Source organism: Ammospiza caudacuta, chromosome 2, assembly GCF_027887145.1.
Source record: "Ammospiza caudacuta isolate bAmmCau1 chromosome 2, bAmmCau1.pri, whole genome shotgun sequence".
Classification (NCBI taxonomy): Eukaryota; Metazoa; Chordata; class Aves; order Passeriformes; family Passerellidae; genus Ammospiza; species Ammospiza caudacuta.
In genome coordinates, this window is record NC_080594.1 from 32,558,548 (window position 1) to 32,701,192 (window position 142,645).

The window sequence follows — 142,645 nt, forward strand, 5'->3', positions numbered from 1 at the left end:
TTTTCTTTTGGTCTCACTGCCTCTTGCAGAGGGGTCTGTTACCTCCTAGTTCTGGATGAAATTAGACTGCCAGGAGGGGGGGTGGGTACGAATAGGTGTACCTTTGGAGCCTAAATCCTCTTCCCTTTTGGGGAGGTCTTCTTTACCTTTCCTCCCTTACCTTAGGAGGAGCCTTTAACAAATCATATGTACTCATTTTGCAAATTTTAATCGCTTTGCATTTCAGCATGATAATCTTTGTCTGACTTCATACATTGATATCTTGTGCTGCATGCTGAACAACACATTTGATTTGCTTTCTCTTTGCTTTGTTTGGTTGTTTGTTTGTTTGGTTGGTTTTTTTTTTTTTTTTTGTTTTTTTTTTTTTTTTTTGTTTTTTTTTTTTTTTTTTTTTTTTTCCCAAGAGCTATACCAGTAGGTCAGAGGGAGCTCTGAACTCACAGTTACTCTGTCATTCTGGGTGATTTCTTAAAGCAAAAAACACACCAGCATACGGGACCTTATCTCATTTACCTTTTCATTTTGAAACAGCATTAACTGCAATAAGGTATTATAAATCTTGTTATTTCCTGAACCGCCCTTACTGGCAGCCTTCTCCTAGTGAGCGCCTCCCAAAAGGGGCTAGTTCAGGAACTTCTTTGCTCTGGTTAGTTCTCATTCTCTCCTTCTCCTTATACTATCTTGTTTTTACCTAAGCCTCATAGTGTCTTTTCTCAGTTTTTCTTCACACATAGACCTCCAGGTGGCAGGTATCAGATGCGATTCTCCACACATAAGCTTTAGGATCTCAGGTTCTGAATTGGCTTGATCAGGAACCTTTAATTTACACTTAAGGCACAGAACAGCAATACCAGTGCCTCTCACAAACTCTGCATTGCACATAAGGTGCTAGCTTCTTAATGCATTAAAAACTCTCAGGAATTGTCTGCAGGCTATTCTGTTTATCACTTAATCTCTACGGCAGGTTGTTCTCAGTCCAAACTTACTATATTACCAGCTAAGTCCCATAAACTCATTCGTCTCTTCTATCTAAAGTCTGTTTTACAAAATCTCAGTCTTTTCCAGTTCTCTTCCTGCACAATCTAATTGAAGCATTGTTTCTACTGACACTCACTTTACTACCTTGCAGAAGTCTGTGCTTGTTACAGCAAAAACTCTGATACGCCTACAAACACAGACACACACACCTACCCCCCCCCTCCCCTTATCTCAAATTCACAAGAGTCAGGGCTTGAATTTCTGTGACGGAGGGGAATTCTTGGAATCCCTTTAGATCGTTTTATCACAATTAGACATAAATCACCATACTGTAGTTCTTCTGTGTAAAATGCTACACTTATTGCAAACAAAATCCTAAAATCTCTACAAACACCACCATACAATACTTCAGCATTTACCCACATGAGGTTTCTCTGGTCCTCACACACTCTGGACACAATCAAAATAACAGCACACAGTAAAATTCTAGAGATGAAGTCTGAACTACCAGGGCAGAGAAACTACCTGAGCTCATTCTCATGGTTAAAATGTGCCAAATCTACACAAATCACCACCTTTAAACACAATAAATATCTTCACTGATGTTTCTCCACTTGTTCACTTCTCTGCAGGCACTCCCTGCCCCCACAGCCTGCCACAGCTGGTGCCTCAGGCCTCACCCGGCTGCTTCAAACACAGGTAGTACTCACCCACCCCAGGCCTTGGGTGAACTCACTTGTTCACTCTCTCTTTCATACGCCACACACTCGCATGATTACAAGCATGTTAACATTAACCACACAATGCATTAACCATACAATGATTCAGTGTCCGGACACCACACATGCACATACACAGAGGTTCACTCGACCCACCCCTAGGGTCACTAGCAGTCTGCTCTATCAGACAATGAACCCCTGTCTCTAGTCCAGCCGCTCTGCAAGCACAGGCTGAGCACTCAGACATCTCTAAGTAACTTATTCAGCCGTCCTATCTCTCTTTTCCCCCTGGGGCCCCTCAATACATACCGTATCCTCTGCGCACCAGCAGATCCTTGTCTGTCTCTGCAGGAGGCAAGCGGAGACCAGCGGAGCTCCTCTGGGAAAATCCCGGGGCACACCTTGGAGGTCCATCTATCCCTTCTGCCCCTGCAGGGACAGAGAAGTCCTGTCTGGGGTCCCAGAATGTTTTGCAGAGATAATCAAAACTCCAAAACTTTTGTGAAAGTTGTAAAGCCGGTGTGTTTATTACAGCTCTGGATGCATGTGGGAATTGTTCTCCTAAAATGACATGCCTACTTCTCGGAACTTCAGGTCCCTTTTTATCCTTCTCTGCAATACATACGCATACTATTTCACAATAGGTTCATACATATTAATTTTTACGAATTTTGCATGACATTTGCCACTAGTTCTTCTTTATCAGAAAGAATTCCTAGGTCAGATTGACCTGCTGTCACAGCAGTCTCTCTGTCACTCTTTATCACCCTCGATCTCACTCACCTTATCTCTTTCCTTCACTGAAGCAGTTTATCTGAGCCTAGGCTTTTGCAGTCAGGCTAAATAGCTATGATTTCTAAATACAGACTCAACTCAAAAATGTACATTTCACCTAAATCAAAATGGATTTCAACCCTAGAAAATTTCCATGCTGCCTAAATGCTCAGGGACCAAAAATCATTCACATTCTATCTTGGTTTTGATGCCCTACAACCGGACATCTCATTGCACTGGTTCAAATGTTCACTGAAGTGTGAGTGACCTGATAACCTTAGAACGTGGCTTCATGTCTGTCCCTGCTCAGAAGCCGTCTGAACCACAGGAACTGGAACACATTGATTTGAGCAACCCCAGCTCCTTCAATCCCTCAACAGCCCAATTCCCTTCTCTGGACTCACTCCAGCCCCCCCATGTCTTCCTTGCAGTGAGGGGCCCAGAACTGGGCCCAGCCCCAGAGGAGTGGCCTCAGCAGTGCTGAGCACAGGGGGACAATCCCTGCCCTGATCCTGCTGGCCACACCATTGCTGATCCAGGCCAGGTGCCACGGGCCTGCCTGGCCACCTGGGCACAGCTGGCTCATGTGCAGCTGCTGTCTGTCATGTGTGGGCCTTTTGTGATCACAGGGCAGGACTCGGCCCTCGGCCTGGCTGAGCTTCATTCCATCGGCCTCAGCCCACTGACCCCTCTGCAGAGCCTCCTCACCCTCCAGCACACAACACTCACCCAAGCTGGTGTTGCCTGCAGACTGCCTAAGGGGGGAGATCCAAGGATGGGGCGCCCACATCTTCTCTAGAGAACCTCTTCCAGTGCCTCACCACCCTCACAGTGAAGAATTCCTTTGAAATGTTGAACTAAACCTACGCGCTTTCATCTTGAAAGGCCATAGTAAAAAGACCCTCTCTCTGCTTTTTTTTAAGCCCCTTTATATTTTAAAATGCTGCAATAAGGTCTCCCAGAAGCCTTGTCTTCTCTAGGCTGAACAACTCCAAGTATCTCTGGCTTTCTTTGTTGGAGGTTCTCCAGCCCTCTGACCATGGTCATTGCCCATCTCTACATCTGCTGTAACAGGTCTGTGTCTCTCTTGCTCAGGAAATCCCAGGGTTGCATGCAGAGCTCCAGGTAGAGTCTCACCTCAGCAGATCAGAAGGGAAGGATCATCTCCCTCATCCTGCCAACTACACTTTCTGCAGCCCAGGACACATTTGGCTTTCTAGGTGGCAAGTGTCAGGTCACGTCCAGTCTTTCATCCACCGGTGTTCTCAGTTCCTTCTCCACAGGGCTGCCCTCAGCCCATTCATCCCTCAGCCTACGCTGCCCCTGGTGATTGCTCTGACATCCAGTTGCAGGGCCTTGCACTCAGCCTTGCTGAAATTTATGGGATGCACATCGGGCCATTGCTCAGGCTTCTCGAGGTCCTGCTTAACAATCCCTTCCTTCCAGCATGGCAACACACCACTCAGCTTGGTGTCATCTGCAAACTCGCTGAGGGTGCACTTGACCCCATGGCTGTGACATCAAGGAAGGCATTGGAGAGCACTGGGGGCAGAACAGACCCTTGGGGGTCACCATTTTTCATGGCTTCCAGTGATCCTGAGCAGGTTTCTCAGGAACTCACTGTGTGAATGACAGCACAGGCATTTAGATGCCAGCAGCACAGCACTTCTGCTCCAAGAGATGGTACTTCCTCAAGGGAGAAGAGATCTAGGAAGATTTCTTCTCTTTTATCAGAGTATTCACCTGCTCACTTAACTTGCTCAGTCAGGGTGATTCAGCAAGGAGATGTGTTAACAATTAAGTAACTCAAACTGCTTCCTGCTTCTCATTTTCTGGATTTGTAGGCACATGAAAGACAGGGAAGTGATTTGTGATTTGCACAGCTTCAGCAAAGGAAAGTCCAGTTCAAATAACAGACTGGCTTTTTACGATGGAGTGACTACTTCAGTGGAAAAGGGAAGGGCTACAGATGTCATCTAGCTGGATTTCTGCAAGGCCTTTGACATGGTCCCCAAAATTTCCTTCTTTCTAAATTGGAAGCACAGAGATTTGATGGGGAGACTGTTCTGTGACTGAGCTTTGGGGCCATGTAAATGACAAAACCAAATTGCCTCCAGGGAAGGGAGTTCCTTATAGAAACAACCAGCTGCACACATTTCACTCTGTCACATTTATTTTCCTGATGACCTCTATAGATCCCTGAAGGAAAGTCTCTCATTACTGCTTTTGTCAGCAACAGGCTTTACATTTTTTGAGATTTGATTTACAGGTATGGAGTATCTCATTTGAGCTTTTCTGTACGATTGCTCTGATTAACACAGAGTCTATAAGGCACTGCCAGGAAAACACAGCAGCATAAGGGGGAGGAATACTCCGACAAGGAAACCAAGAAAAACTTAAAGGAAGCATCAGGAAATGAATTGAATGTGGGGCAGCTCTGTTGTTGGGTAAAGGGAAGATGTCTTTGAAGATGCATGTGGGGAAAAAAATAAGTTGCCTCAGCCTTGCTTGCCACAATGGCTTTTCAGTGTTGGATACATTAAAAGATGCTGCAAATCCTTACTGTGGGAATTCCAGCAGCAGATGAAATGAGTAGGGAAGAAAGCCACAATAAAAGCTTTCTAGCTTGCAAACAGCAAATTTGAGAGTTTTGGACTTAGAGAAGAGCTTGAGTTTCCCCAAGGGAGTGTTAAATCATCTAGCCAAAAACCCATGGGTTAAGGCATGTGCAGCAGAACATCCTGTCTGCTGGTGTCCTGCACTCCTCTGATGGAGGCTGCCTGGGCAATGGAGCTGCCCTGCAGGTGCAGGGTCACAGTGGCTCATTCACAAAGCTGACCCAAAGGAGCTGCACCAGAGCCCTGAAACACAGAAGCAAACACAGCATCATTGAGAAATGACAGAAGTGGTTAATGTGTAACATCACCTTTTACTGGGCATACAAGATCCGACTTTAAGGCAGTGCTGAAGCTTGCCAAGGTCCCTGGGCATGGTCCCTTCCCCCTCAGCTCTATCAAACGCTCCCTCAGCTCAGAGCCATCTGCAAACCTGCTCAGGGTGCCTCCATCCCACTGCCTGTGCCATGGATGAACACAGGGAGCACTCCTGGTGCCAGCAGGGACCCTCAGAGACCCCATTTGGGACTGGTTTCCATTGACCCTGACAAGGCCCTTCACGTGTGTGTGCCTAACAATTCCATAGCTCCAACTGCTTCCTGCATTTCCACTTCTGTGCTGGGATTTGCAGGCACATGGAGGACAGGGCGTGATTGGAGACAGCCAGCACAGCTTCAGCAAAGCCTTTACCTCCTGATCTGTGGGATCAGTTCAGTCTGGGGCTGAGTGCACTGGGAGCAGCCCAGGAACTGGGGACAGTGCTGGACGACAAACTGGACGTGACCCAGCACGCTGAGCTTGCCGCCTGGAAAGCCAAGCCTATTCTGGGCTGCCAAAGGTGTGCTCAGCAGGTCAAGGCAGGGGGTTCCTACCCTGTAATCCCCTATGGTGAGATCCCACCTAGAGTACTGTGTGCAGCTCTGCAGGTTTTTACTGGGGCCTTTGAAACCTAGAGAGGGGAGATTTCAATTGGACATTTGGCAGCATTTTTTTGTGATGTGGGTGATGAGTCATTGGCACAGGTTACCCAGAGAAGCTGTAGTTGATCCATCCCTCAAAGTGTTCAAGGCCAGGTTGGCTGAAGTTTTGACCAGCCTGGTCTAGTGGAAAATCTCCCTGCTCATGGCAGGAGATTCCAACTAGATGGTGTTTAAGGGCTCTCCCAGCCAAAATCATTCTGTCATTTTGTGATTCTAGGATGTGCAAATTCAGCAATACAGTCAACCTTGCTGTGGTTTCAGGTCCCAGTCTCTCAGTTTCATGTTCCTCTTTTTACATCTACAGTACCTCTTTTTCAAGCAGCACTTATAAATTTTGAATATCAGCACAATGAGTCTGTATGGCTCCAAGTCCCAGCAAAATGCTGTGCTTTGCTAGGCTGGCTGAGGGGGAAATCTACCCTATCCTACTGTGTGGGGCTGTGTAGGCAGAAGTCTCTGCTAAAGCTTTAGCATGTTTACAGCTCAGGCTGGAAGGCTTATGGTTGTGGCATGGAAGGGTAGAAGAACAGTGCCGTTCTAGCTGCTTCTCAGGCATGCAGTTGATGATGCCTGAATGTTGTGAAGCACAATGTCAAACAACACATATATGGAAAGAATTTGAGATTCTGGAGTGGATTCATACAATGGGAAAAATAAAGATGTAAGAACATCCTTGTTGGTGTTCTTTCTTTGACACTATGACCTGCAGATTCTTGCAATGTCTCTTATGGTGGAACATATAAGTATGCACTTAATCTTTTTTCTTTTCTTGATAGAAGAAACTGCCCTGAAATTGGTGCTTTGGCTTTCTTATAAACACAAGATAAAGAAGGCCAAAGGAGTGTGTTATGATTAATCTGGCAAAACCCAGGTAAAGGGATTAATTTTTCTTTAGGGATATTGGATCCTGGCTATCTTTGACTACAGAAAAGTTTCCTATACTTATAAAAGACTATACCTCCTCCCGCTGCACTGTCTAAGAAAGTGTAGAAAACATTTAGAGGAGGGAGGAACATGGAGATTTCTGTCACTTGCATTTATTTTCTATCATTATTCCTTGTCTTTTTACTTATCAGATAAAAACATAATCACATTCCAATTTTAAAAAGCTACTACAAATACCTGTTTGATTGGGTTGTTGTGCATTGCTCCAGCTGTCTCCCATTCCCTGCCTTATTTCTTTCCCGCTGTCTCCCATTCCCTGCCTTATTTCTTTCCCATGTTTTGTTTCCTTTCCATGGTAGGTGTAAACATTACTCCTCTGTCAAGATGAGCAAGGTCCTGGTGAAATCTTGCAGGAATTGCTGTGAGCAAAAGATTTACCTGGAAATCTTCTTGTGCTTCTCTTGGCTTGGCAGCAAACTGCTCTCCTAACTGGCAAACCTACAGTGAAAATTTGCTTAGAAGTTCAATCACTGATGAGACAGGACAAAGAAAGTCAAGAAATGGGACAGACCTGTTGGATCTCAAGTGCTTCAAATCATTATTCTCTGCAGTTAATGAGTAATAAAGCTGCTGTATGCTCACAGAAATATGGTAACTTTTTTGTTTGGGTAAAGCAGGGAAGTTTGTTGTGAGAGGCTGCAGCTGCTCTTTTCTCTGATCCTTTCACAATACTCTAAGTTTCTTTTGCAGAAAGATTTTCTTTCCCTGAGAGACAATTTTTCAGGAATTCTGAAAGAAGGCATGGACCAGGGATGAAAATGTGGGTAGCACCTTTGATGTGTCCTGGATGTGATTCTTACTCTAAATGAGTCAGAAATCCAGAAGACATTGTGAGCAGGATGTAAGTGTGTTTTGGGAGGGAGGTGCTTGTGTGTTTTTCCTGAGAAGTTTTGAAGAAAGAGGGAGGGAAGGTAAGAGGTATTTCCAGAACAGACTTGCCAATAAAGCTGCTGTGAGCATGCATATCTGTAATGTGAGATTATCAGCTGAGACCCTGTTGTGGCTGGGTCAGATTCAAATACTTGAGTGTGAAGAAAATGTTCAGCTTGTGTCATTGCAGGGCTGGTATCAGGTATGAGCTTCCAGAGGGGAAGGTTTTCCTGGTGAGTGTGCTATGCAATCAGTTCCCACCCAGCCTCCTCTTCTCATAAACGCTGAGAACACTTAATATCATCCATCTAAGGAGGTTGTTCAGAGCAACTGGCACACTCTACATTTGCCTCTGACCTACTGCATGACAACTTTTCCAACCGCCAGATGCCTTTGCTGTTTCTCCAGAATCTCTAAATTGAAAATCTCATTGAGAAGATTTAAAAAAAGGAAAAGAAATCTGACAATTGTGTTTTAGCTTTTTTAGTTTTAACTGCAGATGGTGCTCCCTCTCCACAGAAAAATTACTGCAAAGAGCAGTCCAGAAAGCTTTCACCCAGGCCAGCAGCATCCCACAAATTGCCATGCCTTGTGTGCAACCCTGCACCCTAAGTTCACTTAACTGAAGAAGTCCCCACATTCAGAAAACCTCCTGAGTGTCCAGCTGTTCATGAGCCAAGCCCCTGCAGCCTGCAGGGTGCTGTCAGATGCAAGTCCTTTGCAAAGTGCTGGGCTTCACACTTATAATTCCATCAAAGTCTTTGCTTTCCAAAGCTGTGGTTTGCACTCAGGTTTGTTGGCAGACCCCTTCCAAAGGCAAGCTTGCATATTCCAAAGCTGGGATCCTTATCCTGTTATGTCAATTCACCCCACAGTGCTTTACAATTTTTTTTTAGCTCAGGAATGGCAACAATGATTGTCGGGAGTTTAGTTCAAGCATGGCTTAAAGAAAAAGGCCACGAAGCCATGCAACTGAGAGAAAAGTAACAGGTAGCTGTGAAGCAGTTTCAAAGCAGTTTCCAGCCTGACTTCTATAAACAATTAGTCTCTCTCAGGCATCCTTGTATAAACAATAAAGTTCTCAGGCAGTCTTCCCATAACAAATGTAACATCCTCTCTGGGAAAAGATGGCACCCTGGAAACAGATGTGGAAGTTTTGGGAGCCGTTCATATCACAGTGGGAACACTGGTTTTATTTTGTGTAAACAATCAACGGTATTGTAAAACAAAAGGAGTGGTTAGAGTTTTCTCTGTTAGCCTATCGTAAACCTGGATTTTGGAATATGCATGAAGTTAATTAACACTGTTATTTAAAGTGACTGATCGATCAATAAATTCGGAGTTCAATGCATTATAGGATGGTCGTTCTCCCCCTCACTTCAACAAATGATCAAATGCATCTGACACCAGACTCGTGTTCCTCCAGAGGCTCCAGAGCTCAGATGTTTACACAAGAGGGGACCTAGAGGCATTGGTCCTGCAAGACTGTATAGGGGCTGTATGACCCCTACACCTCATCCTTAACAAAGAACCCCTATATCTCATTAGCCTGGTGAAAATACCTGTAAAAACAGCTTCTATGAACACCTGTAAAATAACCCTTTAATAGCAAAGTATGAATATTCTCTAAGCTATTTCTCTCAGTAACTTTGTGTACTATATAAAACTACAGGTGTGTAGTCTGACCATACATAAAATACCAAATTTAACTGAATAATCATATTTTTGATAATAAGAAATTAGGACACACCAAGGATTTATCTCACATGGAGTGTAGCATGAAGCATGAAGCATAAAAGTATTTCTTTAGATAGCAGGTAGGTTCCACAAAAATCACATGTGGTCCAATTTACATAGGGTTTCTGTTTCTGTATGGGAAGACTGCTACTGAGACAAATGTGAGCTCATCTGGAATCTGTTTTGATGGCACTACAGGGGTGCCCTGCATGATCCTGAGTAGAGGGAAAGTGTTTCAAACATAAGAAAAAAAAGAGGTGAGGGCTTATTTTGAGGCTCTGCCTTTTACTTTTGTGACATCCACCTAGGGATTCTTTGTGGATTCAGTAAATGGTTAGTAGAAGTTCAGTTATGGTTTCTGCATGTTTTCAGAAGGAGATGCAGGGAAATCATTGCTCTGAAGTATCTGAGCTCTGCTAAGACATGATGAAGGGTTTTATTATGGTTCCCTGTGACCTTTGTAATTCTCATCTCACTTCATCCATGCAGGCTCACGATGAAGAAAGATGTACCCAGCTGTGGCATCCAAAAATTATCTGTACAGTACAGATAAGATCAATCAAGTTCAAGATGGAAATTCTTTATTGTCTTAATACAGGAGCAGTTTGCTTTGGGGGAATGTTGTATTATTAGGCAGACAATATAATAAGATAAACTTCAAAGGCAACAAAAAAAATGGTAATCTTTGTAATATATAGTTCAGTTTAAATCTTGCCATGGTGAATGGCAAAACCATAAATGAAAGAAAGGTTCTGCAAATTCCCCCACATGCCTATCACCTCTTCATAGATCTCATGGATAGAATGGGAACTGATTTATTGGGAAGAGAAACCTTGACACAGCAAAGATTGGATAAGGCTGTGAAAGCAGTTGCAAAGAAAACATGTCAAGAGGTAATCCTCGAGTTTTGACAATGTTGTTTAGTGATGAGTTAAAACGTACTGTATTATTGAGCCATTCAGCACATTTCTAAGAGTTTGAAAAAAAAAAAAGCAATAAAGTGTTTCCACTTGTTTCAGATTACCTGGTTTGTCCCAACTACAGGCTCCCTTCTTGCTCAACTTTGTATTACACCAAAGACTTTTCAGGCTATGGTACACAAAGACAGCTGTGTTTTGGCCATCTACTGGCTCCACTTTAGCTGGAGAACCTGCTCTGTAGGGATTAGGCATGTGAAACCATTGCATTTCCCATAGGCATGCTAGCAGGACTGTAGGTTTTTCAAGCTCTGTCCCCTGCCTTCCATGTTTCCAGAAAAAGCAGACCATTTGCTTTGGAGGGAAGATAGTTTTATGAGCATTTAATTTAATCTTAATAAGTATGTGTTTTGCATTTCTTCCCTGTTTGTGCTGTAGTTTCACCTTGACAGCAACACCTGCCTGTAAATCAAGATAACAATTGATGTGCTGTTACATGTGGCATCACACCTCAGAGAATGAGATTGAAAATACTGCAAAAAAATAATGTGGGGGAGAGAAGGGTTTTTCAGGGGAAATCAGTGCTCAAGGTGTGTGTGGGATTCAGTTACTTGGAAAGCCTGGGGGAAGAAGCCAGCCAAAGCCTATGCTCACTGTCCACCCATCCCTAAGTCACCGGATCAGCTCTGCTGGGATGTTCACAGCAGATACCAACATTTCTGAGACCCCATTGCCACAGTTCACAACGGGCAGTGCACCCTGCTGTGGAGGGTGTGAATAATGCCACATATAACAGATAGAATATATGATTTCTGAAATACATAAGAGATTATTTATATATGATACATTGTATATTCTCTATAACGCATGGTATGTAATATAAAATATGAAACATACAATGTATGTATCATGTCATATCATAATCATATCAATGTTATTAACTTGGTCCTCTGCAATCTCTCTTCTTCAAGCCTGGGATATCTGGGAAACCTGAATTCCTTTATAGTAGGCAGAAAAATTTGTTGGGAATTTTGCTCCTCTCAAAACTAGCTCCTCTGTCTCAAGATCCCTCTAGTTAATCAGTGTTTGTCCAAACATGATGTGGAAGGGTGGAGTTTAATTCCAAATTCACAACACTGTCTCTTGTCAATGATAGGATCGCTTGTGTTTTCAGATTTGATCTTGTTGCCAAAAATATCCTGGGTGTTCAGTTATCATGTGTCAGCTCACCTGTTGAGCTGGGAACAAATATTTTCTGAGTAACCAGTTTCACACACACACACAAAAAAAACAGTTTCAAAGAACTGTGTTCAGAAGAGGCTTTCTGAAATACAGTTTGTTCAGCAAATGAGTCAAAACAAAGTGGCACAAATACCTCAAAATGAATTTTTCAGATTATCAAGAAAGAAATAATCTAAATACTGAAATGCAATTTCAAATTATAGGGGACAACAGGTGATAAGGCATTCCAGTGCTGTGTTCTGACCATGCTTTAGTCATTAAATGGTGTATGAAGCCTTCATTATGCCTGCAGGTGGAACCTTGGCATAAAAACCAGCTTGCTGACAAGGGAGCACTGCTTTGGGTAAATCTTGTCTTTTAGCAGCCTGCTGTTAGCATCCTGCCCATGTATTGCAGAACACAAGAAGCAGGTATGCTTGCTTGTCATCTGGTTTCCTGGCAGACAAGATCTGACCTTGAGCCTAATTTGTACATTTGGCAGTGAGCTAAACCAGCCTGGTCTTGTTCTGTGGTTGGTTCTGCCTGTGGAACAGCAATTCCTCTTGTCACCTTGCTGAGGACAGGTTATCTGCAGGGTGCTTTACAGGCTTTGCAGGGCAGACACGTTCAAGACTTATCTTGCTAAGGCAGCAACGGAGGCACTCTCCTGACTCAGCCAAGGCAGCCCTGCAGCCCAGAGAGCCCAGACAATTTGGGAATCTGGCCTCAGCGGTGCCGATGGGCTGGCTTCCTCACGGCAGTGCAGCATGGCACAGAACACTGCTCTGGAGCCTGAAGGGATGCAAGGTGCCAGCATGAGGCTACACCTACTGGAATATTTACCAATAAAGCCGGACGGGATGTGGCTGAGCTTGTCTGGCCCTTGGTGCTGAACCAAATAGTGGCAACTGTGGTGGTTTCACCCCAGAGATACTTTTGGCTAGCTGGATGCTGCAGCTGGACGCTTGGAGGCACGTCCAGGCATGCAGTAGCTCCGGTGGCTGCGGATGGATCTTTTGCCTGCAACAGGATCTGCCCCTCGGGTTTGCCTCTGGCGGAGAAGATTTAGGAGATGGTGAAGGAAAAGGAGTCGGTTCTGATGGAGGGTTTCAATCCATAGCTTTATTCTGGCCCACAGGCCTCTGAATGCATCAACAGCTCCAACAGAACTCCTGAACTGCATGGATGCTGTTCCTTTTTACCCAGGGGAGACGAGGAGGGAAGAGGTAGGAATCCCACCAACCAAGTACATGGGAGGAGGTCTTAAGGGACAGAGGACACCTGGATGGCCCAATGCCCCCCCAGGGGCAGAGGGCATCCTTTGAATCTGCCAATCACTCGACGCCCTTCTGGAATTCCAGGATTGACAGACAGTGCTTGGCAGGGGTCAGGGAGGGAAAGGAGAGGTGATTGACACACCTGGGAGGGAATTATCAGGGGAGGGACCCGAGGTTCTGAGGTAAAACCTGAAATCACAATGCAACATGCACCTGAGTGAATGGATCCTGCTGTGAATCAGCTGCTCCGAGCACACCGACGGACACACGGACACACCGCTCCGGTACCCAGGCTCACACCTCTCCTTGGGGCAGGGCTGTGCCCTACAGACACTGCAGCTCCTGTTGGCCCTTGTCAGATGTGAAAAATGCCAATCACTTGTTTTTAAAATTTTAAAAGTTTAATAGTAATAAAATGGTTATAAAAATAGTAATACAATTAGAGTAATAAAATTTGGACAATTTGAATTAGAACAATATGAGACAACAGAAACAAAGAGTTACAGACGTCCAGGTACCTTTTTCTGGGCAGCACAAGCTCAAAAAAGGACACTCATTAACAGAGGATTAACCCTTAAAAACAATAGCCTGTTGCGTATTCATACACTTCACACATGATGCATAAATTCCATTCAAACACAGAATTCTGTCTGGTCATCGTCAGCTTCTTCCTCTGAATCCTAACAGCGCCTTCGAGGTGGGAAGAAGTTCGCTTCTTCTGATAAGAGGGCAATAAATTCTTTTTCTCTGAAAGATTTAGGTGTCCTGTGGCTGCTATCTTGCTGCGAGTCCTTTCTTAAAAAAGAATCTTACATAGCGTAGTTTCTATTTTAACATTTTGTTATAACCCAAAACTATATTTAACACACTACTTAAGAAAATTATTACAGCATAAGTTTCTAACACAACGCATATAATATTCATGTTAATATTTGCGAAAAGCCAATCATACAATACGCATTTTTCACATCAGATGAACACAGGAATGTGCACAGAGGCTGTGTGGACACTCTTTGGGTGGGTGGGGGAACAAGGTGACTGACGTGTCAACTCTTGGCTGGACTGAGGCAATAGAGCCCACCTAAATCTTGTCACAGTCCTCTTAACCCCATTTGGGTGTAGACCCAAGTCACAGAGGGTTTTATTTGTACAATGTTGTCACTTTTCCACAATTGGATTTTTCAAATGCTAATCTTAATAAATCTTATTTTTCATTAGCATTAGTGTCAAAATTTTGAATGTTCTTCACTTCTGCCGTGTAAGAGAGGGAAGTTTTTTAAGAACCTTTATCCTTAAAGAAGGTGTTGAGAGAAGACATCTGGAAAAAAAATCTCTTTCTGAATTTCATGGATGAAATATCATTCTCCTGCGGTCTTATTGGTGATAATTCTGTCAGTTGAGAAACTCCCTAATGACCCTAATAACTATGGATGAGTGTCAGGTTTGTCAAAATAAAAAGCGATGCTCTCCCACCAGGCTACTGCATTCCCACCTGGATCTTCATGTTTGTTACTTCATAAATCAGCAGGATCTCCCCTGCTTCTAAAATAGCTCAGACACTTTAGTTATTCAGTCTTTAACATAAAAAGGATCGGTCACCCATGGGCTGAAACAATAGAGCACTGACACTATTTCTTGCAGATTATCTCCCTCTCTTGGCATACAGGATCATTAACCTTTTGGGACTGCTCTTTTCCAGCTCCATAGATATCACTTTTTTGGTTCCTTTTTCACCAGGACACTTCTCCTTGTGCCTCTGAGATGGAGACTTGCAGTCCCAATATATTTATGACTGAGACACATATGCTGCAGGAGGTGAGAGGGTGCTTGTTTAACAAATTTGCCTGTGACACCCCTTGACAAAAGAGCTGCCATCCAAAAGGGTCTTGAAGGCAGGTGGAACGGACTGACAAGGACTCTTATGAAACTGGAAGTGGACAAAGTCCTGCACCTGGGAAGGAAGAACCCCTGCAATGACAGGTGCTGGGCACTGACTCTCTGGGGAGCAGCTCTGCTGAAAAAGACCTTGTGGTTTTTGTAGGCACAAGCTGAACATGAACCAAATCTGCCCTGGCAGCAAAAATGACCAACAGCATCCTGGGCTAGGATGTTACAGGAGCCTAAGTCAGCAGATTAAGGGTCATTGCTTCTTTGGCAGCATTTAGAACACTGCATCCAGTTCTGGGTGATGTAGCATAAGAAGGTGTTGGTAAACTGGGTGAGTTCAATGGGGGGCCATGGAGAAGGACAGGGGGCTGTAGCACTAGCCCTGGGAGGAGAAGCTGGGGAACTGGAATTGTTCAGATGGGAGAAAATGTTTCGGTGAGACATAATAGCTGCTTCTCAATACTTATGAGCAAGTTATGGAGAAGATGAAGCTAACCTTTTCAGAGTGCATATTGTAGGAGGATGAAAATGTGAGAAACAACTAAATCAAGAGAGTATTCAACTGGCCACAATGAGAAAAATTTTCATGATGATGTCAGAAAATGTTAAATCACACCACCCAAAGAAGTTGGATAGTCTGCATACTCTGAGGTTTTCCAGACCTGATTGGATAAAGCCACCAGCAGCCATAAATCACCTCACAGCTGTCCCTGTATTAAGCAGCTGACTGGATCCATTGACAATCAAAAGTCACCTTGAAATTCAATTACTCACCAATCCTACAATCCTCCTGGCTCCCTGGATCATTCAAGCTCATCACATAAGGACCAAGACAGGCAAATCCCAGTATTTCCTGAGCTATATTGCTCCTGAGGAATCCTGCTGTAAATAAAGATGATCAATGTCCCTTGTCCATCTCATTCAGCCTTGTCAGACCAAGGCTGTCCTTATGGGGATTTCTGTGCACTGACATTGCCTCAGTGGATCTAATGAGCTCCTTTGCATTGTCCTTGCACTCAGCAATTAACGTGTCCCTGCAATTTGTCTCTCCACAGTTTAATGTTTGGGGCTTCCTTGGTGAATTTGGTTTTTTGGAAGGGAAATTTTTCAAGATGTGGCTCTCCTGCTTTCAAGGGAGTAGAAGTAGAATCACATCCAAGCACAAGTGCAAGAAAAAGAGATCTGAGAGAGCATCTGTAGATCTGTAGGATTTTGTAACACAAGATGCTCTTCTGAGAAAGCCCATGATAGTTCCTGCAAACAGCTGATCAAGATTGAAAGTAAAAGGAAAGAACACTAAAGTTAATTTAAAGAGTGTTTATTTTTTTTTGGGAAAGCCCCAGTTCCAGGGTTTCTGTCTGGCCAAGTCACTTTTCAAGTGTCGTGTGTAGGGAGAGCTCAGGATGAGCAGGGTTCAGCCCCAGGAGCTCCTCAGCTCAGCTGCTGGAGCCCAGGCTGCAGAAGAATTATCTGAAGCATTTACTTCAGACTGAATTGGGAAAATGTTTGGAGTCATATTTAGCACAATAAAATGGAAAGAAACACCATGTCTAATCAGATTCAAGTGTTTAAATTCAAAACTGACAGTATAAAGCACCATTTACAATATTCAGTATTTTGTACAAAATAAGTATCTGCAAAGATCTCTGGTGGTCTTTTGCCATGTCTCTGCTTGAAATTCTAACTTTGAAGCTGTTTTTTCACCATACCAGTACCTCTCTATTTACACTTCTTTTCTGGGTTCCAAACTGTGATCTTCTGTCTGGTTTTGAGACAACAACATTGGTGCTTTTGTTTATCATCTACAATAGTACCATGGTCATCTATTACTATACATAAATATATACATTAATACATATATCACAGAAACAGAGAATGGTTTGGGCTGCAAGGGACCCTAAAGAACTCTTTGAGGGATAGGGTATCCACACCTTCAGAGAGCTGAACATGGGCCATCAGTGTTCCCAGGTTGCCAAGAAGGCCCATGGCACCTGGCCTGGATCAGCAATGGTGTGGACAGCAGGAGCAGGGCAGGGATTGTCCTCCTGTACTCAGCACTGCTGAGGCCACTCCTGGAATCCTGTGTTCATTTTGGGCCCCTCACTGGCAGACAGACATTGAGGTGCTGGAGGGAGTCCAGGGCAGCAAGGCTGGTGAAGAGTCTGGAGCACAGGTCTGATGAGGAGCCACTGGTGCAACTGGGAGTTTTTATTCTGGGGAAAAGGAGGCTCAGGGCAGATATGTTTACTTTTGACAGCACCTGAGAGGAGCTTTTGGCAAGGTGGGGGTTTGTCTCTTCTCCAGGCAGTCAGTGGTGGGACAAGGGGAAATGGCTTTCAGTTGTGTATGGGGAGGTTCCGGCTGGATATTAGGAAACATTTCTTCATTGAAAGATTGTTAAGGTTTGGAATGGGCTGCCCAGGGAAGTGGTAGGGTCACCATACCTGAAAATATTCAAAACACAAGTGGAAATGATCCTTTGCAATATGGTTTAGGGGGTATGGTGGCATTTGGTTCAAGGCTGGATTAGATGATCTTAGTGGCCTTTTCCAACATCAATGATACTGTGATTGTAAGGAGAAGAGGGAAAAGATAAAGAAAAATATTACATGAATGTCACCACTGTCACTCGGAAATCTTCTATCAAAACTGTTAGTAAGACTAAGGTTGTGTATGCAATATTATTCCCAGAAAAGCACAAATGAAAACTCCAATAGTCAGAAACATTCTGTAGCCTGTGTGTCTGAGAATGCTTTGATACATTTTTATTACTCTGATTCCATTTTCTTCTAGAGGAGAAGGACAAACAGGAATTGAACTTCCCAGGTTTCATCAAGTCCCTCACATTTCATGGGACTTTTGAAAGGGACAAAGAAGATGTCTGATCATAGGAACATGCAATCAAGGACAGGATAGTTAATGATTTTTGGTGCCTGGGGGCATGGTACCACTTCCCAGTTCTGTGCAGTTGGCTGTTTCACAAGACTTCTGAGCCAGCTATAAAGGGAGGCTGGTAAGATGCCCTTCCCAAACCACAGCCCTGCACTGGAGGAATTGCCCTCAGCTCTTGCAGCCCTGCAGCTGACAGCAAGGTAAGCGGCACCCTTGGCACAGGAGAGCTGGAAGGGCTTCTTGGGAAGCTGCTGTGAAGTGCAGGGCAAGGGAAGGAGGCTTTAGTGCTGGGCTGAGAGCTGCAGCACAGCCGTGAGGCTCTGCTGTGTGCGTGTGCAGAGACTGAAGCCATCTCTCAGGGCATGAGGAGATGGATGGCTGCTGCAGGAGAGACAAACCTCACCCAGGGACAGCCTGGAGGGGGCCCCTGATACACGGTTGTGGGGGGTGACTGGGAGAGTATTTACAGCTTAATCTTGGGTATGCACCTAAACCAACACACATATGTCATGAGCCCACTCTTTTCCAGTTACTTTTATGTCTATTCTTTGTTCAAAATGTTTTATTTTTCCTGTTCACTCTTTTCCTTTCTGGGTGCCCAACATTTTGTTTCAAGGTCCAAAATGCTTCTTACAAGCATTGCTTGTTTTCTGTCTTCTTTTGTGCAGGCTGTCATCCAGCTTTTAGAGGAAGAAATTCAAACTCTAGAATTCCTACAGAGATGGGAAGAATCATCCTTTATGAGCATGCCAATTTCCAGGGCATGTCCAAAGAATTCACCTCTGATATCGCCAATTTAAGAGATGTAGATTGGAATGATCTTGCCTCCTCGGCAAAAGTAATTGGCCAGCCTTGGGTGCTTTATGAGCATTCAAACTACGGAGGCAAATTTCTGGTACTTGAGGAGGGAGACCATAGCCTTTTTAATTCAAAGATGAATAATAAGGTCAGTTCTCTGCAGATGATCACTGAAGATCTGAGCAATCCAGAGATCACTCTCTATGAGGATGCCAACTACCAAGGGAAAAGCAGGGTAGTACGAGAAGCAACCAACCTGGCTGCAGGACACGACAATGACATCATGTCTTCCCACAAAGTCCAGAGAGGTGCCTGGCTGCTGTGTGAAAACAGTGATGGAAGTGGAATTCAATACCTTGCTCGAGAATGTGAAAACCTTCCAAATTACAAGGCAATCAATTTCAATGACAAGCTTTCCTTCCTGCGTCCCCTTCATGCTGGCCGTTCTTATTAGAATGCAAATCCTCCAAAGCTGAGGAAAGATGCAGCACCAGCAAGAAATTTAACACCTAGACCTCTGCCTCTGCTTTTATCACATTCTTTGTGATTTGTTTTAAAATGCCCCTGTGATACCATGGCTTCTGCTATTGTCTCTAATCCATTTTGTGTTGATGCCATTAAAGAAACTCTTGCAAGCAACAGTGAGTCTGTTTTATGTACTGTTTAGTGTCAATAAATATTCCCCTTTCATGATGTCTCTGTGTATCCAGAGAATGCTTTGTGCAGTCATTTTGAGCCCTTTTCATGGATATCTCCTGCAAGATTTTATCTCCTTCTAGTTTCACTGTTCAGTAACAGTGGGTTCAGGCTTAACTCAACTAGTGCTAAAGTCTTGGTGAGCATAGTGATAATTGCTGTGATCTTGGCCAAACTCTCACCTGCAGCCTGTACCTAAGTATCACATATTTGATTGTGTTTTAAGACATTGATCACACTGATGATATAGCCTTTTACTGCCCAAATTACATAATCAAACAGACTGTTCTCACAAATTTGAATTGACTGAATGCTTGGTCCCAATGGTAAAACTTGTATGATTTTTTTAAACAGCTGCCTCACTTTCAATTAAGTTATTGATTAAGAATTTAATTTTTTCTTGGTTTTCTTTGTCATAGTATTCCTCTCCCTTATGCTGCTGTGTTTTCTTGGCAGTGCCTTATTTGACCTTTGAATTCAACAGAGCACTACTATGAGTAAATGAGATTCTCTATCCTGGTAAATCAAATCTCAAAAACTGTGAAGCATATTGCTGACAAAAGCAGTAATGAGAGACCTTCTTTCAGAGATCTGTAGAGGTCATCAGGAAAATAAATGTGACACGGTCAAATGTGCACAGCTGCAGCAGATTGTCCCTATAAGGAATTCTCCTCCTTGGAGTAAACTTGCCTTTGTCATTTGTGAGGTCCCAAAGCCCTGTTCACACAGTCCCACGGATTGGCAGAGTGCAGTTTACCTTAGGTAAACACCATCAGCCCCAGAGCTGAGCACAGACTCAGCGCGGCTCCCCCAGGCCCCTGGCCTGTTTATGCTCTCTGTGCCCCAGAGGCAAGTGCACTCAAACTGGACCTGGTGCTGTGAGACACCTTCCCAGGGCAATGTCACCTGTGGGGATGTCATGGCTTGACACTGGCCAAACACCAGGCGCACATGAAAGCCACTCACTCAACCTCCCCTGCTACAGCTGGACAGAGGAGAGAAAAATTTAACAGAGGGCTCACTAGCTAAGATAAGGACCAGGAGGAAACACTCCAAGGGCAAAACAGGCTCAACTTGGAGGTACAAAGTGAGTTTATTGCTATCAGCATCACAGCAGGATAATAGGAAGTAAAATAAGCCCTTAAAAACACCTTTTCCCCCCCAGCCCCTCCATCCCATTGACAGCACAGGGAGATGGGGTTGGGGGTTTTGGTCGGTTTGTCACCCAAGGTTTTCTTCCCCTGTGCAGGGAGACAGGTTGTTTCCCTGTGAGACTGTGGGGTCCTTCTCACAGGAGAAAATTCTCGGTGAACTTCTCCAGTGTGGTTCCAATCTCACGAGCAGCAGCCCTCCCAAAACTGCTGCAGCGTGGGTCACTCTTCCTTGGGGTGCAGTCCTCCAAGGACAGGCTGCTCCAGCCTGGATGTAGGGGCCCTTTCCCTCCACCAAGCCACCCACTGGATCACAGCCTCTTCCACACTTCCTGAGTGCCTGCTCTGGCATGGGCACTTCCCCCACAGGCTGCAGGAGGATCTCTGCATTCCCCATGGATCCCCACAGGCAGCAGGGGCACAGCTGCCTCACCATGCTGCCTTGGAATTTTGGCTGCAGAGGAATTTTGGCTCCAGTGCCTGGAGCAGCTCCTCCTCTCCTTCTCCACTGACTTGGTGTCCCCATGTTGTTTCCCTCACATGTTCTCACCTGCTCCTCTTCTCCATCTGGGATGAAAACTGTGCCCCCACCTTTGTTTTGGTTTCTTCTTAAGTACATTATCACAGAGGTGTTACCACCATCTCTCATTGGCTCAGCTGTGACCAGCAGCATGTCCATGTTCAGAGCCATCAGGGATTGGCTCTGCCAGATATGGTGGAAACTTCCAGCAGCTTCTCACAGAACATGGCCCTCTCACTACCAAAAACCAGGCCTTGCAAAACCAAACACAGGGGAATACAGCAGCTTGTTGATCTAGGGCAGTTCCCAGTGCAGTGACACCCAGGCTCAAGGAGAATGCAGCTTGAGGTGTCCTTAGCAGCAGCACAAGATGGAATGAGCTGCTGCTCATGTGCACTTCCTGACCTCACAAATCTGACAGAGTGACAAACAAGGCAGCAAAACCCAGTCAAATGTTTTTGAAAAGGCTGGGAACAAACTGTCTATTGGTATCAGTCAAGCCAGAGCCTACCAGCCAGGCTTTTCCCCACAGAAACCACAGCAAACTTATATACCACAGAAAAATCTTCAGCATGTTTAAGAGATGACCAGTGACAGCAAGGCAGGTGTCTACTTGTCACTTTAAGTTCCCCCTCTTCCTGTGGTCACTCAGGAACCCAGGCAGGAGATATTAATAGAATCAGTGATCACCAAGTGTACACAGCAGGTGATGAGAATCCTGCTGGGAATCCTGTACTCGGCACGTCTTTCCTTGGAAGTGCCCATGACACTTCAGATGAACTCAGAGCCTTGCAAACATCTCCAATATCATCTTTCAGGAGGTGTGAGTGACAGGAACACACTGGAAAATCACTGTTGCCTGGGGAGAAGTGCTGATTGTTGAATACGGGAAGTAAAACTGCTGCCTTAGGAGATCAAGATGACTGAGGAAGACAAAGGAGAGGGTACCTTGGCTAAATAAGCAAGTAACCAATAGAATCATACTCACAGAATGGTTTGGGTTGCAAGACACCTTTAAGGATCCTATAGTCCATGGACAGGAATATCTTTCGCTAAATCATGTTGTTCAGTGTCCCATCTAACATTGGCTTGAATACTTCCAAGGTAAGGGCATCCACAGCTTCTCTGGGCAACATATTCCAGTGTGTCACCTCCTCACAGTAAAGAATTTCTTATTAATATCTAAACCTACCCTCTTTCAGTTTAAAGCCATTACACCTTGTGTCATCATTGCATATCCTTTTAAAAATTCCTTCTTCAGCTTTCTTGTAGTCCCTCTAGGTACTGGAAATTGCTGTAAGGTCTCCCCAAAGCTGCCTCTTCTCCAGGCTGAACAGCCCCAGCTGTCTTGGCTTATTTTCATGGTGGACGTGCTTCAACTCTCTGACCATCTTCATGGCCTCCTCTGGACCCTCTCCAACTGGTTGGGGGTTCCAGAGCTGGATGCAGCACTCCACTCCAGGTGGGGTTTCACCAGAGTCGAATAGAGGGGCAGAATCTCCCTTGCCCTGCTGGCCATGCTGCTTGTGATACAGCCAGGACACATTTGGCTTTCTGGGATGTGAGTGCTCACTGCCAACCCACATTCAGCTTCTTGTCGCAGACATCTTTTTGTCAAAATATCTTCTTAATATTTTTTTCTCTTCTGAGAAGCTGAGGCCTCAAAAACAAAATGTAAACAATGGTTATCTGCTGCTGTGGAATGCATCAGGTTTGTCTGTGATTGGGCCATCTTGAGTGTTTACAATTAATGGCCAACCACAGACCAGATAGCTTAGACTCTCTGTCCAAACCACAGATCTTTCTTTTTCATTCCATTCTATTCTTAGCTTAGCTAGCCTTCTGAAGAAACCTTTCCTTCTATTTCTTTCTAGTATAGTTATAATGTAATATATATATATATCTTAAAATAATAAATCAAGCCTTCTGAACATGGAGCCAACATTCTCATCTCTTCCCTCATCCAAGAACCCTTGTGACCACTGTCACAGCTTCTTGTCAGCCAAAGCCCCCAAGTCTTTCCCTGCACGGCTGCTCTCAGTCCATTCTTTGCCCAGCCTATATTTGTGCTTGGGATTGTCCCAGTTCACAGGCTGTTGCTGCACTTGGCCTTGTTGAACTTGGCTCACCACTCCAGCCTGGCAAGACTCCTCTGGGTAGCATCCCTTCCCTCCATCACCTTGACAGCACTGCAGATCTGGTGTCATCAGCAAACTGACTGAGGGTGCACCCAATCCCACTGTCCACGTTGCCAACAAAGATGTTAAACAGGCCAGTCCCAATACCAGCCCCTGAAAAACACTGCTCATCACTGGTCTCTATTTGGACATTGAGTCATTGACCCCAACTCTTTGAGTGTGACCATCCAGCCAGATCCTTATCCATTGGAGCAGTCCATCCACCAAATTCAAGTCTCCCCAGTTTAGAGATAAGGATGTCATGCTGTCAAGCTTCAAATGCTTTCCATAAGCAAAGTAGATAATGTCAAACAGTCTTCCCCATCCACCAATACTGCAACCCTGTTGTAGACATTTTTTTTGTTGATGCAGACATATTTTTTGTTGATATAGACATATTTATTTATAAACATAGCATTTCCATTTTACTCTGGAAATAGCTTACCATAAAAGGGATAACTTTAGGGCAAACAATCTACAGCTACTACAAGGCACCTTTATTTAATACTGAAAATTCCTTACCTCACAAATTTTCCCAGCCCCTGTTTCATGCTGGCCTAATCATCCATAATACACTTTCCATAGCTTGTTGAAATAAATACATTGCATTTTCAGCAGGCAGTTTTGTGGTGTGGCAGGTGAGCCTTTCCAAACCCTTGAAATCACTTTTTTTTAAATGAGAAAAGTGTGAAAGCAGCTCTCCTTGCAGAGCCTGGGGAGTTGCAGGGTGGGGCACACCAGATGGGAACCAGGTAGGACCTCCCCTACCCTGGGCACCCACTGGCACAGCCATTTGGCTGGAGGAGGTTCTGCTTCTCTAGTGGTGCTTGCTTTAATGTCTGCTGATGTTACCTGGAACTCCCATCCAGATTTTTTGTACTTGTCAGTACTACTTCATCTGGTCATGTCTGGGTCCCTCGGAAAACTTGCTTAGGTCAAGCCTGAAAATAGCAGGGAGCTCAGCAGAGTCTGAACACTTGGGGCTTGGAACTAGATGATTTTTAAGATCCCTTTCAACTCAAACCATTCTGTGGTTCTCTAAGCTGGGGTGGGAAAAAAGGTCCTTCAGGGTTGCTTGAGCTCTGCTGCCATCCTCTGGAGAGGGACAGGGTGCAGCGCTAGTGAGCTGACCCTAAACGGGCTTCCTCTCTATGGCTGGGTGGGTTTGCTGCTAGTAACAAAACTTGGCCTTAATTTGTGCCATGAGGAGGGAAAGGAACACTGTAGTATGGTGGCTGTGACTGGAAAGATGCGGGCAACAAAGCTGGGACCAGTGTGCCTGAGGCGCTGTTTGCCATTGTGCAACAGCCTTGAGCCTTTGGCCCTGGGGCAGCCATGCCAGCAGCAGGAGGGTTTTAGAGAAAGACTTTAAAACTAGAAACTCCTTTTACTCAGAGTCCTTGCAAGAGAAGTTAAAATGCTAACCAAACACATCAAGAATATAGTTATATGCATGGCCGATGTAATTAATCCTTAGCTGGACTATTACTTGCAGAATACAGTGGCCATTATGAGATTGTGGTCACTATAGCCTGAATATCTGCTTCCTAGAAAAATAAATTATAGCAATCATTAACATAATGGTTTTGATGTGGTTTTTTTTTGTTTGTTTGGGTTTTTTGTTTTTGTTTTTGTTTTTTGTTTTTTTCACTGTGCTCCTGGATAGCCTAAAAAGAATAGGAAGGAGAGGGAATGGTAGTGTCTTATCAGTTGGATTTTTTTTAATCCATCCTTGCAGTATTTGAAGAAAACTGCTATACTTGCCTGGAATTTAATCAGAACACTCTATTGCACTGTTATTACAATTAACAAGTTGTCAAGGACTGAGACTAAGCAAAGATGACATGGTTTGAACTTCAATCTACCATTGGACAGGGCTCTCACCTGACAGTGAATGAATATGACAGGAATAGAAAGGATTGATGATGGAAATAGCTCCCAGTCAAACTGGGACGGGAAGCACGTTAAGATACCGTCTGTGTGAGAAGCCAGAGCTGTAAGCACAAGTTCATTTATTATTTATCAGTTGTTCATGGATATTCATGTCATCAAGCGGGTGATGCGTTGTCCAGAAATTCTGCTTCACGTGGGACTATCCTCAACACCACATCAGGTCACTGTGACTTTATCTGGCCAAGTGCTGAAAATACTGATGTAGAAGTCACCGTCTCACACATGGTTTGATGCTGCACTGACTCCTAGTGGAAAAGTTCCTCTCAATGCCATATCCAAATCTCCCAAATCACAGTTTGTGTCCAGACACTTATGAAGATGGATGAAGAAGTGCAAACACCAAAAGCGTGAGATTGCTGAGAGACTGAGTATTTACTGAGGTTATGGTGAGCACGTTGGTGGAAGCCTGTGAGTAAACACTGACTTTGTGTCAGTGGGCTGTCCACATGACTGTAATGCATTATTTTAGTTAAGGATTTTCTACAGTACTAATGACTAAGTTGATGTAGCTTTTTGGCTCCTCCTAAGAGGGGTACAAAGTGTAAAAAAGATATCTACTTCAGCAGCTCAGGGAGACAGGAGTCCCCTGAGTTTTTTCATGTTCCTAACCGATGTAACTGTGCTCTAAATAGAAGGGGATGTGATCAGGAAAGTCAAGGCACAGCTGGAACTTAATTTAGAAAGAATAATAATAAGGACTTTCATAAGTTCATTGACCAGAAAAGGAAGATTAAACAAAATGTCGTGCTCCCCTCCCCCCACCCCCCCCCCCCCCCCCCCAATAAATAAGACAGGAGAAATCGTGACAACTGATAGGGAGAAGGCTGAGGTACACAGCAATTTTTTTTTGCCTCAGTTCCCTCTTCCCACATCTCCAAAGCCCCTGAAACTCAGGACAGTGTGCCTCAAGACAGTACTGGGGGAATGAAGCCGCTCCCATCATCAGAAAAAATCAGGGTAAAAACCAACTGAGGAACCTGAAAGTGGCATGGCTGAGAAGGAATTGGGAGTACTGGTGGATGAAAGGCTGGTCATGAGTTGACAATGAGCACTTGCAGCCCAGAAGCCAACTGTGTCCTGGGCTGCATCCAAAGCAGCGAGGCCAGCAGGTCATGGGGGTGACTCTGCCCCTGTGCTTGGCTTGAGAGAGACTCCACATGGAGTTCTGTGTCCATCTCTGGAGTCCAGCACAGGAAAAATATGTACCTGTTGCAACGAGTCCAGAGGAGGGCCGCAAAAATGGTTAGAGGTCTGGAACACTTCTGCTATGAAGAAAATCTGAGGGGCTTGTGGTGGTTCTGCCTGGAGGAGCGAAGACTCTGGAGAAATCTTACTTGGACCTTTCAATATATGGAAAGGGTTTATCATGACCTGTAGTGTCAGGACAAGGGGCAGTGGTTTTACACAGACAGAGAATACATTTAGATGGGATATACAGAAGACATATCTTTTACAAAGGAGGTGGTGAAGCATGGGATCATGTTGCCCAGAGAAGCTGTGGATGCCCCATCCCTGGAAGTGCTCAAGCCCATGTTGGATGGAGCTTTGAGCAACCTGTTCTAGTGGAAGATGTCCCTGCCTATGGCAGAGGGTTGGAACTAGATGGTCTTTAAACCTCCCTTCCAACCCAAAACAAAGGGTAAAAATGTATCATAGAAGAAGGACAGAAAGTAAAAGGAAAGAACAGTAAAATTACACAAGCTCTTTTTTCTGTGGGGAAAGCTTCAGTTCCAGAGCTCTATTTTGGTCAAGTCACTTTTCAAGTGCATAGGGAGAGCTCAGGATGAGCAGGGTTCAGCCCCAGGAGCTCCTCAGCTCAGCTGCTGCAGCCCAGGCTGCAGGCTCTCTGTCCAGGGCTGCTCTTCCCAGTGCCACTGGCCAGGCTGCAGGGACAGCCCGTGCTGGGCTTGGCTGTGTGACCCAGGGACAGGCACCTGGGCACGGAAAGGACACGGCCACGGCCACGGCACCGGCTGGCACACACCAGGGGCTGCCCTCAGCCACCCACAGCTGATACCACCAGCACTCCCACAAAACAAGGAGAGACAGCCAAGGTCCTCATCTGAATGCAATGTAATTACAGCACTGCAGGGACATCAAGGACAGTGCATGCGTATTGTGTAGTGGTGGCTGAGATACTTACCAGTTCTATTGCCATCCTCAGTTTGGTTTTGAGTTTTACTGAGGAGAAAATGCTGGTGTTTGGAGTTTTAAGTAAGATATTCTTTCAAAGCCATTCCTGGACTGAAGTGAATCTCACAAAACTTCAGCACAACAGAGGAGACTGTTACTGGGTAGAGATGTAAATGCTGGCCTAATGTTGTCAGTACATCAAACATCACAGACACAGTTGACTACAAGGAAGTAATCCTGGTTTTGTTTTATTATCTGAATTTTCAGACTTATGTTTTCTTCCTCAGTGTAGTGGAAAGTGCTTTTATCCCATTTATCTGCCTGGATGTCAGCACACTGTTGAGACTATTGACCTTCCACCACAACAGGGTTGTCAAAATGAATGTTTTTCCACAATCTTTCTCCTCTAAAGAAGTACTCCAAGAGTCATGTAGCAGGCTTGGTCTGCTCCCACTTTTGACTAGAGCCTAATGTTCTGGGACGATGAAAAATCTCTATTACCAGTGACTTCACTCTTTTCAGGATGGCCTTGTGCCCTTTTTACTTTCCTGGCATGTGCAACTAATTGACAAGCAGAGCTATATTTTCCATCTTGCATTCCACCTGCCATACAGGCATTTCCATTGCTCTACAGTCCTCAATTTTTGTGCAAAAAGTGGATATTACGAAGTCTAATATGAACTCCTTAAAGGTAAAATCTGTAAGATGGTTGTTGCCTGGGAAATCAACTGTGCTTCTGGGAATAGTCATAGAGCTTCCAAAATGAGATTTGTGGTTCTCCAAGCCACAGTACTGATTTCAGAAAAGATGGATATTTTTTTCTCTGTCTTGTGTAAAAGCTGAGTAAAACCTTAATTTGTAGTATCTTAAAAAAAAGCTAAATTCTTAGACAAAACAATATGCACTACTTAATTCCAATTAAGTTGTTCTTCTGGTTTTAGTGTCCATTGGTAGTGTTGAGAAACACATGTCAAGATTCCTATCTCAGTAAGCTACCTTATGCAACATTAATATTGTTCCAAATTTTGGGCAGCAAAAGGCTCCTCTTCTCATCAATGTCTAGAACAAATAAAATAAGTTTTTAAGAACATGCAAATATTGAAGAGTTTAATCTAATATTTCCAGCTGGCATTTAAAACATTGATGAATTTTCATATCTGCAGCCCATTTGAACTGTCTGCTCTGGTACTCTGAAGATGTAACCTCTGTGAAGTTACATCTAGTAAACTCTGTGAAGCTACTCTTCCTTTATGCTGTGCTAAGAGGCTTTTTCCAACATTCTCTTGATGCACCGATCTTGTTTTTCCTCCTTCCAGTCCTGTTTCCCTTTGCCACCCTACTTCCAGTCCCAAATACCAGGGGTTTATTGCAGCTCCATTAAACCAACAGTAATGGTCAGTAGCTGTAAATCACATCTCAGGGGATTCTGGTTGGAAATTCAAAAAATTTTTCACCAACAGGCAGCCCAGCAGTGGAAATGACATGTAGAGGGGTGAAGGAGTGTCCAGCCTTGGAGGCTCCCAGTAAGAAAAATCCATCATAACAGGACGTGGTGTTAGTGACACTCTGGCTCTGAGCAGGATACTGGGTGTTCCAGGCTGGTTTCTTATGTTTCTGTGACTCAGTGAAGGCCTTTTGTAGCACTGGAGAATGTTATGGAATCACATCTACTTGATGCAGTTCCATTACATTTCCCATTCATCAGCCCGAAAGAACTGCACAGTACTTAGCTTGGTTTGTTGCTCAGGCTGTCACAGGGTCTTCAGCCTGTGTTCCCTAATCAGGGAAAATTAGGTTTTGCTAATAAAAGAAAGTTGCTAAAATGAATATGGAGGAAGCTCTTCTCAGTGTCTGAATATAAAGGAAAAGGCATAAATATGCAGATCAGCTAGCATGTGCTCTAACAAGCAGCTTATTTCAGAATAAAAGCCTTTGCACCAAATAGATCCATGAGACTGGAAATCAAAAGGGGCATCAGAGGTATCAGGCTTTAGATCAGCCATCCAAGACCCAGATTTGTTGCACTGGTCAACCAACATGTAAATATGAGTGTGATCTCTTGATAACTCCAGGTGTGCCCACAGTTCCCCAGCCCAGGACAGGGTTCAGGACTCTGACAACTGAAGGGCATTTGCCAGCAGTAAAATACAGGTTGCCACACAAGAATGGAACGGAACAGAACAGAACAGAATAGAATAGAATAGAATAGAATAGAATAGAATAGAATAGAATAGAATAGAATAGAATAGAACATCCTGAGTTGGAAGGGACCCCACAAAGATCAAGTGCAACTTCTGGGATTTCCAAAGACCTCAGCCAAGTATGAGTCCTCTCTGCCACATCTTCACTGAGACTCATAGAAGTAGATAAGGGCCTAAGCTTTTTGTTCTTTGTGACCTGCTGTCCTCCTCTTTCTCCTGTTCCTCCAAGCAGCTCATGATTCTGGTGTGCCATGTGATGTGTCCTTTCAGATAAGGGCTGTAGTCACCCAAGAAGCACAATGAAAAAATTAAATATATGACATATCTATGGACAGGGATCCCTGCAGGCTGATAAGTCTCTCCCCTATCTCTAGCAGGTCCTCATGCAGAAAAGCTGTTTAAAGTTTTTCTCTCTTGCATTCACTTGTCTTGAAACTATTTCCTATAAATCTGTGTTCCTGGACATCTGGACTCGTAACATTTTACTGCATCTCATCCTGTATTCTGCAGTGGTGATGCAATGCTGGGCTTTGTACCAAGAATAGTTTGCTGAATTCTCACTGAGTTGCTTCAGCATTTGCTTTAATGTTATGTAAGAATTTAGAGATGTTGTGAACACAAGAAAAAAATAATAGAAGTAGATAATATGTACATCATTGTGTGAGACAATAAGTGGAAATGACGCTAAAGAATGCTGAAGGCAACAGCTGGATGGCTCTTTGACTGAGCACCTGCTCCCCTGCCATCCAGTCCAGCAAGCCGCTGTATACATGTTTTCTAAAACATAGATTCTTTCCACAGTTAGGGACAGATTGCTCTTTTCTTTCACCTCCACTGACTTTTTTGAAACACAGCTTGAAACAAAGAACTTGAGAGTTCAGTGCTAGAATGGATCCTACATCCCATCTGCAGTCTCTGACCACACATATTGACTGTATACCATGGTTCTTCTGTCTAAACAAGCTCCAGTTCACCTGGAGTTTGTATATTCAGTCTGGGATGCTGGTTTCCAGAGTTTATTTTCTGAAATAAGCTTCTTCAGAAAAGCATGTTGGCCTAATAGTTATTTACCTCACTACTCTGAAAATGAGCTTTGGGTTTCTAAGTGACACAGATGAAAAATGTTATTCTAGATGACCAAACATGTGATGGGAGGAGGAGGATGAAATGAGTAGTAGCTGAGTACACTGGGGATGAAGTGTGTGCAGCATCAGCTTGGGATGGTGTCTCCTGTGGAGAACTTCATAAGACAATGAGTTTTTCTGGCTTTTCTCCCAATGGCTGTAGGTGCATCAGAACAAATTAAGCAAAAACAAATTATGTCCCCAGGTGGAGTGTCTCAGTCACTGCCACCCCAAGGAAGAGCTCAGGTGAGATAATGCCTCATTTACCACTGCACAGGGAACAATAAATACATGATTTTTGGAAGACAACACCAGTGATTCTCAGCAAGGCCCCAGAGTGCTATCATCCCTGCCCCAAGAAGGACTGAACACTGCTGATCTCCTTCAGAGACCATGGGAGATGCAGCTACTTTGTTTCTTTCCAGATGAGCCCTTCAGGCTGAAGGTAGTTAAACCCCAAACTTTTAATTGGATCCACAGAGACATCCACAAAGTTGTCCAAATGAATCTGAAAATAACTTCAGATATAAGAAGAAAACTTAGACCTGTCTTCAGAATATCAGTCTTTCCTACTACCTCACCTTCCTTCTTGTCTTAACTACTGGAGTTCTAGTTAATCTTTTCCAGGGCCTGTAGCCCTCATTTTCAGTCTGTCTTTTTCATTTTCACTTGCTGTTCTCAGGTAAAATATTTTCATCCTTTTATTCATGAATTCCTATTTTAGATTTGTCCTTTCCCTCTCTAGTTCTAAATGAGCTTTCTTCTAGTAACTCCATTTTATTCCAAATGAGAAAAGCTTGCATGTTTATGATACTATTAACTGATCCATACAAACTTTTTTTATTTAGCAGAGACACAGGACAATGCCTTTGGCTGGGTTAGACTATGAGTAAGTACAACCAGGTGAAAGAAATGCCCCACCCTTAACAAATCATGAGGAGTAGTTAGCTGCCAGGTTGCCTGCCCTTTTTTTGCAAAACTCTGTTTTGGTTGGTTTATGGTTCAGCATCTTTCCCAGACTGAGTTCCCAGGCACAGTTTATCAAGCCAAACAACAGAAACTCGAGGAGGGCAGTGTGGTGATTTTCTCACCAAGGCAAACTTATGCCAGCCATCCTGCTGTTACCACCCCAGCCAGTTTCAGTTCCCGGTTTCCAGAAAGCTCTGAACATTGTGGGAATAAGGATACACTGCTCCTCCTAAAGGCTATGCCAAATTGTTTCAATGTCTTGCCTCTGGGAGACAACATTTCTTGACTCCTGTTTACTCAAGAATAGGGATCCCATACCGGTTAAAAGTCTCTGTCAAGATGCTGTAATTTTCAGCCCTTGGCCCTGCTATGTTATCATCATAATCAGCCATACTGGATCCAAAAATGCACTTTCTCAAAAGATATTGTCATTTATTTTTATATTGCTACTCTTAACATTTTCGTTTGAGGGAATCTTATATTTCATCAACCACCAAAACCAATTCAAGCAATCCACCTTAAAACTGCCTTAAGTTCTCAATCAAATAAGTCACCATGACGTTTCTGAATAAGCTTCTGCAACTGAACATTCCTGCAGCAGAACATCAGTTGTGAAAAATCAGTGCAGCTATGACAGCCAAAATCTTTGCTTTCTACAGCGCTTAGATACCCCCAGAGGATTAGTATCAGTGCGCTTTTGCATGCAAAGATCTGCAATCTTTCTTATCCTCGTTATTCTCTTTTACCACTGGCTAGGTAGTTCGTGTTGCTTGAACATTGCTTGCAGCCTGCTGCAGAGCACCATTTCCCTGGCCATTGCTGGGACTGGCTGTCCCTCTCCTCCAGGTTTCCTGGTACCTCTCTCAGTTGTTTCCATTTTTCCCAGATTGCTCCACGTGACACTGAGCTTCCCAGTTTCTCTTGCTCTCTTTGGAGAAGGCCAGCAATTCAGGGGTGTGGGGAGGCAAGCCCAGTACTGGCCCTTTTTCTGAAGACCAAGGGGAATATCCTCTGAAGTATGTTGCAATTGCTGATAGAAGCTGATACCATGTGATTCACTAACCGTAGCTGGATTCCAAGAAACCCTTTATACAAATTCGGGCTAAGGCAGGCCAGTCCCAAAGCCTTGCAGGCATGTACTGAAAAAAAATCACACAGTCAAGAGTGCGGGGGAGGAGAGCAGGGCTGAACTCTGCAGCAAGGCAGAAAGTACAGCTCTGTAACATGCTGCAGACTCAAGACATGCAAACACTAATGCCAACGTGCAGCTTTTAATAATCTGTTATGAATTTGGCTGTAAGCTGATGCAATGGAAGTGCTGGGAACCTGAAAGGTGTGGGCTAGAGGAGGAAGTACAGAGTCGCTTTGACATGCATATTCTCATCCTCTGCTGCTTGTTGTTTGTCTGGTTGCTGTGTGTTCTGGCACTGGGCTGCACTGCTCACTCCAGCTAGCACTCCCCTCTTGGGGAGCCGTGTTTTGGAGGTAAGGTGTGGGAGTGTGTCGAAACGTTGCAGGGAGGTGTAAGTTGCATGTTAATAAATGACGGCTTATCTGCACACACACAGACTGAAACAGTAATTTGCCTGATTTATTTCAGTGTAAGGCTGGGCACTATGGTAAAAAAAAAATTAGGGCATATAACTGCTGACTGTGTGGTATTGGTTACTGGGTACGTGCTGACTCACCTCAGTTCACCTCCAGTCCAGCAGGAGGAAAGGGCCACCTGAAGATGAGAAAGCTGGAATAGACTTGTCAAAGTAGTTCCTGATAATTATTTTGCATTGTTAGTGAGGCAGCAGACTTTCTCCTGCAGTTTGGGTCAGAGAAGAGGACAAAGTAAGAAATAGCACCAGAGCCCCTGAATTTTATTTTGTAACACAAAGATAAACTCTACATGAGTTCATCAACTGGTGTCCTGAAATTCTGACAGAGTTTACTAGAGGGAGCAGTCTTACTCTGCAAAGCATTTGACTAAAATAGACTTCACTATAAAGATTTCCTTCCATTTAGAATCCACCCAACTTGCTAGGTGTAATTAGAAAATAACCAGCACCTCGATTTTGCTCCTGTTACAGCTGCACAGACAACGTGTCACCGAGAGACGCTTCAGGGTGGCTGTTTTGTTCAGTATTGTACAACAGTACCTAGAATTCAAGACAGATTCAGAATTCAGTTTTGTAAATGCTCTAAAAACATTCTGTGCCCTGAATTATTTGCAGAACCTTAAACAATAAGAAGGGTAAGGAAAAGAGTTGAAATGAAAAAAAAAATAATTTGGAAGTTAAGGAAGTGACTCGAGAACCTAAAGACTTCACTGTCATAGCTGTAATTCCAATAAGTTAAATGACGGGTTTAAAATAGAGAAAAAAAACTTAAGTACAACTTTGCCAGTTCCAGATGTGGCTACATGTGTGACAGATAAAGAGGCATAATCACTTTCCTTCACCTGTTGAACACATTCTTACTATTGCAGCCCAATAAGTGGTTGTACTTTGTTGCCTTTTCCTGGCTCCTGTTTCTTGCTGTCCACTGGAAGCCCCAGTTCTTTTCCCAGCACAATTACTCTCAGACTGGATTGATGTATGAGGCAGTTTTGTTCCAAAATGACTATGCCACATAGATAAAATATGAGACAAGAATATTTTGAAAGGATTCCTTCTAAACCAGGTCCTGTGAAAAATCTTGAGGTACCATATTTACATGTTTCTACCAAGCAGATCCATTTTAGCAGTCAAAAATCTTGACTTTTCTTCTCTTTTCTACTCACATAAGGCTACAGATCTCTTTCATTATGTCAGTGTAAGTGGCCAGGAATGAATGTAACCATGGCAATAAAAATAAATTGGGCTCAAATAATCTCAGTCCAACCAACTGCTGAATGGTGATTTCATCTGAGCCAGTAAGAAATAGTGGGTCACCAGAACTGGTGAAAACTCCACACACAAATGTGTTTAAAGTGTTTATATCTGTTTAGCTTTGCCTCTAAGTGTTAGTTTGGTTTAAACTTAGTTAAAGACCCATAGCTTTATTTAAGAAGAGCAGCGATGCATTTTGTTACTTAAACATTGCCATGCCACGTACAAAACAGCCCCATCAATAATCAGCTACTTTTAATTGCTTCAGTGAAGAGAACAAGGGAGGAGGGTGCCGCAGCTCTGCCATCCTCTGAAGATGCAATTACATCCTACTGCTCATTTACAGAAAAACTGAAACCCCCCTTTCTTGGGAGGAATGGAACTGCCTGCCCTTGGCGCAGGGAGGAGGCAGCAGGAACAGGACAGAATTCTGTGTCATATGGCATATAAGGAGCTGGGTCCTGCAGAGAAGAGACGATGGCCACGGGATGCTGAAAGGAAACGTTGGCTCTAGGGGCACCCACAGCCAGAGGGAGCCCAGACTGAAAAAGAAAATGAATCTCAGCCCAGACTGAACAGCACGCATCATCAAGAGGAAGAAGTCTCTATTTTCTTACCTTTTAACCCAGAGAAGGTATGTTGCCACTGAAGCAAACAGCTCCAAACTAAAGGAGGGGAGTCCCGTGTTTATTCCCTACTTCTTAGCCCTGTTGTGTTTAGTAGAATCCTCTTAAAGTCTCAGCACTTGGAGTGAGGGGAGCCCCAGCTTGTCCTCAGTGACTCAGTCCACAGCCATGTACCAACCCATTACTCCTGTTTTCAGTGAATACCTTCTACTTGCATAGAGTGTGAAAGATTTACAGCCAGACTGCTTAGAACCGGTTTTTGAGAGGTCTTGCAGCAGCAAAACGTAGATGTAAGAGATAGCTATGGGTTTATAACTGCTGGAAACTGTGTCCAGCAGGAGTATATTTGCTTGCTTTTGCAGGATTGCTGCTCTCTCTGTGTTCTCTAAAGAGCTCCTTGGTCTTCACCGACTATCCACTATTTTTTGGTCTTGGAGTTTATGGTAGTTTCTTCCTAGCTTGTTAATTTTGCTGACTTGTGCTCTGAGGCAGACTGATTAAATTCCTAGTTTTACACCTGAGGTAATATAATTGTGGGTATTTTGTGGGTATGTTTACCTGAGTCCCCAGATGTTTTGAATGCTGCTGAGATACTGAATCACAAGGAAACCTTGGGGCAAAAAAAAAATAAAAAGGCAAAGGCCTGTAGGCTTTAAGCAGATTCACCTCCTCAATTGTACTGATTATTTTTTCTGGAGTTTTTTGAAACATCTATTTCCAGGAAAATCTCATCCCCACTAATAGCTTTTCCACCAATTTCACATTCCTTCTATTAGTCTTTGATGATATTTCATGTAGTTTTCCAGTTTGTTTTACACTTAAATATTGCTGGGATTTTTATATGAGCAGAAGTCTTCAAGGAATCTCCGATTTTATTTATGTTTTATGGCAAAGTGTAGAAAGAGTTGAAATTATTGCTTGTAGTTAATACTGTATTGATGAACATAAGAGCAATGAACTCTGTTCAACCATGACCAGTATATATAACTTATTTTTGTTTGTCTCTCTACCTTCTTATCTTTCCTAAATTTTCCAGCTTTAATAGCTTTGTATCACTCCACTTTCCTAGGAAATTTCTGTTCTACCTTTGAAAAACAAGATCTCAGTCTCCAAGTCCAGGATATTAGCATTGTGTTTTCCTTAAAAAACTGTTACAGAGTATGTATGTTGCCATGGACATCTTTGGTTTGGAGAGTCGAAGTTTGTTTACTTTAACTCTGATGCCACAGGGCTGAGCCAGACATAAAGATGTGAGCAGCCAAAATGTCAGCCCTAACTTTGGAATTCTCATGTCTAATCATGAAACCCTCCTTCTGTATGAACCTTATGGCAGATCCACTATAGAGAAGGGAAAAGCCAGTCAGAGAACACCTCAAATTCCCACTAATGGGAGTCAGGCTGTAGCACAGAAGCTGCAGCTCACTGTCTGGTTGTCCTTGCACATCTCTGACACAGGTGTAGGGGACTGCAGAAGTGCTGTGAATAGAGAATTAACAGGTCTGCCTAGGAGTAGAAGCACAAGGAACAGCAGCAGCTTCTGTGAGGCCTAGGAGCTGATGGTTGTTAAGACCCAAACACCTCTGTCTGCAGCTTCTTAGGACACGCAGATCAGGAGGGAGAGTCCAATGAAGACTCTCAAAAGCAGGACAGCTCAGTCAGACTAATCAGTGCCAACTTCTAAAGGATACCTAATGCATGTTCAAAACCTGCACTTGGTCACAAATCTCAGAATAATTCAGAAGTGATGAAGACCCAACAACTGACAGTCTTTGTCACCAATGTCATGACAAAGAATCCTAGGCTGATTGTTTGGGCACAAGAACCTTGGTAGTTGTGAGAATATGGGTCTGAGATTGTGCTGAATGTGGCTGAGTGAAATCAGGTTTGAAGTTTGGGTTTTTGTTTTTAAATGAAATTGCCCCCCCTACCCAATGAGCTTTACTACTGTGAAAAATGCCAATCACTTGTTTTTAAAATTTTAAAAGTTTAATAAGTAATAAAATTATTATAAAAATAGTAATACAATTAGAGTAATAATAATTTGGACAATTTAAATTAGGATAATATGAGACAACAGAGACAAAGAGTTATGGGCCCGAAAAAGGACACTCGTTAACAGAGGATTAACCCTTAAAAACAACAGCCTGTTGCATATTCATACACCTCATACATGATGCATAAATTCCATTCAAACACGGGATTCTGTCTGGTCATCCTCAACTTGTTCCTCATAATCCTAATGGTACTTTCAAGCCTGAGCAAGGTGGGAAGAAGTTCATTTCTTCTGATAAGATAGCAATAAATTCTTTTTCTCTGAAAGATTTAGGTGTCCTGTGACTGCTATCTTGCTGTGAGTCCTTTCTTTAAAAAAGTATCTTACATTGCATAGTTTCTATTTTACATTTTGCTATAACCTAAAACTATATTTAGCACACTACTTAAGAGAATTAATACAGCATAACTTTCTAACACAACACATTTTAATATTTGTGAAAAGCCAATCATAAAATATGCATTTTTCACACTACGCTGGTTCTACAGTAATGCAGCATTATTTCCTATCTGGAATTGATTGCCAGGCATCGAATTCAGCTGTTTCCCTTCTGTTTCCCTCCTGCAGATGCCATGCGAAGGCTGCATGGAGAGGGACAATGTGAGCAGTGGTGCAACCATGGAGTTCATCCTGCTCGGCTTCTCTGAGCTGCTCCATCTGCGGGTCCTGCTCTTCTTTACCTTCCTCATTGTTCATTTGGTCACACTGGCAGGGAATATGATGATCTTCATAGCGGTGGTGATGGAGCCCTCACGTCCCCCCATGCTTTTCTTCCTCGGCCAACTCTCTGCTGTGGAGCTGTGCTACACTTTAGTCATCGTGCCCAAGGCGCTGCTCAGCCTGGCAGTGGGTGGCAGCCCCATCTCCATGCCGGGCTGCGCCGCACAGATGCACTTCTTCGTGGCCCTTGGCGGCGCCGAGTGCTTCCTGCTGGCAGCCATGGCCTACGACCGCTACATGGCCGTCTGCCAGCCCCTGCGCTACGCGGCCCTCATGGGCGAGGGGCTGTGCCTGCGCCTGGCTCTGGCCTGCGCCCTGGGAGCCTTCCCTGTGGCCCTGGGCCTGACGATGGCCGTGTTCCACCTGCCCTTCTGTCAGCCCCGCCGCATCGACCACTTCTTCTGCGACGTGCCCGCCGTGCTGCGCCTGGCCTGCGCGCAGGGCTACGCTGCAGAGCTGGCCCTGCTGGCGGCCTGCGTGCTCCTCCTGCTGCTCCCCTTCCTGCTGATCCTGGCCTCGTACCTCTGCATTGCTGTGGCCCTGTTAGGTGTCACCTCCCCGGTGGGAAGGGGCAAGGCCTTTTCCACCTGCATTTCGCACCTGGCCATCACCTTACTGCACTATGGCTGTGCCACCTTCATCTATATTCGTCCCAAGTCCAGTTACTCACCGTCTCGGGACAAGGTGGTGTCTCTGGTCTACACCAACGTTACTCCTTTAATGTATCCCCTCATTTATAGCCTGAGGAACAAGGAAATCAGAGGGATCCTCAGGAAAATGCTGAGGAGAAAGAAAATAGGTGAACTGGGATACTATCAGAGTTGTGATGTGTGTGTGTGGTAAATTTTAGTAGAGCAAACACATTCTTGTTGGGAAAAAGCCCCATAACCAGATCACCATAGACTTCACTAAGGCAAATATCCAGGCAGAATTCTACATGCATCACTACATTTATGACAAAAAGATATCTCTGCTCAAAAAAATCCCCAACAGTTGATCTAAAGGAAAATATTTTAGTGAGTTTTGAGGATGAAGAGCTTTGATCAATCACTGGTCTCGCTTCTCTGATCACATACATATTCAGGCTTACATTCATAGTCATGCCAGCACAATTAGAAGATCAACACAAAAGTTTTTAAAGTTAATAAACCAATATTAAAGTATTGGTTTTGTTATTTTTCTATCAAGATGACAGCAGAAATTGGGTAGTCAGTACAAATTTTAGCCTGGTAAGTTTACCAGCACAATAAATCTGTAGGGCTTAAAGGAAGGTTAGAAGAAGAAAGACCATGGCTAGAAAAAAGGGTAAAATAGCTGTGGTTTTCTCCAAATTTAATAGAAGGCTGCACTCTGGCATCCCATGACAAATGGAAAGTTAAAATGCCAACAGTCTAACAAGAGTATGACTTTGCTATGCCAGTTTTGCAGGAAGCAAAACATATTTCCTTGTATTGGGAGATGCTTTAGGTTTGGATTGTTCCTATGGCAACACAAAGGCTAAGATACTTGTTTTATCATGTGACTTTCACCACCAAAGACTGCATCATATAAATATGAATGCCTGGGGACCGTTGAGATCTGTAATTGTAAAAGTAATAATACTGCTGCCACAGTTACTGCAATTTCTTCAGCAAAACCAGTGAGAGTTACAGCAGACTGCAGCAGACATAAGAATCTCAAAGTTGCAAAGCAGTGCTATTTTATGAGTTTCCTATGTGTAGGAGGAACAGGATGATTCAGACAAATTAGAGAAGATCAATTTTGGCCAGGAAGAGGGGGGGAAAGAACCAACTTAATTATTTTATTTAATACTTCCCTCCCCCATGTCTCTTTAAAGGCTGTAGAGACACCATGATTCAGAACCCACCTCTTACACAGAAAATAGTTGAGAAAAAAATTAAAATGTTTGCTTCTGTTCCTCTGTCTCATCCAAAGGAATTTCAGCACCCCAGCTGCCCTCAACTCTCTCGCTGGGCAGATTGAGAAAGCAGAGTGGTATTTGCTTTCTCTGGGCTACAATCATTAAAAATTATGGTAAGTGGATTTGACAAATGTAAGAAATTGGCACTGTAACTAAGGAAGTTAACTTGGAGCCTTCTGACAAAAGAGAAATGTGGAATTTAAAACTGACATTAAAAGCTGTCTTCAAGATCAGAGTCTAGCCTGCCTAAAACATTAACACAGAATATTGGCTCTCAAGTCAATGAATACCTAATTACTCTGTGGGCAAACACTTAGCTGCATTATTTAAAATTATCAAAGTTGCAGTGAACATTTTAATCACCTGCCAGCTCTTCCAAAAAGTGAGAAGGAGAGGGTCTCAATGAGAGAACACTATGTACTAATAGAGAAGTACTTCAGAATTACATTAGAGAAGTACTTTGAATCAAATACTATTAAGTAACTGTAATGAGCACAAGCAGAATAGGAGGCATCAATTCTAAATCCTGTCAAGTCAAATCAAGCTTTGAAGTCAATCCTGCTGCAAGCAGTTGGCTGGACTTGAGGCAGCCAGAGGTCCTTCCTGAGATTAGCACAACTTTGCATCAGAGGTTTCTAACCTGCCTTCTGTCCAAATGCCTGGCAATAAAACTGAAGGACAGACAGACACTGAGGTTTATGACACGGTTCAAAGCCTTGGTAGAGGCCCTCACATATTTCTGGCAGCTGTGGGTGTGGGATAGCAGAGAGATAACTGTGACCTGCTGTGGGAAGATAGCAGGGCTGTCCCCTGAAGCAGGAAGTTCCTCACCAACCACTGCAGAACAGAGGCACCTGGACACTCCTCTCCTCACCCCAAGGATACAGATGATGCCTTTGGAAGGGATGAAATGACCTAAATAGCTGTCAGGCTAGACTCCCAGCCTGAGATACATGTGGGAAGTACGACAAGCAGTGGAGGCTTTCTGAGAAGACGCTTTCTCTACCCAATGTTCTTGCAGATGAACAGAGTGAGGAGAAATCCCAGAGCCCAAGACCATCTTCACCAGTGTTCCCACACCCACAAGTCCAAGACTAGCCCCATCAGTATTCCCACACTCATTCACAGCACCCTTTCTCCTCAACCCTTGCCAGCTGTGTTGTGCACTGTACAGATATGTAGAGAGTATGAGGTAAGAGCAGCAGCAATGTATCAGAGATATCACAACCATTTCCTTTCTAAAATGTTATCTTTTAATTGACCGGACCTGTCTGAGGTCCCTTTCCACTCAACAAGTGGCTGTTTCAGTCCTGTTGACTCAGCACACTGTGTGCTGAGAGCTGGAGAGTGCTCAAGTGAAGTAAGGCAGCACCATCCCTGATGTAGGCATGAGCACAGAATAATAATTTTTAAAAGGTCATTTCTAAGCTATTTTCAGACCTTCATAGGGAACAGCAGGATTCAGCTAGGCAGAGCAGATTATGACAAATGCACATTCCACCTCCAAACAAAGATGGGTATGGAAAAGATTTTTCCATGGGTGCTGTAGTTTTTTGGGTTGGGTAGAGATTCAAGAGTCCCCAGTGAATGAGTACAGCTGGGTACCTGCATTTCACAAATGGTCTTGTCCATTCTTGGAAGAGGAATGCTTGCATTCCCAAATTTGCCGAGACCTGAGATCTGGCGAACATAGATGTCATGAAGTTTTCCAGTGAAACCAATTAGGACATCACTAAGAATCACTTTATGGTTTACACAGCCATACAAACAGAGTATTCACCCTTGCAATTAATTTCATAAAGGCGGCCCTGAGCAAGCACTGTGTAAGAACACAGATCTTATCAGTGGTGCAGCACCAGAGCCCAGCCTGTAAGAGTTCAACCTGTAAGATCACATCAGTGATCAGCTGTCCACGTTCTCAAAAATGAAGAGAGTTTGGAGGATAATGGCCCAGATTTGGGCATTCAGGATGCTCTAAGTCCAGCACCTTGAATGGTACATGCCACTGAAAGGTTCCTCCACTTAAGGGGATACTTCAAGGTTCTTCCTTGAGAGCTACTGCCAGTACCAGATATTCTGGGAGGATACAAGTGAAACCTCCCTTTCAGTATAGAGAGAAACCAGACAAAAATGCTTTGGTGTTTTTTGTTTGTTTGTTTTTGTTTGGTTGGGGTTTTTTTGTTTCGTTATGGGGGTTTTTTTGCACACATTATGCTTTGCTGGCAAGCCAGGTAAGACATTTCCTAAAAAGTTGTTCCTATAAATAATCAATCTCCTAAAAGAAATAAATGTACTTGCATTAAAAGAATATCCTTATTTTCATAGAAGTATAAATACAGAAAGTTTATCTAGGGGATTTGTTTCTGTTATGGGTAAGGAAAGTTGAAAACTTCGCAAAAGTCCAGTTTTAAGAGCTAGGAAGACATTTCAGTGTATTTATTTTCCCTTGACAAAGACATGTTATAACATTCTGTCTGTTTTGGCTTACATGGAAAGTGAGTCCACCAACCTTTCTTTCTTTCTCTCTCTTTCTTTCTTTCTTTCTTTCTTTCTTTCTTTCTTTCTTTCTTTCTTTCTTTCTTTCTTTCTTTCTTTCTTTCTTTCTTTCTTTCTTTCTTTCTTTCTTTCTTTCTTTCTTTCTTTCTTTCTTTCTTTCTTTCTTTCTTTCTTTCTTTCTTTCTTTCTTTCTTTCTTTCTTTCTTTCTTTCTTTCTTTCTTTCTTTCTTTCTTTCTTTCTTTCTTTCTTTCTTTCTTTCTTTCTTTCTTTCTTTCTTTCTTTCTTTCTTTCTTTCTTTCTTTCTTTCTTTCTTTCTTTCTTTCTTTCTTTCTTTCTTTCTTTCTTTCTTTCTTTCTTTCTTTCTTTCTTTCCCATTCCTTAAAAGCTTAGAAAACCTGCAAATAATCCTATATTTACCCAAATAGATGTTTTTTATCCTTTGATCTGAAGCCGGAAGGTGAAATTAATACAGCTATTTACGATAATGGAGTTGTAAAATGAAATGGGTATGGGCTTAGTAGCAAACCTAGAAAATAGATGTTAATATCATGAGGGTGAAAAGTTGTCAAAGATTTTCTTTATTAAGAAAAAGCTTCTGTTTTTGAAGTTTATTATGAACATGCCAAAGGAGCAATATTTAGTGTTATTACTTTACTATTAACATATTTTACTATTATAAAGGCTAGAATGCTATAGGAATTTCTCTTGCAGATATTTATAGATAGAAGATTTACAAAAGAAGAGAGATGAGTCCTTTCTGAGATTGTTTTTTACTATTATATGAAATTATGTATTCAGCATATAAAATCTGATAGGTTCAATATGATATAAAACAAATATAGTCCACACCCCCATAAACAAGCTAATGGCAATTAAATATACTTCAATAATCTGCCATTTCTCCACAGAATTAAACATTTCTACAAGCTTTTTATTTATCAACTTGGCTGTTGCACAAGCCTTCAGTTTCCTTTAATGGATTGTTTCAGGAAGCAACGAGGAACATAGGACAAAACTAATCAGGAGACCAAAGTGGAGCTGAAGAATGAGGTGAAGCTCCTGCCAGCTGGTTGGTTTCAGAATTAGTTTCACCTTGCCCTACAAGTACCTCCACATCAAAAAGCTGGCTGAAGGTGTTATTAACAATTCCAGCAGTGTATCCCTAACCTAAAGCTCTTGGCTCTAAAGATCCTATTGAGCTCAGTTGTCTTCCAAGCAAGTCCAGAGAAAAGAGAATGGGAAGATCGATACCCACCCAGTGTGTACCTTTGGCTTTACCTGCATAAGTGCAAGGTTTTACAAATCGGTATGTAAAGATGTAAGACTGTCTGGTTCTACAAATTGGCATGTAAACTTGAGGGAAGACCTGATGGCTCAGCAGCATATGGCCTCTAGCCTAGTCACTGCTGAAAATCAGGTCTCCTAAAATCTCTGTAGTGTTTCATTGTGGTTTTGCTGTACAGTTGCTCTCAGCATTCATTTCAGTTTTCATGTTTTGATTTAATTAATGAGTTCAAGTTTCAAAAAATCAAGTGGGAGGCTGAACTGAGAATAGAGTTGGCAGTGAGTCGGGAAGATGTTAACACGTTCACTGCCCTCTTTCCACCTGCAAGGTGTCTGCTTCAAATACCTTCTTCTGGTGTCCACCTTGAGACCTCTCAGGGAGAATGCTGCTTGCTAACACAGTAAACAGTGGAAACTATTTCATTTCTGCACTGGACAGCAACTCTTCAACATCAGGATCGAGCTACAACAGCAACAAATACGGGCAAGCTTCTTGTGTTTAGATTGTGGAGGCAACTGTAATTTGTTAAGAAGAGGACTATAAAAATATCTTGAAAAAACATATTAGAAATAGACATAAAAGCTTTAAAATATTTGTTGTAAACTCCCAGAAAAAGAAAAGATTTATTAACTCACACATTCACCTGTAAGAGCAGAAAAAATAAATTTTAAATCACACTATCTAAGTGACTAGTGGTTTGGTTTTTATTGTATATTAGTAAAGCCTTTTCAGTGTCAGTGAGATATTTCCATGCTTGAACATAATTAATCCAAGAGTGGGGAAGAACAGCTGGAAAATATGAAGAAATTACAAATTACAGAGAGGTATGTGTTTGCCATGCAAAGGTTACCATTGCTATATTTTGAGCTTTGATTCAGCTACTAAAAATATTATAATCTATACTTTTCTATAATGTACTTTTCTATAATGTAGGAATAAGTCATCAGCATTTCTCTACTAGAAATAAGTAATCAGTCATTTCTCTACCAGAAATCAAATTTATCTGGGTCAGATTTTACGTTTTTGACACATATTCAGTGTCAAAACAGTTGTGTTAGTAATGCTCAAAGAGAAACTGAATCGTCTCATGAAATCTTAATGCCACCAAGATGAATAAATATCTTTAAAGGTGCCCAAGAAGAATGTGCTCTCAAAGAGAAGTGTTAAATGTAGAACTGCACTTTTTGGATTTCTAATTATATAACGTGCTGCAATAGTATAATAGAAAGTAACTAACTCTTGTGACCCAGATTTGTACCACTTAGGGAAGTTTTATGATTAGGAGAATGAATCAGATTCTATTATGACTTGGTTTTCCTTGGTTTCCTCCTGTCTATACCAAAAGTCACACCTCAGCCCAGGCAAAGCCCCGTTTGGCCGCTCTCCCGGACACATCTGGGGCTCCACAGCCGCTGGACCACGAGGGGGAGCAGAGCTGGGTTAACACGGCAAGAGAGTTATCTCAGGTGATTGCTGCGGAGAAGCAAGGTCCTCCCCCTCATTTGCAGGATGGTGTAATAATTTAACTGAGCCCTGTTTTGCAAGCCAAATAAGAGCATGGCAGACCATGGCAGGATAAGCTTATCCAGAGACAAAAGCCAGCAAGCTTGCAGTTCAGGCAGCAGTGCAAACACGCTTCCCTGCCTGATCAGGTGTTCAGCCAGGGCATCAGCAGGTAGAGAAACACCTATTAGTGCGTGGCTGATGATCAAGTAAGTGGAATTTTATTCAGGAATACTGGGCTTCTTCTAGTTCATCTACTGTATAACATTTCAGTCAGGTGGAATATATATTTGGGAAGCTACCCTCCTGTTTTGACTGCAGCCCAAGTAAGGAACTGTCTACATTCCTGGTGGAAGAAGATGTGATTGCTCATCCACCAATGATGAACTGAACGAGCAAAAGATTGATGTAGGGAGGGATGACTGGAGGTCTTTAGCCCAAATACCGGCTCACTGCAGGGTTAACACCAAAACTATGTCATGTTGTTCAGGGCCTTTCAGGCAAAGCTTGTACATCTCCAAGGGTGTTTATCTCACATATGTGAGGAAGAACAAGGGAGTGTCCCCTGCTTCTTCTGTGTATGAAAACTCAGACCTACGCCTTGTCTCTATCAGCTTCATTCATACCCTTGCCCTTGTTCTTCTTCGCAAGGGAGAAAGATAACCAGCTTGGCTACTTGTGCAGTCAGATCCTCAGGTCTGTAACACAGGGGTGGCTGCTCTGTGATCCAGAGGAGCTACTTGTGCTTCCTCATAGGAGTTTAAAATATCTACTTAAAACAAAATCTGAGTTTCTGAATGCAAAATGTCTGTATACAAAACTAATTTAACAGCTTAAACCACTAAATGGTAGGAGTCTGTTTTCTGCAGAAAAACAGTCTGAAGTCAGCTGTTTGAAATATTCCAAGATAATTGCTGGTGGAGTAGAGCCAGAAAACCTTCTAAGATAAACATGAAAACACTAGAATATTTAACTGTGGTCATGCAGGTGAGAATAAGGGACAGAAAGCACAATTTTTCATATAGGGAATTAGACATTCATACAGAGCATATCTTAGGCTCTACAGAGCTGTCATCATAGATTATTTCTAGAGTTGTAGAAATAGTGGATAAAAGGAGTGAATCAGAGACCACAGAACAAGAGCAAGTTCCCCCTTCAGAATGAAATGGGGCTTGTTGCAAAATGGATTTGAGGCCTCTGGGGGACCTATACTTCTATGTTACTATGATACCTTACTGAAAGCCCATTCAGAATGCAGAGATTCAAGTTATCAGTACCAAAGGGATGCTTTGATAATTAGGGAAGTCATATCAAGTGAGAAACTCCAAAGATTATTTCTAATAATCTTAGGTTCTGTTTCATTCATCATCTGTAAGGACATTTAACAGCACAATGGTGAAACTCATTCTAAAACATGAGGAGCAGCAAACACAGTAAACAATTTGTAAGAATCATATGAGACAGTTCTGTCTGAACTGCAGTTCAAAAGAAGCACGTCCCAACTCAGCCTTGGGAGTGCCCTTTGACTTTCCAACAGCACATCAAAACAAGACCTGGTGTACAGCCTTCCTCCTCACTTCCCTCACCACAAGCCCACATAGCTGTAGGAGGAAAGCCCAGGTGTGTTGTGTGGTGATATTTTCCAGCTGGATACCTAATCACAGAGATACTCAAAACAAGATTCTGGGGAATGGAAGGAAAAAATGTGCCCTGCAATTCAGAAATACTCAGAGGGCCAAGAAAGAGACTATGAGAATCAGCCCAAAGACATGCCGAGAGTGAGCTGAAAAGACACAGTTACCTTCTTAACACAAGATGCATGCCAGAGATGGGATGCTCACTGGGAAGCCATGAGAGTGAGAGGCTGTGGAGATGTAAATTATAGAATCATAGAATATGATTGTAAACAAGACATAAAAAGACTTTTTAAATTAAGCTCTTTCAGTTTTGCTTATTTGTTGTTTGTTTGGGATTTGTTTGTTTTAGTTGTTTGGTGGTGGTGGTTTTGTTTGTGTTTTTTTTACAGTCAGAGAATTAATTTTGCCCAACGATTTCCAAAGACAAAATCCAAGCTTGTGATGCACAAACAGAATAACAATGTCAATGAAATACTGAGTATGAAAATGCACGTGTGGTACTCACTCTTCTGGCTACAGCCTCTGTGTATATTCCCTCTTTTTCCCTTTGGATCTGCATTTTGGGGCAGAGGACACAAGGGAAAGCAATCTTGCAGAGCTTTTACAGGTATCAGCAAAGTTCTATGCATTTTGTGTTTTTACTTCTGTCTGCTCCCACTTGTTTATAAATTTTCTTCAGGTCCTGATCCTGCTGAAACATTACACTGTATTTTGTTTCACTATCATAATACACATTCTGACTGTGAGCTACACTAGGAGATCTCCAATCTGAAAAAACACAAAGCAATAAATCTGATTTCTGACCACCATTATCTGGAAAACCCCAATTGCTGATCCCCATCTGGTCACACTCTGAGGGGGAGAAAAAGAAAGGATTTTTTTTTAGGCCACGTTCTCCAGTAAGTCCTAGTAAATTGCTTCCTGCCCACTCCTTAGATCAAATGTTCTGAGTATCTGCACACCAATGAAATGGAGATAGAGCCTCCCAAGGATCTTCACTCCAGAACTTGTTACTTCTGGGATTTTACAGATGCACACTCTGTTAGCCCTGAGGAGACCAATGTCAGGCCTCAACATTGATTTTTTTTTTTTTTCTGAAGAAGGACATGAGCTCCTGGCCTGCCCTAGAGCCTTATCCTCCAGTTGCAAATAGTTCTTCCCCATTTCACATCTATTTAGGCCTTGCCTATGTCATCCCATCACAGAGAAGTTAGCTGTGGGTCTGTCTGCCCCCCTGCTACATCACAGACTGAAGAAGGCACAGAACTGTCCAAACGAAGCCCTAAATGGACACATTCTCCCACCACAAACTCAAGGTATGGGTTGCAGACCAAAAAATCTTACATGACTCCTGAAATGGGAGTCTTTCAATTGTGGGGGAAACACAGGCATAAAAGTTTGGGACTTAGCACTGTAGACTGATAAAGAGAACTTCAGACAGGATTAAACTGTAACAAACTGAAGGTACAACTACTCTGAATGCCATTTACATTTGAATTATTTGCAGCTATATTTTACTTCATGTGCTACATAAAATTTAAAGCTTAGTATTGTAACCATTTGTTCTGAAATTTCTCTTGCCTATGTTCAGACATCTTGGGATAGATCTTGCTTTCTCAAGATGTATGAGAACCACAGGATTCACTGAAAGATTAAATGCAAGGGCCCTCAGAGAGTCCACACTCCCAAATGCTGCCCAGAGCAGGGCTGACTCCAGAGGTGGTTATGTTGTTCATGGCTGTGTCCTGGCAAATCTGGAACACCTCCAAGGGTGGAGATCCCCCAGCCTCTAAGCAACCTGACAAGGTCCTTTCTTTAGCCTTCCTTGGGGAGGAGGAGGAAGAGAGCAGGAGGAATGCAGCCGTACAGCAAATGTAAGTGCAATAATACCATCTGTTTTTTACAGGGAGGGGCGTAATAGCTGTGTATAGGTGGGAGTTACATCCTTGATGAATGCCAGAAGAGACAGAACAAAGGCAAGTTCTTTCATATTTGTGTCCCTCAGGAAGAAAACTAAAAGTCCCATGAGGTCTTCTTACACAGAGAAAGAATCCTTCTAGTTTGCTTCCTCTCCCATGATTTTTTTTTTTGCTGAAAAGCAGGCACTGTCAATCAATGCAGAGGAGCATACTAAATGAAAAACAGTAATTCTGCCAGACAAAGTGGTATCGCTGTCGCTCTGTGACATACTTGGGAATGAAACGGGCTGCTGTCCCCGTGTACAGATGGATTTCCTAAACATATTCAGTGAGGATGGCTGAGTGGTTTTAGCCCCATTATCATAGATCACAGAATGGCTTGGCTGAGATCTGGAAGATCATCCATTTCCAACTGCCCTGCCATGGGGGTTGGAACGACCTTCCACTAGACCAGCTTGCTCCAGGGTCCCATCCAACCTGGCCTTGAACACTTCCAGGGATGGAATAGCAACAACCTCCCTGGGCAACCTGCTCCAGTACTCCACCACCCTGAAGAATTTCTTCCTAAAATTTCAGTTTAAAGCCATTGCCGGGGCCGGCGGGACCGGGAAGGATGGCGAGGGCCGCCCAGGAGGTGGCAATCGGGAGCCTCTTACGGGAGTGGAGCAAAGGTGGAGGGAGGCTCCCAGGAAAGAGGTGGCTGCCTTTAAGGTGGGTTTATTTGCCTGCCAGATGGGAAGTCTGTGACCAGCCCCTTAGAACAGGTAAAGGCAGTAAGGCTTCTCCACCCACTCGCCTTGATCTTTCATCACCACCGTGGGCCAGGCGGGCGCTTGTGCAACGTGCGCGCCGCGCTCGGAGGCTGCGGGAGAGGCCCATGCGCTGCCCGCAGCTGCCCGGGCACGGAGGCCGGAGCCGGCGGGGGCTGCGAGCCGGGCCCCCTCCCCGGCCAGCCTGGGGCTGAGCACCTGCAGCGGCGGCATGGAGCCCTCCCTCGGGCTCCTTCTCCTCTGGGCTCTCCTTCCTCCCGAGGCGCACGGCAAGGAAGGTAAGCGTGGGACCCGCCGCCGGTCCCTCTGCCTGCAGGGCTGGGCTGGGGCACGCAGCGACAGCGACCGCGCTAAGGGGCAGGGAACGGGACCTGGTCCACGCGTCTGGGGCTCCTGGGACACCTCCGAGGGACCGGGGGGTCGGGGAAGGGCAGTCGGGTGTGGGGACCACGGCCTGGCAAATGCCATCCAAATCTCGGTGGCTCAGTGTGTTCTCGTCCTCCTTCACCTCCTCCTAGTTGAAACACAAATGTCTCGGCATATCCAGTGATCCAAGAGAATTCTGCCCCTGTTCCCCTCAAACAAGGGCCTTGCAGATAACAAGTTTAAACACAAACTCAGAAAGTTTCTCCCCTCCTCTGGCAACACCCCCGCAGTTTCCTCAGGAAGCCCTCCTAGGAGTTAACCCTTATGAGCAAGCGGACAGTAATTTTATCAGAGTCTTTTATCTACCCTACTGCTGGAAGACGGAGCTGGGCTTTAAAATTTCCTCTTCCACCTCTTAAGGCTTCCATGTTTCCCCTCCCTGTACCACTTACTCCCTTTTATTAAATGCAGTGATTTTTTTTTTCCCTTCCATCTTGGTAGTTGCACAGTGGTTATGAAACGTGGGAGAATGGTAACTTTTAATAGAGAGGTGAGGGAGGTGTAAATCTCGGCTCTGTTTCCTACCTCCTCCTGCAGTCAACTCCTGCTAGGGACTTCTGTTTTGTACAGCAAGAGGTGTTGGGGCTTTTCCATCCCAAGGACAGTCCTCCTTCGCTTCTCAAGGCTCTGAATTGAGGGGACTTTGTCATGACTGGAAGTTCAGCCATGGGCTCGGCTCTGATTCTGCGAGTGCTCAGTGATCTTTTAAAGGGTCCTTGACAAGCACGTTTCCACTAAGGATCCAGCTGCGGGATGGATGCAGCTGGCAGATGCAGTGGAGAGGGCCAGCCTGGGTGAGAGGCAGCACCGGGTGGCACCGGGCAGGCTTCGGCTTCCAGAAGCGTGTGACCAGTAGTTGGCAGTAACAGTCAGGGACCTGTCTGCCCGCTTCTCCCCTATCTCAGCCATCTCATTTGGGCTGTGTCTGTGATCCACTCTTCCTTAACTTGTCTGTCAGGGAAACAGCTCATTTTCCAGGCGTCCTCTCTTATCTGAAGTCTTTCTTCTTTTTGGGGACACCTACCCCTCCCCTGTGGCTGGACAGCCACGTGAGGCTCCTAGCAGCAAAGCTGTGGACCAGAGTAGTCCCCGAGGACTTTATTCTTCTGCTTCTGTAGTCTCACTGACTCAATCATCCTTTCCGTGGAGAATCCCTGTTGTGGGATCACTTTGAGAAGTACTTCTTGGCAATGGGCTTTGTCCCTCCAGTGGGCACTCAGCAGTTGAAGGAGCTGCCATTGCTGGCAGTGCAGAGCATGGCACAAGGGCTCTGCCAGGTTCCTGTCCTGGCCACTTCCAAGTTCCTTTCCCCTTGCTCTGCTAGAGCTTGCCATGCAGCCCCTCTCACTTCCACATTGCTGCTTCAGTCCTGAAGAGGATGGGATGGCATAGATGTTATCTGGGTGATGGTTCTGGCAAGACAGGCTACCTCACCCTCTGAGCTTCTGGAACTAACCACAAAAGAATATTATCTCAAATAGAGAGATTGAGAGTAGAGGGGAAGTGAATGAGGAGCCTTGTCTGGACAGGGAGTCTGTGGCTAGGAAGATTTTGCCATATGACCATCCTGTGAGCCCTTGGAACTTGCAAAACCTGGATTCCTGCTTTTCCCTTCTCCCAATCCTGAAAGGGTGTTTCAGAGGTGAGAACAGCAGCGCAATCCCTCTTATCTCTCATTCTGGGCCCGCAGCCTGCTTCCTCATTCCACGGGACTCTTGCTGATCTGCACTTTACACTATTACTTATAGTTGGCAGGGAGTATTTGTAAAACAGTCAGATGAGGGGGAGGAAACCTGGTTATTTAAATGCCATTTAAAAATCTCCCCACTCCTACCTTTCACCCCCAGATTCTTCTCTGAGATTGTTCAGAAACGACCCCTCTGAATACACCCACAGGAATCTGAAAGGGAATCCAAAGAATTGTTCCTGTTTCCTATGTTCCCAAGCTGGGACTTCGATAGGTGCACAGAAACCAGTAGTCTGTTCTGGCAGCACCGGCAGACCCAAAAGCAGGCACGAAGCTGCACATCCCACAGTGTGTTTTATGTCAACTCCTCTGCTTTCCCAATGTTTGCCTACAAAGTGACACATTTTTAAACGTGTCTTCAGATCAAGACTTTAGGCCAAACTGTGATCGCGTTTTCAGATTCCTTTGAGGGCTAAAAATGAACATACCAATGATTTTCTCCTTTGTCACACGACTCCAGGAGCGAGGCTTAAAGCAGCCGTGCAATTCCGCGGGACGTGGCCATGCTTTCGCCGGAGCCACTACTCTCTCTTGATGTCCCGGCCAAAAAAGTCGGAAGCCTGGGAGAGGGTTAAGCGATTTGTAGGCCATCGTCAGCTGGTGGACAGTCTGAGTTAGAAGTAGGGGGCTCATCAATTTGCACAAGTGGTGCATCTCCGGGCTTTTGGGTACCGTGACAATGGAAAGTCCCTTCTACAACTTCACACTGCCTCTGTACTTTCCCACTGCGTTTCAAGTACTGAATAGTCCCTCCAGGCGACACTGATTGATCTTTTGTGTTGGTAATTTATTTGATTGCCTTCCTCTTCAGCCGTTTAGTTTGCTGCCTTCCTATTTCAAGGAAAGATATGTGTTCAGCTGCTAATGCCGGGTACCCATTTGAATAGGCTTCAGCCTCCTTCTTCCTTTTTGGGACAGTTTTAGGAAGTGATAAAATTTGTCAGGGTTGAGTTTTTTGGATGTGTATAGGAAGGGGCCTCATATATTAGTAAAAACTTTAAACTCCTGACTAACTGCCCTGTCTCGTCCCTCCTCTAGTCATGCTTTTTGAACGTGAAGGGTTTCAAAGGATGGGGGGGTTGAGAGAGGAAATGCAGGCTTTACCTTCTTTGACAAAACAAGGATGAAACCATTCCGTGGGCTGCATGAGTTGGGACACCGATTTATCTTTTCCCTCTCTTCTGGTTTTCAGTGGATCTACTTGACACAAGCACTGCACAGGGTGAACTGGGCTGGCTTCCCGACCCTCCGGAAGTAGGGGTGAGTACCCACATTCAAGGAAGGGGAGCCACTGGCAGTACTAAATGATGGGAAAATATAATCCATGCTGAAATTTCAACCTACCTCTGGAAACTGAACTTCTGAGGCCCCACCTCCTCCTGGACATTTTAGGCTTTATAAGTCTGTCTCCCTTCACCTGTGAAAACTCACCCCTAGCCAGCTTTTTAAGGACTGATGCCTATTGACTCCCAGTATGATTAAACGTAACCTTGAAATATACTGTTTTCATGAAGTAATAAAGCAATGAAGAAAAATGAAAAAAAACAAATCACCCCCCAGTTTTTCATTCTGTCATGCTGCATATAAATCCAATGTCTCTTTTTTCCCCAGTAAAATAGGCAGAACAAAAGTATTTCTGTCTCAGTCTCTCAAGAAATTAGAAACACATTATAGGTTTTTTAATTCAGCAGCTGACTGAAGAAATAACTCATAGGGCAGCAATCTGCCTGCGTGGGTGGGCTGCAAGACTTTACACCAAGCTGTGGTGTTTGGTCCACACAGCTGACAATGAGAGAGGAATTTCCCTTTGTTTTGTGACTGTAAAAATGAGTTGATGGAAGTGCTTCAAAACGTACTCCTGAAACCACTGCAACAATGGTGTACCCCAAAAGAGAGCTGAGCTCAGCTGTTTTTGTGCAAGTACAGCTATTTTGTATGAAGCATAGTTGGGCAGTCCCTCTGGTGTCACAACCTACATCAGTGAAGGTGTTCCCTCTGTAGCAGCAGTGCTGTGGGAGTGGTGTAGGAAGGCACAAAGAAAAGGGAATTTAGGGACTATGCTGTGGTAGTTAGCACGTATGTTAATATGCAGTTTCAGTTCCTCATCCATGCTCTTGTGTTTGCAGCAAGTCCCAAGCTTTCCAATGGAGAGTCTTCACCCTTCCTGCTCTAAAGCAGACCTGATGGAGTAGAGCCTGTTTCTAACTAATTTCCATGACTTTCCTCTGTAATGTGCTGTGGCTGATTTATATCCACCCCAGCCTCCTCCTCTTTCCCAGCAGCATTGCTGGGTGAGTAGAGGCAGACAGTGAGGTTCTCCTGTACTGGCAAAGCTGCATTTCTTTCATTAGTAAAGCTGTTTTGGTTATTATTAGTAGTATTATTAAACCCTGCTCAAAACAGGTGCCCTAGTGAGACATACATGTAGATCATGTTTTGCTCATTGTTCCCTTTGTTGTCTAATCAACTCTCTGTGTGGTAATTTTACCCCAATTCTAGGCTCCAGGCATGTTCAGGATAAAGTACCAAAATCTGATAGAAAATAAAACCTTTATTACAAAACATATGAGTGTTGCACAGGAAGTTCAGAGTTGGCAAATCCTTCTGCTTGTGCTACATTTGCTTTTCAAAATATATATATTCAAAATGTAATTGTAACTGAGAATTGTTGGAAATTAAGGGGAACATGGCCTCAGAGAAATCAAAATAACAGATCAGGATATGGATGACCGATAAAACAACAGAGGATGAAGAATAGATCCATTGACTTCTCATGAGCAAGTCTTTTGAGGAGATTTGTCTAATTACATAATTTCCCAATAACTGTTAGGTGGAAGTCCAACAAATTGCCACAAGCAAAAAGGGAACAATGGCTGATTCTCTTGTAGTGAGAGCTTTGAACAGGTGTTTCTGAAACCATTCCTTCAAAATGAAGGATTAAGTATGTTCAAAAAAGAACGGAAATGAATTCAGAACATTTTATGACAAAAAAGGGCCAAGATTAGTACTGAATAATCTGACTAGGTTGATTAGTAACAGGCTGGAAACGTCTGAGCTGTGTTGCACACAGAGCTGAAGGGTGTACTTCATGTAACACTGCTACTTGTAGCTAACCTCAGATGCCGGAGATCTCCCATCAGTGAGCTGGATTTGTGTCAATATACTTATCGCAGAGAGGAGGAATTTGCTGTGGGGAATTTACGTGCTTTATATGGACAAGGCCCCCGAGGCATAGCCCAGAAGAGGCTGGCTAAGTCTGTGGAGGCAGAACTACACCTTTGTTTTCTCCTCACTTGTAGCCAATGACAGAGGATGAAGTGGCTTGCCAGGTGTGGTTGTTCCATGGTCAGACCATGGCTGTATCCAAGGCAGACAATGCTCCCATTAACACACGGGCTCAGCCTGAGAACACCGCTCAGTTTTGGGCTGCACTTCCGTAGTTCAGGACTTCTGCACCACATTAGCCGGCATCTCGCCTAAGCTTAAGGGTAGTCTTTGAGTGAAAGTCTCTCTACTTTAAGTAAAGTGTCTGTAGAGTTTTGTTTGCTAAAAGGTTTGTGCTAGCGTGCTTTGTAGTAGTTATTTAGAAAGGGTTTCATTACTTTAGGCTACTATTGGAAACGAGGCTTTTAAAGAGGCACACCGTAGCTCCTACAACCCCCTTTTATCTACCTTACCACCCACCACTCCCCTCCTCTGACATATTCCTTGATAATTCTTTTTTGGCTTTGAAGTTCTGCCACAGCAACACCAGGTGGGCACAGAGAGGTGTGTTGCAGTACTAGTGGAAGATTTCCACCTTTTAACATACATTAGAGAGCCAATGATGGCCACTTTGAAGGTGTCAGAAGTACAGAAATTGCTTGCTCTCACATTTCTTAAAGACTCCTCATGCTGCACAAACAGCCTAGCTACCTGAACTGGTTTCAGATACCACTGAAACTTCAAAAAGGACCTCTCAAATCCAATCATGAACAAATTCACTTATCAGGCATAGTGGCACTGCTTCTTGGCAGTTTGCAAAAAGACATTATAAAAACTTATTAATCACTAATTTGCTTTCAAAGATAGTTGCATCAGCTGTGAACAGATTGTGATAAGGAATTATGCTTTCCTCTTGCATTTTGCTTTTAATGGACGAGGCCCTAAGTCACCCCAGCCTGGCTTTGAAGTCAGCCTTGTTCTGAGCAGGGGATTGGAGTAGAGAACCAAAGGTCCTTTCCCACCTAAATCTTTGTGTTCATGTGATAATTTAGAATTGTTTGTTCATTAGAATTCTGAGTTTGAATTTTTAGCTGAGGCACAAAAGGTCCTCATGATTTTATGTTTTGATTATTTTTCATGATTTTATGTACTATCTATTCCTATAGATTTTCTGTATCAGTTTATATGCACCTACAATACAACATATTGAGCGATCCAATATTTGTCTTTAATGCTGTGATTATCTCACTCCCAGCTTGTGGGCCTATCTTGAAATTTTCCTTTTATCCACAATTTCCAGTTTTTGTTTATGTGAATAGTATTTGCATAATCCAGTCACACTCCCATGAGTGTGTGTGACTACTTAAGTTCCAAGCCATTTGTGCTGGAGAATGCTGCACACTGGGCTTCTCAATATGACTTTCTCTCTATATATTGTTGAATGAATTGTAAATTAAACACACTTCATTTTTTTTAGCTGCTACATTTTCTTAGGATATGTGCTTTCACCAGTCTTTACTTGTAAAAGGGTCCTTTTTCATGGTGACTTCATTTTTAACTTGGATGTATGTTATTTCAGGAATCACATTTACTCCACTGCTGCCAAATTGTGCCATATTTATTACATATTAAAATGTTTGGCAAGGCTCAGTTCTCAGCTGGTAGCTGCTTTGTGGAGCCTATTTTTCCCAACTTATATTCCTGCTTGGATCATAGCATTATTAAAGCTTCCCAATGACTTTCTTAGTCTCCTTTCCAGGCTGCTATTGTTCTCAGCCTTTTATTCACAGTGAGGAGGAGGAGGACATAATTATTTTCCTGCCTATTCCATACTCTTGCTTGCTTCCACACATACTTCAAAGCATTGCTATCAGTTTCAAGCTTTCTACCAGTTTCCCAGTGTGCATGGCCCTTGATCTGCTCAGCTTTCCCAAAGTCTACTTTCAAACAAGATTAAGGACAGTAACACCAGTGGCCTAACTGGCATTAGTATACCAAAGGCTATCAGTGAATAGCCACTAACTACAACTATTGGGGCTCCAAAACCACTTGAAAACTTTGGAAATTACTTTGGTGATTCTTGTTCAGGAAAAAGAGTTCTGAGTTCTGCACCTCATGTTCCATGGAAAGTTTAATTATGACCACAGCAACTGCCAAAGTTATGTGAATACAATTTGATTAAGCAAAAAAAAATCTGTTTTGTTTTTTTTTTGTTGTTGTTGTTGTTGTTGTGTTGTTGGTTTTTTGTTTGTTTGTTTTTTGGGGTTTTTTTGTGGGTTTTTTTTTTTTTTTAATGCTGTTGTTGTCCTATTAAAGTCCAGGCATAGTTCAAATTCTACACTGATAAATTTTTAAGCAATAGACTAGATCAAGTACCTGTGACCTGTCAGCAACTTCTATATCACTGACCACACCACAACATTTGCATGCCTTCAGGTTCTAGCAAGGTGAGGTTGTGTTCCACCAGACTCAGCGGTCCCAGATTTCAGTATCAGCTGATGGCTGCTTTCTGTTCCACCACTTCTTGGTCAGACAGATAGTCCTGGTCATGAAGGAAATGGTGCTATGGGGCACACAGCCTTCAACCTGCAAGCAATTCCAGCACAGCACTCCTATCTCGTTAAACCTGGGCAGTTCACTGAGTCAGACTCAATGATCACTTAGTCAGACTTGATGATCTCTTACTCAGATAGTCTTACTTGGAAGAGTCTCAGCCAGTCAGCTTTTTGTAGCATCCAAAGGTGGTGTGAAAAACAGCCATCAGAAAAGCTGTTCTGTGCACGTCTTCCCGCAACCGTTGTTCATGCATGTCCTTTAGGAGCTAACTCAGAGGAGTGCCATCATTTCTGAAGCTGGAGTAGAGCAGCAGTGCACACCTCACTGCTCTCAGTTAAGTATCAGGCATAGGGGATTAGCTCCCCTGAGTGAACAGGATCTGTACAGAAATAAGGGAAACATGCTTAGTAAAGTCAACAACTACCTGGAAATGGGAGTTTCAGGCTTCAGGGTTGTATCCTGACATGACCTGCTTCAGGGTTGTATCCTGACATGACCTGCTGTTGTTGATCTGTGGACTGGTGGAGAGATATTTGTTAATGATATCCTGGTAATTGAAAATTAATTTTTTGTGTCAATTTGGGAGAGGAGGAAAAAAATTGTTATGCATATCCAGATATGCTTTACTCAGAAGTGTGAGAAGAGGGAATACAAACCAGTGAGATGAGAACGAGTGAAGTGTAAATTAATAGCTGTAGGGAAGGCTAGATTGCATGAGCCACCAACTAGGCAGCCTAGGAAGGAGTCACTGCCAGAGACCCAAGTAACAGTCTTGGCCAGTGCACTCAGTGTTGTGACCTGAAGGGCAGAAAAGAGCACATTGTGAGCTGAAGATGCTGTACAGCCATGACATTCATCACCACAGCTGCTCGGGCACTGGGGTGGTGACAGCCCCGTTGCCTGGCAGCTTCAGAAAGCTGCTTCACTCTTTTATAGCTGTTGAATGAGTGGACAAGGTTCACTGAACTTCCTCATGTCAACACAAAAGCAGCACAAGTCAGCTGGAGCTTGGAGATTAACCTGCCTATTGCATGGTCCTCCAAGAAGACTAACAGGCTATTTAAAATAATAATAGTATTAAAATCCAACCAACCAAACAAACAGAAAACCCAAACAAAACAACTTCTATTATAATTCTAACTAAAATACTGGTGAGTTTGCAGGCAAGCAATTAGAAAGAAAAGGCTTTACATCTTTTGTTGCCTGTTGTGTCCTCGAAGGATGAACCTATGCTTTGAACTGTGATTCTCACTATCTCAGAGGCAGATCTGCACAAAAACATTCCCATTATTTATTTCTCAAAAGGCTATTTCCATTGTTTCCAAGGCCTAGTTTCTGGCTTCTCTTTGTTTGATCTGAATATTGCCAGCTCCTCACATGACTTTCAGACTGCCATCTCCTGCAGCTTCTTTTCTCCAGGCAGGTTTGATCATCATCATCAAGGCATAATTACCCCATCCCTGTGTGGGATTCCACCTGATCCATCTTTAAAGAAACTTATACAAACAGAGCAAGTATTGCCCATCACCATCAGACTAATTTCCAGCTTCTCTGTAAACACTAGAAGTAGACTTGACACACCATACAAAACCACAGCTCACAATACAAAGCCCTTTACCTTGAAAAAATGAAAAAAAAAAAATCTCTTCCATTTACAATGGATCCTATGCAATGTAATGCAGAAATAACATAAGAGCTAACATTTGCTTTATTGGTAATGTGCATTTAGCCATAAATTCTGAACTCTTAAGATGCACAATCTGATTTTTCACTCCTGTCCTTTTTGTAGTTATTGGTACTGTTAGTGAGTGGTACAGAAAGAAGTGTTCCAGACCAGCTAGGTGAAATGTTGGACCAGAGTATCATTATCACTCATCTAGCACCATCTGTTATGACCAGAACTGTTTTCATGCAAGACCTTAATGTGGTCAGGCAGTTCAGAGAATGAGCAGACAGCAGAACCTGGGTTTGATAAACAGGTTCTGTAATCGATGCACTGGCGCTCGGTGTCCCACATGAATACCTTATCTTCCCTTAAGAGTATGAGTACCAGTTAAATAGAAATGACATGGGTGGGATGGAGACCTGTGTGCTAGTGCCCTAAAGAATGAGTAATTACATAATGGAGTTGCTCCTCCCTGAAAATAACCAATGGATCATTGTGGGGAAAAAACATATCATCCCACCCATAAAGATACTGTAGATAAGCAAACATCTCTTCTGTGTTCAGTTGTTTCAAAGGCTCCATGATGATGTGATGAAATTAAAATTGCCTGACCATAGCCAAATGATCAAAGAAATAAGAGCAGCCTCAGCTGTTCTCAGATTTAAAGTTACAGGACTCATGAAGTGTCTAGATGTCACCACGCTTCTTTCATCATCGTCATCTAAATTGTCTTCCACACCAGCAAAAGAACTTCAAAGAGTATTGAGAAACATTCAGTAAAGGGTCATAGAAGCTTCAATTCTAGAATACACCACTGTGGTGATGCTATTTTTGGTTGGCTGGTCCGGCTTGCCTCCTGACAAATTTTTGTCAGATGTATTTCAACTGAAGAGAAGATCTTCATGTATTAAAACAGGTGCCAGCAAGGTGCCTCTCTTGTCACCGGCTTTGCTCTGAGGAAACTACACTATGATTGTAGCACAGCTGTAATTACCTTCAATGCTGAATCTGTTCCAGGAAGATTTTTTGGTCATGGTAGCATGCAAATGCTATACTATACAAAAGTCAAGACACTCCACAGGCAAGATTGCAGCCAGAGAAAAGGGATAAAGAGTGTTCAGTGGCACATGTTTTCCTAGGCAGTTTTAGGCTTGCCACACCAGTGATGTATTGTTGCTGAAAAAGGTTGCTGTTTTGGGGCCTTGCAATTTTTCTTCATAAAGAGATTTAATGACCTCTCAATTCTGTTGAAAATTAAATGAGATTGAGACACACTTACTATGCACGGGTACACTGTAGCTGGCTTTATTAACATAGGTGCTCTTTTCGTCTTAGTGAAATTTTCTAACCCAAAGTTAAACAAGTCATTAGATTTCAGCATATGAACACTTAGACTTTTCCAGTAGGAATTCTTATTAACTTTTCCAGTGGAAACATGCATCTTAGTTTAGTAACTTTAACCTACTGGCTAGCCTTGCCTAGCTTTTGCTTCTGTAAGTCTCTTAAAAGTATCACTGTGCCTTTCCTTGGGGGGCTGCAGACCACAGATTGGAAGTCACTGTGCTGAGGTAATGTGAAAGCAAATGAGATAGAGGTCACAGCAGGCAGGCAGGCTCTTTTTTGAAAGGACACAGGGCAAGTCCCTGGCAAGCTGGAGATGGAGACAGTATTCTTACTGCGAGTCACAAGCTCTTATGACTCCAGTCTCAGCCCACAATTTGCAATACTGTCACAGTCTGCTGCCTCTGCCACTAGCCTACCTCTCCATTAGCAGGGATGAAATTTGTATTTGTCAATGTTAAAAGCTTGTTTCCTTCCTTTTTTTCCCTACTAAAAAAGGCTAAAACCAAAAGAGACCACTTCATTGATGCCTGCAAAGCCTGAGACAATGGCTCCAAGGTGTGCAAACTGTTTCTTATACCTGATGGTAAATCCTAGGAAGAGTAACCCACAGGTACTCTTCCTGTGATGAAGGAATCATAGCTTGTCCTAGATAAGATCCTTGACACAAACTTAATCTAGAGAAGGCTTATTATACAGAAAAAGCAGAGTAAGTATTCCATAGGCTCCAGATCTTCAAACTGTATAATCATTTCAGAGTCAATAAAGGCAGATATTAAAAGGCACACCTTATCTTTGGATTTTTACTCGCATGGGAGACCAAACCAATACTGTTTACTACAAATATCTATTGGTGCCCTTTCAGGTTGTCATTGAAGTCATTCTGAATGGCCTTTATAAAGACAACTTTCTTTATATGGAATCAAACCAATACAAGGAAAGTTGCTTTCCTTCTTTGCTTTTTTCTGAACTTGCAGTGTTTTGAGGTTACTGACATATACCTTTGCTTTGAGGTTGTTTTTCACTTGACTCTAATTGCTGTGCTGGAATAATTTTGCTTTGTATTGCACCACCACACTAAGATTTTCAAGAACAAACCTCTGGAACAAGGTGCCTGTGTTAGTATATGGATTTCTGAGAAGCACAGGAAACCCGTTTGCTCTCAAATTCAATGGCTATGTACTTAGACTTCTTAGGAAGCCAAGCTACTAACCTATGGCACTCTCCTGAATGCATTAGCATTTGTTTTCTTAGTGACTTTTAAAGAATTCTGAAAGATTTTAAGAGTTTGAAGACTAGTTTAAGGACAGTTTACACTCTAACTTAAAAAATAAGAGAGTTTAAAAGACATTTTAAAGAATAACATGCAAAGACTTCAAGAACTCTTTAGCTTGCTTGGAGCAGGGAATTGGGCTAGATGATTTTCAAGGGTCCTTTCCAGCCTAAATCTTTCTATGATTCTGAATCTCATGAGAAAGTTTTCTCTCACATCAAAAAACCACAAATTCACTCACTGCTAAAATAAGAAAGTCTGACTAACTCTGTTCTCCACTTCTAGAAGAATGTTACCTATTCTGTGGCCAACTGGAGTAAGGAAACAGAGTCTGGAATGAAGTGGGTAAAAAGTTACATTATCAAAGGAGGTTGATTCAATGTCATTGGCAGACAAACTGCAGAGGCAAGTAATTAATATTGATTGAGCCAGAGTTTACCACACATGTTTATTAAGAACATTACATTAAAAGTCAGAGGCACACATTTTGATTTTGCAGCAGATTCTTTGAGGATGGGAGACAGTTGCCTGGCAACTTCTGGTCTCATCACCCTTTCATTAAATGTTGTATGTAACAGTTTTCCTCTACTACTTTGAATTTAAAAGCTTCACTGAATAATGAAGTCAGAAGCATATTTAACAATAGTTCTGTATTGTTAGCATAAATAATATCCTCATTTTACTTCCTTTACCCATCAGCAGTAGAGTCTAGAAAAAACATGTCTGACTCCCTTGTTATTTCTTTGCACCACACTGCATATGAAACTGTGCAATTGTCAGTGCCAAGCATCTTTGCCCTGAAGAACTGAGTCTGGGAGAAGCTGGGCTGAGATGAGCTAAGAAATACAGGAATTAGCAATTGGATTTTTTTCCCAGCAGTATAGTTTAAAGGAATTTTTGTTGTTGTTGTTGCTACAGTTGCCACCACTGAAAATAAAACTTTGGTCCTCTATCATGTAAGTTTTGAAAATGTATTTTCTTGACAGGCACCACAACAGCTCATGTTCGGTGAGACATGCAAAAACCACTTTCTGGTGTCACTTGTCTGTGGTACTGCCTTAGGATAAACTGCTAATGGAAAGTAGTCTAACTCTCAGCCTCCAAATGCAATTATGCTTTCCCCAGGCAGACGCGCATTGAAAAATGCTTCTAAAAGCCAGTCCTAACTTTGGCAGTGTATGAAAGCCAGTTTGCTCTTATTCTCCTTCCTAACTTCTTTTCTTCTACTTCAGTCTATTTCAGGATGCATTGTAAATTCAGTTTGTAACATTTTCTGGAAGGTTTTCAGTTAAAGACTGCAAGAGGTCATTAAGTGATTGTCCCTTCTGCTTGATCAATTGTGATTGATCCATCAGTCTCTTTCTTTGTTTTGCTATCATAAATCTTTTCACCTCCAGTGAGTGAAATAAGTGTAAATCCTGTGTGCTGCAGGTCTATGCCAGCTGGATCAGATTAAGAGGGTGGGGTAACACTGGGGATTAATTATGTGGAAAAAAAAGGGAACAAGAAGGGACACATAGATATCATCCCCAGAACTTCTTGGGAGGAGACTGCTAGTATGCACTTAGGTAAAAGGCTGAAATTATGCAGAGAGGAGCTTGTGCTATCAGCACGACTTGCTAGTTTGGAGAAGGCTCTCCAATACTTTTCAGACTGGGACTGGGTAAGAGGTATACTCTAAATCATGGCGTAAAAGCAGAGCCTCTTTGGCACTCTGTGGGTCCATCTCTGTATTCCACTAACAGAGTGACCTGGTCTGTGGGGAGAAAAGCTGTTGTGCTGTGAGCACAGGAGGTGGTGGTGCTGAAGAAATGTGTGAATCTCATGCTCAGCCCATGAGATTTGACAAATCTGGAGTAACACAGAGACTGAGGCCTTGTTTAAATTGCATCTTAACCTGGGGTGTGATTTAAAACCCAGATGCTTAAACTTGTGCCAGTACTTATGTGGGCACTTGTTTCAATTTAATTTGATTAAACATTTAAAGCATAATGAGAAAGGCAGTCTTAGCATCGGAGGAAAAAGGATGTAAGTTATTTTCCCTGTGGACAAGACCTTGCTTTCCAAATTTTCAGTTCTCATATATGAATTACTCAAAAGAGAATGTTCTTTGCATTTTGTATCTGACCTGTGGTAAGGAAAGAAAAACTAGAGCCACCTAAAATTTGACAAAAGCATATGTTAAAATCAGTATCAAACTTTATTAGATTCATGTAAATAGTATTAGTAAGGCCATATAACCAGCTGGGCCCATGTCCTCCTCTTGGCCATTATTTGCCTGGGGAAGATGCAGAACCTTAATGCAATATGAAGTAAGGAAAATCAACTGAGTTTTAATAGTTAAATTAGGTTTTGCAAAATATCCCACTTAAAGAAGCGTGAACTCCAAGTTAATGAGTGCTTGCTCTAGAACAGTCTTTCTGCAATTTACTTTTCCATTATGCCAGACCTTCTTTTCTCTTATTCCCAAATGCTGTGCATTATTTCCAGGGACAGATAATAGTCCTGGTGTGGTAGGTCCTACTGTACACCCTGGATGTAAACTGTGGCAGAGAGAAGTGGCCAACATACAGAAGTAGTGGGTCTTTTTCTCAATCTCTAGGATACGCAGTGCATGAAAGAATAAACTGGAACCAAGATAGGATGAAAGGGATGTAAAAAGTTCTATGTAAGTCAGATCCTAATTGCAGGATCCTCTTTTCCTCCCTATGTACAGGGTTTAGGCAGCCAAGGGGCTCTACACCAGATGCAGCTCTTGCTGAGTGTAAGAAACTTTTTAGCTGGTGAGGCCTTGAGCGCCGAACCCTGCGTAAGAACTGATTTTTAGGCAAGATTTTGTCATATTTGAAGTGAAACTTATTTCCCTCACCTATCTAACAATATGTGTTTTCTTCTCCCCTGGGAGCAGTGGAGTGAAGTGCAGCAGATGATAAATGGTACCCCAATCTACATGTACCAGGACTGCAGTGTGCTTTCCGAGGGTGACACCGATCACTGGCTTCGCACCAACTGGATTTACCGGGGTGAGGCAGCCTCCCGCGTTTATGTGGAGCTAAAGTTTACTGTGAGGGACTGCAAGAGCTTCAAAGGTGAAGTGGTGACCTGCAAAGAGACCTTCAATCTCTATTACATGGAGTCTGAACAAGATGTTGGGATCCAGTTTCGCCGCCCACTGTTCACCAAGGTCTGTATTGCTGGGGGTGAAAACTGAGTCATATCTTTCAGCTTAAACTTGTCATATCTTTCAGCTTAAGCTAGGTGTGTCTTGCTGGCTGGAACAGGCCAGGAGAACCAGCATGTGGGGAAGGGCATGGATAGTAAATGTTGTCCTTAGAGTAAACTTTACCCCTGGTGCCCTCTGTGATGCTCAGAGCAGTCTTTGCCACAGGAGGCATAGGAGGTTTCAAATGAGATCAGACCTGCTGTTCTGCGTAACCTCTTATTTAACAAGACACCATGTAGGTAAGGATTCTAAAGGGTTGTGACAGGGCTGGATGGTTACACCAATTTTTAGAAATAGTAAAGCAGAGACCAAAGGTATTTTTCTTGCTTTAGGGAATAAAACAAGATTAGACCAAGCAAAAAACAGAACCCAGTTCAGGTCTCAGTGGTCCTGATTATTTATTCTGATTGCCATGAGGTATAGGGTCTTGTTTCATCACTGGAGGTGATGGCTTGCTACAGTGAAGTTCTCCCATGTGTGAAACTATTTAGCACTGCTGTATTTTACCTGCTGTTTTCCTCAATGTTGTGCTCTCTTGCCATGGAAACATTAGAATTGCAGAATAGAGAACCTCTGGTTTTTGTTTTTTTTTTCAGAGGAAATTCTCTAAGCCAATTCTGTTCTAATAGAAGCCAAAGACCTGAATTATTTGACTGCCCTTTCCTTTGCAGTTTAAATGGGATGTGACGGAAACAAAGAGTAGTAAAGGCTACCACAGGCAGAGCAGAACTCTGGTAACTGATTCCCCTCCCTCCCCAGTGCTCCTCCATCTCCCCTGCAGCCTACAACATGAATTTGTGCGATACCTCCACAACTCCTAAACATGCCTTATGATCCCTGCCAAATGCAGCTGCTCTACAGAGCCTTTCATCTCCAATCCAACTACAAGGAGTGGGTGGTGTTGTACAATGGGAAGGGGCCTGCGGAGGAGAGGATCAGTTATCAGGCTCTCCCACCAAGAAGAAAGGCCACCCCACCTGCAGTCCAGCTCTTCCATGTCACAGGGTGTCACAGAGGCCTTCCCACTTGCTCAAGCATGGAAAATACTCTCACTCACTCATTCACTCTTAACCTTTGTTTGCAGAGGCAGTGGGAATGCAAAAGCATGGGAGCATTTTTCACCCAAGTACCTACAGTGCTGAAATATGTTGAGTGCTGCACAAGGAGCACCTTACAGTAGATCATCTGAACTGCAGCAACTACAGCCTAAAAACAAGTGGCTGTAATTCCCCGGGTGGTTTCAAAGCACAGCTCTTAAGTGGTGTTGTGGATTTACTGCATGCAATTTGCAAACAAAGAATATTATGACAGAAAAGGGGCATCTCTTGAACACCTCTGAAGTCAGAGACTCGGAACTCAGGGTACTGTAGAAGACCAGTGAATGACTACAAAGCAGTTGAAGGAGATGATGGATGGAAAGTACAGAGGGAGGAAAATATGCCCACCCCATTTTTAACACATCTTTCAAGTGCAAAGAAAGCATGCAGTGCAGTGGCATTAGAAGTAGTTGACTAGACAGTCCCTAGAAGGCCTTAGTATAAAAAAGGCCTGAGAGGAATGGGTATCTCAGCTGCTGTGGCCTGTTCAGATGGTAAAGCTGTTGTCTTTCTCTTTTTTTTCATGTAGCTCAACACTGTGGCAGCAGATCGGAGTTTCACAAGCAGAGACATCGAGTCGGGGGCCATGCAGCTGAACACAGAAGTGTGCCCCATTGGGAAGCTCTCTCGCCGGGGCTTCTACCTGGCTTTCCAGAACTCTGGGGCTTGTGTAGCCATGGTGTCTGTCCGAGTGTATTACAAGATTTGCCCGGAAGCGGTGCGGGGCCTGGCCCGCTTCCCAGAGACGCTGGCAGGGTCAGAGGGGCTGACAGAAGTGCCTGGGGTCTGCGTGGAGGACGCGGCTGAAGAAGTGGGCTCTCCCCCCAGGATGCACTGCAGCACCGACGGGGAGTGGCTGGTGCCTGTGGGCCGATGCCTTTGTGCTGTGGGGTTTGAGGAAGTCGATGGGAGCTGCGTAGGTGAGTATGCAGACACTAGCTGTAGGCCATGGGAGAGGTTCCAGAGAGCTAGAGATCAGAGTATCTGTAAGCAGAAAGTGGGATCAGGAGAGTTAGTGTGGTCTACCTCTCTCTTGCCTACCCTCTGTATCTTATATCTTTCCTTCTCCTTCTCCTTGGCTTCTCTTTTTCAGTTGGGATTTTTCTCCTCATGTGTCAGGTGTAAGACCTGCACACACCTCTCCACTCCCTCTTGGGCTTCATCCAGGACCTTTCAGTTCTGGAGCTAGTTTCTGCGAGCTGTAACTGTGTGATTGACACTGACTCACTCAACAACTGGTTCTCAACCCTTGAACAGCAGCCTTGTTCTCTCAGGGCAGATGGGTCAGACACACAGAGCAGGGTATTTGTCCCGTGACTAGAAAGCTGAGAGGCAGAGGGGACAGGTTTCTCCTCTGTCCCTCATTCTTCTTGGACTGGGATGGCTTTTCTGCCATGGGAAACCATGTAAAGCATATTGCACAATAGTGTGGTGCCTGCTCTTCTGAAGAAGAGCAATTAGCAAGCAAAAGAGTCACCAGGATGCTGGAGTCACAGCAAGCAAGGGTTGTTGGAGTAAGAAGTGCAGGGCTCTCCCTTGGCTGCAGAGGGGACAAGATTCAGCTTCTTAAGGCAACTTAGTTTGACACGCGTGTTGTTTTGGGGGATATGTATTACTGCAGGGAGACAGGTTAAAGACAGCAGATCTCTGCTCTCGTTGCCAAAGCTGTGTGGCACAAGGCTAAGGCCATAGGGATCCATGCAGTGCTCTCAGATTCAGCAGGTGCCCCATGTCTCTGCTTTGCTCTGCTACAGGGAGCTGGCGTCTATGAACCCCTACTGCTTGCTGCTCATTTTGCTTGGGGAGCTGGAGAAGGTTGAAGCACAAGATCCTTGCCTCCTCCAGCAATCCCCTCTCCTCGCACAGCCCAGCCAGTTTTTCCACTTAGGTGCTACAGAGCTCTCCCCGCCCTCCTGAGAGCACTCCTCTGGGAAGGGGCAGGGAAGCTGTCATGTCTGGACAAGCCTCGACTGCTATCGCAGCACAGGTTCATTCTACATCTGTGCTTTCATCCCACTCCGCCCAAGTACAGCTGCAGCCAGAAGTATGTTTTGCAGGATTAGTAGGGACTGGGGAGGGCTCCCAGGAGAGGAAGGGAAGAGGGGAGAACCTAGCAGGAGTAGGGAGAGGTACTTCACAACCAGAATAGTGTCTTATTGGAGCATCAGGGGAGAAGGTGAATGCAGGAGGAGGATATCTTAGGATCTGCTCCCTCAGCAGAAAAGACCAGACTGTGCAATGGACTGGGAGTAATCCAGCTCAGGATAAATACTGAAATCACAGATTTTACTTTGTCCTCAGAACAGAGAAGGACTTCTTCAGACATGTAAAGTGTGACAGGATGGAAGACCTGGCAGTGTCATTTTGATTCTGAGTTTTGCCTGGAGTAGGGAGCCAAAAAAAAAGGGAAGGCTGCACCTTTGCCTTTTAACAGGGAAAAGAACCTGACCTCTGTTACAGGACAGGAGACAACAGACAGCCAGAGGATCAGGTCCTTACCTAGTTCCCTCAATCTCTCAGTGAATTCCCTGCTTTATAGTGCTCTGCTGGGTGCAGAATGGCTCAGCCACCTCAGAGTCCCAGAAAAGCTGTGCCTGCTCCAGAGCATTCAGACTTTGCTGCCCATAAACGCAGAGCTCATGATTAACTTCCTCAACTGTGTAATTTGCTGTGCCCCGGCCTGTGCTCTGGCTCCTTGCAGTGCTCTGCAGGGCGGCAGGTGAGCCGAGCTCCCCGCCAGCCCCACTCTGGTGCCCGCAGCCTTCCCGGCCTAGCTGGCAGCTCACGGGGGGCACCTGCAGGAATAAGGAATGAAGGAATAAGGAATGAAGGAAGGGCCCCAGCCATCCTCTCTGCCCTCTGGTGCTTGGAGCAGGCCCTTTCCCAGACTCGTTTTTCCCATCGTGCCGCCCGGAGCGGGTGCCCAAGGCCCGGGCAAACCGGGGGCCAGCGGGGCTGGGCAGATGCCGAGGCTGCTGGCTGCGCGCCCGCCTCCCGCGCCCCCGGGCTGGCCGCGGGCAGCCGCCCCTCCACCTCCGCACCCCCGGGGCCAGCGGGGGGAGCCGGGAACACCGGCAGGCCCCTCCGCACCGCCGGCCCCAGCGCCTGGCCGGGCCGGGCCGGGGCCCCTCCGCACCGCCCCGGGGCGGGGCCGGGCCGGGCTCCGCGGGCCGCTCCCGCCCCCTGCCGGCCGCCGCCGCCAGCTCGTGTCGCCGCTGCTGCCCTCGCCTCCTGAGTGTGTCCCTTCGAGCCGAGCACCCCGGTGTCCCCGCTGCTGCCCTCGCCTCCTGAGTGTGTCCCTTCGAGCCGAGCACCCCAGTGTCCCCGCTGCTGCCTTCGCCTCCTGAGTGTGTCCCTTCGAGCCGAGCACCCCGTGCCGCTGCCGCCCTGCGGCCTCTCTGCCGGGCTGTGGGCTCCCTGCAAGGCATCTCCTGCTTGGAGGGGCTCGGCACAGCAGGTGTGGCCGGTGGGCTGGAGTGGCGCTCAGAGCTGGAGGAACAGAGGCGCTCCTGGGGTCAGAGTTACTTGTTCTGGAGCACAAGTCTTATGAGGAGCGGCCGGAGGAGATGGGGGCGTTGAGCATGGAGGCTCAGGGGACACCTTATCCCTCTCTACAAACACCTGAAAGGAGGGTGTAGCCAGGCGGGGATCAGTCTCCTCCCAGGCAAGTAGTGACAGGACAAGAGGACATAGTCTTTAGCTGGTTTAGGTTGGACATCAGGAGGAATAACTTCACAGGAGGGGTGATTAGACATTGGAATGGGCTGCCCATGGAGGTGGTGGAGTCACCATCCCTGTAGTTAAGAAAAGACTGAGCATGCCACTTGGTGCTATGGTCTAGTTGACATGGTAGTGTTCAGTCACAGCTTGGGCTCGGTGATGTCAGGAATCTTTTCAAGCCTAATTGATTCCGTGATTCTTGCAAAGGTTCCCAACCCCAAATTTCTATCATTTACTTGCAGATGGTCTCAGCCTGATAAGAGTGTATGTATGTTGTGTCATATCTGTGGCAGGTAGTATTATACAGGCGACATCAGAACCTCTGTGTTATACAAGAATGTGGCCATGTGCTTCCTTTGCTTTTCATGTCAAAGCTCTCCTGGCCCAAACTGATCCAATGTCAGGAACTCTCAAATCTTATGCTGGAGCAAAGTGGCAGGAGGCCTCAAAACTTTCATCTTCAGTCCTGCATGTAGAAGTACTCTCAGTTGTGAGCAGCCTGAAGATCAAAGTAACTTTTACTGCCTGTTTCTCAAAGGGATGATTTGATCTGGAGTATAAATGGAATCTCTTTGGGCTGTGACAATCAATACTTGAGCCTTGTAATTATTTTCAATGGCCTTTGCTATCATTAAACACATAGTTGCATGATTGTATCTCAGAATGATAGATTTTCCTGAGTGGTTCTGTCATTTCATGGAATCAGAAGGTGCTGGTTTCTCCTACTTGTGATTATTTATTTTTTTTCTGGGCTCTTCAAGCATCCCTTCTGCAGACTAATGATGAGTTGTCTTGTTTGGCCTGTGTTAGTGGAAAGTTTTCAAGGTCCGTCAGATGTTCCTCTTTGTCACATAGTAGGAATGGCTGGGTTTGTCTTCTGGATGAAGAATCCTTTCCTATACTATGCTCCACCACAGCAAACCATTTGTGTGAAGCTGCTGAACAGATGGTTTTCTCCATTGGGATCTCCTGAGGATTACACAGGATATTGTTGCTTTTATAGTGCAATATAAAAAGGGTCATTCCCTTAATGCGCACGTTAAATGCAAAGTGGTAGCTCTGGCAGAAAATTAGTGTATGCATTTCTCTACCATCTGATTAGAAATAGGTTGGTTGTTTCTTTAGCTGCTAGAACTTTTGATTAATTTAGCACAGGCTGGCAAACAATTAAATTCACAGGTTGCCTTGAGCTCTGTCACTGATTTTGTCCTCCCTGCTACACAACTGTAGGAGTGAAGCATTGACCTTGAGACAGCTGGTAAGCTGACCAGTGCTTCTGTGCATTGAACTAATAGTAACACAGCAAAAACAGGTGGTCAGATGTTACACTGAGAGAGTGTGGCTGCTCCTTTTTGTAGGACTGGAAGTAGAAAACAGTGACACCTATTCTCTTGCAGTCTGTGTTGGCTCCATAGCCAGTTCCACTCAATGCTGTGAGGTGAACTGATAGCTTCCTAGATATTCCCCAGGGCCCTGCCAGATGATGCTCTGGTACAATACTTGAAATCAGCAAAGATGCTTCTGCCAAAAAGCCTACTGGCTCCCTCTATGGAGTCAGCAAGCAGAAGACTGTGAGAAGTGCAAGGATTTGTAGCTACTCTTTATGGTTCTTATTTGTGGTGTGGAAAGCTTGAAGGACAAGGTGAGGACCAGTCTGGGTTTACATTGGAGGAAGATTCTGAGGTTGACTGGATTCTGTATTCATGCAGCCTCTTTGAGGATTAGATCCTCCTTCTTCAGTCTGCAAGTCCTGTCGTAATACTGATGCTACCTTGAATTGCGTCTTCTCTCTGTCTGCTCTGAGATGATTGATCTAGGTGACTGCCAGGTGTCCAGGTGTTCCTTCCAACCTAAATGTTTCTTTGAACTAAAAAAATGGAGGCATATAAAGGAGTGTTCAAGAAGCTTTTTTGTTGATCTGGGTTTATTGGTTATGTTATGCTGGCTTATGTTTGTCCTTCCACAGCCTGCCAGCGAGGGTTCTACCGCCACTCCCTGGATGCTAAACACTGCCTGAAGTGTCCCCCCAACAGCTTGTCCAATGAGTCAGGGGCTACATCTTGCCCCTGCAATGCGGGCTTCTACCGAGCACCTTCAGAGGGCCAGAACATTGCTTGTACCCGTGAGTTGCACACAGAAAGGAAGAACAATATCCAAACAGTGTGAGGGGTAAACTTACTGAGAGCATCACCACAGAGAGGAACTTGGGGGTACTGCTGGGTGAAAAATTGGGCATGAGCTGGTAGCATGAACTTGCAGCCCAGAAAGCCAAGAGAGACTGGGACCTATTGGATCATGTCCAGAGAAGGGCCCTAAAAATGATTGTAGGGATGGAACACCTCTCTAATGAGGAAAAGTTGAGAGAGTTTGGGTTATTCAGCCTGAGAAGAGAAAGCTTTGGGGAGATACTCTTGTGGCCTTTCAATACTTAGTGGGACCTGCAAGAAAGATGAAGAAAGGGTTTTTATACTAAGGCCTGTAGACAGCACTAAGGACAATGGTTTTAAACTGAAAGAGGGTGGATTTAGATGAGACACATGAAAGAAATTTTTTATGAAGAGGGTGATGAGACCCTGGAACAGGTTGTGGGTGCCCTATCCCTGGAAGTGTTCAAGGCCAAGTTGGATGGGGCTTGGAGGAGCCTGCTCTAGTGAAAGGTGTCCTGCCCAAGGTCGAGGGTTGGAACTAGAAGGTCTTTAAGGCCTCATCCAACCCAAACCATTCTGTGGCTCCATGAACAATGATACGGGGGAGAAAATAAAAGGTTGGAAAATGGGGATGAGAGATCAGAGAGGGAGAGGCTGGGCCGGAGAGAGGGCTCCATTTGAAATGCATCTGCAGATGGGAAGCTGTCACAGAACTTTGGGCACCAGCAGCTGGATCTAACACTTCCTTCTGTGCTCCCTGTAGGCCCACCCTCGGCTCCCCGCAATGTCAGCTTCTCCCTGCTTGGCACCCAGCTGAGCCTGTGGTGGCAGCCACCCAGTGACCACGGCGGGAGGAAGGACCTGACTTACACAGTCTTCTGCCAGCGTTGCCATTTCCTGTCCTGTGAGCCCTGTGAGGCTGCCGTGGTGTTCTCCCCCAGTGCCTCTGGTCTCACGAAACCTGCAGTGGACGTGGATGGCCTAGAAGCTTACACCAATTACACATTCACTGTGGAAGCCCATAATGGTGTCTCAGGAATGGGACCTGCTCTACAGAGAACTGCTCCAGCTGTCTGGGTCTCAGTTGGACATGCAGGTTAGCAGAAGCAGAGAGAATTTCTTCCTGCTCATCATGAAAAGGAAGAGGAATCTCTGTGAATACTTAAGCTTTCTCCATCTTTTCCTTCTGCCTGACACATGTGTTGGTATGGTATGATAAGGGTTCTAAAGTACCTCTGCCTCTGACATGTAAAGTCCTTTAGTCATATTCCTCACAAATCAATGTAGCAGTAATGGTTATCCATCAAGAGCTATGAATCCACCAGAACTTAACAGAGATGAGGAGGATGAAGCCCTCCCTATTACACAGCCTAAGTATTATTACCTGTGTGACAGGAAGAATGAGGGCTGTGTCATGAAATATTTCCCATGACTCAGATATTGCAAAACACCAAACATAACAGAAACCCTGGTTTAACTGGAAAATAAAAGGTTTTGAAAGCATGGAGGGGTGAGGATGTTAAATCTTGACACATTTCTGTAGGTTAGCTTCAATCTGGCTAGTTTGGCTGTCCTGTAAATACTTTCCAGAGCACCATGAAATGTGATTATAGAAAGGTGACATCACAGCCCTCAACAGCCCTTGGTGCATTCCCTGGATTCTAATTTAGTAACAAAATATGACTTTTCTTCCTGATGCTATGCGGGGGCAGCACAACTCTGAGCTAGAAAAGCAGAGCTACTTTTGGCTTGCCTCATCACTTCCTGATGATGATGAAGGACAAGGAGACAACCAGGCTTAACTCCTCAGTCCTTGCAGGCTCTTGAGAATTATCTTTTTATTCATGAGCAGTATGCATTTGCAGTCAGCTGAGAGATTTTGAGCATTGAGTTTCACTGTACCCTTATGCAATGCAGCTGCATTCATAAATCATTACATAGGAGAGCTGTGCTACTGCTGCTGTAGGAGCATAAAATCCTAACATATTTAATTTCAAATTGGACACTTTCAGTGCAGTCCTGGAATAAATGTAATTTCTTGGAAGGTGGATTTTATTTTGGGGGCCAAACACAGTTATGCTTCCACTGTTTGGGCAGAAGCACACTATTCACAGAACGCAATTAATTACAACCAGAGACCTCCTTTCCCTTCCACTACACAAGAGAAAAATGACAGTGGCAATGAGACTCAGTTCCAGTTGAATGGTATGACCAGAGCTTCTGGTAGAGAGAGGACATAGTTTGCATTTTGTTTGTATTTCCCCCTCATGTTCTCTGTTCTCTCCCACTGCAGCTCCAGTGACAGTATCCCAGTTTATTCTGACACAGAGAGATGACAGCAGTCTTTCTGTTTCTTGGCTTGCCCCACGGCAACGTAGCCGGACCTCAGTGGAGTATGAGGTCATGTTCTTTGAGAAGGTAAGGCCTGCCTGATTTGCTCATCCTCTTGTTCAGCATGCATTTGTTACTTGATCCTGTTTGGTTCCTGCAGGGGGAGGAGGCACGTTACACAGTGAAGCACCTTCTTGAGCCAAATGTCACTCTGCGAGACCTGCAGCCAGACACAGCCTACCTGCTCCGTGTGAGATCCATCACACCCCTGGGGCCTGGGCCCTACTCCCCAGAGCAGGAATTTCGCACCCTTCCACCAGGTAAAGGGCAAGCACTGGTATCTCATCTGGGAGAAACTCACTTCCCCATCAGATGGTGTATTCTCATGGTACATGGATCTCTTTTTGTGTTCTGCAGGCTGTAAGGCAAGATGCCACTCTCCTGAGTTCCTTGCCTGTTGCTTTGTGAAGACAAAAGATATTTTTGTTGCTTCCTTGCCATCTTACAAAATTTGCTTGTACTTTCCCCTTTAGACCTGATCAGTCTCAGTTTATTGTGTTATACTGGCACAATATTTAACCAGACCTTCATTTAGTTTTTGAGACATTTTAATTTTGGCTAATGTTTTTAAGTTTGAGTGCTGGTCAAATAATTACCATATGCCTCCTTTTGTGTGCCAGTTACTAGTGAGAATGAGAACTCAGAGGACCTCAGCACTATTTTTTCCAGCTTTCAGTTCCACTGTATGTAGTCCAGCTCCTGAATATAGCTCTGCTCAAAGAGATGGCATGTACCACTGAAAAAAGTTCTTCACCAAAGTACAATGTTTAGAAGGCCAAGCTGTCAGGGCCACAAGAAGACCTCTCTCCTGTGTCAAAGAACATCTTATATAGGCCTGACACCCAATCTTCTCTTTCCCTGGGTCACCCAGAAGCTTCCCCTTAATCTAAAGTTTTCTGTAATGGAATTTGCTCTCTCTTCATTCCACAGACTCCTACTGACCCTATGGATAGCTCTAGAAATACATGTATTGAAGCGCTGCATTTGAAAGACTAATTTTATTGTAATGAAATAAGGACACAAGGAAGAAAGCTAAGGCATACCTTAATGTAACTAAATAGTTAAATTAACAGTGTAAAAGCTGATAAGGAGTTGGGATATCACTACTGGAATGTAAATGTTGGACCCTTTTTGGCACCAGGGGCTTTTGGTAAAATCTTCATGAAGTCACAGTGACAAATGATGATAACAAAAATGATGTTTAACCAATTAAATAATATACTACACAGGCCCTGTGAAAAAGATGTAAACTATCATGCAAAATTGTTTTGATTAAGACAGAATAAGTTAGAAAATACTTTCATCAATATTATATTTTATTTCAAATGAAAATTGATCACCTTATCATGTCAAGACAAAGGTATTTCGAATATGAAAGGGATTAAAAAGAAGTGCCAGCAAGGTTTCATTTGATGAGAGTTCTTGTTTAATGATACTAGGAGCATTTTTTAGCTATTATAGTCTAGGAATATTAGTGTAGCAGGATTTGCAAGAAGTGGCAATTTTGTATTTAAATCTGAATTTGATGATTTAGATGCCTTAAATTCCTGCAGAAGTTCTGTGCATCTAAATGCTTCTCCATTTTATTAATAAGGATACTATTTCACCTTCCAAATTTTAGCTTTTTGATTTTGACAAAACAAGGACATTAGCTCTGTCTCTTGATTTCTGATTAAGTAAGCTGATGATTTTTAGTAATTTTAGTGGGATGAGTCAGAGGAAGAATAACAAGTGTTAATTAGGCTTTATGGATGCTGGCCATTTGACTAGATATTAGGAAACGCTTCCCCACACAGGTCTGTGTATCATTTGTTCCTTGCTTTAAAATTTTCTAATTTATTTAAAAATTATTTGAGGATTTTCTTTCTTCTGGATGTTTTCCTAAATCTCTTTTGGGAAAATATTAAAAATATGTAGATTGTCATTACTTCTCCATTAATGCATTTTAAGTTCCTTATTTTGGTTTGGTTTTTCTTTTTATTTATGAGAAATAAGTTTTAAAAAGACCAGCAGAGGTAATATAGCATTTTCTCTGATGAATTCAAATGCACTTTGTGGAAATGCCTAGCTTTAGCTTGAGAACCTAAATGGAAGGAGACAACCTGTGTTATGTGAACTCTCCCAAAGCTATCCAATCACAGAATGAAACCACCTGATGCTCAGTTTTGAGAACATAGGAATATGATAGACTGCAAGTTTGTAAGTCAGTACTTGTTTCAGGAGTCCTAAGCAGTGAGGGGCTTTTGTTAGGGTAGTTAGGCAAGGAACCAGCCCCAGATATTGATGGGAGGGGAGGGTATAATTAATTTCATAAACAAGAAGAGAGTCACTTTAGACTGTTGGGGAAAATCATGTCTTTGCTTTGCCATAGTTTAAATCAGCTACTGAGCTGGAAGAAGGGCCTGATCTGAAAGGATTGTTGGAGAGGAGTGGGGATGGGGAAGGAACATCTGTTCTTCACTTTTGAAAGTGTCAAGGAATTTAAGTAAGAAATCAGATATACGGATAAATCACTCAACTGGAAGACCAAGATTGTAGATAAGAGTCAACCAGATAACCACCAGAAGGTGCTCCATGCACATGAATAACAGTGTGATAGGACTCCCATCTGGTGGCTCTGCTGCCTGGAAGACAAGGGGCTGTAACTTGCCTAATGCCATTAGCTGGTAGAAGCTGGGTGGTATGTTCCAGACTAATACATAGTGGTCTTTTAAGTGATATGGCCTCTCTCTTTCTTTTCTGCAGACACTGGAGCTCTGTCTGGTGGAGTCATAGTCTCTATTATCTTTGGAGTTCTCCTATTTATTGGTCTAATTGCGGGATTTCTCATGTTTCGGCAAAAGTAAGTATTGAATTTTGGTATTGAAAAAGGTACAGATGTAGGAATAGCTGAGCTATGGGAGCTTGAGAAAGGGAGGCCTGGATTTCTCACAGGATATTGTATAGGTAGAGGTTGGTTAGAGAAGAAAAACACCAGCATGCTGCAGCAAGATGGAAAGGGTCTCAGTAAATAATTTAGATTAGTAGGATTGGAGGGATTGATATTGTAAGATAATGTTTGCTGTTGGGAACAGAGGAGTGTGTTGTGATTTCTCAGTTTTGTTATAATCCAGCAGTATCATATTGTTATCATGACAGAGGAATAAAAACATTGTTATGGTACAATCATTTCTATAGCTGCTGACCAGTTGAGTGATAATCCATGTATCCACTAATTTCAAACCATTTTCCATGTATCATTACTGTTGGGGTCCTTTACCCATATACAGAATTCTACTTTCCTCCTCAATGTCCATAAGGCTGCTGTTGCTTGGTTTTAAGAAGATCAGATATACTACTAAAAGTGTACAGAAAACATGAAATAATCAGAAATTTATCTGTAACTCAGCATAAAACTCCCTCCATGAAAACAAAGCTCTATTTCTTAATGAAGCATCCCGTTTTATTGCCAGCTGTACTGTTCCAAGTAGGTGCAGTGTCTGGTCCCACTTTGGTCTGTGCTACCCTGAACTCTGTTCCTAATCAGCTAGGGCAGACACCTTGGAAGTCTTGCTTTTCCCTTTGCTATCTGCTGACCATTTTATTTTCACGACTGTTTTTGATGTTCCAGGAGGGCTCGTCGGAGACACGCACGGCCGGAATACAGTACTTCGGGCTTTGAGAGAGGTGAGGTTCAAAGGGGTAATAAAACCAGGGGGAAGCCTAGAATGTTTTGGAAGGAATGAAAAGAAACATTAGTTTGAAAGCAGACACTGGCATGGCTTTTCTGATGTAATGTGCCTCTTCCTCCAACAGTTCTAATCTTCAGCCTTGGTTTGGTAAATTTTTTTACTGCCATTGTCAGAAGTCCATGGATTCACTTCTGCCTTTGTAGTTGTGCTTTAAAAAGGTTGTCCAAAGAGGTGACTGATTAATTTGCTTGTTTGTTTTCCTTTACCACAGAGAAGGTCTGGTTGAAACCCTATGTAGACCTGCAACCATATGATGACCCCAGCAGAGGCGTGCTGGAATTCACAAAGGAACTGGATGTCTCTTGCGTCACTATGGAGAATGTGATTGGAGAGGGTGAGTTACTGCTCTCCCTGTCTTTCAGTTTCCCCACACTGTTGTTTTGCTGCCTATCTTTGAATTCATCTGTGACATTTTATCTCTGGTTGTCTTCAGGGGAGTTTGGGGAGGTCTATCGTGGGTCCCTGCGACTCCCAGGGAAAGAACGTATTGTGGTTGCCATCAAGACTCTGAAGTCAACATACTCAGACTCACAGTGGTGGAACTTTCTGCGTGAGGCGACGATTATGGGGCAGTTCAATCACCCAAACATTGTGCGCCTGGAGGGAGTTGTCACCAAAAGTAAGTAAGAGTGTGTGGGAGAGAGTCCTGGGATGAGAGCAGAAACTGGCACATTTCTCAGGCCTTAGAGAATTTGCTGTCAAAGAGGCTGTTCTGGGAGAAGACAGGGCATTGTCATGTCAGAGAACGAGGAAAGGAGGAGAGATATGGATTTCCAACTGAGTCCTGCAGCAGTGTTAGGAGAGGTCTTTCAGGGCCAGTGAGTAGATGGATAGCGAGGGATGCTGCAGGGTCATATGTGCAATACAAGGAGGAGTACAAGATCATTGGGAGATGTGTAAGGAGAAGGGCAGCCAGCTGTGGCAATGGAGTGGGGGTGTTAGCTGGGGTTGGACATTGTTCCCTGTGTAGGGGAATATGGATAGCATTGAAAGGCATGAGTAGGAGAATTAGAAAAAGGCTGAAACCTTCTTGTCTTCCTCAAGGGAGGCCGATGATGATCATCACTGAATATATGGAAAATGGAGCACTGGATACCTTCCTCCGGGTGAGAAAGTCCAATCTCTAATAGGCTTGTGTACTGCCAGAACTTGCATTTGACCTGGATTTAGGGCCCTAAAATAAAACTAGAAGATCCAGACATCCACTTCCTTTCTGCTTACTGAGAATTCCACTGTCAGCAGCAGAAGCTTAATGCCATCCAGTTTGTTCAGTGACAAGAGTGGCATCCTTGGTAATTGAAATCCAACTGCTTAATGATGACTGGAGACCATCACCAGTCTCTTAGTGAGAACCTGTTGGGGCCTTTGGGCTGCAGCATTGCCTTTTTGCTTGTTCACCACTGCCCACTTTTGTATGTTGATAAGGTCAGAGACTAGAAACCAAGCGGATCAATGTCAGTTCTCTCACTTCTTCTTCTTCCATGCAGGAGAATGAGGAAAAATTTAGCCCTGTGCAGCTTGTGAGCATGCTGCAGGGAATAGCCTCTGGCATGACCTACCTTTCAGAACACAATTACGTGCACCGGGATCTGGCTGCTCGCAACATCCTGGTAACACGCAGTCTCCAGTGCAAGGTGTCTGACTTTGGTCTCTCCCGAATTTTGGAGAATGATGCAGAGGGAACCTATGAAACCAAGGTAATGCAAACCCAATCTTTCATGTATTGTAAATTAACTGTAGGCTCTGAGGAAAATCTGTCATAAAATTGCAAGTTATGGTGTGGATGGTTCAGAAGGTGGTGCTTTTGTCTCTGGAGTCCAGGTTGATTTTGTTTGCTAAGAAATTCGGAGGGATTGTGGTGTTAAAATGAGAAGCAAAATAAGAGGTATAATCTCTTTGACTCAGTTACTAAATCTAGCTTTGAAGATAGCCTCACTGTGATCAGAGTTTTGGACTAGAGTCATCTCCATGTCTCTTTCAATGAAAGTTCCAGTAATTCTAATGCATGGTGTCCTTCAAAGCAGGGCTGTGACTGGTGTCAGGCTCTTACTCCCACAGAGGTTTTGTGTAGCGTTCAACTGAACAGAGGGCTTAAACTCATATACTTTCCAAGAATATTTCTCTCCTTTTGAGAAATTTCCCTGGGGTGGTTACATGTCACTTCAAATGAAGTGGGCTCAATCTCTGAACCACTTTGTAAGGTCCTTGCATGAAAACACTGGAGAAATACAACACAATGATATATGCTGGATACACTATGTTTCTGCTGTTTCACAGGGTGGTAAGATTCCTATCCGATGGACAGCCCCAGAGGCCATTGCTCATCGCATTTTCACCTCAGCTAGTGATGTCTGGAGCTTTGGAATCGTCATGTGGGAGGTGCTGTCATTTGGTGACAAGCCATATGGGCACATGACCAATCAAGAGGTAACAGACATTGAGTTCAAGAGCTGATTTAAAAGATAAATGAGGCATGTGGGAAAAACTCTTGTAGATCTACCTCAGCCTGCAGTCTTGACTTTCTTTTGAACACATAACTACTATGTTTCCCTCCCTGCTTAAAATCAGTGCAACCAAGTCAAGGGCAATAAGTATTGAGGTGTCAACAACAGCAAGAATCTAGATTAAAGAGAGTTTAAATCGGCCTTGGCATTTGGATCTGGGGATACTTTCTATTGCTTTTGTTTTCTCCTTCTTCTGGCTCTGGTGCATTATATCTGGTCTTATTCTAGGCTCAGCACATGCTGCTTAAATTATTCCTCAGAGCCTGGTTCCCCTTCTCTCACTGTGCCAGGATCATTTGGTCCTCACTTTTCCTCACTTCTCATGAACATGTCCTGAGAAGCAAATGGGAGCTAAACTAGTAAAGGACTGAAAACATGCATATGCCACTTAAATTTTTGGCATCCCTTAAGTGTTTTGATCCTGTGCTGTGCTGCCCAAACCCTGTGTCATATGTGTGTAATCTACACCAACCCCTCCCTGGCTGCACATTGTGAAGTGGGGAATGGCTGCTCCCAGAGGCCTCTGGCTCCTCTTCTGCACTCTCTGCTCTTGGCCAGATTTCTCTGTGACCTCTGTGCAGGTGATGAAAAGCTTAGAGGATGGGTACCGGCTCCCCCCGCCTGTGGATTGCCCATCTATCCTCTACGAACTCATGAAGAGTTGCTGGTCACACGATCGGATGAGGCGGCCTCATTTTCAGGAAATCCGGGCACAGCTGCAACATTTCATCTCAAGTCCCCAGCTCCTCCGGCCTGTTGCAGACTTTGATCCCAGGTAAGGAGGCTGTCACCAGAGGAGGAGGGGTTAACTGGGACACTTCACCTCCCTGTCCTCAGCAGGAGGAGTGGCAGTGAGGGCCATGCAGACTGGAAAGATGCACCTTGAGTGCTCTGTGTGCAGCAGATAGTGGTCATCTTTGTCTCCTGGTGACAGAGGGCAGAGCCTCACTGTGCAGAGAGCAGATTAGCTGGCTCAGCCCTGGTGGGGGGTACTTGCTGCCCCTTTGGTTACTGTCTCCTAGTGCTGTCCATTTCAGGTGGTTGTCTGGCTAACAAAGGGTTTCTGTGTCCCTAGGGTAACGCTCCGTCTCCCCAGCTGCAGTGGATCTGATGGGATCCCCTACCGGTCCATCCCCGAGTGGCTGGAATCCATCCGCATGAAGCGCTACATCTCCAACTTCCGCACTGCCGGCCTGGACACCATGGAGTCCATTCTGGAGCTCACTGCTGAGTAAGTGCACGCCAGGCTCCCACAGAGCACCTCAGGCTGCCTACAAGGTGCTGTGCTCATCCCTGTGTGATCTCAACAGGCACTCATATTTACTTGGAAGGCTTCTCTCCTTCCTTCTCCATGCAGTTAAATGGAAGTGGACTGGCTTCTTGACCTAAAAGGGAAGAATCAACCCAGAACTGGGAGCAGCACAAACTATGAGACAAATTCCCCAATTATCCATGTCCATGCTTGAGGCTCTTCAGGGGTCTTCAGCTGCTCTGAACTCATGTGAGACACAAACAGATCTCTAACTTGATCGTCTCCCCACTCTCACAGGACTTTGTAGGTTAACTTCCTTGCCACAAACTCCATATAGACTAGTGATATCCCCCTCACTCCATCAGCCAGGCACTGTTGTGTCATACAGCAAGTCTTTTCTGGGCTCCTCAGAAGGACTCAGAACACAGCTGTGTTATTTTGTCAGGGATGTTCAGCCAACTCCAACCAGGGCAGTTGCATGAAACAAATGAGCAGGCGCAGACCTGCTGAATGGTTGAGACATGGCCCCTATCACAAGTCCTGATTTACTGGGAGCACAGGCCTAGCCACGAGGTAGAAGAGGTCAGTTGACTGGGTGGGCAGAGATAGTCAGGGGAGGGCAGGAATGTCTAGAAGTTTCTTCCCTCTAGAGAAAAGGTAGGTGCACTAGGAGGCACTGAGGAAAAGGAAGCTGTCTGAACTAATGCTTGGTAACTGTTTCTGCCCTTACCACACTCTTGTCCCTAAGGAACAAGAATAGCAATTAATTTTTTTCCTTTCTTTTCCTATTTCCTTCAGGGACTTGAAACAGATGGGAGTCTCACTTCCAGGCCACCAGAAGAGGATCTTGTGCAGCATCCAAGGCTTTAAGGAGTGATCAGTTGTTGCATTCTTAAGCTTGAAAAATGCCCATCCTTACCAGATATCACTTGGAATCATTCCTATGGCAATTGCTTCCAAATGAGTGACTGGACAAGCAAAGCAAAACAACCAGAACTGATAAAGCTCGTGAGGCAACACCACCTGCTCTCATTTCTGTTCCTCCTTGCTTTAGCTCTACAGCAGCCATCAGTACGTTTCAGAGCACTGGTCTTAGAAAATATTGTTTTCTGCAGTCCACTTTGTGCAGGACTAAGTTAGGCTCTGTAGTCCTCATACTGGAGTTTCAGACCCTCAGTACATCACATGCAATACAAAGTGGGTGGAGGGTGGTGGATAATGTTTTAAATTGGAGATGAGGGCTCAAGATAGACTGGGACATTCAGGGAGCAGGCACAAGAATACAGACAGGTAGAAACAGGGCTCATGCACTCCTTGGCATACATTCCTTCTCACTTCAGCACCCTTCTGTCTTTCTTATTTTGCATCAGGAACAAACTATTCAGTCTTCACAAGGCTGCTGGTAAGGCATATATTTTTTAATGCAGCTGTTCTTGCCTGAACAACATCCTGTGGTGTACTTTTTTCTTTGGAGGAGAAACTGGGAGTAGAAGCACACCCCGCTGTAACTTGTGTGATCACATCACCTCAGCATGTTGCTGTTTTGCACATGCACACTTCAGTGGGGACATTTACATCTCTCCAATCTGCTTAATACCTTTTCTTATGCCGTGGACAGAAAACCCTATACATATCCATTTTTCTCTGCCCCTTTTTGAGAGACACTAGTCTTGTTTGGCTGGAATAGGGTATTTGTAACAGAAAAATGTGTAGGTGGTCTGTCTTACTCCTTCTCTGTGGAGGAAATGTTATTATTTATCAGATCTCAAGACAGTTATAGTCTGTAAATAATATTTTGTAAATAAACCTGTGGCAGAGCAGGGTGTGTTGGAATTCTTTGACTTATTTCAAATGTGATTGAGACCTTTAGCATACATATCATGAGTCCCAGAAGGGTCCTTACATACATGTTTAGTTGTTTGAGCCAATGGTCTTTGTCCATTTAACTGCAGATGTAACATGGAAGTGCAATTGCATTAGGATTAAAGGATACCTTTGCAGCTGATCACTTCAGATTTGTTTTTCAACCCATTTGCAGGCATATCTTTCTGAGTCCATTGTTTTACAGATCCTGTGATTATTCCTAAATCATAAATATTAGCAACTACTGCTGTGCTTGATGAAATACATGTGAGTAGTACTTCTTTCTCCTGCAGACTAGACTGTCCAGGAGAAAGTCTCAGGAACATCAGTGAGAATTTTTCTTTCTCCCACTCGGGAAGAGTAGCTACCTCAAGATTTATTTTTCAAGTCTAGGTTGGTGATGGTGAGTGCTACACATTCAGCAATGTGACTTGCTAGAGATAACAGTGTTTCCATAACTGTATAATGCTCTAAATTCTTAAGGCTATAAATTAACAGTGCTGCTTCTGGGAAGGCCTTGCTTAACCATAGATGACAGGAGGGCTAGGAAGCAGAGATCCAAAGAACTGCAACCTGGTTTCCATTCAATACAGACCATGGCTACTCAAGTCACTGTAACTATAGCAAGAGAGAGAGCTGAAAAGCAAAGCTCTGAGTTTTTAGTAGTTTTTAGTATCAGTCTTTATTCAGCTCTAGTTTTTAATATCAGTCTTAGCAATAGATGTCTTTAACATGAAGTACAGGTAGCCAGTAAAGTTGCTACCTGGCAGATACCCAGGGTTAGCAGATAAGCCCTGATGAGGCTGACACAAGATTATGAGCTTGTGTCACGCACATGTAAACTTTGGCTTGTCACTGCAGGTGATAGGGAAGTGGGAGTGGTTGATCCATCAGGTAACTGTGCTGCCACACATAGGCACCTTAACACAGGGGAGAAATGAGAAGAGAGGAGATTCAGTAAGTTGAACCAAGGGAAAGGCAGAGCCTCATGACTGGGGAAAAACAGTCACAGGTGCCAGTACAAGTTGGGGACAGGAAGGCAATTTTGGAAGAAAGGACTTGCTGGTCATTGTGAACAGCAAGTTGCACCTGAGCCCTTTAGCAAAACAAGACAACAGTACCTGGGCTGCATTTCAACTAATGCATCACCAGTAACTGGAAGGAGGCAATTATTCCTCTTTATTTAAGCATTGGTCAGACACCTGAAGTGAGGTGTCCAATTTTGGAGTTCCCAGTACAAAAAGATATAAACTTAATGGAACTAGTCCAGTGAAAAGCTACTGTGGTTTTGAAGGGATTAGAGCATCTGACAAACAGGGAGAGACTGACAGAGCTGGAAGCTGTTCAGCCTGAAGAGAAGAATGTTTGGGTGGCTTTTATCATTGTGTATAAATGCCTGATGGGAGTAAAAAAGGAGCCAGATACTCCTGGGTGGTATCTAGCGAAAGAAGCAGCTGTGAGACCACACCAAAATGCAGTACATTCTGTTTGAAGGTGAGAAAAACTTACAGTGAGAGTTGTTAACACTGGAACAGATTATCCAGATCTCATCCTTTAAGGTATTAAAAAGCAACCTGTTGTGGTTGACCCTGCTCTAGGCAGGGAGGTCCCTTCCAGCTTCAAGTGTTAGAAGCTGCTGAATCAGTTGGCCTGGTAGTGAAAAGGCTGTTCAGTTCCATGTCCTCAGGGTACAGCCGGTAGCAAGCCTGAGCACGTATTCCCAATAGGCACTCATGCACAGAAAATCCCCAAGTCTATAATGGGTGCATGTCTATAAACGCACACACTGTGCATGACTGGCCGGAGGCAGAGAGCACAGCAGACATGCAAGCACAGCACAAACAGCCTAATCCTCTTCCCAGCTCTGGCTGATCAGGATGAACCTGTTAGAGGGAAACACATACAAGCACACAATGGATCCCTCTAGTGCCCAAGACCAGCCATCCTGCAGCTGGCTCCAAGCCCTGGAGCCTGAGCTGCTCTCCTCAGTTGCTGGCACCAGGATAAGCAAATCCTCAAGGCCTGCAGCCCATGCAGACATGCACACACACACACCCTGGGGCCCTCCAGGAGTTAGCCTTAGGCATTGGCTCTAGCCAGCAGCTGGCTCCAGGACTCCCTGGTCTCCCAGTGTCCTCACACTCAGATGCAAATTCTCTTTCAGCTGGTCTCCAGACCCACGAGTGGCTCCTAAGAGCTTGAGCAGCTCACTCCCACACGTCTTCACAGCATTTAGCCAGACCCACAGCCATACCACGTCCTGGCTCTCAAATCTCTTACCTTACACACTAGCTACTCTGACTTGATTTTGTGGCAGTAACACAAGGACATACACACCCACACAGGATACATGCACTCAGGTCTGTCTAGTTGCTGGCCTTCAGATCCACTTGCACTGAATAGATCCCATACAGAGTACAACAAAAATGCTACTATGAAGGCAGGACAGATTGCACTGATGACACACAGGGCATGGCCAGACAAGTGTACTGTGTACATGCAGCCACCTCCTCCTGTGCCTTCTTCCTGTCAGTTTTTCCCCATGGCACTTCCCATCCTTGATCACTCCTGTTTCCTGCCTTTGATCTTCCCCCTACACATCCCATGCCCCTCAGAGGGGAAACTTCCCTTTAACCCACATGGTAATCCCATCCTATCAACTCCACTGGATAGGTCTCCTACCCAGACACCAAGGCTATGGTGCTCTGATAGTTCTGGGAGGAGCAGAATTACTGCTTCTCTATCCCAGCATTGTTCTTCCCTGCACTCCTTGGTGTTTGTGGGCACAAACTTTTGATAACATGGTCTAGAAACAGCCTCTCACAACAATGCCTACAAACTAGCAACAACTACAGTAAGAAAAATAAATGGATGATTTATTCTCTACTCATTCTACAGAAAACATCAAGACATTTACTGGATCAATTTACAAGGAGTCATTAAAGATCTTCCCCAAACTGGCAAGAGATCAAGAGTAGGTTTCAGGTCTCTGAAATGTAGAAACATTGGTGCTTACCACAAAGAGAAGTTTCATCTGCAGGGACCATCACAATACCATGCTTAGAACCATAAACCACAAACACTTTCTGAGGGGCAATAGTTAGGGACAAAGCAAACAAAGTGCACTTTTATTACAATCCACTTCCATCTCACTGGAATACCCATCTCTGAGTGATATGTAAAGCAGACTACAATATTGCTGTACTGAACTGCAGTCTTGCACTGTTTTAAACAAGAGTTACTCTTCAGGTACAGAAAATAGAAGTCTGGAAAGGAGACCAAGAGGTGGAGAGAGAAAGGCCATGTTCAGACTCCTGCTGTCTGGAGGCGGGGTGGAATAGCCTTATATACACTTGGCAATGTATAAAAAAGCTGTGCAATGGCAGCTCTACTGCCAAAGACAGCAACTCCCATGGGTGGCTGAACAAACACAGCAGACACAGGTTAATGGAAAAAACCCACACATTTTATTGAATGCAAACAGTGGTTGGACAGTGCTGTTATTCAAAATGTTTGTTCAGTTTGAGACAGTTTCTAGTTCAGGAAATGGGGCTCGGTGCAGTAACGCTCAGAGCCAGACAGTACATTGCAATTACAAATTACACTGCGGCTCTCACTGACAGCAGTGAAAGAAACCCTACTGGAACAGGAGACATTCCTCAGTCTGCTGAATCCTCATCCACGCACTGAGACGCCTCCTCACCATGTGCTGCCCGTCCTTCTGACGGTTTCTATTTGTAAACATGCATTCTTTGGACTGCTTTGCTACTCTGGTTCCCAGCCTGGCTGTCCAGAAACCACACTGGGAAACAATTAATTTTGGGAAGGGGAAGAAGATTTTTTTTTAAAAAAAGCTTCCAAACTCAGAAACAGAGTAATATTTCAAACACTGCCAGTTTAATCTGGCTAAGGGAAAAGAAGACAAGACAGTTAACCAGTAAAATCCATTAGAGACAGAAAAGCTATAGCAAGTTAGCTTTTTCCAGCGACAGTAACAGATTCCGACTACTTTATGCCTCCACACTCAAACCCAGGTGAGGGAGCAGGCAGAGGAAGACATCCTGATAATGAGGTGTCACAAGATATAAAATAAAAGACAGAAGTGGTGCCCAGATGCAGGCTTCCACCTTCTCAAGTCAAATCATCGTTCTTGGCTCCATGGAACTGAAGAATGCTCTCAGCCCTTCCCAGCACCTGACACCAGGCCCTTCTTGCTTCTTCCACCAGGCGGTGGTGGAGGGCTGATCTTTCTCCTCCAGAGTCTTGAGGGAACAGCGATTGTGCACTCACCTTGATGACAGCCCCCAGCCTGGGATACGCTGTGGCCAGGAAGCGGCACAGAAGAGGTCCTTTCTTGGTGGGTGTGCAGAGTGAAGTCTAGGAGCAGTGAATCCTACATGAGTGAAAAACTGTGCTGGCATAGTCTCCATTGGTAGCAGTCTGCCTTGTCAGGCAGAGGGGTAGGACGATTACAGAGAGGGGAGGAGTACTGAGTGCGGGGATCTTGAGGGAATGCCCCCTCCGAGCTCCTCAGCGCGCGGTTTTTGCGCGAACGGTGTGACACTTGATACACAGCACGTGCCCATCCAGAGGAAAGCACCCATTCTCGTCTGCCTCAATGGACAAGGGCTTCCCACAGTCCTAAACAGGAAAAGAAGAGGAAGCTCAGTGATGACCAAGAACAGATGAAGGCATTCAAGGACATAAGAAATGCCCCCACAGGGTCAGGATCGCTCGCAGCCCACTGCTCTGTCCCTGGTGGTGCTAATGGAAGATGCTGTTTTGAGGGGAGAGCAATTCCATCAAGTTCCCCTCCTATAAAACAGCTGATGTACTGGAGTGTTATGGAATGCAACAACCCTGCACAGTCCCTGTATTCATTCCTGTGAATGTCTAATCTTTTTCTGAACATGCTTCAAAAACATTCCAGATTCCTTCAAAACAACTTCAGTGTTGGGTCAGCCTAGACAACAAAGGTGTCCAGTTGCTGGTGATGGGCACAGGAAACATGGGAGGAATGGGGCCACCAGGCTTACCTCACACTTGTAACATTTCATGTGGAAATTTTTCTCCAGTGCAACAACACGCACTGTCTCATCCTTTCCAGGCTCTGGCATGATAGGTTCACTACACACTGAGCAGCGTGGAGCATACTTCCTGCAACACAGAACCATGGAGGAGACCATGACCACCATGGTGACATTCAAGGGAAGATTCTCAGTGCTGTTCAGTGGCATTAGCAGCAGAGGAATAATAAATGTTTAGGTGGAAAGACATCTTCACACTTTGCTGACTCATTTTTAACCTCATGTCTGACAGATGACATGGGCAACCAACCCCCACGCTGCAGCAAAGAGAAGCAGGTGTGAGGGAATCTGCCCTCTCTCATACACCACATGCACGTGCTCTCTCCATACCTGTGGTAGTCATCCACACAGTGAGGCTGGTTAGCCTGGTCCACAATGAAAGAGGTCCCTTCCAGGGGGGTATGGCACATCACGCAGGTGAAGCACTGGGGATGGTATGAGTTACCAGTGGCCTTCAGCATCCGGTCTGTGATGGTCTGCTTGCAGACACTGCACTTCTCCAAGGTGCTCTGAGCCCAAGGAAAACAAGTAAGACACATGAATCCAATCTGCCACCCCTGTGAGGCTACACCACAGAAGGCAAAGATGGAAGGAGGAAGGGAAAGCAAGAGAGAACAACCACAGCGAGCTCAGTTCCCTCCAGCAGCTTTCACCCCAGTGACTCACAGCATAGCAGTCCTCGCAGAAGGGCTTCTCATCCACATTGTAGAACTGCTGCCCCTGCAGCTGCTTCTCACACTTGAAGCAGGTGAAGCATTCCACATGGAAGAGGCGGTCCAGGGCCCTCACAGCTGGCTGGGTTCGTGACAGGGGCTTCCGGCAGAAGCCACAGAGCTCTGTCAATGGAAGAGGAAAGGGATCAGGAGAGATGAAAACCCATCACAGTCTCGATCCTACTGCTGTCCATTGAAAGCACGCACCAGAAGTTGCAGCCTCTGCTGGGGGTGGATGCTCCATATCCTTCATTAGTCTCTGGGTCAACTTCTCCAGCTCTTCTACCTCCTTCATTGTCAGACAGGAATTCCCCCTAGGTGGGTCTGCATTGGAACCTGTGGGTCTATGCTGCAGGAAGAGGGAACATTAAATCCCGAAAGACAGACTCCCTCCCACCTTGTCCCTAATTAACCTATTTCCCTAGCCTTTATAGGTCCTCTCTGTTCATCTCTAGGAACAATCTGCCATCCACTGTGCTTGATTCTTCCCACCTTCACATGAAGTGCCCTACCCCTCTGCACTACAACCTCCATAGTTACATCTCTCCTTCAGAGGAGGTAACAGCCTCTCTACAGCCTGGGCAGATCCACCCTCATCCTCCCAGTTTCACTCCCAGTGTGCCTGCCCAAAGACACCAGTCCCAGGGCTCTTTCCCTCACCGTGTCTCTTGCAGCAGCAGGCTGTTCTGTTGGGCATGGCTTCTCCTGCACTTGGGGTTTTTCCCTCTGCTGGGCATAGGTGAAACTGGGGGGCTGTGGCCGAGAGGATGGGCCTGAAGGTGAAGGGGCTGTGAACTGAGTCTGAAGGGAGGTAGGGTATCTCGTAGAATTTGAGGGAGCCATTGGAACATTGTCACCTGATCTGGACACAGACTTATGAGAGCCAGCAACGGGAGACGGGGTGAATTTAGGGGTAGGCTGAGCAGAAGGGAGAGAAGGGGGTGGGGGGACTGGTGCTTGGGGCTCCTTGTGTTGCTGTGGGGCTGCCCATGGGGTTGGGGTGGGGTTCAAATCCACCCCAGGGGGCTTGAAAGGTGAGCTTCCACTTGGCTTTGGCGTGAATTTGGAAGGAAAGGAAGGAGGAGCATCTTTGGGTGCAGATGGTATTTCCACAGGGGCTTTTGGGGCCAATGGTTTCTCCAGAGAACCTGTGGATCCCGGAGTTATCTGTAAAGAGAAGCAGCAGAGAGAAAACAGGCAGGTATCAGCAAGGTGGAAGAGAAAATATGCCATCTATAGCAGTGAATCAGCCAGCAGCTATCCCAGACCCAGAACACGAGGGGTTTCCACACTGACATGTTTAGCAATACTGACAAGTTGCAAGATCCATGTTTTCCAGTCCTTCACCAACACCTGTGTGCTATGGTTTATCCACATATTTTAATCTTCAGTAGCACCTTTCTCACTGCCTCTGTTCAACAAACCAGGCACCTCCTCTTCCACCTGCAACACTCTGGACAGCTCACCCGGGATTTGAAGGGGTCATTCTTCTCCATGTCATCCAACATTACAGACAGTGATTCAATCTCAAGATCAACGCTGCTCATCTTGCCACGTACCTACACAGCCATCCGTGAGGAGAAAGGGAGCAGAGCATGTTATGGACCAGCCACAGAAATGGGTGTATTATTTCTTTCCAATAGCACATTTTGATACTTTGGACTTTGGTACAGATCTGCTCCTTGCTTTGACTGGATAAAAAGTTGGCGAGGACGAAGAGGATACAGTCTCAAAGGTCTACAAACAGTGGGAAAATGCACAGCCCAAGGAAGCTCTCAGATTTAGGTGGGAAAAGACATCTGGACATCTGTAGTCCAACACTCTGCTCACAGCAAGGCTAATTCCCAAGCAACACCAGGCTGCTCAAGGCCTCACACAGATGATTTCACAGCATTGCCAAGGATGCAGGTTCCCCAGTCTTTCTAGGCACACATGCCAGCAATGAGCCACCCTTGGAGTGGAACAGGGTTTTCTTCTGTCCAAAGGGAACTTCCCTTGCCACTTCTGTCCATTGTCCCTTGTTGTGCTCGAGTAAGAACAATCTGTCTTCTCTCCAGCCCTCCTTTAGGTATTGCAGACTCCAGTCAGACCTCTGCCTTGGCAGCCTCTTCTGCTCCAACCCCAAAGGCTGCTGTGACCTTTGACTGGATTGCTTCTCATTCAGCATTCCAGAGGGGTGGTTATAATGAAGAGCCCAACCGGATGCAGTCCTCCAAGATGCAGCCCCACCAGCACAGAAGGGAGGAGTATTCACTGTCCTTGTCCTTCTCTCCCAGGTAGAGCCCAGCGTGTGGCTGGCCTTCACTGCCACAGGGGAGCACTGCTGGCTTGCATTCAACTCTCTGTCAACAGGGAACCCCAGGTCCTTCCCCTCAGAGCTGTGGCCCAGCCAGCTGACCCTAAACTGTGCTGGTCGGGTGGCTGGTAGCATTTCCTGCTTTCCCAGGTTCTCAGGGCTTCCTGCTGCTGAGCTCAGACAGTAGCGAGAAGCTGTCCCACCTCACAGAGCATCACACACACACCACACTTCCTTGGACCTCACTCACCTGTGGGGCAGGAACCTTGCTCACAGGTCCTTCATCAAACATTGGTGGAGGAGGAGGAGGTGGAGAAGGAGGAGAAGGAAAAGCTTCATCTGGGGCTGGTGGAAAAGGCTCTTCAAAGGGTGGTGGGGGTGGTGGAAATGCACAGTTTGAGGAGAAGCTTGCATCCTCCCCAGGTGGAGGAGGAGGTGGCAGTGGCAGGTCTGTGGGGAAGAATGAGAATAAAAGCGACTTCAGATCATTTCTTACTACTAGCCAGGAGGGTTCTTGAAGGTATTGCAGCAAGCAGGACCATAGAATCACAGAGTGGTTTAGGATGGAAGAGACCTCAAAGAATACCTAGTTCTGCCCTCACTGCTATGGGCAAGGACACCACTCCTCAATCAGGATGCTCAGGGCCCCATCCAGTGTGAGCTTGAACACTTCCAGAAATGGGGCATCCACCTATTTGGGCAATCTGCTCCATTGCCTCACCACCCTCTGAGTAAAGAATTTCTTCCCGACATCTAATCTAAACCAGCCCTCTTTCAGTATAAAACCCTTGTCCTTTTACTATCTGTACACATAAAATCTCCATCTCCCTCTTTTTTATAATCCCCTTAAGATAGTAGAAGGACACAATAAGTTCTCCCCAGAGCATTCTCTTCTCTAGGCTGACAAACCTCAGCTCTCTCAGGCTGTCTTCCTAAAAGAGGCGCTCCCACCCTTGGATCAGCTTTGTGGTCTCCTCTGGATTCTCTCCAACAAGTCCACATTTTTCTTGTGCTGAGGACCCCAGGGCCAGAAGCAGCATTCCAGGTGGGGTCTCACAGGAGTGGAGCAGAGAGGCAGAATCCCTCTCCCATCTGCTGGTCACACCCTTTTCGACGCAGCTCAGGACTCCATCAGCCTTCTGGGCAGGGAGTGCACATTGGTTCCCCTGTACCAATGGGATCTCAGCACCCATCAAGGATAACTGAACTCCACAAGCTGTTTTTCACCTTGTCCAAAGCTTTTCATAATGATGTAATCTGTCCTCAGTAGCTGCTGTTACTAGTCACTGGGCAGAGTTGTTGTACATTTGGGAAATATATCTCGCTATGCTCTTTGTCTCATTCCTTCCTCATTTGTCTCATTTGCTCCTTGTCTCACTCCCTGGTCCCCAGCACACCCTTCTCTTGCCAGTAACTGGCTCAGGTTACTGAACACAGGGTAGCAAACATGGAATGCCAGTGGACAACCCAAGACACCCTGGAGAGACTGTGTTTTCACACAAAAATAAGCTGGCATCTCACAGCAGCATAGTAAGCACTACAAGAAACAAGTGGGGGGAAAAAAGCAAGCTGGACCAACTACCCCTTATGTGTATGAACAATCTTTGAAATGCCTGTTTTTCTGGGGGGCAAAACCAGCTTTGATTTTTGAGGCTAGTATGTTTTCACACTCAACAGACATTATGACATGAGAAATGTTCCAAAATCCTTTTAAGCAGGCTGCAAGGCACCAGAGCACCTCCGTGTTCTAAAAAAGCCCACTGCTTCTACCTATTCCTATTTGCCAAAGATGCATAACAGGCAAAACCAACCATTTTCTACTACAACACGGACAAATAAATGTGAATCCTCTTCCCTTCACCACGTAGGGAAGAAAGCATCCTCTTATCAACCACACAGCAAAGAACATTGAAGATGAGGAGGTGTAACTTCCACATGCCTTCTTCCAGACACCCACCTCTCTTCCCAGCTAGCCCCAATAAGCAGTAGAGTGAAAGACCAAACTTTTCACTGCAGCTACTCCAAGCGCAGCTTTTACCAGCAGTAACCAAATAGTCTCATCTTTATATCCAGCTGTTGTCAACAGGCTTTACAAGGACTTCTCATCTGTAACCTAAGGGAGACGATACTGCCCTTTTAGAAAACGAAAGGCAAAATCTTATTAGCCTGAGGAATGCATAAACTGCCCTGGTATGCAACACCTCCTCCAAGCAAGCCTTCTTGTGCTGCAGAAATTCTGCTGGGGGAGGGAGTAATAGTATGTTGGTTTTTTTTCTTTGAAATTACAGTTTGGGATCAAGCTTGTACGTGCTTGCCTTTTGGTTTATCGAAACCCTAAGAAACAAAACTCTGATTTGCTGTCACATTGCTCCAGATGCACTAAAAGCCTGTTTTATGAATTATTCACAGGACAAGAAAGTTCCCCACGAAGTTGTTACACCAGATTTACAGAGTAATCAATACTAAATATAACATTCCTACAGCAATACTAACTCAGCCATCCTATCATTTAAGACAGTCCAACTGCTACAGCTCTGTATCATACTACATTTGTTTGGGGAGTGTGTAAGAAAGGCACAGAAGGACTGAAGATATGCACCAGAGGAGGATCAAATCAGATGCATTTCTCTCATGACTGAGTTTTGGTGGCTCGTCTGTGCATCAGCTGTCTTGCTGGCAGTCCTTACCCAATGATGACACAGCAGCTTATGACAAATGGTTCTTCTGCTAGATTTTCTGTCTAGTTACTCCATAATGCCCACTTTAACAACAGGAGAAGCAGAGCAAGTAACACCTAACACTCCACTCATACTCTATATTGAAAAGTAAATTTTAACATCCATCCATCTACTTCAGGCAGTATTTGTGTCAGTTTGAGACCTTCTGACAGTCACATCCCTAATCCAGACAACTACAGCAGAAAAGGATAAGTCCTAAGATGGGACCTTGGTTTCCACAGACACAAGACTCCAGCCAAGAACATACAAGAAATACACCTTGCTGGTACAATTTTAGGAGGCAGAAGCACCAGCATGTCCTTGTGACTTCAGAAATGGGAAAAATGGCTTAATCACTCTTCTCCTGCAAGCACAGGACCAGTCTTCCTACCATCAGGTCAGCTGCCCACCAACTTAGCACACTAACCTGGAAAATATCAGTGTTGCAAGTCCCTGCTAAACAGTGAAAGAAAAGAAATTTAAACCAGCAGCTAGCATTCTCTGAACATGTGTATCCTGACTGAGGCACACCCTTTACTCGACAGAGCCTTGGGGAAATAGGCAGTATCAAGCATTAGCAAACAGTCCCTACAGAAATTTCTGGTGGCCCCATGTTGACCAAATGCTCAAACTACAGAGTAACATAGCCAGCCTCTAAACTGCATCTAAAAGGACACAAAACCAACCAGGCAACAAAACAAGGAACAAAAAACCCCACTGTACCACTGCAGGAAACAAAAAAAGGCCACAGAAAAAAAGAAAGAAAGAAAGAAGTAAGAAAACCACAGTGAAACAAGAAGTCCCTCTACACAGGAAAACCCAACCCAAACCACTAGGAAAAAGTACCAACTGTACAAGCCATACAAACTAAACTCTGAGTCTCACTTCCTGTTTATCATCCCTGCCACTATTTTTTCACGCAATTATTTCTCCCTCTCTTTTCCAGCATCAAAGGTAGCAATTGCAGAGCCCACAAGAAGGACAGTCAGAGATAACCAACTTATTGGTTAAGTTAAGAGCTGGGACCAATCAACAACAAGGAGAACAGAGTGATTCATCACTATCAGGGTCAACTTCTCTGCAACATACTTGCTCTCAGACACGCTGGCCAAAAACTGACTGCAATTACACAACTGTGCACCCAGGGAATACTGTGAAAAATCCACTGCATCCCTCCTCCAGCACCAGTGCAGTGCAGGACAGTCTCCTCCCTCCTTTCCTAATGGAGACACTATGTACTTTGAGACCTCTTTCCAATCCATTTGTCTCGTTATGGAACCTGCTAGTCTCTACAGCAAGAATATCCATCACTTGCAGCAGTTACACTCCTGTTCTCATATTCAGCCCAGCTACAAACCTCCCACCCTGAGAAGTCAGAAATGCATATTCACATCTGCCACGCCAGCCTTGACCTACCTTCTGCCAGCATAGACACGGGTGGCAATGGAATCTCCCCCACCTTCCCCATCTGAGCACGCTGGGCACCAGGACCAGGAGGTGGAGGCAGCGACGACTCTGACGCACCCCCAGCCTTGAAGGGGTTCACCTTGGGCTTAGGGGCAACCACAGGTGCAAACTTCTTCTGTGGGTTGTAGAAGGAAGGCGTAGAAATGTTGATGCTGACTGTGGACGTCATGCGGGTCCCTGGGGCACCTGGGGAGGCCATCTTCTCAGCACCTGGCAGGGGAGAAGAGGGAGGAAACCCACATAAAATCATCCTTGGGCCAGAGTGGAAATTAATGGAGAAGAGTATGTGAAACAAAGGGATAGAGGAATTTAACTCAGGCCAGAGGCTGAGGTGCCTGAGCAGTGCACTTACAAGACCAGCACAGGAAAAAGGAAGAACAGAAACTGCAGACAGCTCGAATGAGCCATCACACTTCACCATTTCAACTCAGGATGGCATTAACCACAAATGGGTTCTGGCAACAGAGAAAACCCAGATTTCCACTGCACTGCAGCCCTGCACCTGTGGTGACCCGAAGGAGGGTGATCCCCCGCACCCCAAAGGATGCCCCCAGAAGAGGAATCAGCCTTTCCTGTCCCCCTTTACCCGATAACGCCAGCCGGCTCCTCTCGAGCTCAGCCTGTGGCATGCCCCTCTCCCCCGGCACCCCGCACCTTTACCTCCAGGCCCCTCCATGCCGCCGGAGCCGCACGGCCGGGCGGGAGAGGCTCTCTGGAGCTGGGCGATGCCAGCCTGCGTCTCCTCCCGCCCCGGCCGGGCTCCGCCGCCCGCTCGCCCCGCCCCCGCCAGGAAGCGCTCCCCGGATGCCGCCGCCCCCCGCCCGCGGGGCCGAGCCTCGGGCCCAGCGAGCGCAGGGTGCCCGGCCGGGCCGGCTGTGAGGGGAACGGGGCTGTCCCGAGGAGAGGCGCATCCCTACGGCTGCCCCGGTCCCGCGATCCAGGCCAGCAAGCTCACCCGTGCTAGAAGCCCCCACGGAGCCAGACGCTTTGTTGTAAAGCCTGGCATGCCCACAGCCCTCCTAACACCCCAGCACAATAGGGCTGCCGTCAGCACAGGGGCTCCGTGCCAGCTTTCCGCGTTGGCATGTCCGAATCAGCGCCCCTCCGCGCTGCCGGCCTCTGCCACGGACAATAACAGCTGCTGCCACAGACAGCCCTGGTGCCACAAACATCCGCCCGGCCCCGATAACCCCTGGCTGCTGCTAAGAACTGCCTGCCCCGTCCTAAGCGCTCCCACGGCTCGGTGCAGTGTGGCACAATACAGCAGCAACCTGTCCCAGCCTCCCCAGGTCACAAGCGTGTGGCAACACAGACAAACAAAGTCCATGCTGCTGAACCTTTCCTTCCCTTTGTGCGGTGCTGATAAGATGCATACTTGGACAACTCTTCTGGGAGTTTCGGAAGGAGAATGAGGCCGCAACAATAAGCAGGAGGCAAAAAGCTGTGCTGAGCATTCCCCCTGGATTCAGAATTGGAAAGGGCCAAGGCAGAAGAGTAATTAGCAAGGTCTGTCCTCATTCCTCCAAACTTCTAGGGGTCATCAGACTTGCCAGTCAGAAGGGATTGACCAACTCCCTTCCATTCTGCAGTTCTCACCAAGCTTCAGAAGCTGTTAAAAACACCTCCAGCCTTTCTTTAGAGACTTTTGCCTCCTACTCCATTATTTCACTAGGGTGTAATGAACCACTTGGCAGTAGCTCTACCAGATTTGACAGGATTATGAGCAGAACACTACAGTGACAATGTCACTTCTAATCACAGGGTTAGTCAACACAGTGTGAGGACATTGGCTGCTTCACAAAACAACCCACTGGCTTTGCAACCAGCACCTGCCATGTCCCTGAACCCAAAGCAGCCCATTTCCCGGTACGCTGTGTCGCACTTAGGGCACCTGCTGCTCAGGGCTGTCTCCACCCTGCAGCTGCCCCTGCTCATCCTCACTGCTGGCTATCAGTCCACCCACACAGACCAACCTGGCTGAGAAAGCTTGGCCTTGCAGAGAGTCACCCCCTCCAGCCCTGGGGTGCTGCCAATGCCATCTAAGCCTTACCAGAAACACACAGCTCACACAGGTCCTGTGGCGCAGTCTGGGAGAGCTGTGGGAGAGGGAGTGTCACGCCAACAGAAGTAATCTCAAATCTTTCTCATCCTCACATTTACCCCGAGGGGAGAGATTTTTCTACTTGCTCTAACAGCATTTAGGATGACTCAAGTGGAGCTATGAAGAAAGATGCCCCCAAAGGCAGGATACCTAAGTTGACTCATACACCTTTTCTTTCTGACAGCAGGAAGAAGTAGGAGGACAGAACCAAGGGACACCTCCTTTAGCAAGAGGGTCAATTCCCAGGACTCATGGTGGGTCTGCCACCTGTTATACGTCTAGACAGCTTTCACTTTGATGCCATGACACCACTCTCAACAGCTCTGCTCCATTCCTGGGGTAGCAAAAGCAGGAGGAACCTGAAGAAGCAGACAGTCAAGTGACATTTTTCACTTCTGTTGGTAAGAGCAGTTTGGCGGCAGCCACACTGGAAGCCCCTACAGCTGCACACATCACATCTGCACTTCTCCATCGGCCAACTTCCTCCCAACTGAGGGGAGTCAGAGGGGGGGAAAAGAAAACAAAACAAAAAGCCCCCACCAAAACAAAAAATCCCCACAAACAAGCAAGAATATTAAGAACAGATTAAACGGATTCAGGAGTTATACTGCTTTTCATCCAGAGAGTTCTCCCAGCCTGCCCCAAAGTTACAAAGCTTCAAAGAGAGCAAAGTCTATCAGCTATGCAAGCTGCAAGGTAAAGCCTCGGAGCAACCGGGCTGGGGGAGGGGGTTATTCGGAGCTACTAACTTCTCTCACAGATGCTGGGCTTGCCTCCTCCCTACGCAAGGGAGGGAAGAAAAACTCCAAAAAGCTATGCAAGCATATTTAAAACGTTAGAAAGTTCCACGACTTTGCAAACACTTTCTCAGGGCACTCCCAGGGAGCCAGAAACTCATAAATTAGGCAAATTTCATGCACAAAGGGCCCCAGATTCCTCTCTCGAGCACATCTGGAAAAAGGCTAGCGAGGTGTCTCGCTCATCCAAGCTCACACAAAAGAGAGCTTGTCCCGAGCAGAGCCCGGCAGCAGCACCCCCTCCTTCTCCCCCGCTGCTGGGGCTGTGCGGGAGCGCCGAGTCCACCTCCATTCCACCGGCAGGGAAGAAAAGTCACCACACACACATACATACACACACGCACACATACACACGAACCTGATTGTTTTTGTGGAGGGCCAAGCACCACCGCCCCACCCCGAGCCAGCACCAGGAGCGAAGGGCTGTGTCCGAGGCGCAGAGCCGTGCGGGAGGGAGCGGCAGGAAACCCGCACCCTCCGCACCACCCCCGGGGAGAAGGCAAGGGCTTTGTCGTCAAGCGAACGAAGGGACTCACCTGAGGGGCAGCGGGAAGTGCCGCCCCGGCAGTGGCAGTAGCTGCGGCTGTCGGGGCCGGGCTGCTCGGCTGCCCCGGCCCGCCCGCCGGGAGCAGCAGCAGCGAGAGGCGGAGGAGCTGCCGAGCCCCGGCGCTTCCTCCCAACTCGCGAAAAAAGCCTCGCCCAGGCAAAGTTGTTTGACCATAAAAGGCGCGAGGCCGCGGCACAGCTGAGCTCACTCGCTGGAGAATGTGGCAATGAGGTAACGGGGGCCGGGGCTTGCCGGGGCAGCGGCCCTGGGCCCTGCCGCCGGCGGGGAGGGGGCGAGCGCTGTGCCCGCCGGCAGCCGCCAGCCAGACGCGTCTGTCGGGGTTTGCCCCGGCGCCCACCCGGAGCTGGGGCCCGCTGCCTGGCCCCCGCACGGAGAGCCCCGCTCCTCCCGCCTCGCCTAACCTTGGAGCTGCCCCCGGGCCGCGATTTCACTTCCAGTCGTTGAGCTGGATTTTGGGAAGGAATGCGGCGGCTCTGGTGAGTCAGGGTCCCTGCTGGCCTCCTCCCCGCCCGAGCCAGCTGTGAGAGCATCTGACTCACGCTACCCCGATCTGCCAGAAATTAAAGCAAACATCAGATGACTCCACCGTGCAGAAAAGCGACTTGTTCTCCTCGTACTGGCTGCAAGGCAAACACTATTAGCTGGTTTATATCAAACACTATGCACATGAATTGCTTTGTTGGATTGCCAGCGCTGCACATCGCTTTTATTTTTATCCCAGTGCTCGCTGGGGGCTCAGCCCGCTGTAGAACAGGGACAACCTGACCCAGCCCAACAAAACGTGACTTTCAACCCCAGCCTTTGCTGCTTCTCCCTGCTTCAGAGCCTCTCACGAAGGAGGAACACCAATAAAGATATTTCCTGTGCTTTGTGCAATCATTGCAATTGACTTTGGAATCTGGCGTTAATTTCAGGGTTAATACACCTACTGTTGCAAGTTCCCTGGAGAATTACTGTATTTGGTAATGCTCAGGGGATTTGGGGCTTGTCTGCTCCCAAGACTTATCTATCAACACAGGTACCTTTCAGTACTGCTAATTTACTTGCAGGTTGAGGGAGTAAGCCACAAACCACACCAGCGACACTCCCAGTCTGCACTGCTGCAGAATTCTCACATTAGAGAGCTATGCAAAGAGATTCGTCCAAGGTTTAAATCCAGTGTAAACAAATCTTTAATTTCACACGTAAAGTTTGTACAAAGAGGTCGTATCTTTTATTTAACCAGGTGATACAATTGGGAAAAGTCTCTCTAGGTTTTTCAGTGTTACATACCATTTGAAAATGCCACCCATAGCAGCGCCCAGCACTGAGCATCTCAGTCCTTACACAGCTGCAACCACTGAACCACTGATCTATAGCTCTGAATTTCTTAGAGAAATATAGGTCTTCTGTGGCTGCTAAATAATCCTGTTTACTGCTGCTTTTGTAGGCATGGCATCAGTTGTGTTATCTCCCATGATTAATGCACAAAGTAATTATGTAGGATAAAGAATGTATCTCTGTGAGGGGTCTTCCAGCACTCACTTTTCTACTGCAGACAACCTTCCCTCTTGTTCAGGTAAAGATGTCAGTGCAGAGCTAAAAAGAATTCACTGCGTAATTGCGAACCAAATTCTGGAACATCACAACACACCCTACACAATGAGCCTGACGTCAGAGAACTCTGCCACTGTTCCCTGGGCTAGCTCTGACTTCAGAGAAAACAAAGAGTGTCTCAGACTGAGATTAAAAAAGTGCTGAGTGAATATGAAAAAAAATAAATCTATGCTTTCATACTTTCTGGTCACGTCCCCATAAATCCAGATGCTTGCATTTTCTTACCAGTCTGTTGATGTTAAAAGCTCATGAAGGCAGATCAAGGAAAGTGGGAATAAGAAAAAGAAAAGCTGCCCTCTTAGACATTTTGTATGAATTCCTCACTACAGGAAACAAATGCAAAACACATGTTGTCCAGGTTGCATGTGTGAAAGCTAGAATTCTCAAATCAGAATACATAGAATACATGGGGAAACTAATCTGATTTTGTGCTTGCCACATAGTGAATTTAAAGTTTGTGCTTTTGTAATTGGAAATTAAAATTAACTGACTTCCCTGTTAGTTCTGATCCCTCCAGAAAGAAAATAACAATCTCCTTATGCTAGCAGTCTTCCTTCATGCAATTATTGGCTTGAAAAAGTAGGCATTTTTCTGCTGCAAATGAAAATTAGAGCCTTGAGAGACACACAGTTGTACTGACATTCATTAGCTGAAGCAAAATCTTAGTCTTAGAGGCATTTAGCTACCTGGGTACAGAGATGGATCAGCAGGTATACTTGGCTTGCGCCAGACCTTGTTATTTCTGGAATTAGCAGCTGTCCTCTGCATAAGTCACTTTGGCTCTTCCATGCCATGAATAAAAGTGATCTGGTCTTTGGAGTTTATTGTGGTGTGAATGCTACTGTCACCGTGGGTGAAGTGACAGCCCACTACAAAGGAGGTGTTGGAGGGATTTAGAACACACAGTTCTGGCTGAGTGCTTCTTTTGAGGCAAGTGACAGCAAGCAAGCCCTGCTACTGGCCATGAAATCAAAGCTTAGAAATGCTGAGAGTTCAAGGCAGCCATCTCAGGAAGACCAAGTTTTAATGGAGACAGTTACAGAGAATCTTTGCTGGCAATTCAGTCCTGTAACACAATGAGTAAATAAAGAATAAGACCACACAGGAGTGGTGTGGCAAATTCATGTACTGCACTGGGATGAGGTATGTGCTAGCACTGGTTAGGTGCCTATAAAATGAAAATAAAAATTGATGCAAGAAAAAAAAAAAGTCCTTGACTAGAAAATGAAGAATTATTTGCAAGAACACTACTGGGGAATTAAACTTATTGGGCAGAAAATATTTTTTTGATAGCCAGGTATGGCTTAGGTAGCTGCAGATGGGAATCTTTGTGTTAAATACGTGTTCAAGGTCAGAGGAAAGCAATCTGGAATCTGGACAGAGTGCTTTACTTCTGTTAAAAATGCAAAATGTCTGCATCTGTATAATTTCCATCTATATCAACAGATCAATTAGTGCCATTTTATCTCAGCATGAGTTAGTTAGCAGTTAGTGACGCCACGCAGGAGCCCATGCTCTTCCTAAGCAACAAAAAGTTCTGACTCATGTCTGTGTTGAATCTCTGATGCTTCTTTAATCACATAACTTCTGTTTAGTCTAACCACGTTTTATTGATTAATGTTAAATTGCTACTTAATCAGCTTTCCCCATGCTGTATTAAATGCTACGTCTGGGCCAATTGGAAGGGTTGGGAATATATAATGGATCTGCTTTTGTCTCCAGGCCAAGTAGTTGGGCCTGCACTGTCCAGGGCAGGGCCACCTGCAGCAAACTGCCTGCATCCACATGTGACAACAGATGTTACAGCCAAGAGTCATCTAAGGGTCATCTTAGAGCTCTTTTCTGAGCTGAACAATTCTGTGATTCTCTGTAATTCACCCTGGCAGGAGGTCTCCTGGGATCGGCTGTGCTCCCACGGCACAGCCTCTCCTGGTGTGCTCCTCGCTCCCTCGCTTGAGCAGGGTGTTCTCTGTGTGAAAGACAACTTCTGGCCCCGATTGTCCCCTGCCAGGCTGCTGCTCACACCCCTTGTGGAGGCCATGACACGTGCAGAGCTGTCTTTTTTCTGACCAAACAGCAGCTTCAAGTTGGAATGCCCCAGTGCCATTGTGGGCCGCGTGTTGACAGCTGAGTGGCACACACAGAGAGCTGTGCTGGGGACACCAGAGCCTTGTGAGACAGCAGTCCTCATAAACCTCATCATCTCCCTGCTCTGTGCAACTGGCACACACTCAGGAACACTGTTTGCAAAGGTCATGAGTTCTGGAGACGTCCCTGGCTGACCAGCGAGCCAGGATATACAGCTGGAGCGTCTCTCTGCTGGTTCTCTTCAGAACCAGGTCTGCTGTGCAAAGCACACATCAGAAGTGTGGGTCCCCAAGAAGGGGAGCTGCTCAGCAGCCACAAAGAGCCTCTGTGATCTCTCAGAAGGGCCACTGCAGGTGCTCAAATCCCACTGTGAAGGTGCTGCATGGTGCACATGCACATATGTACACACTTCAAAAGGCATCCCACCCACACATACAGTTAGATTGTCCTGACTGAAACACCAGAATAGGCCAAAAACTGTAAACAGAAAAAAAACCCTCAAACCATTGCTGTGTCATGAAACACTTCTTTAGTGGGGCAAATCAGTCATATACACATAAAAGGAAGCAAAGTATCCCTGTGGTATGACCTTGGTCATGCCAGGATATGACTGGCCATCAGAGCAGCCAGGAGAACAGGGGACTGGGGTGATGTCTATCCAGGGAACAAGCTCAATTTCCAGCAAAGCTGGCAGGTCTCTCCTAGACAGAGCCATGACAGGGGCTCTGGGGCAGCTCCCAGATGAGTTACCACCGCTGTTTCCTTATCTCCTTCCACCAAAATTTCCTGCTGCTTCTCAGCAGGCAGTGGCCTGCAATTCTGTGGCTCCTGGGGCTGGCTCACTGGCAGGCTTCCTTCCCCTCACACAGCCCTCCCACACCTCCTGCTCTCTGCTGCTGGGCTCTGTGCCCAAAGAAAGAGATGCAAGCAGGTTGTCCCAGTGGATATCTCTTCCCTCAGGTGCTGCATGACCTGTTCTGCAACTCTGGGGAGCTGTGAGATGGCTCCCGGGGCATGCCCATTTGTGTGGCTGAGGGTGGATGGCCGCCAGAGCCCATTCTGCTCCGAAAGATGCCATATCCACATTCCAAGGCACCCTTGCCATTTCCTCAGCTGTATTCCCCAGCCCTTGCCACCAGCAAGACAAGCAGTGATGTATTTGGCTGTTCTGTGGCAAATATTGCTGCTTGTCAGAACTGTCAAAGAAACACATCTGTCAGCCTGCTAATTAAAGAGCTCCTGTGTGTGCTGCAAGCCTCTTTCCACCCAAGTACCACGCTCCCATGGTAGAAGTCTCCTTTCTTCACTTATGTAGAGCTGTAAGCATGGCACAAACAACCCATGCTCTGTCCTACAAAGGAGTTTCATTAGATGTAGGTACTCCTGGATGTTGTAACCTGGTGAATTTAGACAGAAATTCCCAGGAGTAATGCCAGAGTGTGTCTGTGTCAGGGGAAGGGTGCTGTTTCCTGGGAAAAGGGTTCTTCACCCCGTCCTCCCTGGACATAGCTGAGACACAAAAGCAGGTGCTCAGCTCTCTTGGTCTCAAACTGAGCCTCCTTGCATGTGGTGCAGTAGAAATCTTGTTGTGGCTTCCCAGGGCAGCACCTGGTACTGGAGGGAGAGAGATGCCAAGCTACAGTCCCAGTAACATTAACCTGGGACAAGATCCTGGTCCCTCCAGTCTGTCCCAGTGCTACTATTTTCCTGCATAAGAACTGAGCTAGCCAAATAAGCAGGGACAGGCTCTGGAGACTTTGAAGTGTGCCCACAAAGATGTGCCTTGCATTTGCCAGGGCAAGTTGGACTTGAGAGCACATTAGGAAGACACAAGCAGATTGCTCTGGTGAAGAAGAATGAAGCTTGATATAGTCCCTGCCTGCATGGGGTGTGTATCTACAGGGTGTGGATCCTGCAGCAAACCAGCCTCTCATAAAACCAAGTAATTATTTAACTCCAGACTGCAGTCCTGGCAAAATCTAGTATGTACACAGTGTAGATGATCATGGAACCAAGGCCCTGGAGCAAAGCAACAACAGACCAACCAAACAGACAATACAGGCATATGGTCCAACAGTCTGCTTGCAAAAAAAAGGAAAAAATTAAAAAAGCCAAATGTTATCCACGAGCTGTACAGTAAAATACCATTTGAGTACAGCTTTAAGAGGTGTAGCACCTCAAGCCCTTGCCTTACAGTTATTCAAAAGAAAACAGTGTGGGTCTATATGAAATTTCTTGCAGTTCCCAGGTTTAGTGCACGTGGCTACTAGTGCCTTTGCTAGATAATTTACTGACAGTATGAATAGAAGGATGACCAGACAAAAATCTTTGACTGTTTCATGGGGTTTTCAGGAAAATCAGCAGAGCCTTGCAGTAGAGTTATAGTCCTTCCCATGGCAGCTAGGAATCTGTGACAAGTGACAGCTTATGAGAGAGAGCTGTTTTTTTCAAGCAGAGTATGATTTTCAGTAGGTTGAAAATATAAACCGTAAGAGGCCTTTCTAAAGATCTGTGCTAAGTTCCTTCTGAAAGTCTTTGCAGCAAAGTGATCGAGCATGGTATGAAAGCCACTTTCATGGTATGAAATCCATTGAGGAGAGGGTAGTAGCAGTGCCAGTGGACAGTAGCTAATCCAAGTGATATTGAGAAATCAGCAGCCACAGCTATTGCTCAAAAGGCAGGAGAAGTCCACAAAAAGGAGGACCAAAATACATTTCATCTTGAATTACTGAGTCATTGACCATCTGCACTCTGTACTCTGCTGGGGGTGCATTTCCTTCAATGAAGGCATTCTTCAGCTGCCTTGATGAAGGTCAACATGATAATATAATAACATTACAATATTGATATAATATGATATAATAATATTACAACATGATGATATAATAATATTACATTATATGATATGATAATATTACTGGGCAAACCTGACCCTTTGCTTTCATAGCTCATTAAAAAAAGTCATTTGGAACCTTCAGCCTTACCCAAAAGACTTCCGTTTCCCTACAAGCCACTTTAGATATTGCATTTAGATGTAATTTACATGAAGGTCATTGCATTTAGGCTTCATCTACAAATATACTTTTTCCTTGGGATTCTTGAGTCCCAGGTAATGTTTGTGACAGTGCTGGCTAAAACTTGGGAGCAGCAAGCAGTGAAAGATGCCTGGAAACTAAGCCAGCAGAATCTCACCAAGGTGCTAATGAAAATAGGGTCAGGTTATGAGGAGAGCCCTATCAAACATTTTCTGCAGTGACTGATGGTCTCAGAGACAGTGGTACACTTGCTGCTGCCAGAGGAAATGAACGGGATGTTTACAAAGCTATTTCAGTGTTGCTTTTCCTGGGATTCTCACCAACAGCTTTCTTTCCAACACCTTGGTACATAGTGTTCAATGCCATGAGAAGAATTACTGAGTCCCACCAGCACTAATCCTTTTGCTTCCTGTTTATTTAGCCTTTGTGGCCAGGCTTACCAAAAACTCTGTCCTCCCAAGGTGGTCATCAAGCCTCTATCTTTAAGAATATTTAAAAAAGAGAGATCTGGTAAAAGGAGGGCTATATTTTGTTTGGAAGTAAATGAGAAAATATTGTGTATTTGTGTAAGGGTGTGTCAAATCTGAAGCAGTGCAAGAGCCACATATTACATCCAGTCAATGTACAGACAGGCACTGCAACCTCAGATATGACACCCTGAAAGAGAAGGAGCTGCCTTAGTTCCACTTGTCACTTGCTCTGGACACATTGGACAGCCTGCATTTCTCCAATGCAGTAAAACAGCTCCTATTTTCTCCTGATCCAAGAAAGAGGAAATCTGCAGAGAGGTCCAAATTTAAACGCACATATGGGATGCTGTCTCCCTCTGAAGTTTCAGAAAGAGGCATTCCACAGGGGCTAGACTACACACTGCCAGTCTTCTTGAGGAAGGAGACTGGGAAAGGTAGAGGGTACAGTTCATCTGTGAAGAATATGATGATCTGGTTGATACTGTTTATTGCCTCTAACTTCTTAGATGATATCACTGCAGACAGATATCAGCCCTTTGGTGCCAAAAGCCTAAATTCAACTTAATGACCTTAGCTTGCAGTCAAGATTAGAGGGACACTAAATTGTAGACTTTTTTACTCTTTAATGTTGCATATTCTCAGGTCCCTGGCTTGGTTTTGAGGCTGGAATGACTCCCTCATTAGACTCAGAATTCATTTTGTCTTTCAGTCTACACTGATGAGAAGCCTACAGTATGCTGCATCCTGCTTTGCTGTCTTAGCACATTATACCAGAGTCCAAGAGTCTCCACTTGTGTTTGCTTTTGACTCAGAAATTGTTGTTCTCCAAATCCCCTGCACCTCCAAGCAAGGAATGGAATTTCAAGTTACATAGTTGGTGCCTGAAGAATTCCACTCTCCTAAACATAGCAATTATTTATGTGACTCCAGGGACCATGAGAACAGAACTCTCCTCATCTACAATCATTTCAACTCTTTCTCCCAGCTGACAGTAAACTGAGGAAGAAGTGGTAAATATAAAAAGTTATAAATGTTATCTTACTTATTGCAGATTAAGATGAATTTTGGGGAGACAGAAAGGAAAAGCAGCCTTCAGTGAGAGCAGATAAAAGCTAAGAGGCTTTGCCTTAGCCCTGTAGTGAGACATAGCACCTGCACAGACCATGTGGTGTAACAACAAACATTATCATTCCAAGATTTTCTAGTAGCCATCTCTTGAATTGCACTGGTGAATTTCTTTCAAGAATCAGCTATGATCCCAGCAAGTCTGAGGATGGGGTGCTCTTTCCTGAGCTGCTTCTGATAGGTGATGCCTCCTTGCCAGCAGTGCCATCAGGATGTCAAGTGTTACAAGACAGCAAGAAGAAAAAGCAGTGAAGCAGCCCCTTCTGAGAGCCTGTTCCTCAATTTCAGTGGAGAACACAGAGAGCAGCAAGGTCCCAATGTGCTTATCAAGGTGCTTGCCAGCAGGTAAAAACATCAGACCTCAGAAGACTTGTAAACAGATGGGAATGGAAAGGTCACCTCCAAATAAGCACAGAGGGAAGCATCCTGGATCCCACCATATTCCTTATGGACTGCAGCACAGCAGAGCAGAGCAGAGCAGGTAGATGTATTCACATCTTCCAGAAACAGCAGCAGGCCTGACTAGATTCCAAAAATAGTTTGAGTCAATGTTGATTTGCCAGAGCCTACTCACAACAGCTGTGTGCTCCATGCTAGAGAGTAATTTCTGGAGATTTTTTTAAAATAGGAGGGCCATTCTGCCAGTGCATGAGTGAACAGTTTTAAGTCGATATTTTGCTTCAGGATACATAATACTGTCATTATTCCAGACATGAAAATTTGGCAGAGAAGACAGAATCAGTAGCTTTTAAAATAAGAAGTACGTTTCTTTGTTCAGGCTTGCTTTTACGGTTTGGGGTATTTTTGTATGTTTTTATTAAGATCTGTAAAATTACAAAACCACATTGCAGAAAGAAACTCCCCACCTGATTTTTAAAGCAGCTAGTATCCAGAGTTTTGCTGAGCTTCTAGGCCCCCATCTCCAATATATCAAAGGGAGAGAGTGAGGAGATGACAACTGATATTTTGTAAGGCTAAAAATATTGTGCCTTTTTACATAACACTGGGAATTTAAAAAGCACATTAACCGCTTGCAGATTATTTTTAAAAATGCAGTTTGAGCAACACCACTAGTATAGATTCAACTGACATTTAGGAGAAGGAGCTTCACTGCTGGGAAATGAGACATTCAGTAGAGGATGAAGTAAATGTTTAAAATAGGCAAAATAAGACTCAGACTGTACCAAAGATATTCTCACCCTAATATACATCTCACATTTATGTCATTGGGGGTGTCTCTTTTCTGAATGCATATCAAGAAGCCTTTTTGACCTTCCAAAGAAACCTCCTCAGATCTCCCCTCTTGTCACTACCTACCTGATGATGAGGAGCCTTCACAGTCTCAGGGTCACTGCCAGAGGTTCAACAAATTCCTTTTTCACACTCCTGGAAGTTTCTTTCTTTTCTCCTCCTCACTCACTGGCATTTGCTGAGCCCTTCCTGGCAGGCAGGGAGTGGGAGAGTCCCTTATCCGAACTCACTATCTTCCCATTTCCCTTGCTGCTGGAGAAGCCCCAGGCCATGGCAGAAGAAACTGGAATTTCAGAGCCTAGCCCAGCCTACCTCCAGTCTCACTCTGTATGAGCAGGCATTTAGCTGGCTCAGACACAAGGTAAGGACACACGAGGATGCAGAATGGATTTATGAAAGGCACTTGCCAGGAGGGGGCTGCTGAGTGGGTGAAGTTTGTGACAGATGAGGCAGCCTAGACTTGCTAGTTCTTTGGTGCTGAGCTGCAGTTCCAGAGAGTGCTGGGTCTCCTGCTGGAGTGGCAGGTGATGCATGGTCACATGCACTAGGTCACTGTGCTACGAAGGCGTGGGGGAGATGCTACCAGAGCAAACTGCACCACCACAGCTCCAGATGGTAAGTTCCTGTCCCATGTCTTCCATAAAGCCTTGAAATGGGAACTGTACAAAAATGAGTTCTTAATATATCTAGAACTCAGCATGACACTTCTGCATGACTCTGCATAAAGACCAAAAAGGGATGAAGATGCTGAGAGAATATCATACTTCCTAAAAACCTGCAAGCCAGGACTGTTGTTCTGAAAAAACAAGCTACAAATTCTTAAGAAAAACAAATGGAAGGCAAATATCAATGTAAGGTGAGAAAAGAATTGTAAACACTTGAGTATTGAAATTTCATTTCTGTATCAATACTTCAAATCCAGGTGTTATACAGAAAGCTGATTGCATTTTAATGAAATACTGCCAAACTAAGCAAGGTCACACAGCAGGATCTTTGCAGCAAAGCACGCATGTGAGTCCTGTCTGTTGTTAAGTTACAGGTGGCCCACTCCTTGCCAGGGCTTTATGTGTTGGGAAGATCTCCCTACTGCAGAAATTCTAATTTTTTTCAGAAATTTTTTTTAAATTTCACCTTGTGTTGAAATAAGTGTGTTTTTAAGGTATCTTACAAACATCAAAGTATTTCATTCCTCTGGGTAAGATTGTCCTTAATTTGGGATGCTCTGCCAAATGTTCAGTTTCCAATAGAGGATGCCAGGATGTCCCAGGCATGTGTCTCTACTGTGGCAGCATAGGCTAATTTAAGAATTCACCATGAAGAGCAGAGGAGAAAATATTTTATGGTGAAAGAGGAGAAAATAATGGTGCTCACCATTACATCTCTTCAGCCATATGGGATAAAATACCCAGGAGGAGTTTTTGATAAATGCACTATTGCGGGTATGGACTGATTAGTTCTATCTCAGCACTAAACTAATATGCTCCCCTAAAGTTTTTTATGGTCTCTGGGTGCAGGAAGAACAAGATCAAACTTGCTGGGGTGTGAGTGTAGGTAAGCATGAGCTTATATCACAATATGTAATGCAAACACAACCTACCTCTCTCCACCTGTTATCCCTTCAGTTGATTCACACAGCCTCAAATATTTTCCCAGCTTGAAAGGACCCAGCCTTTCACTTACGTGAGATAAGTTGCACCACTTTCAGGATCTGAACTACATTGGCACTGCTTTTTTTCCTTCTTTAAAACCTCATAAAAAACCTTTCTGTTTGTCTTCTGCAGCAAAGGAGCTCTGAAGAAAGAAGAACTGCATGAGTCATTTTGCTATCTCATTTCCTTTTCGGTCCACACGAAAATCCTATCAGTAGCTAATACAGCTTGATGTAGAATTAACTCTTATGGCATCTACTACATTACCTCCATGAAGCAATTACTGAGATCTCTGCCAGAAGTAGCTTTTACTGGGGAATCCAAACTGCCAGTGGCAGGAGGCCAGCGCTGAAGCACACTGGAGCAACAGCCCCTGCAGGACGATTCCTGCCTCTATGGATCTGATACAGATTCTATTTTTGTAAACATCTCCTACTCATGAACTTCACAGGCCTCTGCATATTTTCCACAGCTGAAGACAGATCGTGCAAGAAGCATGTAGGAAGTTTTTCCATGTCTTCTGTGATAGTAGCTGGTCACAAGGTATTACATAAGGATTTTAAAAGGATCAAAGAAGGAGAAGGTGGACATTCATTTTCCAGAGTCTTTTCATGGGACGACAGATATGGTTGCCAGTGATACCTCTGGGGAATAGGCAAAAGGAAGACATTTTGCATTATTTGGTGCTTGGTGATGTTTACTTGAAAGAGGGACATTAGTTGACAAGACATATATTGTTTTTTCTTTTCATTTTAGCTGGTTTTAGTGGTAGCTAAGGAAGATAACAGGGACACATTACCTACTGTGATATAATCTGCATCCGTGATAATTAATTGATGAAAAGAATATATTTACTCAGCAGGTAAGACAGTGACAATAGCTTTGTATTTTATAAGCAGTGTTTCTTTGGAAGATGCTGTTCCAGTATTTATAAGATCTTTATATTTATATAGAGATATAGGGAACATCTGGTAGAACAGGTTTAATAGATTCATCAACGGCTTATAGAAAATATGAACAGCTGTCTCTTAAAACACAAACAAACAGTTAATTTACAGCATAAGCTGTTCTTCAGGGATATGATGGAAGCCTCAGGGTAGTTTAGAACAAGTTGCTAAGAACCAGACTAGTTCTAAAACTGCTTTGCTCTGTGCTGTTATCAGCCCCTCTATCAGGCTAGTGACCATCAGTCACAAGGTGACTATTTTTAGATTTGCTGGAATTGTGTTTTCCTCCCCACCCATCCCTGCCCAGACTTACAGTGACCACTCTGTGTGCAGGGCATGGGGGAAGAGAGGCATGGATCCTTGTCTGTTCCCAATTCACCTTGGCATACAACCCCAGAAATAGGTGGTCCTCCCCTAGGAGCACATGCTTAATGCTTATGGTTTCTCAATTTCTCTGTTGAATTCGTTGCAAAACTGCAGGAACAGAGGAAGAAGGAAGTCAAGGGATCTTTATGTGGCACTTCCTCCAGCAGCATCCTTGACCTAGTTTGGGCAGCACTGAAGCTCTGTTTTGCAAACAGAAGTTGCTAATGGCAGTGACCTACAGAACACAACAGGTCAAACATTCTTTCCCTTTTGCCAGCACAGCCCTTCACAACAGGGGCTGTGGAAGGGGAGATTTTCAGATCTGCAATAAACAGAGGGGCACATAATTTCATCCATCATAAAAATAAATTAGGAAGTTGCAAGGGGCTGTTTCCTACTCCTCCTTTCTTCTGAGGTACCCAGCTCTGTAAAAAGATCTATCCATGTTTCTCTCTAGATATTTAAATACCTCTTTCTCCCAAACCTGTACAAAAACTTAGATTTGTGAAGATCTTTCAGACCAGCATTTAAATCAGCACTTATCGAAAAAATGTTGTACACAATTTCCTACACAAAATTGCAGCCTCGTTGTTTAAGAACCAACCCACAATGCTCAGAGAAAATATCCACAGCCTGTCAGAAAGTGTATTTCAAAGAAAACAAAACTGTTTATGTTCTGTCATTTACCTCCAGTTCCTTTAAGCAGCAGTGGGAATGCTGTTGCTCATGAAAGTGCAAGGACAAAAACTGTGGGGCACAGTTAGATTTATGTTCTGTTTCAGTCCCTTGTTCAGAGATTCAGTCTTGTCACTTCCCTCCTACGAGATAATTCTTATGAAATCACATTCTTATTAAACCATGTATTTCTTCAAAATGTAAAATGCCTACTTTTCTTTTGGTGCTATATGATAAACATCTTTACTGATTTTAAAAAGTTTGTTATTGTCTTGATAAAAACTAGAAACTGTTCACTGATGATGAATTCCCTATTGCATAGAACCCACTGCACAGAAGAGCTGAGCAACTGAGTGAAAGCTGTCTTAACGAAATCTTCTCAACTTCTAATGAGAATGAAATTGACTTTTAATATGGAGATTTATGTAAATATAAATAACACATAATGTTATGTAAACATGATAAATAAAGGTGTGATTAAGAACCAAAAGATGGTGAAGAGTTTACCCTTTCATTAAGCTGACTATATTAAAAATGAGAGATGAAGCATGGCTCTAGGTGCCAAGACAGGTATTGCTTCCAGCAGCTAAGTGATATTGATTTCAAATTTAAAAAATGAGGGAGCTGGTGGCATCAGGACATGTGAGACAGCCACAAGACAGACCAATAATTCTGTGGAGTGAATGAATGGACACTTGAGTATAATCCTTCTTTCCAGTTCTTTTTTTTTCTGCTGTGCATGTCTGGCAGCAGCATGGGTGCTTGCCAAATCCTGTGTAAACTACCACCTCACTAAAGCAGCAGCAGACAAACCCATGAAGAACTGGAAAGCAGCTTTTCAGGCAGGGTAAGTGCTAGGACTTGCTCACCTGCCTGTGGAATCACACCCTGGGGCAGAAGTCAGAGCAGGTTGATGTAGATGATATTGTAGCTTAATGAAAGGAAAGCCAAATGTGCATTTTCTAGGACTTGGGATATGACTTTGAGCTTGAGATAAAGCAATAGACAAGCTCAGGGGGAATAAAGAAAGAAGAGTCAATGTGACTTGTCTGAAATCTTCACTGAAAAGGAAACCACAGCAGAGTTCACTCAGTGCACATAAAGGGTTCACAGAGGAACAGATTTAGATTTGGTGGGTGGGTGAGAGGGAGAAGGGGATTAAAATGAAACTAGACTCTCTGAACAGAGGAAAAGAAATTGCCCACAGCTGTGTCAGTAATACATCTTCTTAGGCCAGGGTGAGGTGCAAATGCTGTTTGGTGGGGTTTGGTGAAACTGCTGAGGACAGCTGTCCTGATCGATCAGTCCACAGGAGACTGTGGGTGACAGCAGCTGGCTGGGCAGCCACCAGCTTAAAAAACATTTACCCAAAACAGGACTTTTGTCTTAATATACCACTCTTCCCATTGCAATCTGCTTTTGCTTCCCTTTTCTTCACATTTTTAGATCTGCTTTTTAGAGATGGTGAAACACCTCTAGTTAACATACTGCCAAGCCCATTGTTTCCCAGTGCTTTTACAACCCAGGCTAGAAGAGTGTAGACATGTCAGGAAAAGTATCTTTAGTAAGTCATTCAGAAAAACGAGATGAAAACTGATAGGTTTGGAAATATATGGGGGAGGTGGAAGGAGTGAAATAGGGAAAGAACTCTAACTGTGGAAAAACTTCAGCCTCATCAGGGATCTAATGAATTGTACCCAGTGATAAGCATTGTAGCAGCAGAGCAGACTGGCCTCGGGCACCAGAGAGGAGGGGACTCTGATCTCTTACACTTCAGCAGCGTCATGTTCACCATACATAGTAATAACTTCAATATCATGAAGAAGGAAAAAGATAAAAGAGCTGCCTATATTCAGACCGTGGTTTGGGGTTTTTTCTCTGCCTTTATCTTTCCTGCATAGATTTTATTTTGTAAATTGACTTTATCTGAGTATACTTCCTGCTTATTGTTTCAGAGGGTCAGGCAAAATGTGTTCTGTCTGAAGCCCTTTTTTTCCTTATTTTTTTCCTTCCTTAGGCTGACTGTAAGGTGTGAATGGAAAAATGAATGAACTTACCTATTCTTTGGAACTGCTGTTAACGAAGAATGATCAGCTGTCTTGAGTGACTTCTCAGCAATGCTGACAAAAACTGAATTCTCCAAGCACGAGGATGAGATCAAAATGGATCATATGGGATCAGCAAAATTCAAAATTTGCCATTACTAGAGATGAGTGGAAGAATGCTGGTGAGATCAGAGAGGCTTTTTGGGCGAAGGAGACACAAAGGATCAGGGAGAAATAGTGAGCATTTCAGAGTGTGAAGGTGGACGGACCAGACTGGAGAGAGTCCCTGGTGCTGGGGAAGCGGGCCAGGAGGACACTGCCTGTTGATGGTGCCATCAGGTGAGAAGAATTTGGGGTGTGAAGGGAACTGACCTAACCACACCTTCTCCATCTGCAGAGATCCCTCCTCACTGCCGTGTTAGCGGGGAGGACCTGGGAAAGGCCTCAGCGAGCATCCTCACGGCTGGGCTCGCTTCCTTCGCGGTCGTGCGGGGCCAGGGGCAGAGGCCGGGCGGCGCCGCACGCCCGAGCCCCGCGGCCGGCTCCGGGGGCAGATCGGACCGCGGGGAACGGCCGTTCTCCCGCCGGATGGCGGCTGGGGCGGCTCCGCGGGCCGCCTGCCCCTCGGCAGCTCCCGCAGTGCCTGCGGGCCGGGCTGCGGCGGCACCGACACCACACCGGCACCGCGCCGGGCCGGCTCAGCCGCGCGGGAGCGCCCCGGGGGAGGCGCGGCGCGGCCGCTGGGGGGCTGCCGGTAACTGAGTCGGGTCCGCAAGTGTAGTTACCGGGAAACCGCGCCCGCCCCGCCTCCATCCATCCATCCATGCAACCATCCATCCCCAGCCCCTCGCTGCTGCTGCTTCTTCTTAAGGGGACGCAGCAGCTGCTCACCCACCTCCCCCCGTCCCCACTTGCTTTACTCTTACAGGGACAAGCCTGCTGCCCGCTCCCCCCTCCGCTCCCGGCCTGCGGCACCGCCCGCCGCTCACCTGTGCCCGCCCCGCTCCCCCGGCGGACGGGAGGGGCCCCGCGCCGCCCCCCGCTCCGTGCGCATCCCGCGCCGCCCGCACCTGTCCCGTCCCGTCCAGCCCGCCCGCCCGCTGGGCTCCCTCGCCTCCTCCCCGCCGCCGGCCCGTCCCGCGCTCCCCGCGGGCAGAGGGGCGGCCCGGCCCGGCCGGCGCTGCCTCCCCTCCCCGGGCCGCGGAGGGCGGCAGCCAATCGGCGCGGCGCTGCCGGGCCGAGCTGTTTACCCAATCTCAGCCCGCCCCCCGTCGGGGAGCCGGGAGCGGGGGGCGGGCGGGCAGCGGGGTCTCGGCGGCGGCACCGGCGGGGACGCGGCAGCGCACGGGGAGCCTCGCGGGGCGCGGCGCAGAGCGCGGAGGCGCGGCGGGGGCAGATGCCAGCCTGGCCCGCGGGCTCCGCGCCCGCCCGCCCGCCTCGCCCCGGCGGGGGCACCCCGCGCTCCTACCTGACCATGACCCCGCGCCGGTCCCCGCTGGGCCACCCCGGCGTTTCCCGCTGAACAGACCGGCTCCTTTCCGATCTCCGCCGCTCCCCGCCTTCTCCGCCTACTCGCTGCTGAGGCTGCCGCCTCTCCCCGGAGCCCCGCCGGAGTGATGGGCTGCATCGGATCCCGCACCGTGGGTAAGGCGTTGGCGGGGACGGCGCCAGAGCATGCTCGGGCAGCCGCGGCCCCCGCCCGGGTACCCGCACGGCAGCCCCCGGCAGGTCGCCCCTCGCAGCCCCCTCCCTGCCGCCCGTGCAGCGCCATTAGCTGCGTGCGACCCTTCCCCACCGCGGTCTCCCGTGGCGTGGCGGGGCTGCGCGGAGCCGCTGGCCTAGGTGCTGGCAGCGGGGCGGCGGGACGTGCCCGGGGCCGGGGGTCGCCTGCCCGTGTCACCCGTGACGAAAGGTCGCCGAACATGTGGGTCAGTGCGGCGCCTCCGGAGAAGGGGGTGGGTGCGGGGCGTGCCGTGCCGTGCCTCCCGAAGCGGAATCAGGCGGCCGGCGGCTGGCTCCTTTGCTCGGTAAGGGTTTATTGTTATCCGAGGATACATAACGTTCCATGATCTGCACGTCTTCTTGTCTCCCCCTTCCCCCTGCGTAGACTTCAATGGAGAAGAGCAAAGAAAGCTGAATCCCTTCCCTCTCGCGGAGCTATTGCGAGGGGACACGGGGAGGGACCGCATCCTTCCGCTGGGCCACGCCATGCACATTTTTAACCAAAGGATCGCAAGCCTTCAGGCTGTGTGACCCATCTCTCCCCTCCTACACACATGCAGATACCAAGAGGTCCCTTGATCTTTAAGCGGGGGTATCTACAGGTAAACACAGCATTCTGGGCACACTTTCTTGCCTTCAGGAGTTTTTTTTTTTGTGCAAACCACAGGTACAGCTCTATCAGTTACATGGGGACATATAATTCAATATGCCAAAAGAATCTCTGAGAGCAAACCGGAGTTCATTTGGCAGTACATCTCGCTCCCAAGCCGTCGGCTCTGTCTCTCCCAAGAGCACGCGGGCATCTGTGGGAAAAGGAGACCTCTGAGGACATGAGAATTGCACCACCACCCCAGATGGAGGGACTGTGTCACCCCAGAGTAAATCTGAGGGACTATGTCAAAGCCTGATGCTGCTACACTTCTTGTCTCAGTGGGAAAGCCCTTTGTGAGCACTTGCAGGGAGCCATCTACTCCTGCAGCAGCAAACTTTAAACTACAGAATCCAGTTTTTACTTTGGGAATTAATTCCTGTACCTAGCCTATGTCTCTCATCAGTCTCAAATGTCCTTATGACCTAGAGAAATCTCTTACGTGTCTACATGGCAAAGATCACTGCAATATTTCCCTTGAGATTGTTCAAGCTCACCTGGATCAGTGTCTCTATAGCATATCAGGACATGTGTTGCCTCCATCTCCTGCCTTGCCCCTATCCTCCGCACACCAGTGCTGCCAAGGGCATTATTATTCTGTTAGCTGGGTAATTACTGGTATGCCTTTTATCGATGTCTGTCTGAACAGGCAGCGTTAATTCTTGGTCTCTCTTCCCACAATGCTGTTGAAATAAAGAACAAACATGCATTTAGTAACATCCACTCTCCACTGCAAAATGTGGTTAAGCTGTCGTACAAACTACAGGTGTTTGCTCCTGTGCATGGCAGCGTTTTTATGTGACAAATAACCGCTGGTATAGCTGAGCTGTTGCAAGTATCATGCTCATATGAGATTATATATACGTGTTTGTATATATATTTATAAGTGTCATACAGTTGTGTGGGCATAGATGAAAACAGAAAATAGCATCTATGCTATGTCGATGGGATAATGATAGCTGAAAATTCACTTTGCAAATTGCAGTCCTCCAATACAGACCTTAATGGTGCAGATGTTTGACTTCTCATATGATAGCAATTTTTGGTTAGTGTGATACACGTTCATTCTTGATGGTGCTAGCTCAGTGGACTTTAGGGACCTATTTATACAGTTAACTGAGGAGCTTTTCTTGCCCTGGTGGTATGAAGGCGTGTGCTAAGGGGGATTGCTCAGCTATGATTCTGGTCTCTGTGGGAGTCAGATATGAATGTAGTAATACTGTCTGATGCCTGCTTTGTGTGAAACTTTTACATTGCTGTGCTTTAGAAGGGGCTAATTCTCCTGTCAGTCCTAGAGGCTGGATTTCGTGAAGGTGGGATCCTTGAATTTTAGTTGGACTACTCCTCCTAAGGAATTTTGTTTAGAATGATTCTTACTTGGCAGCCTAGATTTTTGGCTCCAGCCTTCCTGGAGTTATTGAGAGGATTCTTCAGACATATTTTCTTCGAGCTGGAAATCAATGCTTTGAAGTACTAGGTCTGAGCTCTAGGATGTGGTTGGAAACTAACATCCTAGCATGAGCAGAGCTTTGTGTTCTCTCTTCCAAGTCTATCTGGTTCGATTTTTGCAGAATTAGTTCAGTATACAGCCTCTGTATTGGCTTCCCAAGACCAGGTAGGTCCCAGAGAAGGGAGTGCTATGCTTGTATTTATTTTACCTTGAAATTTACATGAAGCAGATTTTGAACTCAGAATTCAAGAGGTTTTAATTAGTGATAGAAAGCTCATAATCAGTCACATTTGGTTTATTCACCACACAAGGGCCAGTGCAGGATTGTGCCCTGAGCTTGCTCCGGGCCTTTTTCCATTCCAATTTTAAGCAAGCCACATGATTTCTTCATCCCCCGCAGGGATGTTTTACTATGATCTAGTTAGATGTCATAGTTTGCACATGTTTAGTGATGTGCAACTTTACATTTTCTTTCCTAAATATGAGTTTTCTGGTTATTTCTCCCTGGGGAAAAGTAATTGAGTGGGTCATAACAGAGCAGCTCCATATGTGATAATTTGAAATGGAGTCATAGAGTATATTTAAATTTTACAGAGGACCCCAGAATGGCAGTGATCTGGATTATGATTTCCTAAGGTATGGAAAAAGCTGAAAAGTGATCTTAAAAGGCTAACCTGATATCCAGTCACCTTCTCCACAGTCACATCTCAATGTCATACATGTGCTTTGTGTAACATGGTATATAGCAATTACTCAATGAGAAGTGGAGGTGGCTTCTTCCTCTGGGAATGGCTGCAGGTCGTGTCTGTGTATTGAGGATACCCCATCATAGTTCCTAGGGAGCTGCCTAGCAACTCTCATCATAGCTGGGTCTCAGTTTCTGGGATGTAGAGGAGAATTTTCACTGAGGTTGCTCGACAGTTAAGGCTGTAAAATCCACCTAGGAACTTGTGGATATTTGAGTGCCAACCAGCTAAATGCCAAAGATTGGCTTGGTTGTTGTCAGTAACTGAGCCAAGTTTAGGGTTTCAGGTCTGCATGGGTGTCTGAATGCATTTCAAGTGTACCTTTGACTACAGCTTAGACATCTCCTAACACTGGCTGTTCTGATTAGCAGGGCAGGGTTTCTCTTAGTTCCTTGAATGGATTTAAATTAATAGAAAGCTCAAGCATGTTAAGCTCAAGATTGCTGTCTCTTTTTTTTTCCAGTGATTTCTCTGATTTCTCTCATGTCTTTGCACAGAAGCCTTCAGCAAACCTGTTTTGTGAATGTGATGTAAAATGGTGGGAAAATATTCCAAGACATTACAAACTAATAGTACTTGTGGAGCGTGGGAGAAGAGAAACTAGAGTTGCTCACGCTGAGGGTCAGGGAAAACCTTTTGACTGTGAGAAGTGTCAAGCACTGTAACGGGTTTCCCAGAGAGATTGTTCAGTATCCATTCTTTGAGGTTTTCAGGACCAGACTGGATAAAGCTGTGAGTAATCTGGTCTAACCTCATAGCTGACTCTCTTTGAACTGGAGTTTTCACCTCAGGAGGCACCTTCCAACCCAGTCATCCTGTGTTCCTATGCTTAGGGTCTAAACCCTGGAGTGGTTGCCTCTCTGAATCAGGTTGGACTCACTGCTTCGGTCTTGCTGTGCCAGAGGTCCCCAGGTCTTCCACATGCCATCAGTACACTCCTACATGTTGCCCCCATCACCACTTTCCTTAGCTCTTAGGAGTGCCATGTGTCACAGAATTCCTCCCCATGATAGCCCCAGCTGCAGCCTGTCCTCTCTGAGTGTTGTTGGTGTGGCAGTTTTGCAAGGAGCAGCCCAAGTGACAGCTGGGCTGGTGCACGGAGCACCAGGCTGGAAAAGGCAGAGCTCTCCATTGTTAATGAATTGTTCAGGCTCTGGGTCAGGTGTGACCTGCCAAAGCCAGGTACCTGGCTTGCTGGGCTCCCCTTCCCTGGCAATGGTCAGTGTCATGTCAGAGGCAGGAGTATGTACTTTGTCTGTTGCTTTCCCACTGGATGATCCCTGCTAGGTGTAAATGAGTGGCTCATAGCACCTGCAGCAGGAGAGATGGAGCCAAAGACCACCCACTCCTAATCCAGCCACTTTCGATTCAGCAGAGTGGGAGCAGGGTGGGAGGCTGACAGGAGAGGGTAAAGCAGCTGGAGCAAGCAGTGAACATCCCCTGCATTTTTCTCCTTACGTATTCTCCCCCACAGATCTGTAGGTGTGTGACGTGAGATCTGGAATGGCAAGTGTGGTCTACACACTTGGAGTGTGAAAAAGTGAGACATCCACTCTACATGCACACCTCACACATACCAAGTATGTATCAAGGTGTCCAGTTCCTACCTCCTTCACCTTCAACATCTAGTGAGTCAGTGAAAAGGAATAAAGAGAGGAGAAGCTTCAGAAAGGAGATGCAGAAAGGTAATGCAGATGGAAACTGAGTCATGGAAGTAGGAATAATTTCATTTAGTTGCATGCACAGAGGTGGAAGGGGAAGGAGCACAGAGCTCCGTGTAGAAACTGTAGGTGATGTGAGTAAAAGAGTGAGAATACATGAAAAGGGGCATCTGGGTATCTTGTTCCTCCCATACCTGGGATAGAGACAGAACAGAGGGACAAAGGCACACCTTCCAGACCAGACTGCTTTGTGGTTGGTCTCACTTCACTGCTTATATTTCTTCCCAATCTGGCTTTTCCTCTTTCAAGCATTTCTCAATCTAATCACTTTTAGAAGCTGAAGTAGAGGGCTCAGGGATGGGAACTTGTTTGTCCCAGTAAGATTCTGAGCAGAGAGCATCTCCCAGCCCTAGCAGCTGGTTGTCCTGAAGGCTGTATGAACAGGTGATCTCTGAGACTTCCCTCTCTCGTCAGGGCTTCTGAAATACAGGTGGGTGGTTTCAAAGTTGTGGTGGGGAGAGGCTGGCAAAGGGCATGATTGCATAAGCCTGGCTTTATAAGGAAACAGTCCTAAAAAATACACGTGCAAGGTAAGTGTGTGTCAGAAACAGTCATTAGTAACAGAAAATAGTCTTTGGCATGTTGCTGATTGATGTAAGACCTCTGTGTGTGTACAATGCAACAGATGTGATTTGAGGAACAGAACTGAGGAAGAGCATACTCATTTTGTGAACTCCTATGGACAGTAATATTGCAAGAATTATGAGAGAAATTACCAAGGAGCTGATGGAAAAATGCAAGTAATGAATTCATTGGCATGATAAAGCTGGGAGTCTTAATTCTATAGACTGATGTGTATTGAAGCAGAAGAAGTGAACTAATCAATAAGTGTTTTAGGCCTGCTTTCTTGGGGGGACATAGAAAAAGTAGTTTTCAGGTCATTTAATAAGTTTGTGTTATCCAACAGCAAACAGCTGTGATTTTTAGACTGATACTTAACCAATTGAAGATAATTCACACTCATGAGTTTTTAAGCACTTTGATAAAAAGTCAAAGCTTTATTTTATAAGGTCTTAAAATAGTGAAGAAGGTCTCAAGTGAAAAGCTGGGATGTTAGCACAACTTTAAAGGTTTTGTGAGATGACCTATCTATTTAATTTTATCGATCAGTTAAAATTTCCAATAAAATATTAGAAGGCAAATATATCAGTTAGAATGGGCTTATACAAAACAGAGCCTGTCAAGCTAACTTGATTTCATGACTTTATGAGACTCCCTGCAGCCAAGTACTTCTCTGATAGAAGTACTTTACCTACAGTCATGGTGATGGAGGTAAAATATAAGATTGTTAAAAGATACAACCTCTAATAAGCTAGCAATCAGCTTAGAACCACATGATTCTTAGTTAGTTAATATATGAGTACAGTACATTCTAAGTGCATCTAAATTCAATAGATAGCAAAATAGTAACAAGGAAAGAGTCATTGTTGAAAAACCTGTGGCTCTAATTTTGCCAAGTACCGTGTGATTTTTACATAATGCTCAAAATCCCGAGGGAGATCTAAAATACTGATAAACTTGATAGTATTTGCAATGACTAGAAGAACTGCTAAAAATGAAAGTAACAAATGGAAGGGATAAATCACTGATAGGGAAGAGTTTGATTCATTTTAAGTACTGACAGACAGTGTGTGTTTCAATCTAACCAAATATGAGTTAATCTAAATATCTAATGGCAGAGTGTGAATGCTGTTTACAGGACCAGAATTCTATTTTGTGAGCAGTCACACTAAATAAGCTTATAGGTATTGGAACTGGTAATCAGTAGGTCAACAGCTGCTACTGAGATGCTGCAGCCAAGGAAGCTGATGTGCTTCTTTGATCTTGAATATTGAATAGGAGGAGAGAAAAGCATATTTTCTCTGTGCATTTGGCACTTGTGAAAAAATTATTTTTCATCTACTTTGTCTAATTCTATTATTATCACTTTGAGAAATACTGCAAAACTGAAGTATGACAAGAAAATAAACATAGAACCGTGAATAAAAACTTACAGAAGTGACTTGATGACAGTCCTTAAGTGCTTGATTGAAGAAAAAAACGACCTCAAAGTCATCTGACTCTTCAGCCTAGTAGAAAGCTAAGATGTGAGAGAAGGATGGCAGATACATTCAGATTGGAAATGAGGCAAAAATCAAACAGTAAAAATACTGAACTATTGGCATAATTTACTGAGAGTTGTACTGAGCCCTCTGTCACATGAACACAATAAAATCAAGATTTTAAAAAATGCCCTCGTTCAAGCACAGCAACAGAAAGTATAATTAACAAAGGGAATACATTTAGCCTCTCTTATTTTAAGGAGGTCAGACTAGATGATCAGTGTGTTTCTCCATGAGTTTAAGCTACACATTCCCAGGTCCAGGAGTATACCAGCCTTTTAAATGAAATATAATTTTTATATCCTGAAACAAATGGGGTTGTATTTGCAGATGCCGATCAGGCATGGCTCATGGGGAAAGTTTCAGTTCAAAATTTCTAAAGTGCGCTGGAGAAAACGGTTTGGTGACTCAAATGGTGAGCATAGGGATTGACATTCCACATAGGAAAAAGAGTTTTAGGGTTTATACTGCTGGCCATTTATGCTCACTGGCCAGGATGGTGACAGAAAGCTGTGACAGGCAGAGGAGGATCAAAGAGGCTGTGGAGGCAGGAAGCTCAGCAGGCTGCAGATTAAATGTTTACTTCAGGAGCTATTCAAAGAGACTGTAAAAGGCAAATAACTTGCCTTTTGCAATGATTAGGAGGACTTAGTGTGTGGTGTTACTACTAAAGAGGCTTCAGGTGACTCAGAGAGATTAAGACCATAGCAGAACATCACTACCCTCTGCCCCCAGCCTCAAAACCCCAACAATTTTGTGTCTGTTCATTGTGGAAGAAGTTGTGGAATTTTATCCTGTGAAACCTTTTCTTGTTTGAGATGCATCACATCAGCTTCAGATCAAAGCCTCAGTGAGGTTGTAGAGCAGGTAGACAAAAAAGTGGTCAGATGATGTTCATGTGAGACTTCTGGAGAAGTTTGAGGCTGGAGGGGCTGAACTGCAGATTTTTATCTGTAATGCTTTCCAGTTGCTTTGGTACAAGAAGATTGGAAGGTCGATGATGTCATGCCAGTTTTTAAAATGATTTTGAGATCTGGAGAACTGCAAGCTAGTAAACAAGATATGCCTAGGAGGCAAGCTAATAAACATTACTCTGAAGAACAGAATTAGTGTAAGCATGGAGAGATAAGATGTACTGAGAAAGAGTTAACCCTACAGTTGTTAGTTGATATCACAATTTATAAGTCTTAGAAGGGGTCAACAAGCAATATTGACAAAGGAGGTCCAGTGGCGGTAGTCCGCTTGGATTTGCAAAGCACATTTGTAAAGGTCACTCACCCCAGGCTGTTAAAAGACATAAATCTACTGTTGAATCTGAGAAGTTTCTTAAGTAGCTGGGTACAGATAGGAAACAAGGATTAGCAGGAAATGTCCGTTTTTCACAGGGATTTTTTTTTCAGATTTGTGCATATCCATAAATGATATGAATATTTTTTCAGATATGTGCATATCTGTAAATGACATTAAAAAGGGGAAGGGCTACATAATGAGGTAACAAACTATGGTAATAAAGTAATCAGTCATTTGGGGGAGCAGACAGAAAACTGCATGGAATGATTTGGGAAAGGATTTCACAATATCAAATGACATAAATGATGGGTGAAATTTGATGTGGATAAATGTAAAATGATGCACACAGGCAAAGCAATTCTAGAGTTACATTTGCAATGATGGAGGTTCTGAGTTTACTGTTGCCATGCAGGAATGAGATCTTGCGGTTATAATGTGTGGCTTAATGCATAGTGCCACTAAAAATGCCAATCAAATTAGAAAAAGAATAAGAGAATAAAATGAGAAATAGCATTATACTATGTATCTATCCATATGGTTCCCTTGTTTTGAGATTTTATAATGCATTGACCTTAATGGTCTGTTCCCATTTCAGAAAGGCCATAATCAAAGACTGGAAAAGATTCAGAAAAGGATAGGAAAAACAATCGAAGGTATTGTGTGGCTAATATGAAAGGAGCCATTTAAATAGGGATTTCTCAAGTATGGAAATGAGACGGTTAAGGATATGACAGATAATCTAAAAAATAATGAATTTTCTCTGGGATGGGAACAGCATGGAGAAAATGATGAGGGAAGACTATTTAATTACCAATTTTAAAACAGAGCCTAAACGTCAGACAAAACTAATAAGTGGCAAGTTTAAAGCAAATAAAAGTCAGCACTTCTTCATGTAACACAGAATTCAATTGTGGAAGTACTTGACATAGGATGTTATGGGTACTAAAAGGCCTTTGTTTTGATTTTAGAAGTGAACAGATGAATCCTTTAAAGATGACTAAATACAGAGACAAGTCTGTCTTGGGAGCTACTTGAGATGTAAATTGTTACAGGTTAGGACAGATATTCTGGGGAAATATCGCTGCTGTTTCCCCTGTTTGAATAATTTCCTGTCTTTCTTACACATCCACTCCCGCTTTAAGGACAAGCTGATACCCATCCCAAACAAATACTAAATACCTCCTTTCCCACCACTTTCTAAAAGAAGAAGAGAATGAAGAAAAGGAGCCAGAGAGGAAAGTAACCAATCACTGAGGAGTGAGGGCTGGGAAGAAGAAAGCAATAAGAAAAGAGAACAGACTAACAGGCTAAAACCTGGAAAACAGGGAACCAAGGGGGAACAATGAGCAGAGCACCCCTGTATTTCCATGATATCCAGGAACTGGTAGGTGCTGCCGAGTCATGCCTTGCCCAGAGCACTGGAATAGAAATAGCACTGTTAGTTGCTGGGATCTTGGGATTTCCTCCTCCTGGAGCTGGACATATCCAGCTTGGTGAGAAACAGGATAGTTGATGAAGAGGATCCATAATTTAGTAGGTCTTGGGATAGAAACTGTACCAAAAAGATGTGAGAAGAGTAACCAGAATCAAAATAATGAGTTTTGGAGGAGACAGAACATTGGCATGTGTGATGTGCTGGTTTTCCCTCTGACTGCAGAAAAGGCCTGACTTGGGGAATCCTCTGAAGAAACTTGAACCTTCTGCTTGATGAAGGATTTTCCCAGATGATGTTCCCAATGAGCCATTGAATTAGCTGAAAGTAGAAACTGGCCACCGGGGTTCTTCATTCTTTTCTGACAATGAGTGGTCCTACAACCACTTATCGTGGGTCTAAGGGGTTGTTAACCCGGTGTTTGGATTTGAGGGGGAGGTTGAACAAATAATGTGCATACCTGGCAGAGAGTGATGACTGTTCCCTTGATGTGGAGATCAGAGGGGCCTCTAGAACAGAAGGTACCCCCTGGGTAGGTGTGGATGCCCTCAGGGACAGCAGGGAAAATCATGGGGTGGGGTTAGGGGTGGGTGTGATGGTGTTTGTGATGGTGAGATGTGGCCTCACCCGAGCAGGTGCAGGGCTGGGCATTGAGTGCCCGCAGCTCTGCCTGGTGAGCTCAGCCCCTGCAGTCTCAGTGCCAGCAGCTCGTGCTCATTTTCCCCAGGTGCTTCGGGAGCTGTGGAGCTCTCTCTGGAGAGGACACCTGAAGCCCTGCTGGTGGCTTTCTAGGATTGGGAACAGTTTCTCTTACCAGATATCTTACCAGATATTTCCATACAATACAGCAGAGAGGAATCAGACCAGGAGTTTTCCTGGAGAGTGTGTAAGAATTTCCTGACACAGCTGGTGAGTGTGCCAGCTAGGGAAGGCACCTGGTGGATCTCTTGTTTGTGAACAGGGAAGAACTTGTGGGTGATGTGGTGGTTGGAGGCTGTCTTGGGCATAGCCATCACAGAATGAGAGACTTTTTGATGCTCAGAGCAGTAAGGAGGGGGTCAGCAGAACTGCCACCTTGGACTTACTGAGGTCAGACTTTGACTTGTTTAGGAGACTGTTTGGCAGAGTCCCTTAAAGAGGCAGTCCTGAAGGGCAGAGGGGTCCAGGAAGGCTGGACATTCTTTAAGAGGATATCATAAAGGTGCAGAAGCAGGCCATCCCCATGTGCTGAAAGATGAGCTGGTGGGGAAAAATACTAGAGCTTAGTCTGAAACTCAGGAAATAAGGAGAGTGTCTCACCTTTGGAAGAAGGGGAAGGTCATTCAGGAAGACTGCAAGGGTGTTGTGAGGTTGTGCAGAGAGAAAATTAGAAAGGCCAAAGAGCAACCAGGATTTAGTCTGACTGCTGCCATAAAAGGCAATAAAAAGGTTTCTGCAAATGCATAAGCAGCCAAAGGAGGGCTAAGGAGAATTTTCATCCTTTATTGGATGTGGAGGAAAATATAGTGGAAAAAAAAAGAGAAAAAGGCTTAGGTATACACTTTGCTTTTGGGGGAGAGTGGTGGCAGGGAGTCAGCAGCCTCAGTGCTTTCTGTCTGGCTCTGACCACTGCTGCTGTCCCCAAACCAGATGCCCTGTGGGGACTGTGACCAAGTGTGTGATGGCTGTGGTGGAGAAGGGTGCAGCCACCTGGCTGTAAACCCTGGGGCTGCCAGGGTGACACCCCACAGCTGAGGCAGGGCAGGTGAGGAGGGTGGATATGAAGCTCACAGGCTGCCCCTGCCCTCATGTGCTGGTGTTTGGAGAGGCTCTGGTTTTGTCCATTCCATGAAGAGGGACCAGGAGCATCCCTGAGGTGGGAAAGGTGTGTTGTGATCTGCTGGTTGACTCTTGAGGAGCACTGGGGTTGGTTCTTCTTCCCACTGCTGAGGATGAAACTACAGCCCGAAGATGGCACATCTAATTGTATTCCTGTGCTCCAGGACAGCGCCCACATGACGTGCTGGCTACAGGGGGATTAAAATTTAAACACCTATGGAGAGCAATGTATGCGATTGCCTGCTGCATATTGCTTCTGTGAGGCTGGCTGCAGGCCAGGCAGAAGGGGCTGCTACCTTGGTTCATATCGACGTTTTCATACTTACTGTGCTGAGTGAGGGCCCTGGGGACACATTCCCTGCACTTCAGAGAAGCAGTGAAGAATGAGGATAAACCCATCGCTGCTGTTCCTGCTGGCTGATACTTGTTCTGCAAATGAGACGGTGCTCTGAGGTTTGGTGTTTTTGGAGTTTGTGTTAATTGGATGTGTTTCCAATTGTGTTTCGTTTTGGAGTATCTCCCTAGCCCGCATGACATGATGGCTTCTCAGAGCAGAGCTCCTTGTGTCTAGCATTAGGCTCTCTGCTCATCTTTTACTTAAAGATATGCAGTAGCCTTTAGTATTGGTTTGACAGTGCTTCCAGTCATAAAGAAAAATGTAGGTGTTAGGGCTTAGTTCATTAATTCTGTCTCCTAAACAGCTCTGAAAAGGGATCTGCCTGCAGGAAGCTGTAGAATGGTCTGGAAAAGTACTCAAATGTTCCAAATTCAAAGCAAAGATCCTGAGAAGTGCCCATCTGATTCCTAATCTTAGAGACAGGTCAGAGCTGTAGGTGTTTCCATTTTTTATCAGAGATTTGAAAGACATCTGTTTTGTGGACAACAAGACATTTCTTTGCCTTGATGAGCACCAAACTGTTCTGCTCTGTCTCCTCCACCTAAACAGGTTTTTTTCCATTTCTCATCCACAACTGACCCTGTTGGTAGGTGCCAGCAGCAGATAACTAATTTTTATGCTTCCTTATGCAGTACAAGCTAGAATTCCTACAGAGTTAGGTGAAAAACTTGGGTTGATGGATTTCTCAGCTTTACCTGAGAGAATTTGAGTGCTTCCTTCAGAGTTCACCTCAGGGACAGCTCCGGTGACAGAGCTTTATTCCTTTCCTTGATGACCCTTTGGATGGCTTTGATTGTCTCTGTGTAAAGCAGGCAGGCAGGGAGAAGGTTTCTATGGTTATTCTAGCCACCCATCTGTCAGTCCTTCCCAGCAGTTTCAACTGCTTTAATTTCAACCACATTTGACAAGACACGATGATGTTGTGTTTGACAAAGATACACACTCCCACGAGTATCATGAAAATTGGTATCAGGGAAAGAACAATTTAAAGACTGATCATAATTACTGCAATTACATTTGTTGTTTTCTTAGTTGTTCGGGGGGAAAAAATGGGAATGGAAAGGAATAATTGAACCATTTACTCTAAATATTCATCTTTACCAACATTAATGCTAGCTACCAGTATCAAATGACAAGGTTTCTGCTCTCTGCTGGAAAGTAACATTTGAGAAACAGAAGAAAGTGTTCTAACAGGGGATAATAGCAGTGCTGGAAAGTCATTGCTTAATTAAATTGTTTCTTGTGTTAATTGGCGTGACACATCAGAAAGTAAATAACACAAATACTTATTTGGTTTATGGCGTAGATCTTCACCAGCATGATGTTCGGAAGGGAAAAACAAAATTCAAGACTCTCAAACTCTGTTCATCTATTTGGTGTGGCACAAAATAGAGAAGACAAATTTGAGATGATGTTTAACATCCAGCACAGAAGTTACAGCACAATAGATTATTAAAGGCTGTAGATGCAGATTAAAGTCATAGATGCAGAAGCCTGATTTAAGCATGGACCTTGGTAAATGAACAAAATGCAGGCACAGGTACCAAATACAGAATCAATTAATGCACAGTGGAAACAGCAATTCAGAAAATGTCAAGAGGAAACCCAAGGAGAATGGGCTGTTTAGATTAAGTTTTGAGTAATTCAAAACAAGGTGAATTTCTTATGGTCATAGAATGCACAGAAACTGAAAATATGACCAACCTAGAAACTCGGCGTCTTCATGGTAAATTAAGGTATGTGGCAAAATGAACTACAGAAATAGTAAAAAAGTAGTAGTAATAGATCAGCAAGGTGAGGTGCAGTCATCCTGATGATTTTTGTATTTTTCCAGTGCATTCATCAAATGTTCACTTTTCTTAGGAATGCTTACTACACATATTCCCTAGTTCCTGAGAGTCCAAAGTTATGGTGCTCAAAAAACCTAAAGTAAAGCAAGAAGTGGGGAAAAAGATATTTTCTTTCCCTCACATTTTTTCCTCTTTAAATGTTTTTCATCTTTATTATTTAGAAAGGCTTGATTAAACATAAATCTTGATTTTTTACCTTAACGGTACTGTAAGAGAAAGAGGGATGATATTTTCCCCCAAAGGCTCAAATGTCTTGAGTTGGAAGCTTACGTCAGTTGTAATGGGGGCATCTTTTTCTTATGAGTGTTTTTGCAGACTTTGTTTTTATCTAATTTGTGTTAAAAAATACAAAGCAGCCATGATCTGAATAATGTGGCCTAATGTATTTCGACAGCTTTCATTTTCCCTCTCTGCTTCATGTAATCAGCTTCTTACTTTTTCTTCAGCCATCCACTGAGTCTTCCAAAACAAGGATGAAATCTGTGATGTTAAAAAACCCCAAACCAAATAACAAATTTTTAAATAAAATGAAGACAACTTTTAAAAGTTCCATGAAAATGAATCCCCTCTATATCCTTTCTATACAGAAACAATGACAAGGTCAGAAACTCAGTTATCTTTCAACTTTCATCACCTCATTTCAGAACATCTGAACGAGAATGATAGCATGTTTGTAAAAATTCCACTTTAAAATTAGCTTTATGACCCACTCATTTTAAAGTTCTTATCAGCTCTATATGGAGAAGAGCAAATACGATTCTGTAAGAGGATATTGATCATAGAATTACAAATGGAATAGTCGTGATGATTAGCAGAAGCTGGAATGGGAGATGGATAAGGGAAATTATACTGGAGAAGAAACATACCATTACAAAAGAAAAGAAGTCTCTACTAATTGCAGGGAGAAAGAGGTTGACAAGAGACTGGATAAAAAGAATACTAATTTACAAAGTACTGCTTTTTCAGTTTCTGTTTTCCCACTTCACTCTCCATACTTTTTTTTTCTGATTTTCCATGTTTCTTTCCTTCCATTTGCCAGAGCAGAACTTGTTTTTTCATGTCTTGATCTAACATGAGTTAATGTTGCTCTTGCTATTTCTAGCAGGAGAGAAAAAAAACCCACTAACCTTTATCCACCTTTCAATAAGAGAAAGTAATGTTGCCCCAGGCCCAACATCAGTTAGACAATTTCTTTTCAACCAGTGTGTGATGCTGTAGCTTTTCAGCAGATATGACTGCATTTAAAACCATTTAGCAGATGTTAAAGAGTTATTTTCTCTCAATATATTTCTCTCTTAGTACCTGTGAAACTGTTTAGACCAAGAATTTATTTTCAAAAATTATTCAGTCTCTGTAGAGCATGCAGAATCACATATTACTCATTCTTTTTCCCTGAACTGGGTTGATGAGCTGTTTCAACTGGAGAGAAGCAGTAGTAAATAAATTCTGTAGGTCTTCAGCTCTGCTATTACAGAACAGGTTTGAACTTTGAGACAAATAATTGTTTGATGTTCTTCAAACATTTGATGCTACCATCTGCCAGAATAGTATTAATGCTGGACAAGACAAAGCTCCTGGGAGACCTTATAGCACCTTCTGTGACCTAAAGGGGGCCTGAGAGCTGGAGAGGGACACTTTACAAGGGCACGGAGAGATGGTGCCGGGGAAGTGGCTTCAGAATGGGAGAGGGTTGGTTTAAATTCGATAATAAGAAGAAATTCTTTGCTGTGGGGGTGTTGAGGCACTGGCACAGGCTGCCCAGAGAAGCCATGGGTGTCCCATCCCTGGGAGTGTTCAAGGTCAGGTTGGATGTGGCTCTGAGCGACCTGATCTAGTGAAAGGTATCCTTGTCTGTGTCGGGTGGGTGAAACTAGATGATTTTTAAGATCCCTTCCAACACAAATCATTGAGTGGTTCTGTGAATATTTTCCACATTCTAACACTTCAAGAAAACCATCAGTGGGCTTGCAGCATTGAGAGCAGAGGCTGAGTGTCATTTGTGGAACTTTGGGGCTGTCAAGTGACATGTGCTGAGCAAGAGGCTCCTCTTCCTTTGGCTGGGGCGGAGGTGTCTTTGCAGTGTGTGCCCAGAATGGTGCTGCAGCCGGCTTGCAGTTTGTACCAGGGTGGCTCCAGGCTCACAGAAGGGCCACAGCGCTGTGCTCACAAAGAGCTGACAGTGCAGGAAAAAGACCTGGGGTAAACAGAGATAGAGCAGGTGTGACACTGTTATCTGCACTGAAGGGTTCTGTACAGCTGCTCAGGAGAGGTGACATCTCTCCTGCTCTCCAGCATCCCTGTCTTGTTCAGCTCTGTGGCAGGAATGCCCCAGCTCTCCCCTTCTAGTGTGCAGGGTTGCAGGTGGAGGACAGGAGCACAGACAGGAACAGGCAGCTGGATCCCAGTGTGCAGGGGCAGGCTCCTGCTCTGCTCTTTGCACCAGTTTCATCCTCCCACTGACCCCTGTTGGACCCTCAGTCCACCCTGATCACAGTCCACCCCTCCATCCTTCCTCTCCAGATTTGCTCTTCCTGGCAGTGCTCCCTCCTCCTTCCCTCTACCCCTGCCCTGTTCAGGGGGACTGAGGACAGATGTATTCCATTCTAAGCCAGACCTCACAGCTGATGGTGCCTGGGTCTGTCAGCTGGGCTTTCACAGCTCTGCCTGGGACTTCCCTTTGCTATAAGAGAGACTTCTAGCCCTGGCAGTTTACTTGGGCCCCAAATATAAGAAGTTCCTGGTCATTGTGGCAAGAAGTTCCTGGTCAATGGGCAACTCACAAGTGGCCCATTAAGCCTTGCTCCTCTTGCTTGAGTTCAGAAATCCCCAGATCTCCCTCTCTTGCCTTGCTGGACTCAAGGTTGCCAGTCCAGTCTGTGGCAGTGCAGTCAGCAAGAGCTCAGTGAGGCCCAGTACATGGATGTGCTTGTCAGGAGAGCCAGTTAAGAGGATCACAGCCCTGAAGGGGGTGATGTTTGTCATCCTTGTCATAGCCATGTCCTGCCTTCTCCAGAGATCTGTCTGTGTCTGACCTCTGTGCTCACCTTTGTAACATGCAGTACAGGAATCCTTTTTCTTTTTTTTGAGTTCCCCGAGTTGCAAGGAGCTGCAACTTGGAGAACAGCAGCTTTACTCAGCCTAGTTAGGAACATATGGGGGATGCTACTAAAGCACTTGGTTCTGATGAACAGAAGCATCCTTTGGATGTGAAGGAAAAAATATCCCTTAGTCCTCTCAGAAATGGACCTTCCAGCACAGCAGAAATTTGAGATGTGAAGGTGTGGTGGACACCACCATATGCAAACAGCGTTGTCTTTTTGTTGTTTTTCATATTGCCACATTTAGCCTTTTTAGGGGACAAAATCTGAGGGGTTTTTTTTGCATTTTGAATTCTTGGTGATGAATGCCTCAGGTTTCCCACCCTGAAGTGCCTCCTTGGCCCCTGCAGGCCTGTGTGGGGTGGATTGCAGCATCTCTCACCTGTCAGAGGATTTGTACTGGGGAAGTGCAGTGATGAGCACTCTATAAAATGTGCCAGAGCTGCTAGAATGAGTAAGGGGCTTTGCATATATCTGTGGAGGAGAAATTTGCTATAAAGAGTAAAAAAAAAAAAAAAAAAAGAAGATCATGAAAGCGGAACCATTCACATTCAATCCAACCAGATTAGACCTTGCTGAATTGATCCCAGGACTAGATGATCATTTTGACAGCTACATTTCTTGACAGATTATAGGAGGCTCAGGTTTAAGGACAGTACAATGGTTCCTCCATGACATGGGAGCAAATAACTTCAAGCAGAATTTGAGGATGGCACGCAGGCTGAAGACAGTAAATTGCTGACTATCCAGAGCAGTCCTGGTTACCTGGCTGACTACTTACATGTGCTTCTTAGCATTTAGTTTCACTTTTTACATTTAATATTATTTAATTTTTAAATCTTAATAAAATTTTATCATGTGTATTTTGTATTATTGATATTTAAAATTTGAAGTGTAATGGCAGGTATTACAAAGGTCTTTTTTCTTGCTGAGGATGGCAGAGCAAAGGCTTCAGCAGCTCTAAGCTGATGTGCAACCAACTCAAGCCATAATGGTGAAATGCCTTTTTCAGGGATGATGGTTCAATATTGAAAGGGGATGTCTTAGGAATTGATTCTTTCCCAGTCACACATCATGACTGGATTAATCTGCACTTTAGCCAAGCATACATCATGCTTGAGAAAAACACAAGTGACTTGTCTTCATATGGAGAAAGCTGTGAGAAATGTAATAGTTGATGAGGTACGGGTGGTCTGAGTACAAATGGAATGTCTGATTTAAGTCTGTTGTGACCTTAAACTCAATGATTCTCCTGCTTATTTAGCTGAGTTGGCTTAAAACTGGTAGAACAAATTGTAGAGGCATTCAGAAGCCTGACCAGATGTGTTCCCACAGGAAACGAGGTGATTGCAGTAGACTGGAAGGGACTGAAAGATGTGGACCAAATCAATATGGACAGCACGAGTTCACTGCATGGCAGCAGCTTCCATCGACCTTCCACTGAGGTGAGTGCCTGGCCCAGAGCTGATGAGCCAAGGGGATGAGAAAGTTTGGATTCTGGGTTCAGAAATGGGTGTTGTGCATCACTGAGGCATCATCTGTGGGAGGGCTGGAATGCCAGGGAGCTCCTGAGGACCATACCAGGGCAGTGTGGCTTGCTCTGAACAGAATTGAGTCACTCCCTTCACAAGATCCATAGTGAGTAAGAATTTGCAAATGGAACTGCTTTTTAACCAGTCATGACGGGAGTGGAACACAACATGAGAAAAACAGTGACAGTTCTGACAAGCCTGTAGGTCTGCATTCCTTGAATAAGGGATTCACATTGGAATGTCCAGCACTGTGTCCGTCCCAGCTTTTGCAGCACAGCCGCAAAATCTTTTGAAGAAACACATTTGTCTGCATTTTGAATTTTAGAGATGCATTCACTAATAACTCACAGACAATCGACTTACCATGCAGTATTTTAAGGGCTGGTTCATTGAATTACTGCAGCTTCTGCATTCTTGGATACCTGAATTTTCAGCTTTGTAAGGTTCAGAGTATGCAATGATGATTAATAGAAAGATAAAATCTATTTTAAATGCATAATATTTGAAGAATCACAAATAATGTTCACAAATAAGCTTAACAAATAATATACAGTTTGCAAAACCTTGAAAAATGTTAATAGATGCACATATATATAATATTTTTATTTTGTTTGAGTACCTTGCTGGCTTGGAAAGCACCTTCAAGACACTTAAGAGTTTCATGGAGTCCTGGCAGGAAATTGTTGGGCCCAATCTTGTATGGAGAATTCAGTCAAATCAAAGCAGATCTAAAAGTCAACGAGCATAAACCACACCTCAGTGAACATTTTGATTTATATGAATGGCTACCATAGGTGTAACATGAATCATTAGATTTTCCTGAGTGTCTCCATCCCCAAACCCAGGATGTTGAGATGAGTCCTCCCAGCTGAAGGAAGCACACTCTGAGTTGGTGCTGTGATGGCTGATGTGGGAAGTCATTCTGGCTCACAAGGGGCGAGTGAGTCAGAATGGACAAGCCAAAACACTGCAGAAGAAAATAATTTCAGCAGAATTGAGTAGCTTGCTGTAGGACACTCAAAATACAAAGGTGGTGTAGCTCCTCCTTGTGTTAACCTCAAAGTGGTGCAACCCACACTTAGGAGTAGAGTCTTGTGAAAAGGTGCTTTGCTCTTTCCTACTCTGTCACCCTGTTCACTATTCCACTTTCAAACACCATGACCCTTATAGGCACCATATTCACCAGCAGGGAATGAAACCATCTTGAAAGACACAAGTTTTTAGAACACGCCAGATAAAGTAGTGCCTGTTGATTGTGGCAAACCACTGGAGTTGCTTGGCTGCTTGCAAGTTGTTTGTTACACTGACGTGGTGCCTTTCTTTGCTTTCTTTAGCAAACACGGACGGATTTCTCCTGGGATGGTATCAATGTGAGTATGCACTGAGTCACTTTTCAAATTTGTAGTCATAGGAAGACCAGGGTTTGTCTGACATTGGATACAGCGGAGGCCAGAATGAGAACATGGCTGAAAGTGCTTCGTGCTGCTGAAATTCTGGTGGTTGTCTCCAAGGTGGTAGATTTTTGTTTGCTTCTGAGTCTTTTGCTGTCTGGCAGATATTTTGATCTGTGGGTGGCTGTTGAATTGCTTTCCTCCTTTTGGGGACAAATGTGTGCCATTTCATATGTTCTATTTTTGAGATTTCTGGGCACTGCTACATAAGAAAGGTGTCCGTCCAGCATATTTTAAAAAATAGTAGTCCTTGATTAGAGCATCATTGGATCTTCTTCAGGGAGAAGTTTGGGAGAAGTGTCTCCCGCATTTTCAGTTGCACGCAGAAGTAACAGAATTCTTTATGTCTCCTAGGGTAGATGGAGAGTACCAGTTAACTTCAATTAAAAGCAGATGAGAAGCAAACATTTTAATTACACGTGTTCCTTTTGCTCTTAATACCTGTGCCATGAAAAAAGTTTTTTTTCTTTTTCGCTAATGCAGAAACAGCATCCTGAAAAAGGAATAAGGCATATTTATTCTACTGGACTTTTTAAAAGGGTACTTACAAAATATTTTCACATAAATTAACTTTATAGTTCTGTACACTTGGAAGGCCAAGATTAGCAGCTCCATTTTGAGTAGTATAAGTGTTTTCAAATTCTGGATTCTTTCAAAACTTTAAAAATACCTGTAGCTTTCTTCTTTCCTGTGATTTGGAAGCATGTGGGACATTAAATATAATTTTTAATTCTCACCTCTTTCATTGGGGCACTTATGGTCTTGAGATCTTTTGCCTAGAATCAATTACAGAAACAAATTGTGTTGGAAAATAATGGTGCATGCAGCAACTGTCTAGAAGAAATTTGTTTTTTTTCTTTTCCCTCACTGCACCTATGTCTAGCTGAAAGCAAAGTACACAAGGTTGTGTTTCCTTAAAGAAAGCAGAAGACAGTTTCCTTACTTGCAGTTTCCCCTTTTCCAACCATAGAGAATCCATGGAGCTCTTTCATGAGGCAGCTCTTAGCCAGTGTAATTCCATAGGTCTTCTTTGGTACCGAAGCTATATCATGAATTTCCTTCCCTTCCCATTCATTCCTGCCTTCATGTCACAGCTCTTCAGCCTTGCAGTAGTGGGAGCCCTCTGCAATTTACTTTCTTTTTTTGATGGGTTCCATGAGGCAGCTCACAGCACAGCCCCCAGGCTCTCCTGGAGCAAGTGGTGGATACTGAGCAGGAGCACCCGGGCAGGAATGACCAGTGGGGCATAGATGGACTTTCTCCAGCAAGCTTCATCACCAAAGGAAGTGCTTCATGGAACAAGGGCCGTGCTCTCACTTTTTGCTGTTCTTCCTCTGCTTTCTGATTTCTTCAGCTCACGTTACACACACAGCACGTTCCTGCCTCCACAGTTACAGGATGCCTTAGCTGCTGCATTTACACTCAGTTTCCAGAAAATCTCACCTCTCATATTTTGGCAACTGACTGGAATTATACACAGTGTGAGATCTTTAAAATGCCTTCCTTTGCCTCCAGTTATTTCACTGCCCAGTTACTGCTCCACTCACTTTTTGTGAGGTCCAAGTGCTTGTTTTCTGTCAGGATTTAAAATTTTCAGTGTCATAGTCACTACTTTTGAGTATCCTTGTGTTTGAAAGATTCTGGCCTTGATTTTCAGAGAGGTTGAAATGAAGAGCAGAAGCAATGTTTATTTATCCCTTGTGAAAGTTAAGCCTCATATGCAATGCCTGGCATCTCTGAAGAAGCCTGATGAATTCATCTTGAGAGATTATTTTTGTGATGATGTTTGTGACGGTTGCCTGTCCCAACAGTGCCCTGTCCTTGTTATTCAGGGACTGAGGATAAACACAGAAAAGGCAGTCAAGAAAATTAAGCAGAGCTGTAGAGCTGTAGACCAAATTTCCTTTACAGATGTAGGTACTTGAAACAGGACCCATCACTGATATAGTCATGATCATTTTATTAAGACTATGTAAGAAGAAAAAAAAACAAAGTACCAAAAAATTGGTAGTACAATGCATATATGATACGTTACTGTGGCTTGCCTATATTGCAGTGACAGCTCCCCACTGCAAGATCCCTGAATTGTCCGACAGCCATGTCTTGCATCTCTAACAAAGAGTTGGGAATGGTGCAGCGTGTCTGTGGAGGGCTGGCAGCTGCCAACGGGAGGCTTCTCACAGCCTCTCCCTCTGGCCTTGCCTCAATCAGTCCCAGTACTGTGCAATATCCAGTCCTGGTTAAATAGCCTCTCATTTTCCTTTCCTTCTTTCATTCTTACTGCTTGCTTCTGCTCGTCATCTTCCAACTACCTACTGTTTTCTCGTTTCAGTTCACTTCCTTTTCTCCTTCCTGTATATCATTTCTTCATATTCTCTCTCTTTTCAGCTCTCCATGGAAGATACGACCTCCATCCTTCCCAAGCTGAAACGCAACTCCAATGCTTATGGGATTGGGGCTTTGGCTAAATCATCTTTCTCTGGTGAGGTCCTCAAAATTTGACTTTATCCTTGGCAGCTTCTCTCCACAGGCCTTTGGCCTCTTCCCATATCTCTCTGTCACTCTCACAACTGCTCCTTTCTGGCTTTCGCCTTTTCATGGCCTTAGAGGAGTCTCTAACACCATGGTTCTAAATACAGCAATCTCACAGTTGTTGCCCTTTTAAAGAACAGATTTGTCTTACTCCTATTGGCTTCTCACTGTTCACCCCTGCTCTGACATCTTCAATTGCTTCCCTTCAGTCTTGGGTTTAACCCCCTTTTTTGTTTCTTAGTTTGTTCACTTCCAGGCTTCATCCTTCATGCCCAGCTCTATCCTAAATGGATTCTAGGCAAGGAAGGAAATGGTCTTTCATATTTGGGGTTCCCCTTTTTCCCTCTTCTGAGAGTTTGTCCAGGGGAAGATGGAGAAACTCCCCTGGAGAGTGATGCAGTGAGAGGTGGGAGACACCCAGCCCTAGTCATGCATCCTGTCCGGACAGGAGGGGAGAAGCTCCACTTCTGAGAGAAGTAAAAACCCTGTCGGAAAGCGGAGCTGTGTAATAGCCCTGCCTTGTTTCCCAATGTCTGGCCCCTTAGGGATATCCCGCAGCATGAAGGACCACGTGACGAAGCCGACGGCCATGGGGCAGGGCCGCGTGGCGCACATGATCGAGTGGCAGGGCTGGGGCAAGGCGCACAGCCAGCAGCAGCAGCACACGCACGAGAGCGCGCGCAAGGACGCCGACGCCTACTCGGACCTCAGCGACGGCGAGAAGGAGGCCCGCTTCCTCGCAGGTAGCCCTGCCTGCCTCCTGGCACCTGCCGTGGGGCGGGCGGGGTGCCCCCAGAGGGGAGCCCCTGAGAGATTCCAAAATGCGGAAGCTTGAGAAAAGCACTCGGGAGAGGCTGAAGTAGAGAGAGACTTTGGTGGTCGGGATATTGCCAGTGGAATGCAAGGTGGAGAGGGTGAGGGTCAGTTGTGGGTATGTGTGTTGCTGAGATAGGACCAGAGTGGGACAGTGTGACCAAAAGATGGGGTAAGGGATGATGGCGAGAAGTGGAGACTTTAATGCATCTTTGCTTCCCTTCCCTGTCTCCTTTGGCACAGGGGTGATGGAGCAATTCGCTATTTCTGAAGCGACTCTCATGGCCTGGTCCTCCATGGATGGTGAGGATATGAGTGTAAACTCAAATCAGGACAACCCAGCAGGCAACTACTCTGAGAACTATCAGGAGCTGATGGAGAGCCAAGGTGAGCTCTAGTGCTTCTTGCTAATCTTAAGACACCCCCTTCCTGCTTTGGTTGCTCTCTTTTGCTCTAGTCTGTTTTATTCTGTAGCCCCAGTCAGATCTGCTAGAGTCACCCCTGTTTGTGGAGCTGTCCAAGGAATCTAATCTTAGCAGAGAGTTTCCAAAGCCCAGTTCCTTTTGCCTTTTTGGAGCACAACTGTGGAAAGCTGCCAGCTCTTACAGTCAGTTGTTGGTATTGAGGTCACCTGCCAACTGCCCAGAACTGTGTTTTCTCTTTGCTCTCCTTGCCTCTAAAGGTGGATTCACCCACCCTGTGCAGTACAGTGCCATGCTCAGGCTCACAGGCTACCACGATGAGCCAGCCAGGCCTAGGGAGAGTGTCTAACTGTGTGTTGTTTGCCTCCTTTGCTTGCAGAGCACATGGCCCAGACGCAGTATGACAGCTGGCCTCACTCCTACGTCTCGCAGGGCATGTACTGCTTAGGCTCCTCCGATGCCTGGGAGGCCAGTGACCAGTCCCTCATCGCCTCCCCAGCCACTGGCTCCTACCTAGGCCAGAATTTTGATGAGTCCCAGACAAACCTTCAGGAAAGCATTTTGCTTCAGAGCAGCTTTCTCCAGCAGCAGCAGCAGCTCCAGCAACAGCGGCAGGAGCAGAACTTCATCCAGAGCACGGGGCTGGTCCACGTGTGGCCCCTGCAGACTGCTCAGGGCGGGGGTGGAGCTGAGTCCAGCACGTACATGGAGGACCACATTGAGGATGAAGGGAACCCGAGGCTGGAGAAGGCTCCTCTCCTAAACAAGAAGCCCTCTCCAGAGGAGGATGATGCAGTGTGCCGGGACCTGGAATCTTTGTCTCCTCGAGAGGAGATGGAACATGCTGCACTGAGCCGCAAAGTCTCAGATGTCACCTCCTCTGGGGTGCAGTCCTTTGATGAGGAAGAGGGAGAAACAAACAACTGATGCTTTCTGTGAAGTACTCATCATTGCTGAACAAAGAGAGGGGTGGCAAGGAATGCAATTACAGGGATTCTTCTCTCCAGCTCCCCATATTTCCAAGCAGACACACCTTCCATTCCTGACATTTAATTATTTTTTTAAATGAGGAAAATCTCAAAGTGATTGACACATAAAAACCTTTTCTTCCCCTCCCCCATGGATACATATTTTGGATTTTCATTGCTCTGGGCAACATGTGATGTGCTTGGAGAGATCTGGATTGGTAAATAATTTCTAAGTCTTTTTAATACAAAGTCTTGGCTGTGGATACAAACTCTTCTGGTACTGGGGATGTGGCTTATGAGACAGGCTTGGTGTAGGGAGCAGCTTTGTGGCTAGAATTCATCTTGGCAGAATGGACGTTGCTCTGTGGACATGGCCCCCTTCTATGTCGTAGAATATATGAATATAAACTGGTTTTAAATGAAGCTGTGGCTTTGCAGATCTAGATTGCACTAGTGTTGGGATTGTGGCTGATGCAGAGGATCAGGCCATGAAGGATGTGCTGTGCAACCAGGTCCTCAGTAGCACCTTGGTACAAGCTGTAGAGTTGATGGGTATGAGCTGTGCTCCCAGAGCCTGGGCTGTGCTGCCAGAGTGGCTCTGTGGGCACGGCTCTGCTGTGGCATGGAGAAATGGGTGCAGATACAAACCTAACCCTGCTCTCAGATATTCATGCTTCGGTCTCTTCCATTTGTTTGTTTCTCTCTTTGACATTTCTGCCTTCCCAGGAGCTGGCAAGAGCGGTGTGTCCTTTTGGCAGTGGGCACGGGAAGCCAGTGGAAAGGACATTTTCAGCTACGGAGAGAGTCATAAAAAGCTGACTCTTGCAGGGGGCTTGAGGACATGCCCATTTTGGTGCTGCTGCTGTCTTTCTGTCTTTTCCTTGCCAGCAGAATGGGGAGACCCAGAGAGTAGGCAGCAGGTCCAGGGACAGTGCATACAGCTATAAGATCACAGATACCTAGTTTACATTAGAGTTTTCAGTTTTTGCACTTTTTTTTAACCTTTTTATATTCTGGATAAGTGTTAATAACAAAGCAGTTAGTAATGGGAAAGGCCTGTGCTCCAGTCATGACTTAACAGAAATACTGCACCTCTCCCATTTCTGCCAGTCCTGCGTGCCAAATATAGCTGGATGAAAAGGGGTGAGAGGAAATTTCTCCTCCTATTTGTCTTCTTCTTCCTGCCTATGTTTTCTTCTTTTGTTTTCCTACCCCCAAGCAGTGTAAATAATGCTCAATACTTGCTCTGTTTGTTTTTCCTTCCCATCTCTTTTTTAGGTGTGGAGAAAGCTGATTTCAGGAGTTTCCCGTATTTGTACGGGGTATATATTTTTTGTTTTAAAAAAAACATGATTCTCTGATTAGGGGGAATTTGGTCTCTTGCAATTCCTCGCCATTTTTTCACAGACCTCCTTTTGGGAGGGAGAGGTTTTGAAAGGAAATTGTTTCACTTTCAGCTCTCACCAGAAAATAAACAGGGACAACAAAAGCAAAAATTGTATAAGGTTATTGATTTTGCTGGAGGACTGAACAGAACCAGCAGAGATTACCCAAGTGCTGAGTTTTAATTGCAAGACCTCTTGCAAGGAAGCATCAGCAGAGCATGGGTGTAGATCAGATGCTGGATCTGATGAGCTATAGAAAGGAATTTGCCTGGACACTGCCATACTGTTCCAGGAGCAACTCTTTTCTCACTTACTCTGACTCATATTTGCTCTGTTTAATTCATGATACATTTGTATCTTCTTTGCCTCCTCTTCAGGCTTGGTGTGTTTTTTGGATGACAGGAGAGTGATACATGCTTCTTTCCTGCTTCAGGTTCAGTTCCTGCATATTTTCAGGGAAGAATGTCTAAGGTGAACAAAATGTCACTGGAGGAATATCATCAAGTCTCAGAGTTTAGACAGCTCCTGGCAAGCAAAGCAAATGATGTCCAGGAATTGTGAAAAGTAGGAATGGCACTCTCAGGAAGAACTTCACCCCGATCAGCTGTTTCCCACTGACACAGGCAGCTGCAAAAAGAGGGACTCCTTTTTCAATACCCAGGTCTTTCCAGCCAAGTCCACTTCAAGCAGATCTGTCTTCCCTCTCCACTGCACCTCTAAAGGAAAGACCTCTGGGATGTTTAAGTTACCCTGGTAATTTGATGTAGGTAAGAGAGAAAAGTTATTGTGACCCATCTTTTTTTATGTGTT

At 44.9% G+C, this 142,645-nt stretch overlaps 5 protein-coding genes across 9 annotated transcripts in view; 4 read left to right on the forward strand and 1 right to left on the reverse strand.

Moving 5' to 3' along the window:
- Positions 1-17,957: 17,957 nt before the first annotated feature.
- On the forward strand, positions 17,958-19,240 carry LOC131554861 (epidermal differentiation-specific protein-like). The gene is made up of 2 exons (XM_058800445.1): positions 17,958-18,012; positions 18,481-19,240. The coding sequence occupies exon 2, from the start codon at positions 18,534-18,536 to the stop codon at positions 19,062-19,064; it is 531 nt and encodes a 176-aa protein (XP_058656428.1). The 5' UTR covers positions 17,958-18,012; positions 18,481-18,533; the 3' UTR covers positions 19,065-19,240.
- Positions 19,241-37,638: 18,398 nt separating this feature from the next.
- On the forward strand, positions 37,639-38,634 carry LOC131554559 (olfactory receptor 10AC1-like). Its single transcript, XM_058800042.1, has one exon. It carries the CDS (start codon positions 37,639-37,641, stop codon positions 38,632-38,634), a length of 996 nt encoding a protein of 331 aa, XP_058656025.1.
- Positions 38,635-49,397: 10,763 nt separating this feature from the next.
- On the forward strand, positions 49,398-83,413 carry EPHA1 (EPH receptor A1). The gene is made up of 18 exons (XM_058799975.1): positions 49,398-49,601; positions 52,689-52,756; positions 64,445-64,720; positions 66,386-66,776; positions 71,543-71,698; positions 72,487-72,819; positions 74,017-74,141; positions 74,215-74,374; positions 76,860-76,956; positions 77,725-77,780; positions 78,057-78,179; positions 78,279-78,464; positions 78,890-78,951; positions 79,333-79,542; positions 80,123-80,272; positions 80,931-81,124; positions 81,425-81,580; positions 82,400-83,413. Exons 1-18 carry the CDS (start codon positions 49,535-49,537, stop codon positions 82,476-82,478), a joined length of 2,889 nt encoding a protein of 962 aa, XP_058655958.1. The 5' UTR covers positions 49,398-49,534; the 3' UTR covers positions 82,479-83,413.
- A 3,495-nt stretch (positions 83,414-86,908) lies between these two features.
- ZYX (zyxin) lies at positions 86,909-114,963 on the reverse strand. Of its 4 annotated transcripts, none has more exons than XM_058825118.1 (10): positions 114,830-114,963; positions 95,694-95,954; positions 91,811-92,010; positions 90,731-90,823; positions 89,925-90,431; positions 89,472-89,613; positions 89,218-89,387; positions 88,882-89,060; positions 88,501-88,621; positions 86,909-88,105 (listed from the first exon to the last, which is right to left on the reverse strand). In XM_058825118.1, the coding sequence occupies exons 1-10, from the start codon at positions 114,846-114,848 to the stop codon at positions 87,995-87,997; spliced, it is 1,803 nt and encodes a 600-aa protein (XP_058681101.1). In that variant the 5' UTR covers positions 114,849-114,963; the 3' UTR covers positions 86,909-87,994. The 4 variants fall into 4 exon arrangements, with proteins under 4 accessions (XP_058681101.1, XP_058681103.1, XP_058681102.1 ...); XM_058825120.1 differs by lacking the exon at positions 114,830-114,963 and adding an exon at positions 99,612-99,707; XM_058825119.1 differs by lacking the exon at positions 114,830-114,963 and adding an exon at positions 99,179-99,313.
- Positions 114,964-134,072: 19,109 nt separating this feature from the next.
- FAM131B (family with sequence similarity 131 member B) overlaps positions 134,073-142,645 on the forward strand; it is a 14,240-nt gene continuing 5,667 nt past the window's right edge. Inside the window, exons 1-7 of one of the 2 annotated variants that reach the window (XR_009274406.1) lie at positions 134,081-134,177; positions 135,599-135,634; positions 138,104-138,197; positions 138,793-138,990; positions 139,304-139,447; positions 139,862-140,668; positions 142,269-142,645. The exon at positions 142,269-142,645 is cut by the window's right edge and continues 5,667 nt beyond it. Coding sequence is in view for 1 of the 2 variants with exons in the window: in XM_058800247.1 (XP_058656230.1) it covers positions 134,124-134,177; positions 135,599-135,634; positions 138,104-138,197; positions 138,793-138,990; positions 139,304-139,447; positions 139,862-140,409 (1,074 nt within the window). In the remaining variant the exon portion in view is untranslated. Of the gene's footprint in view, positions 134,178-135,598; positions 135,635-138,103; positions 138,198-138,792; positions 138,991-139,303; positions 139,448-139,861 lie in introns of both variants that reach the window. The other variant, XM_058800247.1, reaches the window with a different exon arrangement.

Coding starts and splice junctions, on each gene's coding strand:
- EPHA1 (XM_058799975.1), top strand. CDS start 49,535: ATGGAGCCCTCCCTCGGGCTCCTTCTCCTCTGGGCTCTCCTTCCTCCC. Junction 64,721..66,385: donor GCCGCCCACTGTTCACCAAG/GTCTGTATTGCT, acceptor TTTTTCATGTAG/CTCAACACTGTGGCAGCAGA. Junction 78,465..78,889: donor GGAGGGAGTTGTCACCAAAA/GTAAGTAAGAGT, acceptor GTCTTCCTCAAG/GGAGGCCGATGATGATCATC.
- LOC131554861 (XM_058800445.1), top strand. CDS start 18,534: ATGGGAAGAATCATCCTTTATGAGCATGCCAATTTCCAGGGCATGTCC.
- LOC131554559 (XM_058800042.1), top strand. CDS start 37,639: ATGCCATGCGAAGGCTGCATGGAGAGGGACAATGTGAGCAGTGGTGCA.
- ZYX (XM_058825118.1), bottom strand. Junction 90,824..91,810: donor GCAAGGTTCCTGCCCCACAG/GTGAGTGAGGTC, acceptor ATGGCTGTGTAG/GTACGTGGCAAGATGAGCAG. Junction 89,388..89,471: donor AGCAGAGGCTGCAACTTCTG/GTGCGTGCTTTC, acceptor TTCCATTGACAG/AGCTCTGTGGCTTCTGCCGG.